Below are 113,418 nucleotides of genomic sequence, written 5' to 3'. Positions count from 1 at the left end.
TAACCCACTCCTATTAGTCTTGTGTGGCTAACATGTTTCAATCTTGTTGAGCCTGATTACTGTGTTTGTGTCTGTCAAAGACTTCACAATACCTAAATGCTTGCTTAATGGCTCTAATCATGTCAAAGCAGGCTGTCAGCTTCACAGTTAACCTGTTGCAAACTTTTCAAGCCTGGCTAACTACTGTCTGCCCCAGCTGTATTGTGGTAGGGTGACTAAACGTCCGTATTTCCCGGGACATCTCCGTATTTCACGTCCTGTCCCGGGTTTTTTTTTTTTCAGAAAGTAAGGAAATGTCCTGGTTTTTAAATTACCTTCATTGGACCAGAGAGCAGTAGACAACATGACTGTCTACTGCATGGAGTCCTCCCTCCCCCCTTCCGGTTCAGTCTCACAGTAAGAGCAACCCCCCATCCCCCCCCCATCCCCCCCCCCCCCAACCCGGCTACCAGGTGTCCTGGTTTACCCAAATAAAAATATAGTCACCCTAATTGTGGTTAACCAAATCCAACCCTGCTAAGCGCAGTTGCTAAGTCTGTTATGTCAGGTTCACACTACATGATTGGTGAGTGATGAGTTATTGCCGATTTTCTATGAGCAAAGGTTTTTGTTGGCAATCAACGAAAAACAGTCAGCATGTGAAAAAACAGGCCAAAATCATGTAGTGTTTGGATGGTCTTTTCCCTTTATTTTTCATTTTCTCCTATTTTTTCTTCTCAATTTAGCTAAACCGATTGTTCCATCCATTTATTACTCAGGTGTATATCCCCCATCACTAAAGATGCTACAACACGTTGGACCAATCTCAGACATCCCAAGTTGCAAAAGTTGATTTCAGGGAGGTTAATCACCCCCCCCCCACCAAAAAAAAATAAACAAAAACAAATCTTACACACACACACACCAAAGGATAACGAAACTTTACTTTTATATTAATTAATTTTACGTTTTTTTTAAATTAAATTTAGAGTATTCAGAGGTGAAATTACATGAGTTTTCTTTTTTCTTTTTGGAATGCTCTGCCTCTGCTTTCCTTTTTTTTTTTTTGGAAAAAAAGCCTTTATTTGACAAAAATTGACAGTTACAATATCACAAAAAATTGCACAACATCAAAAACATTTCATATCATATTACAATAATTATTAATATTGCCTCCGCCATGATCTGCTTTCTCGGAGATTATATGTGACTCACGGGCATCAGGGAGCCACTACCGAAATGCGGGAGACTCCCGCAGCTTCAGAGAGACTTGGTTTGTCTGCACTCTGCACCCTATTTGTTGCTTTATTAATGTTTAAAACGTCAGATTTAGCTGCCTCAAACAGTAGCTGGATTAGATCTAAAGCCCTGCCCCACAGGCTTTATCTCAGCTTCTTGATCTTTGTGTAGAAGCAGTGCTGAGCCATCACTTCTCCGACTAATAAAATTGAACTTTAGCTTCTGACGTAAGCGGCCACTCTATACGTTTCTGTTGGGTCATCTGAGCACAGTCTGGGCTTTACTGAGCAGCTTGCTGGTGGGGCCACTGCTTGAAGTCTATTCATTCCCTCTTTGAGACTGGGCGAAATAAAAACAAACTGCCCGGCCTGTATAAATAGGAGGAATTCTGTCTGCACAATGAACTGGAAGCAGGATTAGAACATCTGAAGCTGCAGTAATGAACAGGGCTCTTGTTTTTCTTTTGGATTGATAAGTATGTTACCCCTCCTCCCTTTCACACTGAAACAGTTAGAATCAGAATCAGAAAAGTTCAAACATCTGCTCACTGAGGGCTTTAAATGCAGTTTTATTGCAGTATTTACCTGTTTATATTGGACACATGATATTCTATTCTATACTTAACATGGGAATTCACCTGATGCTCACAAATACATACATTCAGTGAGTGACAAAAAAATACAGAAATACTGACATTCATGTGGTCATCACCACTTTATCTATTGTCATATAAAGCCAAACGATATAAACTGCATGTAATGACTTATGACTTATTCCTGGTATACATGTAACACTGTGGATCTAGGAATGTAAATTCTCACACATCTTCCATCTTCAGAAATGGAATATCCCATCCATAATTTACATCGCTTTTCCGTGAGCAAGCTGGCCATTGTTCAAGATCACTCATAAGACAACACCTCACAACTTCATACAAATAATAATAAATCAATTACTGGATTATGTGGTTTAAGATGGTGAAATAAATGGTCATGCCGCTCCTTTAATTACGATGTTTCCACAGCCCACCTTGCACAAGACAGTACTCTGTTGATGCCCCGTGCATGTTCTCTTTAGTAATGAATCACACACAGGTGGTAACCTGCATGGAAGTTGCAAATATTATGACATGATATCCAGTGGTCTAAAGTGCAGGCACTTTGAGCTGCCACTAGATCGCTGGTACGAATACTGGTCATGCAGCTTGCCATCAGCAGCTGGAGCCCTGAGAGAGCAAAATTGGCCTTGCTTTCTCTGGGTGGGTACAGTAGATGGCGCTCTCTCTTTCCCCTCATCACTCGTAGGGTGATGCGGATCAGCAAAAGGCTGCGTCTGTGAGCTGATGTATCAGAACCGAGTCGCTTCGTTTTCCTCCCCGAGTGTTAGTGCTGTGATGCTATTTGGCAATATTTGATAAGAGGCGGAGTCTGACTTCACATGTGTCGGAGGACACATGTGTTAGACTTCACCCTCATTGTGTTAAAGGGACATCACTATTGATAGAGGATATACAGCCAACTAGCAGTTGAAGGGGTGGGACAATCGACCTAGCTAAATTATGTTAAAAAAAAAATTAAGAAAAATAGAAAATAAATCTAAAATAAAATAGTTTTGAACATATATTGGAATTTACTATCTATTTCCCAACCCCACTAATTCCCTACTAACTTCCAGCAAATTTCTCCCTTTTGCAATAATTAATAAAACAATTAACAACTTGCTCTTATGGCCAGCAACACTGATGTCATGCAGTCAAACCTGGCATAAAACATAACCGAATACCATGGTATCTCCAATTGAGGTCAGTATTTTACGAATATGACGTGATTGATGGGTCTCTGTGGTAAATACAGGACAAAATAACTCATTCATTTATTGCTTTAAAGATGGCCACAAGGTGAGACGGTCACTGAATTTAGTCAACAAGTCCAGTTTAACAACTGTTTTGTAAATGGGTCACTGATAGGTGATGTAACATTGATCAACATTGACATACATTGATCTTATATAGTCCTTATATAGCAGAAAGTGGACTGCATACAGTTTTAATGAGACACATTAATATGTTTCTGCTGTCCTGTCTTAGTGTGTGTGCTAGCCTGGATAATCCAAAACATCACATAAATGTATTGTTAACATTTGTATTAGCTAAGAAAACAAAACAAAAAATCAGCCCACATTAGCACACCATTATAAGGGAAAGGGAACGGATTTAGCTAAAATAAGGCTGACATGGTGCTAAACACAAATAGAACCACACTGATAGAACATCACATGTCAACGACCAATTAATCCAAAAATATCGCTGGTGTCATCGCTCAGCTCATCTGGAGAAGCTATTTCCTCATTTTACTTCTGTTTCTTCAGTAGATTTGCTTTAAATTAAAAGTTTTAGTGCATCTACTGTACCGCTCACAGGAGCTAAACCTTAAATGCTGTGCGACATTACGCCTAATGAACACACACGACTCTTAACGACCAGTGTTGGGAGTAACGGCGTTAAAACTAACGGCGTTACTAACGCCGCTACTTTTTTCAGTAACGAGTAATGTAACTAATTACTCTGACTGTAACTATAACGCCGTTACCATTTCCGACACCCCGTTACTGCACGTTACTTTTTTTGTTTTAACTTCGCTTTGCCCTGGTTAACCCCTCCTTTTTCCGGTGAACTTGAGCTTCTGGCAGCTGTGCCTGTAGGTGGTTTGGCGTGGTGAAGTGAGGCAAAATTGTGACTATTTGCGTGCTCTAATCAATTCAGTGATTGCCGTGGACAGGCCAAGTTCCGATTTAAGGACGTTAAGCTCTTTTTAGCTGCTCCGGTTTTTGTGGTGCTGCTGCTTTCTCTTTTAGAGTTTAAATTTTCTGCCAGAACCCGACCTGACCCGAGGACCGACCCGAAATCGGGCTCCTATTTTTATTTTATATAAAGCTCTGGTGTGATAATCACAATGTTACTAAGTAACCAATTATCATTGTTCACTAAAGCAAACGAAATACCGAAAACTGAAAGTGAAAAAAACATTTGTGTTAACTGAATCTAATAAAAACGGTAATTAAAAGGAAAAAGCTACCTCGAACTGTATTTTGTGTTTATAAAACTAACTAAAACGAACTGAAATTACTGATAGAATACCCTCATTTTCGTGTTTAATTTATTTATAAGCGCTGTTGTACAGCGGGCGGTGTTGTGCCGAGCGTGCGGCACCTCGTGGTCCGTTAATTTTCTTCTTGTGTAAAGCGCTCGCGCTAGCCGCAAAATACGACAGAAAACACTGAAACTGCAGAATTATGTATGGGATTACAATATCCGCTCCAGGCAGATGAAAGAGAAACAGGAGATACAGTATGTGAGAACATTTACCTGTGAGTAGCTCATACCAGAAATCTCTCTTTCTCTCTCTCTCTCTCTCTCACGTTTATTAGATTGATCTCTCTGATGAGATGTGTGAATAATAAAAACTAGCAAGCCCACCTTAAAAACAAATTAAAATTTACTGAACAGAAAAAAGTAAAACAAAATAAAATTAAACTATAATAAAAATTAAAAATGTAATCACGTAGCTCTGGGCGCACGTGAACGCCTCCGCGTTTGACTTGTAGCACTGTGTGTAGCTGTTCTTAAAAATCATGTTAATTAAATAATAGATCTATGCTTCTATGTTACAGTGTTAATAAACATAATTCTGATCATATTTTGCTCATTCAATCAGCCCGAAAACAGACAGTTTATGGTTCGGGTTTGGTCGGGCTCGGGCAGAACGTGCACGGGCTGGGTCGGGTCGGATTTTTTGGGCCCGATCTAAGCTCTATTCTCTTTTGGTGAAGCTGTTATATTAATACCATTTTAACGGTCATTAGATTGTTGTTTTTGTCCATTATTTTTTTTTGTTTATATATACATATTTCCTTTGAATTTCATCCCCAGATGCGTTTTTTCGTTTTTTCCGTTTTTTTCAGTATTACAAGTTTTAGTAATTTTCTTTGCTTGTGTGGAGAATTTCGTTTTTTTTTTTTTTTTTGAAATTCGTTAGATTATATTTTTGTTTGTTATTTTTCTAATAATAATAGTTATTACATAATTGATTTCCTTTTTTTTTGAGGGCGAATAATAAAAGTAATGCAATAGTTACTTTTACTGGTAACTAGTTACTTTTATAGTGGAGTAACTCCGTTAGTAACTCAGTTACTTTTTTGGAGAAGTAACGAGTAACTATAACTAATTACTTTTTCAAAGTAACGTGCCCAACACTGTTAAGGACTGATTACCATGTTCTCTGTTCATGTCAAAGCCGAAGCTAAAGCCACAGTACCTGCATATAGAAGTCTGCAAGCCGTGCTTCAAAAAGTCTCACTTGTGTGCACAGGCATAAAGCTTTATCTTCTAATCTGTATGATTTTTGCCTCATTTAGCAGGAACATGACCACACTAACGTTATTGTAATCTAGTTAATTAACCTACAAGTATTCATACTTGGTAGGTTAGTTAGTTAGTTAGTTAAAAACAGCTGTACTGAGCCGGCTGATACTCTGTGTATCTGTACTGGAGGCTAGCTTTTAGCAAGTAAGCTACAGAACACAACACCAAAAACATACCAATTTCTGCATTCTGTCCATCCAGAGTCATTGTCATTTATAAGTGGAGTTTTAGTGTTAATATTGTATTTGGTTATTTTTCTGTTTAAAAACAACTGCCATGTTTTAACTTTGTCAAAAACGTAAACTTTGCAAACAGTTAAGTGGTTTAATTATACTAGTGGATCACAAAATGTTTAGAATATATTTGAAAAGTTCAGTTATTTCAGTAATTCAGTGCAAAATGTGCATACATTATATAGATGTATCACACATTTTGAACTAAATTACTGAAATACCACATTTAAGTATGTTTTCAGTTATTCTTCGAAGAATATGACAAATTAATATCATTGCTTACTTTTTTCCAACTTTATTTCAAAGTGACATTAAACCCAACTTTCACAAATGATAATTACTACCTTTTAGTGCAGCAATATATATACAGTATGTATCAAATGAAAACAGATGAGTTGGATGCAGTAGCTAATTTTTTAAAAAGAACAATGCGTCCATCAAATAATGTAAAGCAGCGTCGCAAAACCCCATTATGAAGCTTTTTTTGCGATGATTTCTTAATTATCACTTATATAAACCAAGTTTATGCAAAGTGACCACACCAATACATTTCATCGTAGCCTACTTTATATATTTGCATGAATAATTGATGAAATTACTGTAGAAATGATAGGGAAGATAGAAGGTAAGTAGAGCGATAGACACTTTTCTATCGTCCCACAATATTTATCGTCATATCGCACAGCACTACTATCATATGTGCATTTACTTCTTATTTTTTGTTTCTGGCGCTTCACTGTCATCACATCAGTCCTGCAGGCTCACCTGTGGACCACTGGTAGTAGCCTGGTAATGAAACAGTGTTATTTATGGTTCATTGGGAAATATCAAAACCTTGGCAAAAGCATGAAGGGTGGTCCCAATTTTAAGGAATAGGATTTCAGCTTTTTCTTTGTAATTATTTTCCAAGGGGAAAAGATTAGACAAAAAACAAGAGCTATGGGTACAAAATAGTAATAGGCCTCGGTCTGTAACTATAACGTTACCTTAAACATGGCGCTTTGGTGACGTTACTCATAGTAAACCCACGTGACTTCCAACAACTGATTCAGTCATGGCTTGCGACAGGGGCTTCCAGATGAGCTCATTATACCTGGACAGCTCGCGCTGCAGAATATTATATATGAGCACTTCTGAAATAAATGTCCTAATATCTAATATTACCATTATACCTTTACTCTCCTCTCTTCACTAAAATACTAACACTACACACAGCGCGGCTCCCCCTCGCGCCACACACGCTTAGCCACTGATCTCATTTCCCGTGCCTCACTTCCTCCGGAGGCGTCCGCGAGCCAGTTCGAGGCGGTCGGAGTCGCAGGGTGCGCGCGCTCCGTCATCACGGCGTTACCGGGCAACTTCAGCACGGACCGCGCGGACACCACGGACCCCTCAGCTGCCGCTGTTCTCCCCCCACGACCGGCCTCTCCTTCAGCGCGGCGGCCCCCCGCTCCACCATGAGTCCGAGCTGATCTCCAGTCCGGGGGTTCTGGGTACGTACACACACACACACACCGCACGCGGGCGCATGTGTCAGGGAAGAGGATGTGTATGTGGTGTGTGTGGTTTGTGTCAGTCCCAGTTTGAGCTGTACTGCTGTAACAGTTAATTGGGCTAATCCTGTGTTTACCAGTCCTCCACCAGTCTCACACTCTGCGTGTGTATCAATTAACGTTACTAAGATCGACTGTATTGATTGATTATGGGTAGCTAACTAGCTTAGCTAGGTTGGTTAGGTTTAGCTAGTTAGGTTAGCTAACCTTGCTAACCTTGCTAACTAGCTAGTTATTAAATATGTGTTAGTCCTTGTATGTAGTTAATTAGCATTTTAAATAGATACACCAGTAACTGCTTGTGTAAGTTATCAATCACGATATTAGCCCAGATCGAGCTAACGTTAACGTTACTCTATTGATTGGTTATTTCTACCCTAGCTAGTAACGATACTAGCTAACCTAGCTAACAAACTAGGATTAGTAAATAGACAACCTGTCTTAATTATCAGTTAAAGGTAGTTTAATGTTTCAGGACTGGGTAGGGTGTAACACAGTCAGTTTCAGAATGAGCTGCTCCACATATTGGTTAAAACGGTGTTTTTGATGTTGTATTGACGTTCCCCTGGTGCTCCAACATCCTACACCATCCACTTTCTGATTACTGTATTACCCCAGATATGCTCTATTGATTGATTTATTAAGATAACTGATTAGCTAAATGAATATCTGGGATTATTACTGTGCTGGTTGGATAGCTATCAAATTTGTGTGTGTGTGTCAGTTCCAGTATGAGCTGTTCCACATCTTGGCTAAAACTGTGTTTATGGTGTCGTATTGACGTTCCCCTGGTCCTCCAGCATCTTTCACTTACTGTGTGTCGATTACTATTTTACCCCAAATCTACTGTATTAACTAATTGATGAGCTAACTGACTAGCTAAATGAGTAGCTCGGATTATTATTGGGTTGGTTTGCTAGCTGTTAAATGTGTGTGTCTTTGTGTGTGTGTGTAAGTTTCAGTGTGAGCTGTACTACGTCTTTGCTAAAACTGTGTTTATGCTGTTGAATCGAGGCTCCTCAGCATCTTAAACCATTCACTGTCTGTGTGTCGATTACTATATTACCCCAGATATACTCTATCGATTACTATTGATCTATTGATTAGCTAAATGACTAGCTGCGATTATTATTGGGTTGGTTGGCTAGCTGTCGTATGTGTGTCACTTCCAGTATGAGCTGTACCACAGTGTGGGCTAAAACTGTGTTTATGCTGTTGAATCGAGGCTCCTCAGCATCTTAAACCATTCACTGTCTGTGTGTCGATTACTATATTACCCCAGATATACTCTATCGATTAATTGATTAGCTAAATGACTAGCTGCGATTATTATTGGGTTGGTTGGCTAGCTATCGTATGTGTGTCACTTCCAGTATGAGCTGTACCACAGTGTGGGCTAAAACTGTGTTTATGTTGTCGTATTGACGTTCCCCTGGTCCTCCAGCATTTTACACCATTCACTGCCTATGTCTGGATCACGATATTGCCCCTAAAAGATTGTGTTGATTGATTATAGTTATCGTAACTAACTAGCAGGGATTATAAGGTTGGTTGGGCAGTTAGTTATCATAGTGTGTGTGTAGCATATGTTAGTTCCAGAATGAGCTGTACTACAGCTGGGCTAAAACTGTGTTTATTGTGTTGTATCGAGGTTCCACGTGTCCTCCAACATCTTACATCAGTCACTGCCTGTGTATTGATTACGATATAACCCCAGATATACGATATTGATTGATTATAGCTGGCTACGCTGGTAGCTAACTGACTAATGTGATTATTTGCTAGTTTAGGTTTGTTTGCTAGCTGTGAAGTCTGTGTATGTGTGTGTGTCAGCCAGTCCCAGTATAAATGGTAGCTACTACAACTGCGCTAAAACTGTGTTTATGTTTTCGTATTGACGTCTCCCTGGTCCTCCAGCATTTTATACCAGTCACTGCCTGTGTATTGATTACGATATAACCCCAAATCGATTGTTTCGATCCATTATAGCTAGCTAGCTAGCTATGCCGCTAAATAACTAGCTGGGCTTATTAGACAACCTAGCTAACTAACCTAGATTAAATAATTAGCAGTATAGGCTGTTTTAAGGTTTTAGGAATGGGTATGGTAGCTAGCTAACTTACAAAACTATCTATAATACAACCACGCACATGTGTGTGTGTGTGTGTGTGTGTGTGTGTGTGTGTGTGTGTGTGTGTGTGTGTGTGTGTGTGTGTCAGTTTCAGTATGAGCTGGCTGTACTACACTGTGGATAAAGCTGTGTTTATTTTGTGTTGTTCCCTGGGTCTTCCAGAATCTATCATCTATAGATTGTAATATATTACTACCACTTTCTACTGCTATCAAACTAGCTGAGATGAATAACTCTAGCTAAAATAGGTTAGCTACTTTAGTTAGCAGTCTTAATTCTGTCTTAAAGAATTTAGCTGTTCTGGTTCGGTTTAAACAGCCCGTGACTCTGAGTCCACTCAGTCCCGTTAATCCCCCTCCATACCCAGGCAGCTCTCTGCCTCTCTCCCCGTTAAACCCACTCATCCACTGGGTCTAGCTTTAGCCTGTCTGCTAGCTAAAGCTAACCTAAGCTAGGCTATGGTAACGTTAGGTTAAGTAACACCGTGGCTGAGCTGCTCCGACCTGTCAAACTCATGTTTTACCGTCGTTGTTGTCGTTTAAACGTTAATGATGTCTCGCCAGGCACTCGTCCCCGTATCGTTTAATTATATAGAACGTTGTTGTGAAGCGCACGTGGTTCGTTGGTTCACTTCTCGCCTTTATTATGAGCATTTTGTCTTGTCGCCATATAGAATCAGGGCATCGTGTCTGGGCTCAGTTAGCCACTTTGGCTAACGCAAGGATGGACTGTAACATGTTATGTGGCTACGAGTCAATGCTACACATTAATGGCGAGTTTTAGCCAAATACAGCCCTGATAAAAATATTCAAAATAATCAGGTTCTCTGATTTTGCTATTTATAGGTATATGTTTGAGTAAACTGAACATTGTGGCTTTATTCTATAAACTACTAATAATGCAAAATGCAAAAAATTGTATTCAAAATCTTATAGAAACAACATTAACACTAAAGTTTTATCTAAGGAAGAGTTCAGAATCAATAATTTGTAGAATAACCCAGATTTTGTATCACAGCTTTCATGTCTGGGCATGTTCTCCACCAGTCTTACACAATGCTTTTGGGTGACCTCATGCCACTTCTGGTGCAGAAATACAAGAAGTTCAGCTTTGTTTGATGGCTTGTGACTAGAGACCGACCGATATGGGTTTTTCTAAGGCCGATGCCGATACCGATCATTAGTGGCCAGAGTCAGCCGATGGCCGATGTGACCTGCCGATTTTTAGGGCCGATATGCTATCGTATTATATTTATTTGGCATGCTTAAAATCATACTAGTAAGAGGAGGCACAACAGTTGTAAACTTCACACAATTTATTGAAAATAAGGTTAGCATTTTATAGTGACTTTAATGTTACTATATCACTATATGTTAATAAAAAAAATATTAATTTTATTTAGATTGTATTATCCATAACATTTTATTTTATTCATTATATAACATATGTTCTATATACACTATATATTCATGTTTATAGTAGAAATATTATGTTGGCTATTATATAAAATTTACTGTAGGGGCCTACTAATTAACAAATGTATGACTTGTTGCAGTCTGTTAGTCTATTAATTATTCATTTTAATATGTTTAACAGAGTGCAAGAAGACTTCCATAATGTGACAACTTTAGATAGTTACTCCAAAACGGCAAAGCTCATTTCTTCTTCAACTCCATGCAGTTGAAAACGAATGGACATGGGAGGACAATGTTATAAAATGTTCACATTAGGGCTGCAGCTATTATTTTACAAAAATGGGTGACGTTTAAATTAAGAATAAAATGATAAATAATGCAAAAACAGACAGGTGCTGTAATTTAAATATAGCTTTATCTGTTTTTTTTTTCTTCTTCAAATGAGCTCCTTAGCCAGAGAAACGCGTCTCATCAGCTGTACTGGAGGTTCGGTGCGTGAGCGGAAAATGAGTTGAGAAAGCTGAAGAGCGCGGACTTTATAGGTTCAGGATAAAATGAGCTTTTATCAGAAAAGTCTGGAGGGGGTTCTAAAGTAGAACCCGACAAAACAGAAAATTCTGCTCATCGTTTCATTTAATATCTAACAGCGCAAACCGCTTTAAACGGGTGAGTTTTACAGCAGAACAGCAGGAGGCGGCATGATTTAATGTCTGTTTGTAGTGAAGGAAAAAGAGATGTTTTATTTTAACTCCATTATTTTAGAAACTATTTGTTTTATTAATTCGTTTACAATAAAGCTTATTTATATAAGGAGAAGTACAGTCCTCTAATAATCCTGACTAACCAGTAATTATTATTTCAGCGCAACTGATGCTGCAAATATCCTTAAACAGTTTTAGTCCTGCCCTTTTTCATTTCGTCTAAAAATAATTTAAATACTGAAAATATCAAGTGTTAATTTGATTTTATTTACTTAGATTTTCGTTTCTGAAGAAGAGACGTCAGTTATTTTATACTAGAGCTTATAGATAGGGCTTGCCTTGCATAGTCAGGGCGCATTCCAAATGCACTCCTGCCATCAACGCTAAGCATAGTTTCGTTTGGAGAGAAATGCTACAACACCGATGCAGTTGAAATTCTATTCTTTTTCAGTAAATGAAGCAACATCACAGATTACTAATCATGAGAGAAAATATAGACTTTGGGACACTGGATTGTAAAAATGGATGCCTTACCCGTTGAAAGTCTTGCTCACTCTTGAAACCTTGCGCTGCGTTCCAAGTAGCTGCCCGCAGATGTGCCGGATTAAAATCGGCGCGGCCAAATAAGAAAATCGGCCGATGCCGATTGATAAAAAAATAACAAAAATCGGCCGATTAAATCGGCTGGCCGATCGATCGGTCGGCCTCTACTTGTGACCATCTTTCTTCCTCTTGCTTGTATTCCAGAGGTTTTCAATGGGTTTCAGGGCTGGTGATTGGGGTTGCCATGACACTGTCTTGATCTGGTGGTCCTACAGTCTTTAAAGTTGGGGAACATTGCTAAAGCAGAAGGAAGCATGTTTTTTCCAGGATAATCTAATATGAGGCTTGATTCATGCATGCCTTGCTGAAGCATCATCCCCAGATTGGTACAAACCTTTAATGGCCAGGCTTTGAGCAAAGGTAAAGTTGGACTCATTAGAGAAGATGATCTTACTCCAGTCCTCTATAGTCCAATTCTTATGATCTTTTGCGAACTTCAGCCTGGCTCTTCTGTGCTTCTCATTGAGGAAGTTCCTTTTCTAGTAAGCCTAGCCTGTTAAGAGATTGTTTTGAACTGTTCTTTCCGTGCACTTCACCCCAGCTGCCATTTGCCATTCTTTGTATATAAGTCTCTTGATGTCCTCTGCGGCCTGCGGTTGCTGACTGACATTCAAAAAAGTTGACGGTCAATCTCCAGACCTGAACCCTTTGAAAGACCTGTGAACTGCAACTAAAGCCCCTGTTCTGTTGTCTACCAGAGGATAAAACACTGTCCTGAAGTGTGTACATTTCACATTAAGTTGTCATCTGGGCATTTAAATTGTATTTTGAGCTGTTTGTATAGTTTCTAAAGAAAGCTAGGAACAGGAGTCATACCTAAAAAAGGAATCCAACTAATTGGGGAAAATAGTTGACATATTAGCCATCTACAAAAAATTTGAATTACTATAATGGAGAATTCCGATTCTTAGAAAACAGTCTCTATTGATTTTGCTTACATTATTTTATTGTAAATGATGTTCCTGCCTGGTTTGCTTCTATTTGAAAGAGTAAAAGAATGTTAAAATGTATTTGTCTTGTATAAAGGTCTGTTAATGTTTTAAGAGAGATTTATAGTAAAATAAGAAACCACTTAAAAGTGAGCTTATTTGGAATATAATCAAGAGGAAGATGGATGATCACAAGCCATCAAACCAAGCTGAACTGCTTGAATTTTTGCACCAGGAGTAAAGCAGCATAAAGTTATCCAAAAGCAGTGTGTAAGACTGGTGGAGGAGAACCTGATGCCAAGATGCATGGAAACTGGTGGTTATTCCACAAAATATTGATTTCTGAACCTTTAAAACTTTATGAATATGAACTTGTTTTCTTCGTGTTATTTGAGGTCTGAAAGCTCTGCATCTTTTTTGTTATTTCAGCCATTTCTCATTTTCTGCAAATAAGTGCTCCAAATGACTATTTCTATTTGGTTAAATGTTGTTTGTAGTTTATAGAATAAAACAACAATGTTCATTTTACTCAAACATAAACCTATAAGTAGCAAAATCAGAGAAACTGATTCAGAAACTGAAGGTGTCTCTTATTTTTTTCCAAAGCTGTAGTTTGTTATGAAGATTAAGAGAAAGCATCTGAGAGTGGTTTCAAAATGTAATATTGTAGTTTGTCTATAACTGTAGTATAAAATTATCTTTTAAATTTGTGTATGCATGTAAAAATTATGTTCAATCTATGATGTCCCTATGGACTGACGACCACAGGTCACGCTGCTTTGCCATCAGCAGCCGGAGTCTGAGACAATTGAGCGCAATTGAAGAACAGTGCTGTCTCTGGGTGGGTAGAGGATACTGTGTGATATTGGTCGGCACAAGCGTCTGAAAGACATTTATTTACTCACTCTGTAGATGATTTGTCAGGCATTGTAGTAGCAATAAGAAGACAAGGTTATTAAACAATAAAGTAAGATGTCATGCTTTTTGTTCTCTCTTCTCATTAAGAAATTATTCCTTATCATACTTCCCTGTTAAATTGCTTTTTATTGCAGGAAATTAAGGCATGTGCTATTTAAAAAAAGAAACTTTTATACTAAATTAATTTACCATTGGCTTGTTGTTGAAGATGTAAACATGTCTGTAATTTGATTGCAGTGGAATCTGGGGAGTGTGGGCTGTGCCCTGCCCTTTAACACTCCTTTATTCAGTTTGAGTGAAATGTACTGAATCCTGATGTTCGTTTAGACTAAAAGCAACAGTGTCTGTCTCATGCTGTGTTTTTTTTACATATAAATAAAACATACAGCTATGAAAAATAATAAGATACCACCTCAGTTTCTGAATCAGATTCTCTGATTTTGCTATTTATTGGTAAATGTTTGAGTAAAATGAACATTATTGGTTTATTCTTTAAAAACTACAGACAATTAGAGCCGTTTAGAGCATTTATTTGAAGAAAATGAGACATGGCTGAAGTAACAAAAAGACGCAGAGCTTCCAGACCTCAAATAATGCAAAGAAAACAACAAGTTCATATTCATAAAGTTTTAAGAGTTTAGAAATCAATATTTGGTGGAATAACCCTGATATTTAATCACAGTTTTCATGCATCTTGGTATCATATACTCCTTCACCAGTCTTACACACTGCTTTTGGATAACTTTATGCCACTCCTGTTGCAACAATTCAAGCAGTTCAGCTTGGTTTGATGGCTTGTGCAAAAGTATTCAGCCCCCTTTACTCTAAAACCCCTAAACAAAATCCAGTTCAATTATCTTTAGAAGTCACTTAATTAGTTAATAGAGCTAATCCAGCTGTATGTAATTTAGTCTGTGAAGACCTCTGTGGTTTGTTAGAGAACACTAGTGAACAAAGAGCATCATGGCGACCAAGAAGGAACTCACAAGACAGGTCAGAGATAAAGTTGTGAAGAAGATGTTTAAAGCAGGATTATGTTATAAAAACATATCCCAAGCTTTAAACATCCCAAGAAGCACTGTTCATCAATCCATCATCCAAAAATGCTGTTTCTACAAATCTACCAAGACACGGCCATGGTCCACCCAAACTGACAGATCCAGCATAGAAAACACTGGTCAGAGAAGCAGCCAAGAGGCCCATGGTCACTCTGGAGGAGCTGCAGAGATCCCCAGCTCAGGTGGATCAGGAGAATCTGTCCACATTACAGCTATAATTTGTGTATTATACAAATCATTTGGCCTTAATGGAAGAGCAGCAAGAAGAAAACCATTATATGCGATCATAAACTGTATAATACTAATGATTTTATCCAAGTTTAAATAATATGCAGTATTTTTATATATATAAAGTCTTTATATATACATTTTGTTATGTATCTGAAACCTTCTGCACCCTTCTCTCCAAGCCTGTGTGACAGGGATAACATGGAATTTGAAAGTTTTTCAGAGAAGTGTTAGTCTTGTGTCCGCTGGAGCTTTGAGGCGAGGCTGAGCTTACTTTTCACAGACTTGGTCTAAAGCATTAGCTTATGACAGAAAGTCTGCCAGTGTTGAATCAGTACAGGGGTGAGAAATGTCCTGACATGGTGTCAGTCTCTTGAGCAATGTGGAGAGTGTTTGCCTGGATCCGTGGAGGCAGGAGCTCCGAGAGCGGGGTCTTTCTAGTCAGCAGCGCGTGGTTTACCTCCAACAACTCCAAGGTAAACCAGCTCGCCTCACGGCAGGTGTGATGAAGCGCCACACATTAAAAATAGTAGCAAATGTGAAATTTGGGAGTAAAGTGTGAACCGGGAACCTCGGATTATATCTGAAAACACGGCTTTGAACCTGAACTCTGTGGAGAAGAAGAAAGAGATCTGTGATCTGGAATAGATCCCTTTGAACCGCAACTTTATAAATCAGAGGAACATCGAGGGTGACTCTGATCTTCAGTGCAGCCGAGCATTTATAATAACAGGGATTAAAAGAGATAAAAACACACACAAAAAAGTATGTAATCAGGTAAAAATTACAGAGAAAAAATACATAGCTTATAAATATTAAAAAGAAAGCAAAGAAAATCATCAAATAAAGATTAAAAATGACGTCAGTCAACATCTTTCAGATTTTTTTTACATTAATTTATTTGAATTCATCGAGTTTAAATTGAATTGAAAAAGTGATTGTCATGTTTAATTCACATTTACATTTTTTATAGCTAAACTAATGTGAAATCTTCAAGGACGTCCTTTTTTTAGGTGGTGCTTAGCTTTTTAGAAGGTTAAAATAAAAAGAGAGAAACATAAAAAAAGTAATCAAAAAGAGAATGTAAACAATTTAACACAAAAGATAAAATTGCTAAAAAACTAAAATCTTGGGTTAGTTTGTGAGTTTACACCTACCTTGTTGGTACCTGGACTTTTTGACTTTCTAGTTTGGTCCAAACCATAATGGCAGGTGTGGGTCTTGGTCTTGGTCTGGATCAGCTGAAACCTTTGTCCTGTGGTCCGGACCGTGATCTGAGGTCCCTCTGGCACCTGCTGTTTTGAGTTTCAGCTTCAGTCCTGAAACAGTTTTCATTAAACTATTTCGAAGACTACACTCACAGTTCGAAGTAAGTCTGTGTGACAGTAATAAAAACTTGTCAGCTTGTCCATAAAAATGTGTTCTGTATTGGAAAATCCGATCTGAACCTTTAGATTTTAATCTGTCTGTGCACTTTTAAAGCTCTCAGTGCCTACCAAATGAAGTGTGGAGATTCTTTGAGTTTGTTAATGGTGTAAAAATAGTGATTTGTAAGCTGTTGGGAGCATCGGCTGAAAGCTCTGTATTGTAGAATGCTATGGGTCAATTTCACACCGGATTTCTCCTTTAAGGGGTCGGATAAAAGGGACTCTGGTTGGTTTGTACTCTTAGTGCATTTCGATTGAGCAAGTGTGAAAACAGTAATTACATTTGGTTGTGGATCAGACAACCAAACTTTGGAGTGGTTCGCTGGTGGTGAGAGTGTGATTCGACCCAGTTATTAAATATACTTCTTTTATTTGCATTAAACTGATGATAAGGTGCAGTCTAATCTGACTTATTAGCCAGATAATACTAATTATTACAGCTATGAAAAAAACAGTCTCTGCTGCTCCATGCTGTTTACACTCATGGTGTGTGCAGCGTTTACTGCTACCCGTCGCATGACTCTGTTTACTGTGTGTACATCTGTGCTGCACATGCCATTGAAAACACTGTGTTTCAGTGTTTCAACACTGCGTTCTGATTTGTCCTCTGACCAATCGGAGGAGACAATCTGCTTGCGTGGTTTTTGGTGTGTATTTTGGTGCGTTTGAGTTTATGCCTTTTGTGAAATTAAACCAAACAGAGGAAGAAACTCATCAACTGACCAGACCATAGAAACTACAGACTGCAATTGAAAAAAACAGGAGGACCAGTGAGGTTTTTTTTTTAAGGCTTTCTCGGTCACATGTCATCACGTTCAGTAGCTCCTCCATTTCCACTTGCTGCAGTGTTTACGCAGATCACAGAGTTTATCGAAAAACAGTAGGTAATTCAGCCTGTAATTTTCTCAGAGGACGTCTGAGAAAAAGCATGTATATGGTTGTAAGTCGTTAAATGCCTTATGTAAATTATTTCATTAGAGAGTAGCAGCAGTAGGAGGAGCTTGTGCTTTTGAAATGAATGACTGATATAAATTCTGTTGCTGTGATCTGTTCATATATAAGCCCCATTCATCTCACTTTCCATCATTACAGCCGTGTTTACAGCTGCTCATCTAGTTTTATTAGACTGTGGTGTTTTCTAATGTGTGCCCTGCTCTTCACCTTTTTTAAAACTGATATAAAAACACCACACCTTCAGTCACTCTCAGACTCGTATTGTTCAGAAAGGCCATTGTTAGGGGAGTGGGCCCTTGTTAGGCCATTGTTAGGCCATTCTTATCAGCGTTTGTGTCGTTTGCCAGCAGTGAGTTCTCATGTTTACATGTGGAGGATCACAAATCTCACAGTTTAAAATGGATCTCCTTTTTTAGACAAAGATTTAATCATATTTTCAGATCTACAGAAAGAAAAACAGTAAAAATGTGTGTCGGTAATTGCAACTTTTAGTTTAACCCTCCTGTTCTGTTCTGGGTCAAATTGACCCGTTTCAAAGTTTGAAGACCTAGGAAAATAAAGTTAAAAGTATTTTTTCAGTATAAAACTTTTTCTGCTTGCCTTAATTAGTGTAACCAACATATTAAATAAAAATGGTTCATCTCACATATTTGCAACCAGCCTTTCTAAAAACTAAAACAAAATTGCGATGTTACGTTTCATTGTTATGTAAAACTATTGTGTTTTATATTTCTATAGGACTTTCAAAATGTAATAAAGTAGTAAAATGTTTTAAGTTTGAACATGTAATTTTTTTTTTTTTTTTTTTGAAAAACTGATGACACTGCTTGTTAGGTTTTTTGGGGGTTTCAGACATCTTTTGGATAATTAAACATTAACCGGGTCAAACTAACCCGGGAACACCATTGCTTTTCCTGACAAATTGAAAAGTGAATACTATAAATATTTTTGTTTTCAATTATATTGCGGTATCACAATATTTTCACTCTCCATCAGCAAGGATGCTGGCTTTTTATACTGTTTATATTATATATTATTATTATAACGTATCGACCAAAATTAAAAAAATATATTGTGATATAAATTTGGCCATATCGTCCAGCCCTACGTCCAGTAAAATCACAAGACCTAGTTTGTTCATGTGTTCACTTTTATATAGTTTTGATACAGAACCAAATCTCCACACTGTGTCAGAAGTTATCAGTAAATTTCTCAAATTTTAAGCCATATTTTTACATACAATACGATATGGCACACCCCCATCACCCAGTGCATGATTACGTACACCAAGGGTGGTGGCTTTTATACTGTTCATCCAGCTCTACGTCCAAGGCTTAGTTTGGTCGTTTGTTCACTTTAATTTTGTATAGTTTTGATATAAAACTGTGTTATCAGTAAATCTCTCGCAGGTTTGGAAAGATCATTAGGTAGAGAATAGTCTGAGATGATCATGGCTATGTGAAACTATAGCTTAATCTCTTCACAGTGGATCAGCAGCTTTTCCCATGCTGGAGTTCCCATGGAGCCGCTAATCCACCGTCATGTGGCCTGACTTAGATCTGAATCTTATATTTGATCTTTATTATTTATTTCTTCTCACCTCAGGACCACACTCACTGCTCCCTTCACCACAGACACGCCTCTGTGGTCTGAAGTGTACATACATTCACCTCACACCGTACATCTCACACCCAGCCGCAGTCTGCTCCCCCTCGGACTGATGGGAAGCGTAGTTTGTTGTGCGAGAGGGAATGGGTGTTGTATTCGTGAAGGATTTACTTAAATGCGCTGAATAATTTTATAACGAGCAGAACAGAAAGCTCACGTGTTCTTACTGGTAAGTAAGGCCAAACTGCTGGTGTTTCTTACTTTATTTTATTTATTTAATTTTTTGCTGTTTTTCATTTAAATGTAATTTTTATGGAGGAAACGTGAGTCTGGTGAGATTTTTGATATTTTATGGCAGTGCACCTTCATATTTACAGTGTTTAATTGAAATCTGGTGGAACGCAGATCTTAATATTATAGTCACAGATTGAATATTTGTAAATTACGAAAAGAAACTAGTGTGATGGTGTGAGATTTCAATTGGAAAAATATTTTTTTACAAATACTCTCATAATATAAAAAAAGATCATTCATGTTCATAAAATGTGAAAAAAATATATATACTTTTTATCCAATCAAAACAGTGGGATTTAATGACAATGAGAATGAGTTCAACACTAGCTAGTGGGCACTAAATAAAGCACTTTCAGACACTTTCAATTATTACATATAAACTGATCAATACAGATATTTAAAGCAAAGTATTATATATTTTTTTTGATAAGGTTTGTTTACTTAAATGTAATAGTGACTTTTATTTTGACCCGGTCTGTTTGGTTGTTTGTATTAGTGACTTTTATGTTGACACAGTCTGCTAATTTGATTGTATTAGCAGATTCATTTTGACACGGCCCATTTGTTAATTTGCATTAGTGACTTTGTGTTTCCATAGAGGTTATAGGGTATTGCCCTGTGCATGCCTTGTTCATGTGACGGGCAGCTGCTCAGTCTGTATATTTTTACTGCATCTCTATTTCCAGATTGAGGGAAATTCCCCAGCAGCAGTAAAACTGTACTCCACTTTAACTGCAGCTATTAAATCACAGTTCACGTGCATTCAGAACTGTGTGGGGGGCAATGTACAGATCATAGATAACTTGCGATATTTCACACCATTAAATTGTGACATAATAATAACTGTCGTAATTAAAGAAATACATGTATCCTGCTCTAAGAGCAGCCTATTATTTACTGTGAAGCTTTATGGATATTTGTTGTGTAACTATTTGTGTTTGCAGTATGCAAAGTTGAAGTAGCATAATTTTATTTATTTATTTATTTATTTTTTGTTATTGCAAAATGTCCTGAAAATTTTCAGTTTCATTTAAAGACTCATCCCTATGGAAACCTGCATAGAACCACCCTGTCACCACCCCTTGCCCATCAACCTCTACCAGAGCCCCACCCACTAGATAAGTTGAAGAAACACCATTTCTGTCATTTTGAGACAGGTTGAGAGTCTTATACAGTACACAGCAGGATTAGCCGGCAGACTTCTTCTGAGGGAGGGATCTCCACAGACCTACTGTCTGTGGCAAATCTGCAGATGATGGAGATGATTTTATCACAATTAAGCTTGATCTAGCTTGTTTGTGTTTTTTAATTTAACACAAGCTAGCACGAACACTTCACTGTGCGGTAAATGCTCAGCGTATACATATGACGTGGCCAGCCACAGCTTATTTGCATAAAAGTGACAGAGCCCTGAAATGGCTCATTCTGAATAGAGCTGATGAGATCTTTATCTTTACGTGAGAGTGATTTGATGTAAAGATCTTCATGAACATGTTGTTGTGTAGCTCAGACCTATTCTAACTCATGTAAAAAGAGGTATAATTAGTTTTTTTTAGGTGATTTTCTGTGGGTAATTTGAAAGTTGTCTGAATGGAAAGATGCAGAATTCATCTATGTGGCCTATTTATTTCTCTCCTCAGCCACTCAGCCTCTTTAATCGTACATTCTTGACCAAAGTTACTGGGCACAATCTGATTAGGAGCTTTGCGTGGACTGGGCTACGCTGCAGAAATCAGATAAACAGAATACTTGGCAAAGGGCTCACGTATTTCTGAATCACAGCTAAGGATAGAATCTTTAGCTTTATGAACGAGGCTATTCAGCCCGTTACATCCACAGAACAGAGCCTGGAGCTCCAGAGATACAGAAAGAGAGGAAACTCTAGATGGTATTTCACATTTTTTGTAAGAAGTGGTTGTGTAAGATCAGCATGAAATTGTTATAAAAGGAACATATTTGTTTAGTGCTTTATATCAGCAAAAATACACATGTACAGTATATACTACTGTACTATAAGGCAGTGTTACACAAAAGCTTGTCATTTTGTTGCATGATACATTTTTGTATTGTTTCAACAGTATGCTTTTTAAGCCTTTATGACATGAATTATATTTTTTAATAAGGAAAAAGCTGTTTTAGGATGAGGGTCCTAAAAGTTATATTTCAGGTGATTTAGAGGAACGAAGCACTCAAAACATGCAAATATACAGGTTGTAGAAGAGGGTCTTCAAGACCAGAGATGAGAATCATGATAAATATAATAAAAGTAGTCTAACTGCACAAGACAATGAATTAGAGCTGGGCGATATGGCCCAAAAATGTAAAAATCCGATTTTCGAAATTTTTTTCCCCCTACTAAAATCTCCTAGAAGTCGCTAGAAGTCGCTAAATGACGTCATTGCATAATTTGCATAATACATGTTTTTGAAGCTGTAAAGGACTAACATTGTGAGAGAGAAAAAAGTGAGTAAAAAACCCTCCAACAAAGGAACACCATCTATTGCTTTTTAAATAGGCAGTCACGTCTCAAAATAATTTTATTTTTACGTAAAATACATAAGTCAGTTTTTTGTCGTGTTGTTAAATGTTATTATAAGAGCAGTTTTTTATTTTATTACATTTCTTTTTATTAGTTTTCTTAAGTTTTCTTTATTTTCAAACCTATTATAGACAAATTGTTGAATAGCTTTTTACAAAGAGGGAGACACTGTGGATGAGGTGAGTGACAGGCTACGTGGTGAATGAGGTGAGTGACTGACTGAGACTGCGTGAGTTAAATTCAGTGAGTTTTTTTTTTCGTGTCACACTGAAGACACTTTTATATTTATATTTCTGCTCTGTAAATACGGGGCGGGGTCAGTCAGCACGCACAGTGTGTTCGTGGAGCGGTGTGTGTGTGTGTGTGCTAAGTGTGTGAGACTGCACTGTGCGTGTTGTGGGGCGGGGCTCACGGCAGCAGTCGCCAAAAGTCTCCAATAACACAACAAAAGATTTGTCACTAGTCGCTTTTTACAAAAAAGTCACTAGAGGGTCTGAAAAGTAGCTAAATATAGCGACAAAGTTGGCAACACTGCTCCGCCATCATGTTTGTGTTTTTGTGTGTGTGTGTGTGTGTGTGTGTGTGTGTCTGTGTGTGTGTGTGTGTGTGTGTGTGTGTGTGTGTGTGTGTGTGTGTGTGTGTGTTTGTGTGTGTTTGTGTGTGTGGGTGTGTGTGTGGGTGGGTGGGTGGGTGGGTGGGGGACCAGGAGGAAGAGAGGGGCAGGGCTGCGCGCGCGCGAGAGAGAGAGAGAGAGAGAGGGGCGGGGCTAAGCTCAGGGGAGCGTTGGTGGTGAAAATTAAAACTCAGAGAAATCGATTTTCACAAAAACACATCGTGCTTAACTGTAAATTCGAATTAATCGATAAAATCGATTAATCGCCCAGCTCTACAATGAATATAAAACACTGTTTTAGTAAGTTTACATCAAGTATTACTTATTACTTATTACCTGATGCCTCATTGTGTTGAATGTAGTTATGCAATGTAACATCGTTTTAAAGATAAATAAGTAGGTAAATTATGTAAAGTATGAAAATAAAATTGGATTGTTGCCTGAGGGCAACACTGCCATAGAGAATAAAAGCGTAACAATGCAGAATGCACAAATGTGCAGCAAATATGGAATAAAATCATTGTACTATCTATAGAAGAGTATTTGAATAACATATTGTAAGAGTCTGATACTGTTGATTAGGGATGGGAATCTCAGGGCATCTTAATGCGAGACCACGATGCATTGTACATTCTGCTATTTATTTTGCGATATCGCACGACAATTCTGTATAATACTTTTTATTATGGATCTATTAGTGTTAGTTTCACTGAATTTGTCAACCAATATTCTTCATCGCAAGTTTACCATATTCATTTTATTATTGGCATAAAGTTATCCAAAAGCAGTGTGTAAGACTGGTGGAGGAGAACATGATGCCAAGATGCATGAAAAAAACAGGGTTATTCCACCAAATATTGATTTCTGAACCCTTAAAACTTCATGAATATGAACTTGTTGTTTTCTTTGCATTATTTGAGGTCTGAAATCTCTGCACCTTTTTTTGTTATTTCAGTGATTTTCTCATTTTCTAAATATTCTAAATGACAATATTTTTATTTGGAATTTGGGAGATGTCAGTAGTAGCAAAATCAGAAAAACTGATTCAGAAACTGAAGAGGTTTCTTATTTTTCCAGAGCTTTATACATAACATAAAATCATATTTAAAGTTAGTATTGGTTGGGGGTAGGGGTTAGAATCAAAATTCATGGTTGTTTAGGGTTGGGCATAGAGCCACTGATACAGGAGGAGAAGTCTCCTTTCATATAGTTAAGAAAGCTGCTGAAGCCGAGTAACTGATGAAGTTAACAAAATGAAAATGAAGTTTTATTATTGCGTACGGTATGATATGGCACTTCCCTAACTGAGATATTTAAAAAAAAAAAAAAACAAGAATTTTATCACATTTGTAACAGAAGTCAAAGATCCAGAATGTCATGATACTAATAATAATAATGCATATATCCAGGATTAAAGTAAAATAAATGATACTGGACAGATATAATCTGTCTCTAGTAGATATATAATTGGAAATGAGAACAGTGTGAATTTTTCTTTTGCAAAAAGCAGCAAAAAAGTAGTTTCCTGATGTGATAATTAGGGGCGGGTGATATGGCACCATATTTCAGGGTAAAATATCGTTCACGATATTCAAAAATGTTGGCGATATAATCGTGTACGATACGATAGTGCTGGACGATATGGCCAAAATTTATATTACGATATATTCCTTAATTTCGGTCGATACGATATAATTTCGATATCGATATAAATACTTAGAAGGCCTCAGAAAACTGCTAAGAATCCCTGCAATGGAAATCTGTACCTACTACTGTCTGAAAATTTAATTTAGGTCTTTGAAACCTCCTTTCACCAAAACTTTATAATACTTAAGAAATAAAAAATAGTTCAAATAAATCAATGCTTTGCATATAGCAAAATAAAAACATGATATCCCTGTCAAACATAAGCCTATATAACTACTACCAATAAAAATAACTTTAAATTACAACAGAGGCAGAGCTTCTTATTCTATGGCACAACCCTAATGCAGCGTTTCCATGTTACATTTAGTCCAGTTAATGACATAATGAATATTGGAACTCGCCGGGTTCACTCCCACAGTATCAGTCGAGTGAACTTGTGAACCTGACCCGGTTCTGTTTCTCCGCAGTAAGCAGCATGCTGATCGGGTCGGGGTGGAACTGGGTCTTCTCTGGTTCAGCCACGTGTGTAAATAAAAACAAATAAAGAGTAAATCTCCCACTATTAGCAGATATTTTCCACTCGCTGGGTGGTATTAATGTCACTCTCTCAGCCTTGATTACAGTATCAGTGTTACTCTTTTATAAACATGCCGTGTACAAGCTAATTCCTGAGCTGCGCTCACTGTGGAGTGTTACTGTGCATTTTTATAATAAAATGGAATTTAAGGTTTTAAAAATTTTCAAGAGAGAACATTTATAGTGTCTATGAAACTAGGGGTGGGCGATACATGGACCTAAAATAATATCACGATATTTCATGGTATTATCACGATAACGATACTTTTGGCGATATGCCAAAAAAATTAAAAATAGACTACTGCAACAAAACAAAACTTACATTTTATTATTGTATATGATATGATATTGCACACCTCTAACTGAGTTGAGGTTGAGTTGCTGATAGGTGACTGTTATGAGTATAGAGGAGTTAGACGCCTCTTTCAGGATCTTTCAGTTCTCATTCAGGGAATCTGCAGTCTTTTAAAAGCATCCATTTCTTTGAAAGTTTCTTTGAAAGTACTGCAGTTTATGTGAAATTGGTTTTCAGCAGTAATAATAAATGCATACCTGTCAAGTTTTGGACTTAAAAATAAGGGATATATATATATTTGTAATTAATAGATTTAAAATTGAAATTGAAGGGTGCACAAATTTACAAAAAGGACATGGATCAGATATATTCCATAAGTAAATAATAGTCCTAAGGGGCCTACACAATTAATAATCTTTCATTAATACTTCTTTCTACCCCTTCTAAATAATACATTACATTACATTATAATACATTACCACAATACTTGAGATTTAAACAAATTCTAACAAACCCTAAAACTAGCCCTGAACTAATAGAGTTTGGAAATGATAGTTATTGGCTGATCAGGCACATCAGGGCAGGGCATTATATATATATGTAGATTTTTCATATATGTAGATTCAAACCCTGAATATCTATCTAGCTAATTCTAAAGTTAAGCTAACTGAGTCACAAGCTGTATTTTATTAAGCACACAGTGGGTTTAATTTATGTTTTGATTCAGAGAAGAGTCTTTTTAACCAGCTATCAGAAACAATCTCATCACATTTTACATGGTTAATTACCTTTCTTTTAGAAAAATCTCTGTATATCCAGATTAGTTTTAACGACAGCTGCTCCGACTAGCTGTCTGAACTCACAGCGAGGGGAGGGGCGGGGCTTCCCGCACACTAAACTGCGCTCCGCAAAACCAGCTAGCTGATTGGCTGTTTCTCCTGAAAGGCGGGACTTTCTCCTTGAACCGGCACCACGATTGGTTAAGAGACCCACAGCGGTCAGTGCATTGTCGCCTGTGGCCTATATATATTTTTATTTAGTATAATACGGGAAATTTACGGGAAAATACTAATACGGGAGGACGGCGGGAAAGAGGAGTAAAATACGGTAGTTTCCCGGCCAAAACGGGAGACTTGACAGGTATGTAAATGGCTAATCATGATAATTTGCTAGTATAAAAAAAAGAGAGCCAGTATGTTTGCAATAACAATATGCTTTGCAATATGACGAAACCATTTATTTACTTTAAATTATGGCTGTCAATGTTATTGTAAAATAGTGTTTACATTTGACCCCAACTTCTGCCGTAATCTGCCATGTTCCCCGCTTAATTTATGAGAACGTGATCTGGTCTTGATCTGACCCAGCTATCAAATATACTTATTTTTAATTGAGCTATTCTGCCGATGAGGCACAAACTAATCTGATATATCACCCAAATAATATATATATATATATAAGAATCTGTGCTGCACGCCCCATTTAAAAACACTGTTTTTAAAATACAGCAGCAGATTTTCAGTGTTTTTTGTTAAAGCAACTGCATACTGCACAGATATACAGATATACACACTAAAACACAGAATCTTCTCACTATATTTAATTTCTTACTTTCTTTGTCCCACAAAATTAAACAATATAAAGAAATCAGACTTCATTATCAGAAAAACAGCTATTTTTTTCTTTACTAAACTATTTTAAATAGTTCCATTAACACTATAAATGGACCAGACATACTCAAAATGTAAGTATTCAAAAGATATTTCTCAAAGGCTTTATTGCATGAGTAAGACATAAGTTTAATATCAATTTACAGTGTGTTATTACTGAAGCCAATTAAGACATTAAAGTATTTAAGCAGCTGTTTATCAGTTTATCACACTAAACATAGTTACTTATAACTATAACTATAACTTATACTTATAATAACTAGACTGACCTGAGCTGCCATTACTGTGCTTCTTTGACTGTGCTCCACACTTCTACACAGCGCTCCACATCCACAGTGCCTCTAGTGGCGTGGCGGATATATGAAAAACGCATACTGATTTTAAATTCCCCTCCGGTATAGCATATGAACCGGTAAACTGCCCAGCACTAACTCAAATAAGTTGTTTGTTTGTAAATTGTTCCGTCTGTTTCGGTTTTCCTGCATCTCTTCAGTGCTGCATTAAGATCCATACCTGAAGCAGAGCGAGGGGACCTGAATGACTGCGGGGAAACGGAGCAGACGAGGGCAGCCGAGCACATCCCGGAGCGAGGCCGCGGTCCGGACCCAGCACGGCTCTGTGTGTCGCAGCTGCCCTAAACAAAAGCCTCCGCTCTAATGGACTGTGATTAGGGGAGGAAGTGATAAAGAAAGCGGTTTGGGCCGAGAGCTCCAGCGCCGCGAAACACTCGGACCTCCTAAAGCTTCCATGAATTATTGCTGCCTTCATTAGGTCATCGCTTATTATTAACAATAGAGCTGCTGCCGCTGCAGGGAGGGGCTGTGTGGAGAGGTGGGGTGTGCTTTTTTTCTGGAAATAGGAGACGGGGTCTGTCAAAGTGCTGAAACTGCTGTTTTTTCCTTGTAGAGCTGCATCGTGGCGTGTGTGTGTAGTACTGCATAGTGTATTCAGTGATTAAACACCCTGTCTAGTCTTTAGGTTCTTTCTGGTGAATTTGTGATTTTCTAAATCTGCTATTGTACCACTTTTTATTTATTTATTTATTTATTTATTTTTAATCCTGGAAACTGAACCAGAGTCAGTTAAACTGCTGAAGCTGCTGCTGTTGAATGCTCAGAGGGACAGGGTGTGTGTGTAAGCTTTTTTTTTTTTTTTTATATATACACTGCCTTGCGCAGCCATGTAGTTTTTAGTGCTTTAGTTTTTGAGCACGTGCTGTGGTTCTATAGAGCGCCGCTCGTGGTACCGGCAGTAGAACGCTCTGGAAGTCTGGGAACAGTGCTGTGGTTTATAAGTGGAGTTCAGGTGGAGGGTGTTCTTCTCCAGTTATTAACCTGTATACATTCTTTACAGGTGCATAAATAATCATTCTTAAATTTTATATGGATTAAAGTAATTATCCTAAAGTCCTAAAGAAGAAGAAGAAGAAAAAGAAGGGCACAGGCTCAGGGTCTGCTCTCAGTTCCTCTGCTGGTCAGGAGGCGTGTGAGGGGGTGAGGGCTGGTGTTTGGATTGAATCACATGACTCTGGCGTTCTTGAATAGCGGATAAATTATTGTTCAGTCGCTCTGCCTCGGCTGCCTAGGGATGTCTAGACAGCTAAACAAGTGATGGTGGACAATGCTGTCTGCGTACAGTGGCTGGACGGCACAGAGACGTTGGAATGTGTGTGTGTGCGTGTGTGTGTGTGAGAGACTTGGCTATGGTAGTTTTTATTTGTTCTGTTGTTATAGAACACTCTATAACACGTACAGAAACGCACTGATTTCTGAGATAAGCACATTGAAACCATATTGATTTTCTGTAAATTATATATATTTAGACACTGATTAGCCCTAATAATAATACCACTGACATGACAGCTCATCACAAGTGCTTAAAGCAACACAGCAACCGAAAGACATTTATTTTCAGTAAGTGAGTTTACTTGAGTTTGGTTCCTACAGCAGTGTTACTTCCTATTTACAGTGTAAGTGTCTCTAAGCAACACTGCTACTTCCTTTTACAAGCCAACAGTTTTGTTAAGGCACACTGTCACTTTATTTCACTAACAGTGTTGCTTAGTTACACTGTTACTTTCACCGAGCAAGAGTGTCGCCGATTTTTGCTAAGTAACAGTGTCGCTAAGTAACACTGTTACTTTCATTCAAAATGTAAGTGTTGCTAAGTTACATTGTTAATGTCTTTCAAAATGTAATAGTTTTGCTAAGTAACACTGTCACTTTATTTCACTAACACTGTGGCTAAGTTACACAATCACTTCCTTTCGCCGAGTGAGAGCGCGTCCGAGTGAGAGCGCGTCCGAGTGAGAGCGCGTCCGAGTGAGAGCGCGTCCGAGTGAGAGCGCGTCCGAGTGAGAGCGCGTCCGAGTGAGAGAGCGTCCGAGTGAGAGAGCGTCCGAGTGAGAGCGGTGGCGCTCTTGCCGCCGAGTAAGAGTGTGTCCGAGTGAGAGAGCGTCCGAGTGAGAGAGCGTCCGAGTGAGAGAGCGTCCGAGTGAGAGAGCGTCCGAGTGAGAGAGCGTCCGAGTGAGAGAGTGTCCGAGCGAGAGCACCGCCGAGTGAGAGCGTCGCCCGAGTAAGAGCGGTGGCGCTCTTGCTGCCGAGTGATAGCGCGTCCGAGTGAGAGCGCGTCCGAGTGAGAGCGCGTCCGAGTGAGAGCGCGTCCGAGTGAGAGCGCGTCCGAGTGAGAGCGTCGCCCGAGTGAGAGCGTCGCCCGAGTAAGAGCGGTGGCGCTCTTGCTGCCGAGTGAGAGAGTGTCCGAGTGAGAGCGCGTCCGAGTGAGAGCGCGTCCGAGTGAGAGCGCGTCCAAGTGAGAGAGTGTCCGAGCGAGAGCGCCGCCGAGTGAGAGCGTCGCCCGAGTAAGAGCGGTGGCGCTCTTGCCGCCGAGTGAGAGAGTGTCCGAGTGAGAGAGTGTCCGAGTGAGAGAGTGTCCGAGTGAGAGAGTGTCCGAGTGAGAGCGCGTCCGAGTGAGAGCGCGTCCGAGTGAGAGCGCGTCCGAGTGAGAGCGCGTCCGAGTGAGAGCGCGTCCGAGTGAGACCGTCGCCGAGTGAGACCGTCGCCGAGTAAGAGTGTCGCCAAATTTTGCTAAGTAACAGTGTCGCTAAGTAACACTGTTACTTTCATTCAAAATGTAATAATGTTACTAAGTTACATTGTCTTTCACAATGTAACAATTTCACAAAGTAACACTATCAGTTCTGCTAAACAACAGTTTCACTAAGCAACAGTGTCACTAAACTACACTGTCACTTCCTTTCCATGAGTAACAGTGTCAACATAACAGTGTTAGCAAGTCACACTGTCACTCCCTTTTACCACGTTACTGTGTACCAAGTAACATTGTTACTAAAGCTAATACTGCAGGAGAACTAAACTGAAACTCCTGTATAACTCTGTACTTCTGTGGAGTGGCTTCTGCTCCTTAATACCTGACTGATGATTTTTGAGAAAATTAAAGAATTTTATAATGAAAAATTAATGTAACACTTACTTTCTTTGGCAATGTAACAGTGTTGCTAATTTACAGTGTCTCTAAAAAAAATGCTTAGTTCCTTTTACTTAGTGTTGCTCAAAATTTAACAGTATTACTAAATACGGGTCACTTCCTTTCACAGTGTAACAGTGTTACTAATTTACAGTGTTGTTAATTTACAGTGTTGTCAATCGCCTACAAGGTGATGACAGAACAGGCTCCTTCCTACCTGCACTCACTCCTGAAGGCTTACGCCACCTCCCGACCGCTGCGCTCCTCCAATGAACGTCGCCTCGCTTTACCAAACATTCACACAAAGCAATCCAGACTGTTCTCATACAGAGTTCCCCAATGGTGGAACAAACTACCTTCTACTACCAGATCAGGAGAATCTCTCACTATCTTTAAGAGACTCCTGAAGACAGAGCTCTTCAAAAAGCACTTACTCTCCTAACACCTCTAACTAACTACCTTCTACTACCAGATCAGGAGAATCTCTCACTATCTTTAATAAACTCCTGAAGACAGAGCTCTTCAAAGAGCACTTACTCTCCTAACACCTCTAACTAACTACCTTCTGCTACCAGATCAGGAGAATCTCTCACTATCTTTAATAAACTCTTGAAGACAGAGCTCTTCAAAGAGCTCTTACTCTCCTAACATCTCTATACTACCAGATCAGGAGAATCTCTCACTATCTTTAATAAACTCTTGAAGACAGAGCTCTTCAAAGAGCACTTACTCTCCTAACACCTCTAACTAACTACCTTCTACTACCAGATCAGGAGAATCTCTCACTATCTTTAAGAGACTCCTGAAGACAGAGCTCTTCAAAGAGCACTTACTCTCCTAACACCTCTAACTAACTACCTACTTCTAACCTCATTTCCTTCTTCCCCTCCTTCACTTCTCTATCCCTTTATTTCCCTTCGACCTCCTTTAAGCCCTATCTAAAAATGGTTTATCTTAATTCCTATTACTTTGTACTTGACTATTGTAAGTCTCTTTGGACAAAAGCGTCTGCCAAATGTTATGTAATGTAATGTAACACTGTTACTTCCTGTTACTAGGTAACGGTGTCACTTATTAATACGTACCTTTTTCACAATGTAACAGTGTAGCTAATTTACAGTCTCTTACAGGTATATGCAGTGCTTTTTAGCTCCTATTAAACTTGGCAGAAGTCATGGGACACTGTACTACTTTTGTTATTGTGTGAGTGTATTTATAGAGCTAGGCAAATATACCTGTAGGCATGATGGTGTCATTGTTCTCACGCTCACAGCTCTGTCGTATAGATTACTGACGTCTCATCACTCGGGAAACACGGAGCTCCTCTCAGGAATGTGTTGCACTAATCATCAGTCAGTGTCACTATAGCTTTAATTGATGATCAGCGGGTAATGAAGCGAGCGCTGTGAATATGAAGGTGTGTTTTCTCAGTACTGTCTCATTAAGACTCGTAGAGTATATGGTGGTAAAGGTTATAAAAGGCTCAGGGCTCAGGATTTGTGCTCTGTAATTAAAGCTTTGTCTCTTTGGGTGTGTTTCAGGGGTCCAGGTCTGCATCGTGAGCGAGCGTGTGAGCTCTTCCAGAGGAAGGAGCTGCCTCGGGCCTCGTGCCCCAGGTTCTAAGGTAAGATCACTTTATCTACTCTACGCAAAAATACACTTTATTATACACTACAACTTTGTTTAAGGACCACTCAGTGTTTTCCATCATGTGGATGTGGTGAAAATGATGTGGGGCGGGTGGGTGGTCATGGTATCCAGTAGTCCAGTGAGTAGGGCTGTATGAAATTGTCAGTTAGGGATGAAATTTTTAGGGTTAACGATTATTGTAGAATTATTATAATCTGTCAGTAATAAGACAATTTAGCTGCTGGAGCCCTGAGAGAGCACAGATGGTGCTCTTTCCTCTCATCACTCCTAAGGTGATGTGGATCAGCACAAGGCTGCGTCTATGAGCTGATGTATCAGAACCGAGTCTCTGCGCTTTCCTCCGAACGTTAGCGCTATGAAGCTACTCGGCAATGCTGCAGCATCAGAAGCAGCTCAAAAAGTGTGCTAGTCTTTACCCTCCTGGTGTTGGGGCATCAATAGTGATGGGGGGGGGGTGGATGTACAGCTGATTAGCTCTATAATTGGCCTAGCTAAATTGGGAGAAAATGGTAAAAAAATAGTCCATATCTTCATAATTAATACTTTTTTTTGGACTACTGCCCTTTACAAACACTGCACGGACTTGTGGGATATGTGATGGGGTCTCCTGCTTTAAATTTTGATCTAAGGGTTTCTGCTTGAGTGTGTTTACATGGACAATTCTAGCCAGACACTGCCAGTCACAATCATTACCACACAATGCACTGTGCTGCCTGCCTGCCCACTGTGGGTGGTAATGTTAGCATTCTATGATGTACTTCTAGTACACACTTGACACATACACCTCACAACTGTACATGTATTGGCGTGCTAAAGCCGTACCCTGAGGTAACGCTTCATGATCTATTTACCGTCATTTCCGGGCTATTGAACACATTCAGCTCGGAGCTCCACTTTAAATCCATGATTCACGCTGATGTTGAGTAGCTGCAAATATTTTGTTGTCCTGGCGAGCCCTGGATTAATCTATACACTGAATTATCTCTCCTGAAAACAGTTTATTAGGGTGATTAGGGTAGATTTTCTGTATTTTTGATTGAACTGGCATGTTTTGGCGGCATGAAGTTTGTTAGCCCGTTAACCAAAAAAAAAAAAAAAAAAAACATATGTTAGTCTCACCGTTAAATAAGCTGCTGTGTTGAACGAGGTGGGAAAAAAATATGGGTTTACTGCCAAAAATGATGGTAAATTCTGCTTTTTTTATGACTTTCCATGGCATTTCTGTATATGAGGACTGGAGAACATTCGGTACCACTTTAAAATAAGACTACCTTTATAAAGGGTTTATAAATGGTTTACAATTATTTTATTAATAGTTACTAATTAGGTTGCAAATGCCTTAAAAATCATTAATAATCAGTTATAACACATACATAGAAAGGGCAACAATGACCTGTTGTTTGCCAAATAGTGAACCCACAGCCATCTATATTGTTGCCCTTTCTACGTATGTGTTATAACTGCTTATTAATGATTTTTGAGGCATTTACAACATAATCGAATCGAAGCGAATTGTAAACCATTTATAAACACTTTATAAAGGTAGTCTTATTTTAAAGTGGTACCGAATAGGGGTGGGCAATATTATATCGTATACAATATATCGTGAGACAGAAATATTGTGATATTAAAAATCCATATCGTGATAATAGAGATGTTCTGTCTTAAAAGTAGTCTATTATTTACTGTGAAGCTTTAGGTGTATTTATTGTGTATTGTGTTTGCAGTTTATATGCATGCACTAAATATTCTGCAATATTTTTTGCTGCATTATATTATTTTATGCTATATTATTTATTTTGCGACATTATGATTATGCTGTTATACTCTTATACTATATTCCTGAAATTAATTAATTATTTTTCTGTTTTCCTATATCGCCAAGTATATCGTTATCGCAAAAATACCCTGAAATATCGTGATATTATTTTAGAGCCATATCGCCCACCCCTACTGTATATATGGAGATATTCTGGTATTTTTTATCTCAGTTAGAGATGTGCAATATCATATCGTATACAATAATATAATGTAAGTTTTGTTTTGTTGCAGTAGTGTATTTTTTTTTTTTTTTTGTCATATCGTCAAGAGTATCGTTATCGCGATAATACCATGAAATATCGTGATATTATTTTAGGGCCATATCGCCCACCCCTAGTACCGAACATTCTATGCAATAGAGTAGGGGTGTCCAAACTTTTTTTGTTGGGGGCCAGAAGGAGAAATATATTTGAAGTCACGGGCCACAGACTCTGTAATAAAACAAATAATGAAATAAACCACTTTAAATAATACTTTTTTCCTGATTATTTAATTTACACACCATTTTTCTTGACTTACTATCTTTATCTTTGACAGTGTTGTGTAAACTAAGATTTTTCAAATTGATGTTTAATTTCGTGATGTCTCTTAATATTAAACTCCTTAATTACGGCAACTTTTAGACTCTTTGTCCCGTTTTTCTGTGCTCGAAATGCGCACTCTCTCCGCTTTTAGACTCTTTGGCCCGTTTTTCTGCGCTAAAACTGCGCACCCTCTCCTCTTTTAGTGTTTTTTGCCCCGTTTTTCTGAGCTAGAAATGCGCACTCTCTCCGCTTTTAGACTCTTTGGCCTGGTTCTGACACCTAGCGTTCAAACTTTGAATCTCACATTATAAAAACCTGCTTAACAGCGGGCCAACTTTCATTCTATTTCTAAAATACCTTGCGGGCCGCTCCAAAACAGGAAACGGGCCGCAAATGGCCCGCGGGCCGTAGTTTGGACACCCCTGCAATAGAGCAAGCAGCAATAAAGCAGAAAATCCGCCAGTTTTTTATTTTTTTATTTTTTTATTAAGATTCATACAAAACAAGATCTCAGCAACTTGTTGTAAGCCTGTTAGAGCCCTCATATTATAGTAGATGAGGTCAGTGTCAGTTTTAAGGGAGGAGAAACAAACAATAACCTTTAGAATTAAAGAGTCCCGTCACTGTCTTGCTGTCTTGTATGTTTGGAACTAGATTTTGGCAAAAACTCTGAAAACATCTCAGGAGAAAAAAAGTTGCTGAAGCTCAGCCGCCACACCGCAGGAAGCAAACCACTAAGCATTGAGAACAGAGCGGTCTATTTACAGCACGCTGACCAGTATTTAAAGCAGTCTGCTCAGTACCAGGACACACACTCCCGGCAGATGAGACAAAAGTCTGTACCAGAGAGAGAGAGAGAGAGAGAGAGATGGATGGAAAAAAGCAGCTGCAGATGATCCAGAGCAGAGCACTTCATTAGTGAAAGACTGGGAGATTGTTTTGTTTTGGGCTGTATTGGTGTGACGGGAACAAGCCGTCTTCATTCATCTTCGTTGGCTGGCATAGCTGCAGCAGGTTTAATCCGGACGCGTCTGCTCACTTTCTACCACATGCCTCCAAACATCTTCCAGCAGAACGACAGTGACCCAAAGCACACACTGCCCTCAGAAACGAGGAGTCGCTCGCAGCCGAGCCGCGGGATGTTCTCCATCAGCTCAGTCATCTGATCTAAATCCCATAAAGGCCCTGGAGCTGCTGGAACGACTGCAGAACAGAGCAGGTCCTCGAGGACTGCGCCAGGGAAGATCCCCGCTTTACTAAGTGGATGCCGTGTGCACAGCCTCCGCAAGGTCTCCAGGTATTTAAAGCTCCAAGGCTTGAGTTTTGAATGGGGTCCAATCAGTGCATTTGTTGCCTGTTAATGGATCAGCTCAAATTAATGCCTTTTTTGAAACAATAAGAATATAATCGAAAGGTTACTTCAGTTATTTCAGTAATTCATTTCAAAATGTGAAACTCATATATATTATATTAATGTATTACACACAGAGTGATCTATTTTAAGTGTTGTTTTATTTATTTTTTTATTTTATTGTTGATGATTATGGCTTACAGCCAATGAAAACCCAAAAATCAGTGTCTCAGACAATTAAAATAATATATAAGACATATATATTTATGTCATTGTGGGCAGTGTGCCAAGTCCTGCTGGAAAATGAAATCTCCATCTCCATAAAAGTTGTCAGTAGCAGAGGGAAGCATGAAGTTCTGTAAGATTTTGTGAGAAAACAAAACTGCACTGACTTTGTACTTGATGATAAAACACAGTGGATCAACACCAGCAGATGACATGTCTCTCCAAATCATCACTGATTGGTGGAAACTTCACACTAGACCTCGAGCAGCTTGGACTGTGTGTCTCTCCACTCTTCCTCCAGGCTCTGATGATCACTGATGGTTTGCAAGCTACCCATCAAGCCATCCACTACTTTCATCCACGCTTCATGGCAGGTTTCCTCTTGTTGAAGGTGGAATATGGAGCTACACTAGCGTAAAAAAAAATGTCCATTAAACTCTCAGTTAAACTCAGTAACTCAGTCTGCCAGACCTAAACCACACTAAACTATTATTACTATTACTATCTCCATCTCAAAAAATACAGGGAACGACCAATTCAAACATGATTTATTATATGTCCTCTATTTGTTGTAAATTGTTTGTTTGTGTTTCCTGTTGTTGAGGCTCCTGATGCAATGCATGTTTTACTGCATCTTAAATAATAATACATTTTATTAGGGGTGTGACGAGATCTCGTGGCACGCGAGATTAAAATGGACAATATTTCTCGTCAGGCTTAAACCTGTCTCACGGGGCAAAAAAACAGTTAAGTGTGGACTTTGCAAGAGGGATCTGGCAACCCAGTAGCGATAGAGTATGGTGGCTGAGCAGTGAGAGCAGCTCTCAGCAGAAGAGTAAAATTCAGGCATTTGTATAGAAGATGCTTCTGCTACTTTTAAGTTGTAAGTCTGGCTGCATTTTGGCTCCAGTGGAAACAATAACCAGTAACAGAGTGACCAACAAGACACAAACCATATATAAATACTGTAAGTAAATCCTACACGTGACTGTTTCATAGACAGCTGTACTAATCCCTTAACTCTGTACTGTATTTAAAAACATGTTCTGTCTCTGTTTCACTTCAAGCATAGTCTTAATATGACTGGTTATGGTTCTGCATAGTTAAATTACAAGAGATTTAGGAGAAAAAAACACAAACCATAGTCTTAATATGACTGGTCGTGATTTGCTCTTATTGTTTGCACTATATAAGACCTAGAAAAGTTTTATTTTTATTTTTTATTCTTATTCTTATTTCTATTTCTTATAAAATCAATGTGTGAGAGAAACCAGTCTGTTATGTTTGCGTTATATGATTTTGTCAAATAAAACTCTAATTTTGTTAAGCCATTTTTTTTTTTTTTGACGTTTTCTTTAAACTTTTATTTTTAAATCTCGTCTCGTCTCGTTCTCGTGAACCCAGTATCGTGTCTCGTCTCGTGATTAGTGTCTCGTCACACCCCTACATTTTATTTGTAATGGACTTTACATTTTGAAGAAATCTTAAAGTGCTACAGCATAAAAGGCAATAAAATCAGAAGCAAACATTTAGTAACAAGTGGATAAAAACAACAGAAATTACACACATCAGAAATATAAATAAAAATGTCCTAGTAGACCATTTTGAAAAAGATTGTTCTTTTTTTTTTTTTTCTTTTTTTTCCAGGGCTCACACCTAAACTTTTAGGGACCTAGACATATTTTCCAGGACGTTTTGATAGTGGACAAACCTATATAAAATCACAAAGCATATTATATAGTTCATAAGTCATAGACACACACGTGAGTGAAATTTGCACACACATGCAAACAAATTGAACAAATAAAGAGTTTAGTAGTAAGCTGATGTAAAGGATGTTGAACCCTTTATTTCTGCTGCCACTTCTGAAATAAGTATATTAGACAACATATCACACTGTGTGATTGAAGTAGAATGAGTACAGTGTTTTGCATTTACATTTTATTTTTTATTTATTTATTTATTTTTTTTGCAGGCTGTTTAAAAGCTTCTGGAAGTCTCTATTCTTTCATAGTTAGGATATCTTTCAGGGTTGAGCTCCAAGCTGGAATAACTAGAAAGCAGCTTGATGAATACTGCATACAATTGCTTTATTTCCTTGCATTCATCCAGTAAAAAGCACGAGATGAGAGGGAGGGAAAAGCCAGAGCGTGTGGGTCAGCTCTTCTCGATATTCAAATAAATTGTGTGTGACAGTGGAACGTGGCTGTGCAGTGCTGGCCCGGCTGCTGTAAAATAGTAGGAAGGGCACGGTCCTGAGCTGAATTTCCCCTTTCCGTGGTGTGTGGAGCGGGTGCAGGGGGCAGATAAGATCAGGGCCGGGGGCAGGGTGCAGGGAGCCGGGCCGGGCCGCCGCCATGCTGCCTCCCTGCTGCCCTATTGTTGAGGAGACCGGGCACTGTGCCCTGCCGGCAACCTGAACTGCCTTTCTCTCTCTCTGTTTTTTTTTTTTTTTTTTTTGTCTCTTTTCTCAGTCTTTTTGACTCACTTACAGTCTTTTTTTTTTTCTCTCTCTCAGACACTCAGACACACACACAGTCTGTCTTTCTCTCTCTTTCTCTCTCTCTCCTGAGGTTGGACGTTCTCTAGAGGACAGGACACGAGCAGAGTGTGACTTACAAAGATCTCACCACTAAGTCCCTTCCTGGGGATTTAACCAGATACTGCACACGTTTGCCAGACATCCAGACACCAGGCCTCTGTTCTAGTGGTGGATTTTAGAGGTGTGCGCTTTGTTATCGGTGACCAGGAAATTACAGGTTTCTTGTAATGCAACATAATGAACAGTGAGATAAAGTAGATAACACGTACAGTGCAGAAAAAGCCTTTACTAGATTAAGATAAAAAATCATCCTTTATAGCCGTAATACAGCAGTATAATTAAATATTAAATTATATCATGCTATTTTATGGTATTTTTGCGACGTGACAAAAAAAACACTGAATTGAAAAAAACAAACAAAAATTCAAGAATACACTACTGCAACAAAATAAAATTTTTAAGTTATTACTGCATATATGATATGACATGGCACACCCCTAACAGAGATATAAAATATCTACCGTATTTTTCGGACTATAAGGCGCACTTAAAAACTTTTAATTTTCACAAAAATTGACAGTGCGTCTTATAATACGGTGCGCCTTTTGTATGGATTTTACTCGTCAGGTTGTAAGGAGCAGTAAACACACACTCCGTGCAGCGTTATAGAGAGTTTCAGTGCTATACAGAGTCCAGAGCCGTGCAGCTCCGAGGCTGAGCAGCAATAGCATTAGCTAGATGCTAACCGCTAAGCTAGCTAGCTTATTCACTGAGATCAGTATTATCTAAATTTTACTCGTCAGGTTGTAAGGAGCAGTAAACACACACTCCGTGCAGCGTTATACAGAGTTTCAGTGCTATACAGAGTCCAGAGCCGTGCAGCTCCGAGGCTGGAGCAGCAAATAGCATTAGCTAGCTTATTCACTGTTCAGAGATCAGTATTATCTAAATTTTACCCGTCAGGTGTAAGGAGCAGTAAACACACACTCCGTGCAGAGCAGCAATAGCATTAGCTAGATGCTAACCGCTTAGCTAGCTAGCTTTTTCACTGTTCAGAGATCAGTATTTTCTAAATGTAGCACTTTTAATACTGCTGGAGCAGTATTATTAGAGTTAGATGCTAATCGCTAAGCGTTCACCGTTCAGAGGTGAGTTATCGGCCTGTAAGTCTGTGCTGCTTTGCCTGGCTAGCATTAGCTAGATGCTAAGCGCTAACTCTCTCAGAGGTGAGTTTTATCAGCCTGTAATCTGCTTGTTTACAGTGTTAAAACAAGCTACGGGGGACGAATCGCTAGCTAATATCTCACTGTCTTACCAGAACACGCAGGATTACTCAGTGTAACGCTGTCGTTTAAGTTTGGGTTAACTTTACTAGTTTAGGGGACTAGCTAGCGTGCTAGCGGATAGCTATGCTAACGCTGGTGCAGCAAGCCTTAGTGGACATCTGGAAATCTAAGCTTACTGTAAATAAACTGAAGCACGTTACTCACCCAAATAAACAGTTTTCAGGAGAGGAATCTGTGTAGATTAATATCCAGCACTCGTTTGACTTTGAAAGAGCTAGATTTATATATACTGAGACGCTCCACCGGCAAGCGACCACCCCCGGTGGGGGAAGGGAAACATGGCGCCACCCCTGTTCACTTTGATATAGGCACCCTTTCTAGTGTCACTTAACGCGCCTTATAATGCGATGCGCCCTATGTATGGAAAAATAGCAGAAAATAGGCGTTCTTTGATAGTGCGTCTTATAATATGGTGCGCCTTATAGTCCGAAAAATACGGTATATACAAAAATGTATGAGTTATATAAGAGTATATAAGGATTTTATCAGATTTGTAATAGAAGTCAATGATTCAGATGTCATGATACTAATAATAGTACACTCCATATATCTCCATATATCCAGCATTAAAGTAAAATAAATGATACTGGACAGATATAATCTGTCTCTAGTAGATATATATTGGGAAATGAGAACAGTGTGACTTTTTCTTTTTACTAAAAACAGTAAAATAAAAAAAACAAAAAAAAACAGTAGTACCCTGATGTGATAATTAGGGGTCGTGATAAAGCACAATATTTCAGGGTATAATATCGTTCACGAAATTCAGAATTTTGGCGATATTATTGCGTAGGATACGATATTACACACCCCGAACATTAAAAAATACCCCACTTGATTTAATAACATATACTGCAATATACAAAGTGTCAACTTTAAATTGGCATTCAATGAGGTTTCTCATCATCTGTATGTTTTTAGTTATAGCTAATGTCTAAAAAATCGATACATCATTTGTGAATCGATTCATCGATTCAGAATTGGCTGGGTCTCAATCAAGATGCATCTAAGAATCAAAAATATAATCCCTCAATACATACCCAAGGCAACTATGAGCACTTAATGCTTCCCTCTGCTGACAACTTTTATGGCGATGTGGATTTCATTTTCCAGCAGTACTTGGCACACCGCCCACACTGCTAAAAGTACCAGTTGGTCTTATATAATATAAATATAAATATTCCCCCCCAATATTGTCCATGTCTACTTGGAAGCCTATGTACCTGAATCTTCCTGGGCTAGTATGTGACATTACATTACATGTAAAGGCCGGTGCTCCCCCTGAGCCCTTAATTATTATTATTGGGTGTTTTCTGGGCCGTTAATCTCTGAGGGCATGTTATGTTTCCGCTCAGAGCAGGGGTATGATGGTGTGGTTCAGCTGCCCTGCCCTGCAGCTCTGGTATTCAGCTTCTCCAGTGACAGGAGGCAGCGAGGAGCCACCATTTGCTGGTCTGGATGGTTTCTGGGTGGATGTTGTGGTTTGGAATGAACACCTGCTGTGTGTAATGGCTGTGTGAGGGACGGGCAGGGTGATGTTTGTTCAGGGTGAGGAGGATAGTGTTCAGTCTGTTGTTACGACCACAGCATTTCTCTTTTAGTATTAGCTTAACATTATTTTGTAATGTTGAATGAAACAAAAGCATTTTTATCAGGAGAGGTCAGCGTTAAAACAGTTAGCATTGCAGCTAACCGGTTTCAAGCCTTCTAAAGCTGACTGCTAGCATCGCAGCTAACTCACAGCTGAATCACCGCTAGCTTGTTTTAACACACTAAACACACAGGCTTCAGTTTGACATACTCCTCTCTGAATGGCGAAAGAGTTAGCGGTTAGCGGCTAATCCTAATGCTCTTCCAGCAGTGGTATCTGGGGTTAGCAACACGCTACAGTTCTATATACTCTCCTCTGACCAGTGATAAAGGTAGTGCTTAGCGTGGTTAGCAGCTAATACTAATGCTGCTCCAGCATTAGTGCTGTAGAACTAAACTGAAACTCCTGTATAACTCTGTACTTCAGCCGAGTGCCTGTACTTCTCCTTAATACCTGACTGGTAAAATTCATACATACAAGGAGCAGCGGATTATAAGGTGCATAAGCTGACTATTTTTGGGAAAATTAAAGGATTTTAAGTGCACCTTATAGTGCAAAAAATACGGTACACGTGGGCCTGCCTGCGCTGCTGAAACCAGGCCTAGTCAGTAGATCTAATTTGCCTTTTGTAGATGTGTCGTGAGAACAAGAACAATGGGAATTTTCTTTTCTTATCCTGCAGCCCGTCCTATTATGTGACGTTTTGCATATGTAAACATTGCAAAGACAGTGCTTATAGGGTAGTGCATATAGGATATATTGTGCAGCCGTTATTACTGTATATATAGAGGTGTCTATTTTGCTTAACTCAGGGTTTCTTAACCTGGGGATTGCCACCCCAATGGTGTTTTGGTGTAGTCACTGCGGAGGTGCGACAATAAAATCCAGGGATTTTTATTCAATGTTGTCATTTTTTATTTAATCAGATTGATTTATTCATCTTTCTGCTTAATTTGATTCAGGGTTGCCAAGTGTCATGGGTCAGCACATCAATATTTGCGTTAAATAAAGTTAAATAAAGTGCCATTTAAAAAGTATGTGTAGAAAATTGAGCTTGGATCAGTAAACGTTAACTTATAGAATTTCTTGCCATTAAAGCATTTTGAACAACATCAAAGTATTACTATATACATGAGGTAACCGCATGGCCTCCATCCACATGGTTGGGCACGTGTGGAAAGCTGTGCACCTCAGTCCAGCACAGTTTTGCAGCACACATATTTCCAGTTACAGCTGAATTCACACTTTAAATCTCATAAAATGCTCTTATTGCTTGGTTAAAGGGCCGATTACTGTTGTTTTGCTGTTTTTCTCCAGTTTTGAGTTGAGCTCAGAGCTGACTCAGCTATTGATTGGTCCGGATGTGAGACAGCACATGGGTGGTGACATCATGGCCCCCAAATTGTTTAATATAAAAACATATAGTGCCGAAAAAAAGAACATTTGCAATGTAAAATTTTTCAAGTATCGTGCAGCCCTATCTAGTGTTTTGCTAAATGGTGAACCAGGCTGCATGTGTTGCAGAATAGCTGAGCTCCCTAATCTTCTGACTTGCCATGGACAGTAGTTACAGATTCCTCCCTCAGACAAAGTCTATTGCCTATTCATGCAGTGTACTGTCTTGAGAATCTCAATCAAAATGACAAATGGTGTTTGTCCAACAGATCTAGTGTGTGGGGTGAAGGGTAGTTCTAAATTACTCAGTTCCTAAATGTGATGTCACGTTAAGGGAGGAGCAGCCAAATGACTCATGGAAACCTATGATTCCTGACACCAAACTCTTTCAGCTTATTCACAGAAAACGGATGGGTGGATTGTTTTTTAATCAGTTGAGACATAAGTGGGAATATGAAAGCACACAAAAAGTGAATTTTGCCTAATATTTCTCATTTAAGAGGCTTGGGAAAGCGATGGTGGACTGTGAGATGGATCTTCTCCTGTGTTTTGTCTCGTCCTCTTCTGTGAAGCTGAGTTATAAGACGAGAGGCTCTGAGACGCTGAGGCCACTGAGGTCATATTCCAAATCCTGATCAAGAAACCTGCAGTACCCAGCAGCAGCAAGTCATCACATCTTCGTTATCTTATCCTCTCTGTTTCACTAACTGCAGCTCAAACTGCAGCTTTAAAAGTGTCAGAGTGTCTGAGAATATAATGGGATGAACTTGGAGTATGGCTGTATATTGGTGTAAATCTGGAAATGCAATAATTATCAAGATACAATCATTAAGATTTAATATTTTGCAATACCGTAGGCAAGGCAGTATATTGCACACAAAATAAAAGCCTCTCACATGAGCAGCAGTTGAGTGTGCATTTATTTTCTACAATAAATCTCTCAGTAACTCAGCACATTACTATTACATTAATATTCTAGTTTAAAATCATCCAGACTACCTACTAGTATAAGTATAGTATCTAGTCTGCAGGTGTAAACCACACTACACCATTATTCTGTCCTCTTCCCAAAAGTAAAATTAAGCATTTAGAAAAATATATAGTCATGATTTTCTCTGTGATTTAGAATATTAGAATATATTCAGAATACTGTTACAATGAATACAATACAATTTAAGGAATTGGCAAAAATAATAATTGTTTTTAACGCGGATTCTTTTATTTACATTTAAATATCTATCACCAAAATATTATGAATGTTTGTGTACCAAAGTACACAATCAATAATACCCCCCCATCCCCCCCTGCTGACATCCAACCATCTGCGTCTCATCGCTATCAGAGGCAATCAGCTCTCCCTCCTGTCCCGCCTCTAAACCCATACATCACCCAGTGCCCCTCTCAAACTACTCCTTCTATTTTTTAGCTAAAATCAGGGGAGTCTGCTAAAATCACTTTTTAAGGAAGAAAAATGTGATTAATTGTGAATTATATTGTGGTAAATAATATCACATATCACATTTTTTTTATATTGTGAACGATAAAATATCCTGAAATATGGTGCCACATCACCCTGTTCTCATTTCCCATTATATATCTACTAGAGACAGGTTATATCTGTCCATTATCATTTATTTTACTTTAATCCTGGATATATGGAGATATTTGGAGTGCATTATTATTAGTGTCATGTTTGATCATTCTGCATCATTGACTTCTGTTACAAAAGTGTATTTTGGATTTTTTTTTTTTATTCAGTGTTTCTTCATATCGCCAAGACTATTGTTATCGCGAAAATACTACGAAATATCATGATATTTTTTAAAGGCTATATCGCCACCCCTAGTGTAAACTAAAGTGAAGTTTTTACTTTTATAAAACGTCCAAAATCACACTCAGCTTGCCATCCAGCTGCAGAGGTCACGCCAGGGACGTACAGGAAGGTGTGTGTGAGTGTGTGTGAACCTCTGTGTGTAGCAGAATGATATGACAGCTGTTATGAGGCGTTCCACACTTCACACAGTCTGTATACACACACACACTCCCTCTCCCTCTCTCTCTCTCTCTCTCTCTCTCTCTATCTCTCTATCTCTCTTTCCATCTCTCTTTCAGTACCAGGCCGTGTTTAATGAGCATTTCTGTGTGTGCCTGCAGGTCAGCAGCAGTGTCCAGTGGAGAGGAGGTGGATCAGGAGGGCGTGATGGAGAAGGAGGAGCTGAAGATCGTTAATAAAGGACTGGAGGATGAGATGGTGAGCTTCTTACCTGGACCTTTTTTTGTAGTTTTTGTATTTATATGTATTCTATTAATTTGAACTTACAGGGATTGGACAATGAAACTGAAACACCTGTCATCCTTTTAGTGTGGGAGGTTTCATGGCTAAACTGGAGCAGCCTATTGTTCAATCTTCATTAATTGCACATTGCACCAGTAAGAGTAGAGTGTGAAGGTTCAATTAGCAGGGTAAGAGCACAGTTTTGCTCAAAATATTGCAATGCACACAACATTATGGGTGACATACCAGAGTTCAAAAGAGGAATAATTGTTGGTGCACATCTTGCTGGAGCATCTGTGACCAAGACAGCAAGTCTTTGTGATGCATCAAGAGCCACGGTATCCAGGGTAATGTCAGCATACCACCAAGAAAAGCCAACCACATCCAACAGGATTAACTGTGGACGCTGTAAGAGGAAGCTGTCTGAAAGGGATGTTCGGGTGCTAACCCGGATTGTATCCAAAAAACATAAAACCACGGCTGATCAAATCACGGCAGAAATCAATGTGCACCTCAACTCTCCACCAGAACTGTCCGGCACCACAATAAATTATTGTGCTGTAAAACCAGGTGTTTCAGTTTTATTGTCCAACCCCTGTGTTTTCATATAGGTTGTGTGGATATAAGACTTAAGGTATCTGCAAGGGCAAGTTCTGTGATTGCACTATACAGGTGCATTTCATAAAATCAGAATATCATTGAAAAGTTACTTTATTTCAGTAATTCAGTTTGAAATTTGAAACGCATAGATAGATAGATAGATAGATAGATAGATAGATAGATAGATAGATAGATAGATAGATAGATAGATAGAAAGATAGATAGATAGATAGATAGATAGATAGATAGATAGATAGATAGATAGATAGATAGATAGATAGATAGATATGTACTTTAAAGAAAGAAGTAACACAAAAAGCATACACAACAGAGTCCACACCCAGGTACAAAAAAAAAAAGTGCTAAATGGTGCTTATTAAGTACACACATCAGGTATTAAGCAGTCTAATTCCAGCAAGAACAAATGACCTGCGGAACCTCTCAGTCCTGCAGCAGAGAGAGAGGAGTCTATCACTGCGCCTGCTCCTCTGAGCTGCCAGGATCCCATGCAGAGGGTGTCTGCTATTACTGATGATACACTCCATTAAACACCTCATCCTCTTCTCCACTAACTGACCCACAGAGTCCACTTTCCCGCCCATTACTGACACACACTTCCTTATAAGCTTATCCAGTCTGTTCCTGTCCCTAACAGTAATGCTGCTTCCCCAGCAGGCAACACCAAAGAAGACAGCACTCGACACAACCGAATGATAGAATGTGTGCAGAAAGTCTTTACACACATCAAATGATTTAAGCTTCCTGAGGAAGTAAAGCCTGCTCTGTCCTTTTTTTATATGCTGCACTCGTCTGCACTGACCAGTCCAGTTTGTTGTCCAGGTGGACTCCGAGATACTTATAGGACTGAACATTCTCAATGATCTGTCCATCGATGATAACAGGCTGATGGGAATGTTTCAGTCTCCGGAAATCCACAATCATCTCCTTGGTCTTCAGTGCATTGAGGAGAAGACCTTTTCTTCTACTCCAGGCTGTAAAGGCAGCAACAAGATCTCTGTACTCTCTTTCATCCCCACCTCTTATACATGCCACCACAGCTGTGTCGTCTGAATATTTCTGAATGTGGCAAAGTTCAGACACATGTTTAAAATCAGCAGTGTAAAGAGTGAAGAGAAATATATTATATAGATGTATTATATACTTATATATAGATGTATTAAACACAGAGTGATCTATTTTAAGAGTTTATTTCTTTTATTGATGTTGATGATTAAGAAGCTTACAGCCAATGAAAACCCAAAAATCAGTGTTTTAGAAAATTAGAATATTACATAATTAAGACCAATGGATACTTTGGGTACTTTTGGCAGTGTGGTCAGTGTGCCAAGTCCTGCTGGAAAATGAAATCCTCATCTCCATAAAAGTTGTCAGTAGCAGAGGGAAGCATGAAGTGCTATAAGATTTTGTGGGAAAACAAAACTGCACTGACTTTAGACTTGATAATAAAACACAGTGGATCAACACCAGCAGATGACATGTCTCTCCAAAGCATCACTAATTATGATAATCAATTTTTTTTTTATATCCGTTGTCTCGCAGGAGCTGAGCGGGTACCGGCTGTGCCGCTGGAAGCTAGCGCTGGTGGCAGTGGGGGTGTTGTGCACGGGGGGCTTTCTGCTGCTGCTGCTCTACTGGATGCCTGAATGGTGCGTGAAGGCCACCTGCACCCGCACCACCATCAGGGACGCTCAGGTGGTGCTGCTCCGGAGTACCGTAAGTACCAGTCTGTACAGCGCAATTATGATAAAAAATAATCACCTTCCACTATCAGATCAGGAGAATCTCTCACTATCTTTAATAAACTCCTGAAGACTGAGCTCTTCAAAGAGCACTTACTCTCCTAACACCTCTAACTAACTACTTTCTACTACCAGATCAGGAGAATCTCTCACTATCTTTAATAAACTCCTGAAGACTGAGCTCTTCAAAGAGCACTTACTCTCCTAACACCTCTAACTAACTACCTTCTACTACCAGATCAGGAGAATCTCTCACTATCTTTAATAAACTCCTGAAGACTGAGCTCTTCAAAGAGCACTTACTCTCCTAACACCTCTAACTAACTACCTACTTCTAACCTCATTTCCTTCTTCCCCTCCTTTTTTTTAAACCTTAAATTCCATTGTCCTCTATTAGTAATGTGCATAATTTGGATAAAAGTCTCTTCTAAATGTAATGTAAAGTAATTTCAGCCACTAAATTAAGAAATTTTGTGTAATAAAAAATGCTTTAATTAACTTTATTTTGGCAGATGTGAATTAAGTGTTTGTGAACTACAGTAAATAATCTGTGAAATTATGTTTGTGTGTGTGTGTGTTTTTCACATTTTTTCATGTGAATCAGGATGAGTTTAAGCGCTGGTTCCGGGCCAAGGTGCGTGTGATGCTGGCCCCAGGAAAGAACCCTTACATCAGCCTGGACTCTAAGACCGCCACGCCCACCGCCAACGGCCACATGCCCCGCCCCTCCGACACCCCAGCCGAGGGGTTCATCAGGAAATACGCCGAGTACCAGCCTGTGCAGGTAAACACACACACACACACACACAGACACACACACACACCGCTGTCATGCCATAACATATAACATTATTTATATATATATATATATATATATATATATATATATATATATATATATATATATATATATATATTATTGTTATTGTTATTATTATTTTTATATATATATATATATTTTTTTTTTAAGTGTTTACTATTAAAGATTATATTAAGGATTATATTTCAGGACGTATCATCAGATATTAAGGAAACATAAAAGCTAATGGCAGTAGATTCTTATCAGCCAGTATGTTCTTATCTGAACTGTGTGGTACGTCACAGTAATATGTGTGGGTTTTAGCCTCGCAGTCTCCCCACCCCCCATTCCCCCAGTCCCATTTCCACACCCCTGGTTGTTGGGTGTATACATCCTATACAACCTCAAAAGCTGACAAACTGGCCAAAACGGGTCATCGCTGAGCTTCAGTAAGGTTGCTGATCACAGCTAGGTCATTTGGGCTTTTAATTTAATTTGGGATTAATTGATGTGATGTGAATATTAATTAATCTTCATAACTAATTAAATTGAAAAATGTCAAACTTTCTGTATTTTTTTAGTCTTGTGGTGTAATGGCTCTATTTTAAAATGATTTAAGTATGACTTTTTAAACTAGTAAACATATAAACGTAATATATTAACTAGGTTAGCAAAATGTTCAAGCTCGGTTACACATGGCAAACTTTTGAATAGACAAAAATGAATGAGATTCATTATTATAAAATGATAATAAAAAAAAAAAGAGATCTGTCACGTAACTTTCTCATCTCTCGGTGTTATTATCTGAACATCTGTACATCACACCCTGTTATGCAGTGTAAAGTATTAGAACTATGCAGAATACCAGTCTGTGCAGGCAGCGTTTTGCCCCACGCCTAACCGTGTCGATCAGCGTGTTCCTCACACCTTCTACACCTTCTCCATCCAGCTCCAGCGCTCTGCTGAGTAACTGCTGAATTCAGCTTTTTTCTGTTTTTGTTTTTTCTCTCTTTCTGCTCAGATCCGGTATTTTACGCTCCATAGCACAAAGTACTATTGGAACGACGCCATCCAGAACTTTGGAGTATTGACGTAAGCAGCCTGCTCTCCTGCTGTTGAGTTGTTTCTCCTCTGAGTGTAGGTGTGTGTGTGTGTGTGTGTTAATGCTGTGTGTTGTGTTGGGTTGGATTGGTGCAGGGGTCTGGAGGATCTGGGGTTGAGATATTCCGGCCTCCACTCGGAGCACAGCGGCGGCCTCAGCCAAGACCAGCAGGAGTACAGGTACCTCCCCCTTACTGTCAGAGACACGCCCTCCCCTAACAGTTACTGTAACCCATACCCCCACCCCCCACCCACCCCCAACACACACACACACCTACACATTTTCACAGGCCTTCAACCAGTCTGTTCAGTTTAGAAGCATTACACACACATACACACACATGTTACATATATGTAAATCAGCTACAGTACATCAGATTAGAGCTTGGATCAGGCCCAAAAAATCCGACCCGACCCGAGTCCGAGTCCCTGCACGTTCTGCCCGAGCCCCACCCAACCCGACCTATAAAGTGTTATTATGAGCCCGAGCCCTAGCCAACCCATAAACTGGCTGTTCAGAATGATGTTAATTAACACTAAAACACTAAAGGAGCACATACCTATTATTTAATGTTTTTTTTTAAGAATAGCTGCACACAGCGCTGCAAGTCAAACGCGGAGTTAAACTTGTAACTTACAAGGTTATAAAAGTTTTACAATTTTCATTAGAGTTTAATTTTATTTTGTTTTCACTTTTTCTCCTTTATTCAGTTAGTTTTCATTCATTTTATAGTGGGGTTTGCTAGTTTTTATTAGTTTTTACACATCATATCAGAGAGCTCAATTTGAGAAACACATAAACAAACTTAAAAACTCAATAAACTTTACAGGTTTCACTAATTTTCACCAAAATAATAACTATATGAGAGAGAGAGAGAGAGAGAGAGAGAAAGAGATTTATTAGTTCAACTGTTCAGGTGTATGAGCTACTCACAGGTATTTTTAACAGTGTGGTGTTTATTCCACAGGATCTCCTGTTTCACTATAGAACACATGCTTTTATCTCCTTCGCGCTCGTATTATAATCCCATTTTGCAGCTTTCTCAGGGTTTTCTGCCGTTATTTCACAGATAGCGACTCCCCGCAGAATCCGGCACCGCGCACAGTAAAACTTAATAATAAATAACAAACATGAAAACAAAGGATTTTCTATCAGTAATTTCAATTTGTTTAATTAGTTTTATGAAAACACAATGCAGTTTTTATTAGTTTCAGTTAACAAAAATGTTTTTTCACTTTCAGTTTTAGTTATTTTGTTCGTTTTCGATAACAATAATAATTGGTTACTTAGCTACATTGTGATTATCACACTAGAGCTTTATATAAAATAAAAATATAATTAAAAAACAGATGCCTACATCTCTGACTATTTTCTGGAGCCCGACCCGACCCGAGGAATGAGGTGGGAAATCTCGACCCGACGGGTTCGGGCAGAGACCCTAAGGAAACCTTTCTAAGGGCAAATAAGACTTACTGGGGTGCAGTATAATTGTGATTAACTGCACTGACTGGTGTGATTAATCACAATTATTTAAACTTAATTTAAACATGTTGTACATTTGTCTCCTCTTCTAGTTAAAACAACATCAACTTTCCCATTGAATGATTATCCTTAGTGTAACCCAATAAACATGATGCTGGTTAGCGTAGTCATGTTATCCAGCCCATTTAACTGGCCTCGGAAAGCTTTTTCAGAACTGTGAGAATCTCCAGTAATGGTAAAAAATATAAATAAACATAAGTTAATAATGTGCTTCTTTTTCTTTCTTTTTTTTTTGCAGGAAATTATTTTTTGGAGTGAATGAAATTGCTGTGAAAGTGCCTTCCCTTTTCAAGCTGCTAATCAAGGAGGTAGGACAGTCTGTCTCTGTTACAGCTGTTTAATATTTAATCCATATAAACCTAAACTTATACCAAACACTGTCTTACATTAACCTTTTTCTGTGAGGAAGAAACGAAGAATGGGGTCAACATGGGAGATTTTTTTATTTTTTATTTATGCAAATATTATATGTCGGCTGAGAAATAGGACTTTTATTTTGTCTTGAAGTTATAATCCAGAAGTTATGATAAAATACTATAATTGGGGATGCACGGTGATATCTTAATTTTATTGGTATAGACTGAAAAATTTATTTGTATTTAATTATTTATTTTTGTATTTTTTTTTTTTAAAAGGACACTAAACCCCCTGATCTTAGCTGACTCCACCCTCAGCTCAAATTTTAAAAATGCTACAAAACAATAAGGGGGCACTGGATGATGTATGGGTTTAGAGGCAGGGCAGGAGGTAGAGCTGATTAATTGGCTGAGCTGCAGCAGCAGCAGTGTACCTCTGATAGCGAGATGTGAGACGCAGTGGTTATGGGCTGGGGGGGGGCGGGGGTTTTATTGATTGACTGATTTGCATGTTGTGATGTTTGATGTGTCTGCGTACCAAAGTACACAGAAACATCATTCTCACTTATAGCACAACTAAACCTGGGAGGAGCTGCAGAGGCAGAAAATAACATACACAGTAAAAGTGTTTTTTAAAGATTAGGAAATGTTATAGTTATAATATAATTATTTAATTAGATATAATTAGATCTTTTTTTAAGAAGGACTGGTATGTTTTTTCAGCTATTAATAAAAAAATTATCATTTAGGGTTTATTATATGGCGAATATTTCATATACTTCCAATATTTGTTGGTGTATTTATTGTATGCCAGGGAAGGACCAAGCAATGGCTGCACTGTTTTATGTATTTTTATTATTTTTTTCAGTTCAGTTATACCATAGTGTATAGTCTTTCTGTAAGTTATACATATTTAAAACAGCATCGGCAGATATATGCGTGCCTAGGTTTTCTACGTTGTTGCGTCACTAATTATAATAGTAATAAATAAACCTTTATTAACAATGTTAAATTAAAATTGAAACAAAAATCCACGATCCTTTATAAAAATAACTTCAAAAGCCATAAACTGAATATGTAGACACTGCATCATTTTAATTGTTGTTTTTTTTTAACTATTAATTCTATTAAAACATGAATTCTCTTCTCACTTTTTTTTTTTTTTTTAAACTCCTCTCAGGTCCTCAACCCCTTCTACATCTTCCAGCTCTTCAGTGTTATCCTGTGGAGTGCAGATGAATACTATTACTACGCTATGGCTATAGTGTTAATGTCTGTCATATCGATAGCTGCCTCTCTCTACACCATCAAAAAGGTGAGCCACTGAATTCTGTTAGTTTATTGCTGAGAATTATAAACAGACAATGTCTTTCAGTAGCTTGTTTAAAGTGTTGTAAATCTGTAGGAAAGAATATGATTAATGATGTTGATAAATGGTGTCTGAATGATTGATTGTCATTTGTTTTTTTTTTGTGTGTTTTTTTTTATAGCAATACGTCATGTTACACGACATGGTGGCTGCCCACAGTATTGTGCGTGTATCAGTCTGCAGAGCTAATAACGGTAGGTTTTATTTTTATATTTATTTATAAACCCATCTGTTTTCTTCATTCATTCAAATAATTAACTTTATTGACTTTTTATTATTTGTATTATTATTATTGTATAGGTGTGTATATGTGTATATAATGCACATAACTTATATATAGTTTTTTTCTTTTTTTAATATTTTTTATTAAAGATTAGTAAATGTTATAATTATTATAGAATTATATATATATATATATATATATATATATATATATTTTTTTTTTTTAAGCAGGGTGGTATGTTTTCAATTATTTTTCAAAGGAACACATTTCAGCTATTAATAAAAAGATATGATTTAGGGTTTAGTATATGGCAAATATTTCATATATTTCCAGTATTTGTTGGTGTATTTATTAAATGCGAGGAAAGAACCAAGCAATGGCTCCTCTGTATTATGTATTTTTATTATTTTTAAAGTTCTATTTAGTTCAGTTATACCATAGTGTATAGTCTTTCTGTAAGTTATAAATATGTTACATACATCTGTTTTCTTCGTTCATTCAAATAAATAACTTTATTGACTTTTTATTATTTGTATTATTATTATTTTATAGGTGTGTGTATATGTGTATATAATGCACATTACTTATACTTTTTTCTTTTTTTATATTTTTTATTAAAGATAAGGAAATGTTATCATTATTATAGAATTATATATATATTTTTTTTAAGCAGGCCTGGAATGTTTTTTAATTATTTTTCGAAGGAACACATTTCATCTATTAATAAAAAAATATGATTTAGGGTTTAGTATATGGCATTATTATTATTATCATTATTTCATCACGTGCAAGATTTAGCCCATTTTTAGCTGATTTCACTCTGCCGTCCCTGAAAAGAATGATGTTTTCTGAATAAAGTGAAACAGTTCTTTTTATTCTGGCTGTCAAAAACATGCACAAAACTACTCACAATTAGCTTAAGGGGACATATTACGCAAAATCACTTTTTTTTTTTTAGCAAATTGTAAATTAAAATATTGATATATTAATGAAGATTCCTGTAAAATGCACACTTTAGACTTCTGTACCGATTTTTGTAGTTTTGCATGCCAGGTTTTTTTTTTTTATTAAATATATATTACAGTTATGGTGATTTAATTACTGCTAAATCAGGAGCTGTATTATATAAGGCGTGTTGGTCTGGATCCTGAGCACCAGCGCAGTGAGGCTGGATTACCTGGCTGTAGAGCGGCTGGCGCAGTGGGCTCTGCTGTGATGAGTCAGCAGTCTGGCCATGGTGCTCGGGAGCGTGGGTAATGAGGGAACTGCTGAGCCAGTCTGGGATACGGATGCACTTAATCCCCCCCCCCCCCTCTTTCACTATTAACCCCCCCTCTCTCTCTGATTTTCCCTCTCACAGAGATCGAAGAGGCGATGTCCACAGATCTGGTACCCGGTGACGTCATGGTCATCCCCAGCAACGGCACCATCATGCCCTGTGACGCAGTGCTGATCAGCGGAACCTGCATCGTCAACGAGAGCATGCTGACAGGTAACTGCACACGCCTCAGCATTACATCATCATTATTATTATCATCATCATGGACTCTGCTGACTCATATACTGTACCGTATCTACTTTACCCTGATTCACGCCGGCTGAAGTCCTCTCATATCAGATAATACCGTGGGTTTTATCTCTGCTCTGTCTCAGGCGAGAGCGTTCCCGTCACCAAGACCAACCTGCCCAACCCGCCTCCGGGAGAGAAAGGGGCGGAGGAGGACCAGGTCTACAGCATCGAGGAGCATAAGAGACACACACTGTTCTGTGGAACCAACGTCATCCAGACCCGATTCTACTCAGGAGAACTGGTCAAAGCTGTGGTGGTCAGGACCGGTAGGTGGCTGTATGAACAAAACAGGTATTTACATGTATTAAGTACATGAATATAGGGCTCTGAGTGGTCCAGCACTGGGATCAGGTGATTGCTGATTTGAATCCCGGTCATGCAACTTGCCGTCAGCTGCTGGAGCCCTGAGATAGCACAATTGGCCTTGCTCTCTCTGGGTGGGTGCAGTAGATGGAGCTCTAAAATAAATTATCCCCCTCATCACTCCTAGAGCGATGTGGATCAGCACAAGGCTGGTGTCTGTAAACTGTATCAGCAGCAGTTCAAAAAGAGACAGAGTCTGACTTCACATGTATCAGAGGAGGCGTGTTGTAGTCTGCACCTTCCTGGTGTGTTGGAGCATCACTAGTGATAGGGGTAGTCCTAACGAGTGGGTTGGGTAATTGGCTGTGTTTATGGGCCATCAATATACTAAAAAGAAAGCAAAGGTACTGGAAAACCCACTAAAAGGTGATGTCAAATCAAGAATTTGGTCAATTTAATGGCAAATTCACCCTACCAAAATTCCTGAAAGATCACACACTATCAGCTGTTTAAGCTGAATTGTAGTCTGCTAGTGTAGATTGCCCGGGTATATTACCCACATAATCCTAGTTTTGTACTTCTTACTCTATACATTTGGATTTGACATTTGACATAAAGGCTGTAGCTTTGAGTAAAGGTAAAATAAAAAAAAAAAAAATCCTCTTTCCAAATACTTGTAGACTTAAATGTAAGTGTAAATACTGAGCTACATTCAGACGAGACAACTGAACACTGCTCTAAAGTGCTTTATCCTGTGTCTCCCAGTGATCTTAGCACTCTGCTTATTTTCTGTATTCTCTGTTTTTCCAACAAAGGAATGCGTCGTATCTTTCATCATCTACAACTCCAGCAGTTTCATCCACTGGCTGTGTTTTTCAGCCCGGTCTCAGATTGTTGTTTCTGTGCCTACTGTGTCCTGTCCTGCAGAGTGCAGAACTTCACATGTACCTGTAGATACAGTGTTTAAAATTTCCAAAACTACAATCCACTTCCAACAGAGCCAGATTTAGAGCTGCTGTAATGCACAGCACATACAGTATTATCTAATGTAACTATCAGTTCAGAAATGATCTTTTAAAAGTTTAACATATTTGGGCCATTTCACCGAATGGGTGCCATTTCTGTCCCTAGAAAATTACATGTGTAAATGTGCATACAAAATAACTTAAAAATACATTTTATTATTAAGCACAGTGTCTTGTACATTGACCTAATTGCAAAATTAAGATATGTAATTAAAAAACTAAAAATAAAAACTACGTAGAACACAAAAAAATAGCATTTATTATTTGTAAATTATAAACTTTACCGTGAAATATAATTATAAAAATCATTTAGTGCAATTTTTTTTGCATTGGTGTGTGACTCCAAATCTACTAGACTCCATCGATGCGTTTAAAATATTTTTCATAATAAATCCATTTTATTAAAGTTTAAATACATATTTTAGTTGTGTCCCTGGGTTTCACTCAGTCCTGTTACCGTAACACATTACCCCATCTGAAACATCTGGAACATACTACAACAGGAAGTCACATCTACAACAGGAAGTGACATCAGCTATTTTTTCTGACGATCATGGGAAGACCAGAATTAAGTTCCCTCATTAGTTTTTTTTTGTATATTTGATTTCATTGTAACTATGGCTGAGGAGCTCAATCTCAACACTCAGTCCTGTTACCTAAATTAATTCTTACATCTTATTTGTTTATTTTTAAAATACAAATTTTGGGAAAATCACTTGAATGTTCTCAGTGTCCTTATGCTATTAGCATAGCCGCCATTTAGCTATTTTTGTGTTTTTGCTAATTCTATGCCAAAAACTCATTCCATAAAACGTAACAGGAGTGAGTGCCAGTAACAGGAGTGAGTTCGATTAACAGGAGTGAGTGCCAGTAACAGGAGTGAGTGCCAGTAACAGGAGTGAGTGCCAGTAACAGGAGTGAGTGCCAGTAACAGGAGTGAGTGCCAGTAACAGGAGTGAGTTCGATTAACAGGAGTGAGTGCCAGTAACAGGAGTGAGTTCGATTAACAGGAGTGAGTGCCAGTAACAGGAGTGAGTGCCAGTAACAGGAGTGAGTTCGATTAACAGGAGTGAGTGCCAGTAACAGGAGTGAGTTCGATTAACAGGAGTGAGTGCCAGTAACAGGAGTGAGTTCGATTAACAAGAGTGAGTTCGATTAACAAGAGTGAGTGCCAGTAACAGGAGTGAGTGCCAGTAACAGGCGTGAGTTCCATTAACAGGAATGATTTATGTCATAAATATCAATTATTTGAACATGCAGTCAATCATTTCTTTAAAATAAAGACAATTCTTGAGAGAAAATCAAAGGAAATAGTGCACTTGCTTTTAAACATGCTTTTTAAACGTTTTGTAATTATTTTTGGCTTAGAAAGCTTGTAAAAAATTAAGTAAAGCTGCCTGAGATTGACCAGTATATGTGTTGAATCGTTAAATATATGTGTTTTTCGATTCAGAAATGTGCTGTTGTCTTATTTTCCAGGCTTCAGTACAGCTAAAGGTCAGCTGGTTCGCTCTATCCTGTATCCTAAGCCCACGGACTTTAAGCTGTACAGAGATGCCTATATGTTCCTGCTCTGTCTGGTGGGAGTGGCTGGCATCGGCTTCGTCTACTCAATCGTCCTGAGCATTATGAACAAGGTAAAAATGAATCCCAAATGTTCATTATAAGGTTGACCACTAATACAGCATGATTAGCGTCATGTTTTTTTCAATGTAAAGGTGCACCTTAAACAATTAGAATATCATTAAAAAGTTAGTTTAGTTCAGTAATTCAGTTCAAAATGTGAAACTCATATATTATATAGATGTATTAAACACAGAGTGATCAATATTAAGTGTTTATTTATTTTATTGTTGAGGATTATGACTCACAGCCGATGAAAACCCCAAAAATCAGTGTCACTAAAATGTAAAAAACATATAATTAAGACTAATTGATACTTGTGGCAGTGTGGGCAGTGTGCCAAGTCCTGCTGGAAAATGAAATCTGCATCTCCATAAAAGTTGTCAGTAGCAGAGGGAAGCTGTAAGACATGAAGTGCTGTAAGATTTTGTGGGTAAACAAAACTGCACTGACTTTAGACTTGATATTAAAACACAGTGGATCAACACCAGCAGATGACAGACATGTCTCTTTATCCAAACCATCACTTATTGGTGGAAACTTCACACTAGACCTCGAGCAGTTTGGACTGCGTGTCTCTCCACTCTTCCTCCAGACTCTGATCCCTTGATTTACAAATGAAATGTAAAATTTACTGATGATCAGTGATGGTTTGGAGAGACATGTCATCTGCTGTTGGTCTTTTCAGTTAAGCTATTTTGTAGGACTGAAGCTATTGATTATTTTAGTTATCGAGTACTCTACTGAAAAATTGTTTCGATTAATCGAGTAATCAGATAAAACATAAAATAAGAGATTTCATCAAATAAGAAATTTCACTTAATAATGAATGACCAATTGGTTTATTTTTTAAATCCACACTGCAAACACAAGTAGAAACAAATAAAACACAAAATAGACATAAATACCACCAGTAATAATTTAATACTTATCAATTTAATAAATTAAGTTCAATTATTTCAACTCAGGATTTCCTGTAAGTATTAAATTTAGAGCATTAATCAATATTAAAGGCATAAACATTGGCTTTATGTTGTGCATCTTAGCTAAATGACAATACAGTAAGTTCAGCTAACATTAACATGTATTTATTTATAAAAACTCCACAGCACTGAGTTTACTGATTACATAAAGCCTGTATTAAGTGAGAACTTGTCTCCATTGTAATACACTAACCACACACACATTATACAGTATTAATAATAATCAGCGCTCCACAGCTCTGCCGTTCTGTTATTAAGGTACATTAATGTTAATCTCATTTATTTTATATTAATTTAATTTACCTGCTCTCTCCGTTCCAAAAACCTCTGCCTCCTCCACTTCCTGCTTTGTGGGTGACGTGAAGCTAAGAGCGCTTTTTCACATTAAAAGTCCACGCTAAATTCTGTGCTCTGCGTTTTAAAATTAATTAAACGATTCCTCGAGGCACAGAAATTAATAATATATCAATAATAATAACTCTTAACTCCCCTAAATCTTCTTCAGGTTCCAGCTAAGACTATCATTATCGAGTCTCTGGACATCATCACCATCACTGTGCCCCCTGCACTACCAGCAGCCTTGACAGCAGGCATTGTGTACGCCCAGCGGCGGCTCAAAAAACTGGGCATCTTCTGCATCAGTCCACAGAGAATCAACATCTGTGGGCAGCTAAACCTCATCTGCTTCGACAAGGTACGACTCCTCCATATCACTGATTTAATATACTATATTTTCTGGGCTATAAGCTTCTACTTTTTTCACATGCTTTGAACAATGTGGCTTATTTAAAGCTGCGGGTAATGTATGCTTCTTTTTTTTTTTGGTCTGGAGTGAACACACTAGTTTAATCAAAACATTGCATATCTAAGCTCACTGTAAATAAGCCAAAGTGCTTTACTCACCCAAATAAACGATTTTCAATAAAACAAGCATGTAGATTAATCCAGGACACAACAGGACTACAAAGTATTTGCAGCTACATGGATGAAAAGCGGTGAGAAATAATTTACCAAAAGCATAAATCCTGAGAGCGTGCGGCAGTGTAAAAAAAAAAACACCATCAGCAACTCGTTTCAAAAGACTTAATTGCTGTGTGATGAAGAGGATAGCACAATCTCCACGAAGCAGCACGTGTTTCCCGACACTGAGGCATCTCAGTGCTATAAGCTAGACTATCATTAACAATGCATCCCCAGCAAAATCTGGACACTGTTTTATCTAACTGTAACACTAGAGCATTAATAAGCAGCAGGTTAGAAATAGTAGTAACTGATGATAATAACAGCAGCCCTGTAGTAGATCATGAGCAGAAAATGCTCCTTTTCCTCCGAGCTTCTTAAACTGGAAGCCCAATATTAATCTACTTTTCCCTTTTAATATTTTTATATTATTACTTTATTCTCGAAATATTACGAATTTACTCTCATAACTTTTTTCTGGTAGACTGTATTTTTTATTAATTTTTTTTTTAAACTAGCCATGTTGTAGCACTGTTCACAGTATGTAAAGTTATTGGTGTACATACATACTTACATATTTAATTAACAGTTTCTCTAACATATTTCTGTGTAAATATATCAAATCTGGTGGACAATTTCAGTTTATAGTCAGGTGCTGCCTGTAAATGTACAACTCTTATTTTTTCTTTTTAAAATTAATGGGTGTGGCTTACATTCAGGAGTGCTAAATAGCCCGGAAATTACAGTACACTGCCTAAGCCTCCTTCCTCATTAAAGTGGCATACAGCTATATAAACCTTTAAAGCAGGGGTCGCAGTTAAGTTTGGCCAGATATTTTCCAAGCCGTTACGTGGCGGGACACAAAAAAAAATTCTGTTTTCTGTTGTAAAATGAAGTGTAATGGGATGGAGTGCTGCTACAGACTAGTAGCTCTCTAGCCCAGAGGGTTGTTGAACCCAGTTGCAGAACAGTTGATCTCAAAGCAGAAAAACCCAAGAAGAAAAAAAATAATAATAATAATAAACACACACCACTCCCCATGTCGCCAAGGTCACTGTCCAATACACTATCAATGCCCTGGCTAGTGAATTGGGATGCGGCCGGGAAAAAACGACCTTATAAGGAGATAGGAAGCCCGAGAACCGGCGAGAAAACGAGAACACTGAGCGCGACAGAGAGACAAAAACTTAACACTTTTCAAGAATATTCAGGGCAACCTCCCATATTTCTCACAATTCTCCATTCTCAGAAACGAAAAGCTAGAATAGAGGAAAAGATTGCAAAATTCTGGATTCCTGCTTTGTCTAAAAATATCTATGTAATATTTGTGCATTTCCACAGAATTAATTTTGCAATCCTTTTTCCTGCCTGTTTCGTTTATGCTGGTCTTTTTTTAATAAACTAAAATCTGTGCCCTTTCAAAACTCTTAAAGAGCTGTTTGTTTAAAATATCAGGGCCCTCAGAATTCTAAAAAACAAAGTGTGTGGAGCGACTTTTGTGTGTGGAGTTTATTGTTAATAGTGTAAAAAAAAAAAAAAAAAAAAAAATATATATATATATATATATATATATATATATATATATATATATATATATATATATATATATATATATATATATATATATATATATTTTTTTTTTTTTTTTTTTTTTTTTTTTTTTTTTTTTTTTGCATGGGTAACTCTATGCCACTATCACTAGCATTGTAAGCCTGTTGGGAGCATCAGGTAAAAGCGCTGTATTTTAAAATGCTGGGGTTGAATGGAAGTGGGCTATTCTACAAATATTTGTACCAGTTCTCATGTTTCACTACAACCCAAGTCCATCATTTCACACCAGATTTCTCCTTTAAATAAATAGGTTATTTTTCTAATGCAAGACTAGAGGTCATTGCTCTTATCTACTGTAAAACAAAAAACAAGGACTCCTACTTTTTCCAGGATTAATCTATTACATTTTTGGTGTCGAGGAGACATAAGGGGAATTCATTTTTTGTGGACTATATGATGTATGACTATATGAAAAATGCACAGTTTAGGACTGAGAGGAACAAAATATTTTGTAAATATGAAGTATTTTAAGCATTATTTTATCACTTTAGTGCTATGCAGCTTCCCCCTCACAATGGGGTGGAACAATATATCAATATCTCAATATATATATATTTTAATGTTTCAATCATATTAAAATGTAGCTCAAATATTTGACATTTTATTTAAACATAGGTATTCTATATATGCTAAGACTCCACATGGTGGCGCTATAATAAAAGTAACAGTTAGTTTAATTAGTAAATTCTGTGAAACTGACACCAATAAATCCATAATTCCTGGTCTTAAAAAAATATATTTTCTTATTAGTTTATTTTTTATTTTTATTTTATTTTATTTATTATATTTTTATCCTCTTGCAGTTGTGGTGCACTGGCCCGGTTCTCTCGCACACTCAGCTGTTATTATCACTGTTCTACAGCGTGGCAGTGAAATTTCTGCTGACACTCTTCATGCTCTTATTCTGAATGCCTGATTTACTTCAATAGCAGAGCTGTTTTACTCCGTGAAACAGCCTCGCCTGCTACGACCTCAGCTTCTCCTCTCGCCTAACTCCTCTTCTGTCTGTTCTCCTGCAGACGGGCACGCTCACCGAGGACGGGCTGGATCTGTGGGGCGTGCAGAGGGTGGAGAATGGAAGGTGGGCATCGTAATTCTCATCATTAGTAATGGTGGTATTCTCAGTGTTGGAGCATTTTAGCTCTAAGCATTAGACCTGTCACAATAATTGCAATTAGCACATGTATGTATGCACAGTGCAGCTGCATGTGCATTTAAACATTTAGAATATAATTGAAAAGTTACTTTTTTTTACATTTCTAATTCTCATATATTATATAGATGTGTCTATATAATATAGAGTGATCTATTTTAAGTGTTTATTTATTTTATTGTTGTTGATTTTGGCTTACAGCCAATGAAAACCCAAAAATCAGTCTTTTAGAAAATTAGAATATTATATAAGACCAATTGGTACTTTTGGCAGTGTGCCAAGTCCTGCTGGAAAATGAAATCTGCATCTCTATAGAAGAATTTATCAGCAGAGGGAAGCTGTAATATGAAGTGCTGTAAGATTTTGTGGGAAAACAAAACTGCACTGACTTTAGACTTGATAATAAAACACAGTGGATCAACACCAGCAGATGACAGACATGTCTCTCCAAACCATCACTGATCATCAGTAAATTTTACATTTCATTTGTAAATCAAGGGAGCAGAGTCTGGAGGAAGAGTCGAGAGACACACAGTCCAAGCTGCTTGAGGTCTAGTGTGAAGTTTCCACCAATCAGTGATGGTTTGGAGAGACATGTCTGTCATCTGCTGGTGTTGATCCACTGTGTTTTATTATCAAGTCTAAAGTGCAGTTTTGTTTTCCCACAAAATCTTACAGCACTTCATGCTTCCCTCTGCTGAAAACAACTTTTATGGAGATGTGGATTTCATTTTCCAGCAGGACTTGGCACACTGCCCAACACTGCCAAAAGTACCAATTGGTCTTATAATATAATATTCCAATTTTTTTGAGACACTGATTTTTGGGGTTTTCATTGGCTGTAAGCCATAATCATCAACAATAAAATAAGTAAACACTTAAAATAGATCATTCTGTGTATAATACATCTATATAATATGAGTTTTACATTTTCAACTGAAATTAAGTAACTTTTCCATTATTTAAATTATATTTTTTTAAAATGCACCTGTATGTGCAGAGCTGCTTTTCTACACACATGTTGAAGAAGACCTTAATTTTGGACGCTGCTATAAAAATGTGTCTTTATTTAACTGGTCGTTGGTCAGCTCACGTCCTCTGTGTACGATCTTAATGATGATGTTCTGTCTCATGACCTGCAGCTTCCACCACACAGAGGAAAATGCCTACAAGGAGAACCTGGTGAAGACTCACTTCGTGGCCTGCATGGCCACCTGTCACTCTCTCACCAAGATCGAGGGGCAGCTTTCTGGAGACCCTCTGGACCTGAAGATGTTTGAGGCCACAGGCTGGGTTTGTGCCTCATCACTCATGCTGTCACTCATACACTCTAAGACTAGCACACATCTCCTCCGATACATGTGAAGTCAGACTCCGCCTCTTTTTGAACTGCTGCTGATGCTGTAGTATCACCGAGTAGCATCATCACTGCGCTAAGGCTCGGAGGAAAGTGCAGCGACTCGGTTCTAATACATCAGCTCACAGACGCAGCCTTGTGCTGATCTACATCACCATAGGAGTGATGAGGTGAAAGAGCACTATCTTCTGTACCCACCCAGAGAGAGAGCAAGAAAGACCAATTGTGCTCTCTTAGGGCTCTGGCAGATGATGGCAAGCTGCATGACCAGGACTTAAACCAGCGTTTTCCATATCATAGTGGCAACATATTTAAAATTGTGATTTTTGCCATACTTTTATGCAATTTAATCTTTCAGTTAGAAGGATTTTGTGTTGATTTTACTCTGTTTGTGCTTCAGATCCTAGAGGAGGCTACAGAGGAGGAGACTTCTCTCCATAACCGGATCATGCCCACTGTAGTGCGTCCCCCCAAACAGCTTCTTCCAGAACCTGCGATGTCTCCAGAGCAGGACATGGTGTGTTACTTCTCTATGTCCCTCCACTGTACAGATAATGATAAGAAAATTTATCTTTAGTCTGTCTTACTTCATTGTTATTTTAATTATTATTATTTATTTAAAGTTATTACAGTAATAGTATATTGTTCGTACGGTCATGAAAAACATGGAAAAGTCAAAAATTCTTTCAAAATAGCAATTTTTTAAGGCCTGGATAAGTTTTGGAAAAATATAAATACCCAGAAAATGTTGGAAAAGTCTTGGAAATTCGGTCTACAAATCTTTGTGTTTCTGTTTATCGACGGAGAAAATCTATTTTGAGCTAAAAAACAAATATATCAGCTCAGAGTTAATTTAGTAATTTGTCTCTACATAATGGAGCTCTCAGGATCTGACACAATTTATTATTAACATAAGGAATATGTGTCAACATTTTTGCTATGGTGTTGCTATGGTATCCGGGGTGATTGCTAGGATGTTGCTAGGTGGTTTCTAGGGTGTCGCTAGGTGGTTGCTAAAGTGTTGCTATTGTATCCGATGTGGTTGCTAAGGTGTTGCTAGGTGGTTGCTATGGTATCCAGGGTGTTGCTAAGTGTTTGCTTGGTTGTTGCTAAGCAGTTGCTACGCAACCCAAGGTGTTATCTGTGGTGGTTGCTAGGGGTGGGCGATATGGCTCTAAAATAATATCACGATATTTCAGGGTATTTTTGCGATAACGATATACTTGGCGATATGGAAAAACTAAAATAATTCATTAATTTCAGGAATATAGTATAATAGTAAAACAGAATAATCATAATGTGGCAAAATAAATAATATAGCATAAAATAATATAATGCAGCAAAAAATATTGCAGAATATTTAGTGCATGCATATAAACTGCAAACTAAAACAATTATACAATAAATACACCTAAAGCTTCACAGTAAATAATAGACTACTTTTAAGACAGAACAGTCCTATTATCACCATATGGATTTTTAATATCATGATATTTCTGTGTCACGATATATTGTATACGATATAATATTGCCCACCCCTAGTGGTTGCTATGGTGTTGCAAGGTGGTTACTAGGTAATTTATATAAAACAAAAGCCTTAAAAAAGGTTATGAAAAATAATGGGAATTTATTGGTTAAAACGAGTATGAACCCTGATGATAACATCAGTTTATTCTTGTGTTACAGGAGCTGTATGAACTCTCAGTAAGTACCCGAGTCCCCGTCTCAGAGCTCAGTCTGTATTCAGTCTTTATTCAGTCTGTTTAGGGGCGGGTATTTAATGGTGTATCCTGCAGGTGTCGTACGAGATTGGAATCGTGCGTCAGTTCCCGTTCTCCTCGGCGCTGCAGAGGATGAGTGTGGTGGCTCGTCTGCTTGGGGAGAAGAGGATGGATGCCTACGTTAAGGGGGCTCCAGAGGTGGTGGCGGGTCTGTGCAAGAGAGAGACGGGTGGGTTGAACTGGATGAAGCTGTAAAGTTTATAGCTTAAAGTCATATTTTATTGCAGTTTAAGACATTCTATTCAGATCTCCTCAACAATCTCCCACAATGCTCCACAGTGCCGCCGGACTTCTCAGAGGTACTGGAGGACTACACCAAGCAAGGCTTCCGCGTCATAGCCCTCGCCCACCGACGACTGGAGTCCAAACTCACCTGGCACAAAGTACAGAATGTTAACAGGTACTAGAGAAAATGTTTTAATATCATTAAAAAGTTACTTTATTTCAGTAATTCAGTTGAACATGTAAAACTCATATATTATATAGATTCATTAAACACAGTGATCTATTTTAATCGTTTATTTCTTTTATTGTTGATGATGATTGTGGCTTACTGTCGATAAAACCCAAAAATCAGTGTTTTAGAAAATTAGAATATTATGTAAGACCATTTCGTACTTTTGGTGCAGTGTTGGCGGTGTGCCAAGTCCTGCTGGAAAATGAAATCCACATCTCTATAAAAGTTGGTATCAGCAGAGGGAAGCATGAAGTGCTGTAAGATTTTGAGAGAAAACAAAACTGCACTGACTTTAGACTTGATAATAAAACACAGTGGATCAACACCAGCAGATGACATGTCTCTCCAAACCATCACTGATCATCAGTAAATTTTACTTTTAATTTGTAAATCAAGGGAGCAGAGTCTGGAGGAAGAGTGGAGAGACACACAGTCCAAACTGCTTGAGGTCTAGTGTGAAATTTCCACCAATCAGTGATGGTTTGGAGAGACGTGTCATCTGCTGGTGTTGATCATTTACTGCTAAAAGTTGTATTAATTTAATTGTATTGATGTTTATTGCTCTGCTCTGAATCTATAGGGATCATATAGAATCCAACATGGAGTTCCTGGGGCTGATCATCATGCAGAACAAGTTGAAGGCTGAGACTCCGGGAGTGCTGGAGGACCTCCGACGGGCAAACATCCGCACAGTCATGGTGACGGGTACGGAAACACAGCTATTAACACACACTACTACACATACAATCACATTCAGTCTCTCACCATTACCTGTTATTACCTATTATTGTCCTTGCTGTTTCTCTCTGGGTGGGTACATTAAATGGCGCGCTCTCTTTCCCCTCATCACTCCTAGGGTGATGTGGATCAGCACAAGGCTGCGTCTGTGAGCTGATGTATCAGAACCGAGTCGCTTCGCTTTCCTCCGAGTGTTAGCGCTGTGATGCTACTCGGCAATGCTGCATCAGCTGCAGTTCAAAAATTAGGCAGAAATGGGGAACATTTTTGAAAGAAAGAACCGGCCACCTTGATCGGGAATTGAACCCAAGCCTTATTGCAGTGAAGTGACAAATATATGATTATATTGTGCTATATTTGTAGTGTTTGTGCAAAAATATATTAATACATTGCAAATCCAGCCATCTATTTATGTTATTATCTTAAATTCACTGCATTACTACGTAACAAATATGTACTTTTTTTTTTTTTGTAGAATGTGCAATATTCCGTATTTTTCAGTCTATAAGGTGAGGAGAGACGTTGTGCTGTCCATGCTGTTGTACAGTCATTTATCTAAACTGGTCTGATTATTTCTTATCACTCTTTATTACCGTATTATAACCGCACTATAAGGTACACTTAAAATCCTTTAATTTTATGGGTCTTATGCATGAATTCTACCAGTTAGGTTCTACAATCAGGTTGTAGTTTGTAAACACGATTATTATTATTTTTTTAATAAACTTCCTTACTAGTGTTGTATAATGTGCCTTATAGTCCGGTGCCCCTGTTTATAAAAAAAAAAAAAAAATAGACCATAAAATGGTAGTTTATTATCGTGTCAAGAAAAAATATGGCAGGCTATTGTATGTATTCCACTGTAGAAACCATGTCAAAAGTTAGACAAAATGAATAGAATCTATTTTTTGGTTTCAGACAAAAAAAAGTTTCATTTTGGTGCGTCCCTGTATTTCATGCCATTTACTCTATTATATATTCTGCTCTATATAATGGGGGGAAATAGGTGGTGTTTAGGCTCTTTATAAACCTATAATCTCTGGTAGCAGTTTAATACCCCTCACATTTTCACAGCTTTAGTAGATATTCCTGAAATCCTGACTAATGAAGGTCTGAGTGTTCAGCTTAGCAGCAAAGAGCTCCAAAGTTCAGTCTGGGCTCAGAGCTGCATTGTGAGAGTAATCACACTGTAAGATTGAGTTGAGCGTCACAACCTGTCTCTGTGTTTCCTCGCTGTGTCGTGAGGGATGCTCTGCGGGGTTCATTTCGTTGACGGATAATTTTTGTCATAGTTTTCTTCAACTAACCTTTTTTATTTTTTCCAAGATGAAAACAAAACGATCACTAAATAAAAACAGCACAAAATAATAAAAACAAGGACGAAATTAACTGACATTTGTGCCAATTAATAAAAACAAGACAAAAATGTTTGGCAGGGACGAAATCCAATCAGAGCTAATTTAGTAATTTAGTTTTGTGAAAGGTAGGGAGCAGTTAGGAAGAGATTTAATCACTACTACTTTAGCGAAGGTGGAGAGGCGGGACAAGCGGGGTAGTCAACCAATCAGTGCCTATATTTCTCCTTCCTCTTTTTTAAACTTCAAGTGCTTTAATTAGGGGTTTTACATTCCATACATCTAATTCTGACCTGATTTCAAGAACAAAATATCACATTTTAAATATTTACTGTCACTTACCTGCAATAATAATATATGTTAAATCATATATAATTACAAATATATTTTACATTCAAACCTTAATAATATTACACAAATGGTTAATTAATGTTTCATTTTGTATAAGAGTATTGTTAATAATGTAAGGGAACTGATTTAAAAAGAAGCATTTACATTTACACCCTTTACATTTTAGTCGACTAAATTGACCGTAGTTTTAGTCGGCTATATGCTTATGATAGTTAGAACTGCAACGATAAGTCGACGTAATCGACAACGTCGACTATAAAAAATTGTCGACGCGGAATGTTATAGTCGACACGTCGTTAATGTGTGATGGAGCGCGAGAGTGAAGAGAGAGAGCGCGAGAAAAAAAAGGGGGCGAACGAGGAAGACACACACACACACAGTGAGAAATAAAGCGTCCTGATTTGGCCTCACCTTATGCTTATTTAGCCAGTGAGGTTACAGTGTGGGCGGGACTTGCAGCACGAGACCAGTGCAAGAAAAAAAACGGTGATTTAGTAAACACAAAATTACGTCCGCAATAATCTATAGTCTGAATATGGTGTAATAAGGACAGTTCTGCTCACTGAACAGTTTAAACACTGACTTCTATATTTCCTGTACTTGTTAATAAGGTGGGTTTAAACAGGATTAACTCCTTCATTAACATTACTAACTCTAGATAGAGTAGCTGTCTAAATGTTAGAGAAATACTGTATTGTGTACACTATATTAAAAGTGTTACAGTAACTATGTAATATACAGCTCCAGAATATACAGAGGGTTTGACAATGAAACTGAAACACCTGTCATTTTTAGTGTGGGAGGTTTCATGGCTAAATTGGAGCAGCCTGGTGTTCAATCATCATTAATTGCACATTATTGCACCAGTAAGAGCAGAGTGTGAAGGTTCAATTAGCAGGGTAAGAGCACAGTTCTGCTCTAAATATTGCAATGCACACAACATTATGGGTGACATACCAGAGTTCAAAAGAGGACAAATTGTTGGTGCACGTCTTGCTGGAGCATGTGACCAGCATGTGACCAAGACAGCAAGTCTTTGTGATGCATCAAGAGCCACGGTATCCAGGGTAATGTTATTTCAGATGACTAAATTATGACTAAAACTTAATGCCATTTTTGTGACAAGACTATGACTTATAAAATTTATTCAAATTGCACTGCAAAAACTAAATCTTAGCAAGTAAAATTTTCTAAATTTAAGGCAATAAATCTTATTTTCTTCTCTGATAAGACTTTTTGTCTTACTAAGCATTGTGTAAGTGTTAGATTATTTGGCTAGTTTTAGGGATAATTATTTTAATCATTCTTACTTAGAATTTGTACCTTATTTTAAGTAATTTAAACTTAAAATAAGCACAATCAAGCAGCAATCAAGTTATTCTGATTATTGTGTTCAAAAACAGGGATATTTTTTTTTTTGCTTGATTTAGGTGTTACTTCACTCATTTGGAGACTTTGCCATTGCTTTTTGTAAGAAATCTTATCTTTTTCTTGTAAGAAAATTTAGCTTACCCCATTGGCAGATATCTTTGCTTAATATACATATATTTGTCTTAATTTGCATATATTTTGTCTAGTTTTTGCCAATGGATTTTTTGCAGTGTTGCTGTCAAAATTAACACTGATGTTCAGGTCATGTCAGCAGGTTCGGCGTGTTTTTATGGAAGCTCGTGATTTTTATTGATGTCTCTTTTTTATCTCGCAGGTGACAACATGCTGACCGCCATCTCGGTGGCGCGGGACTGCGGCATGATCCCGCCACAGGACCGAGTCATCATTGCGGACGCCCTGCCCCCCAAAGACGGACAAGCGGCCAAGATAAACTGGCGCTACGCCGACAATCCCAGCAAGCTCTCCGGCAAGCCCGCTGTACTGGAGGTCAGTGTGCGCCGCCTGCTGCACAGTCTCCGCTACTGCAGCTGCAGGACTCTGAGCTCTATCAGCAGCATTAGTCTGTAATCCAGAACCCTCTCCCTCCCTCATTTACTGCTGCCCAGCTCCTTCATCTTCAGCCGGCTCAGTTATTTTGGCACCAGGGGAAGAAAGCCATGCGTGACTTGAAATGTCAGGAGGAATTAGGTGAATAAATGAATGGGTGGATTGTTCTTCACAGCCGGTACAGTGTTCTGCACCGCTGAACAAACAGATTCCTTACAAACTGATGGAAGTTAGTGTTTAAAAATGCAAGAAGAATAAAAAAGCCACCAGGTTCAGCCTGAGCTTAAAAACAGCTTTACAGAAATGTGAACACAGGACAGAATCAGACAAAACAAATATAAGAATACAGAACCCCTACTAAGCGCACATAAGGTCACCTAAGGTAAATTCTGTCACGCATATCATGCCATAACTTGCTAACTTATTTATAAGAAATCACTTTCACAACTTTTTGTTTATAAAATAATTCAGCATGTGTTGCTGTATAGCTTTAATGTCTTTAATATTAATTTTTTCAATGTGAAAAAAAATCGTAAATAGAAAGAAACACATTGAACTCAAACCAGACTAAAATTAAAAACATTTTAGATGACTAAATTATGACTAAAACTACACATTGAATAAGAAGAAACACATTGAATAAAAAGAGGTGTGTCCATTTTTTGTTTTTTTTTATACTGGTACTGTATAATCTTAAAACATAAATAAATAAATCTAGTTTTTAGTGTAGTTTCTCCAGCACTAAGGCTGGATGCAGCAGCATTCGCATTTGCATTAGCAGGCGGGAAGCAAATGCTGCCCGATGGCGCTAAACTGAAGAACCCTGAGTGTTCAGGTAAGCCAGGGCACTATCAGCTAGCAGTTTGTTGCATGTAGCTTGTTTTAACATGGTAAACTCCACAGCAGACCACAGCAGTTATAGTTCAATATACTCACCTCTGAACGGGGAAAGAGATAGAGCTGTGGATAGCAGCTAATGCTAATGCTGCTGCACCCAGCCTTAGAGCTGAAGAAACTTTACTGAAAACTCACCCTTATAACTCTGTACTTCAGTGGATTGGCTTTACAGCTCCTTAATACCTGACTGGTAGAATTCATACACTTTAGATTTTTGGAAAATTTTAAGGGTTTTAAGTGCACGGTATACAAAGAAATATAACACCATTACTATAAATTAAAATAGAATATCTCGTGTTCTCTGTTGCAGGAGGTGCAGATCAGCTTGGATGATAAGCCTGAGGAGCAGAAGGCTGTGGAGCAGTACCACTTTGCCATGAGTGGCAAATCCTTCGCTGTGATCACTGAGCATTTCCAGGATCTGCTCCAGAAGGTCAGAAATTCACACATTATCCATCATGGGTCATTTATTCTCTTTTAATAAGCTCGTAGATATGATAAAATGATAAGAATATGATGATTGAGGTTGGAATACTGAATGTTTCTTATTCATTGCTGTGGTTAGCTGGTTCTGCATGGGACAGTGTTCGCTAGAATGGCTCCAGATCAGAAGACTCAGCTGGTGGAGACGCTACAGAGTGTTGAGTGAGTTATTACACAGCACACACACACACACACACACACACAGAAACTGAGAGTGGTGCAAAATATGAATATCACTGTATCATTCCAATGCCCACCCCCCATTCGAGTTACGGCATCATTATTCCATGTGGCGGCACTACAATCACTATAATCAATATAAATAATAATATAATCCATAATTCCTGGTATTTGCTTATTTAGGAGTATTTTATCCTCTTCAGTAACACAGATGCTGTGAAGTATTGTAGGTAATTTATTCGTTGAGGCAAATTATCTAATATTGCATATTTTTAAGTGGCAAAAATATGTGAACTTCTAGGACTAGCAGTTAGTTAGATGGTAAAATCAGTGGGATGATAATCAGGTGTGGGTGGGCGGAGCCTGTTTTATTTAAAGAACAGAGATGTAAAAAAATCTTGCACAAGTTTGTGGAATTTTATCATGGAACCGGAAACTAAGGGTGGGCGATATGGCTCTAAAATAATATCACGATATTTCATAGTATTTTTACGATAACAATACTTTTGCCGATATGACAATTATTATTTAAATTATTTAAAATTGTATTATTGCATGCAATATGATATGGCTAACTGAGATATTTAAAAAAAAAAAAAACTATTTTATCAGATTTGTTACAGAAGTCAATGATCCAGAATGTCATGATACTAATAATAATGTACTCCAAATATCTCCATATATTCAGGATTAAAGTAAAATAAATGATACTGGACAGATATAATCTGTCTCTAGTCGATACATAATGGGAAGTTAGAAGTTTTATGTTTTTGATTTGCAAAATAATGGAATATAGAATGTGAGATAATGTAAAAAGGATAGGCAAAAATAAGCCAAAGCTTCAGCCTATACCTTTTCGGTTCATATTTGTGTTGTTGATATGCTTATTAACAGAAAACATTTCTGTTTATGTGTATGTATATGTGTTTTCAACCGAAATAAACATGACTAAACTAAACTAGAACAGTGTGAATTTTTCTTTTGCTAAATTAGATAATTGGGGTGGGTAATTGGGTAATATGGTACGATATTTCAGGGTATAATATCGTTCACGATATTTACATTTTTTGGCGATATCACGTACGATACGATATGGCAGACCCCTGCCGGAAACTGTTAGTTGCAGTTATTGCTGCAAAGGGGGAAAGGTTCACATACTTTTGCCACACAAAAATATGTTATATTGAATAATTTTCCCCAATAGATAAATTATCTAGTATAATATTCTCGGTTCCATTTATTAACTTTTAGAACTGATGATGTTTTAGGTCATTTTTATGCAAAAAATATAGAAAATTCTAAAAGGTTCATAAACTTTGAAACACCACTGTTTGTTGTGTAAGCTTTTGTTGTGTGTATCTCTTTCTCTTGTACAGTTACTTTGTTGGAATGTGTGGAGATGGCGCCAACGACTGTGGTGTAAGTCCTCCTTGCATTTTCTTATTTGAGTAGTTTCATGTTACACTAATCTTTTAGGCTTTTAAGACTATGAATAAATACACACACGAGTGTGCACACCATGGTGAGATAACAGCACTGTTTTCTGATTGGCTCATACCATTTTCTTCCTCAGGCTCTGAAGAGAGCTCACGGTGGCATCTCTCTGTCTGAGCTGGAAGCCTCAGTGGCCTCTCCGTTCACCTCCAGAACCCCCAACATCTCCTGTGTGCCCAACCTCATCAGGTAAGACCAGTACTGCCACTATGATCGAGGGATCGCTGGTTCGAATCCCGATCATGCAGCTTGCCATCAGCTGCTGGAGCCCTGAGAGAGCACAATTGGCTTTGGTCTCTCTCTCTGGGTGGGTACAGTAGATGGCACTCTCTCTTTCCCCTCATCACACCTATGGTGATGTGGATCAGCACAAGGCTGCGTCTGTGAGCTGATGTATCAGAACTGAGTTGCTGCGATTTCCTTTGAGTGTTAGCCCTGTGATGATGCTACTCGGCAGTGCTACAGCATCAGCAGCAGTTCAAAAAGAGGCGGAGTCTGACTTCACATGTGTCGGAGGAGGCATCTGCTAGTCTTCACCCTCCTGGTGTTGTGGCATTACTAATGATTGAGCATATACAGCTGAGTAGCAGCTGATTGGGTGGCACAATGGGTAAAATTAGATATAAAGTTATAGGGTTTAAAATGATAAGACTTTCACTTGGTATGGTATTACTGTAGATTTAATGGTTTGGAAAGTATAATTTAGATGAAATGGTTGTAACCATAGACTGTGTATAGCTGGACAGAGCATCGTCTCTCAAAAGTGAAGCCACCACAGGTCGGCGCCCCCTGCTGTTCGGTTTCAGAAAGCTGTGTAACCCCACCCATCCACATAGGTTTTAATGGCAAAACAGGCAAATTTCAGTCACGTTTTTTTTTTTTTTTTTTTTTTTTTTTTTTTTTATATATATATACTGTAATTCTACCTACATTGTTTAAATGTAACAGCTAGTGTAACCTCTGCTTATATTGTTAAATTTTTATATCCACACAGAATTCGTTTTTTAAAACGTTATTCAGCTCTATATTCAAAAAGGTGTGGATATTGGTGTGTAAAAGGGCTGGGTTACACCTAGACGGGGTGGAACCAATGACTGTATGGGTGGGAACATAGACTGTGTATAGCTCTGTGGGGGCAGCCCTCAGGGGCGGGGCTATTTAAATGAGTAGGCTGTCTCTCCACAGTCTTTCTCCCTCCTCTGGTCTCTACTGCGCAGACTCGGGTTTCAGGATCGCCAACATGGTGGAAGATTTTGGCTTCATTTTTATTGAATGAATGGGAACGACGACACGGCATCCATCCTTTTTCTCTGGTTGCAACAGTGATTTAATTCTCTGATCAGATGTTACTGTAGCTTAGGTCTAAAGGGGGAGAAGATGAGAAGGTGCGTTCATTAAAAATGTTACAAACCCATGCAGCTTTCTGAAATATATGTTTTTCTTCTTTATTTCAGAGAAGGCCGAGCAGCTCTCATCACTTCCTTCTGTGTGTTTAAGTTCATGGCTCTGTACAGCATCATCCAGTACATCAGCGTCACGCTGCTCTACTACGTGAGTGTTTTCCTTCAGTTCTCAGACAGATTTCAATACACTTAGTGTGTAAAGAGCCAACCTCAAATTAAAGTCTGTATTTTATAGCCTTTAAACCTCTGATATTAGGATCTGATATCCAACCAGATATAAACCAAAATAATCAACTATCAGATAATTGGACTAATTATTTACAGAACCAGTTATATACAGTTATTCTAGTCCACAAAGCAGAGGTCCATTTCTGAATATTGGAAATCGAATCAGATAAGTTCAGTAAGCAGCTAATTTATGTTTTTTTTTTTTTTTTTTTTTTTGTTATTGTGTCTACATGACTATATTTTAAGGTTTAAATCATGATGCAACACAAATGACGGAACAATTATTTCATAACTTGTATTTTAATGTTTGGTCCTAAGATATGGAGCATGAAAAAAACAAATAAAATAAATAAATACATACATAAATAATTGTATAGATAAATAAATCAGTTAATAAACACATTATTTATTTATATATATTTTTTCATTTATTTATTTATTTCCACATTTCTTCATTTATTTATTTTTGTATTTATGCATTTGTATGTTAATTAGGTAGGTCCTATCCTCACTCTAATGCAGGATTGGTCAACTGGTGAATCAGACTGAAGTAACCAGTTTCTAGCTTCTCTAACGTTAGGCGCCAGGCAAGGAACTGCACTGGGATGGCTCCCCCACGCCCGGTAGTGCAGGGTATGGGAGGGCGGTAGGCTGCAGAGTAGCAGCCGTGAATCTGGGTGTGCTCAGGACCCTTCTCATGGATCTCTAGCCGTTGAAACTGTAGTTAGAAGTAGTTACAAACCGGTTGCTACTGTCGGATTCACCAGTCGACCAATCCTGCATTAGAGTGAGAATAGGACTGCCTACCTATTTAGCATACAAATGCAGAAATACAGAAATAAATACATTAAGAAATAAATAATAAATGCAGGAATAAATAAATAACTTATTGATTTATTTAACTATACATTATACGTGTATTTATTTATTCATTTATTTGTATGTGCATATTAATAATGCATATTAATAACCTCCTTACTAAAAATGGTCTCAGAACTAGTTATATGGTTGTAAAATACAAAACTAAAGTGTTTGAATGTTTAAATGGTTCGAACAGACCACAAACTAATTTTCTCCCCCTCTAACCCAAAATAGTCATTAGTTGCAGCCGTATTGATTGGTGTTAAAAAGTTCATGTATTTTATTAAACTGAAAAAGATGTTGAATTGCCCAAATTAACTCACTGAAATTTCGTTTTCAGATCCTCAGCAATCTTGGAGACTTTCAGTTTCTCTTTATTGACATCGCAATCATCCTTCTTATTGTGTTTACCAGTGAGTATTGCTTACTAAATTAATCACATTAGCACAATTAACCAATTTTCATCTAAAACCCACCTCATTCGCCTTTCTCTCTCTCTCTCTCTCGCTCTATATCTCTGTAATTCTCTTTGTATATCTCTCTCTCTCTGTCTCTCTCTCTGTCTCTCTCTCTCTCTCTTTCTCTTTGTATCCCTCTCTCTCTCTCTCTCTCTCTCTCTCTCTGTCTCTCTCCCTCTCTCTCTCTCTCTCTCTCTCTCTCTCTCAGTGAGTCTGAATTCAGCGTGGAAGGAGCTGGTGTCTCGGCGCCCCCCCTCCGGTCTGATCTCAGGTCCTCTGCTCTTCTCTGTAATGACTCAGATCCTCATCTGCCTGGGCTTCCAGACCCTCGCCTTCCTCATGGTCCGCCATGAGCCGTGGTACGAGACCTGGACCCCGGAGTCCGAGTGAGTACCGCCTCACGTTATTCACCCAACCAAACCTCTGCAAAACCGTACAGGAGATTCTTTCAGATTACAGATTAACCTTCTCAATGCTTCTGCATTTCAGTGCCTGCAATACCTCCATCCACCTCAACATCTCAGAGAACATGACGGAGATGGAGGAGCCCGATGAACACAACATAATGAACTACGAGAACACTACCCTGTTCTACGTGTCCTCGTTTCAGTACCTCATCGTCGCCATCGTTTTCTCCAAAGGCAAACCTTTCCGCCAGCCCAGCTACAAAAACTGTGAGAGCCTCCTGTCACTGTGCATGTGTGTTTTATTAGTGCTAGTCTCTTTCTACCATATTTTTCGGACTATAAGGTGCACTGAAGTATAAAGTGCATTAAGCGATGTTTCCCTTTCTAATAGAAAAGCTGGGGAAAGCACCTAAATAAACAAAACTGTAATTCTTAAAAAAGAAAAAAAAAATTCAAAATGAAGCAAGAGCTGGATGTTAATTTACACAGATTTTTCTCTTAAAAACTGTTTGTATGGGTGAGTAAAGCGCTGCTGTTTATTTACAGTAAGTTTAGATTTCCAGTATTTTCTCTAAGGGTGAGTTTTAGTGAAGTTTCTCCAGCACTAAGGCTGGGTGCAGCAGCATTAGCATTAGCCGCTAACCACAGCGCTAGCAGGACGTACCTGCCACCCGATAGTGCTAGACTAAGGATCCCTGAGTATTTTGGTAACCCAGGGCCCTTTCAGCTAGCGGTTCTTCCCACGTAGCTTGTTTTAAAACGGTACACACTTGAGCAGACCACAGTCCGATATACTTGCCTCTGAACGGCAAAAGACCTAGCACTGCGGTTAGCAGCTAATGCTAATGCTAATACTGCTGCACCCAGCCTTAGTACTGAAATAACTTCACTGACAACTCACCCTTATAAAGCTGTACTTCAGCAGAGAGGCTTTACTGCTCCTTAATACCTAGGTGTGGTAGGATTCATACATAAGGCACACTGTTGAATTACCACAGCTTCCATGTTTTCTACAGTTATTGGTTGAGATCTAATTGACACTCCTTTTGTGTTTGTGTGTTTGTAACATAAATGTGTGTATGTGTGTGTGTTTCTGTTCACAGGGCCTTTCATGTTGTCTGTGCTCAGCCTCTACGTGTTTCTGTTCGCCATTATGCTTTTCCCTGTTCCTGAAATCGATGAGTTTTTAGAGGTATGTTCAGCTAAATCTAATAATGATTTATATTACATTACTTCACCTCTCTATGTAAAACTAATACCATCCTAAAAGGACTTTACAGGGCTTTAGAATTGTTTTTGTTATCTATTCCAGATTGTGTGTGTTCCTATGAAGTGGCGGCTAACTATGGTATTCATAGTGCTGGCTAATGCTGCTGTGTCTGTCCTAGTGGAGGTGAGTGGGTCATAATACAGTTATATTTATCATATTTTGTATTTATTGCTAAATTGAGAAATGTCGTTAACCTTTTTCTAGTTTTTATTATTTTTTATTTAGGTAAAACATCAAATTTTCATGTTAGATTTCATATTAGCTGTTTTTGTCTGTTTTTATCTGTTTTTATCGATTAGAATCTTTTATTTTGTTTGTTTTTCATTTTGGAAGAAAAAAAAACGCTAACATGTTCAAGGCATGCTGTAAGATGTTTTTTTAAAGGACAATGGATAACCATTTTAAGCATAAACATCTATGTAGTGTATTTTTTCCTCCCTGCAGTAACCTAATGACCTAAAAACCTCTCAGCCACCTGACTGGATCTTAACAGTCACAAGCAGTGCCGTAAAAAAGTATTTTCAGATTTTATACTTACATTTTTCAGATTATCAAACTAACTTTAATATCAGACAAAGATTACATAGGTAACACAAAACACAAAAAGCTGTTTTTATATGAAATTATATATATATATATATACATATAAAAAAGGGCATGGACAACTCATCCAGGAGGTCCCAAAAGAACCCAGACCAACATTTAAAGAACTGCAGGATCTCACTCGCCTCAGTTAAGATCAATGTTAATGATTCAATAATAAGAAAGAGATAAAAAAACACTGCTGACCAAAAACAACCCAACCATCCGTCTCACATTTACAAACTATCATCTTGATGATCCACAGAACTTTGGGTAAATATTCTTAACAGGACTGATGAGACAAAAGTTGAAGTGTTTGTAAAGTGTGTGTCCCGTGTGTGTCATCTTTTGTAAAACTAGAAAATACATCATTTTAGAAAAAAAGAGCATCACACTGAATATAGTAAAACATGGTGGTGGTAGTGTGTGATGGTCTGGAGCTGCTGGATAACTTGCTGTAATAGATGGAAGAAGGAGAATATCCGAACATATGTTCCTTAGTGACCTCAAGCTCAGGTGTACTTGGGTTCTGCAGCAGGACAATGACCCACAACACTCAAACACAAAGTCCACATCTGAATGACTTAAAAACTAAATGAAGATTTTGGACTTAAAGGTCTAGTTAAAGTCTGATTGAGATGCTGTGGATGATCTTAAACAGGACTTATATGCTGGAAAATCCTCAATTGTGTCTGAATTAAAACAATTCTGTAAAGAAGAGTGAAACAAAATTCCTCCACAGTTAAATTATAACAAAAATGATTGCAGTTGATAAGATTACAACCAAGTTATTCACACAGGGCTTGATTGGATCATTTTCTTTACTATCATTTAAAAAACTGCTTTTTATATTTACCTAGCTTATATTTGTCTGATATTAAAGTTTTTTATTTTTTTTAATCTGAAAATGTAAGTATGAATAAATAAAAAGTCAAAACTATATCACTGTACTATACCTGTACATGCAAACACACATACATATATATGTAAATATATATGCATACCACACATACATGCAAGCATAAACATCATAAATCCTGTCTGCTCTGAAGTGTGTAGTGTGAGCATGTCCACTTCCAGCTTCCTCTGACTGGCTTTGAACCCCCAAGACGTAGAAACCCTGAGAAAAAGTCCCCGCCTCTCCATCTCGGCGCCTACGCCCGTGGGCGTGAAACGTCACTGACGTCACTGAATGATTGATTTATTGATTGATTGATTGACAGCTGTCGACCCTCGGCTTTCCTCTGCTCTGTAGTGGCATTATCAGTCATCTCCCCTCCCCCTACAGTCTCCTAAACCAATGAGTGCCCGCTACTGAGCACAGGTGACGCCGTCTCCGTCGCTTCCCCCCCCCACAGCCAATCAGCAGGAAAAGGACAAATCAGCTGACCAGAGCCACCAATCATGTGATTAGAGGCTAGAGTGGGACCATGCCACAAGTGATCCTGTTTTGTTTCCCAGATGAACAGATCAGACTACTTAAAATAACTGCTTACTTTTTTATTTTATACTACATTTCCTTGTTGTTTAGTTTAAAACTCCTTGGCTCTCTCCCTGTCTCAGTTCATGAACTAATGCACAGCCTGAAATCACAGCCCTTCTCTATAGGTGTTTATATATAGTTTTGCTGCTGAAATGAATTTGCTGCTGAAGCGATTGAGATCTGATGAAAGCGATGTGATCAGTAGCTCTCTTCATTCTTTCCGCCCCACTGCAATATTCCATAGACCCTCGTCCTTGACGTCGTCTTATGGAAGCTTGTGTTCAGCCGAGACAAGCAGGCCAGCTATGGCGTCCTCCCAGCCGCCCCGCCACCACAGGTTGGGAAATCTGACACTTCTGTTCATCGTTGCCGTTTTCACATCCTCCTGTCCTTCCTTCCTTCCTTCCCTGTCTCTTTCTCTTTCTCTCTCTATCTGTCTGAGTGAGTTTACATGCATTTCATAATCTGATTACTGCAGATCATTGAGTTTTTCTCAGTAACAATATGATTAAGATTAGGATAATCAGATAATAGGAAAACTCTGTACCAGTACTGTATTAGCATCGATTTTGATACGGACACAAATCTGCAATAGGTAAAACATCAATTCTGTAAGCAAGTTATGCAGGTCACATGTCAAAATTAGGTCAAATTACTTTATTTCAGTAGTTTAGTTCAAAATAGTGATCTATTTTAAGTGTTTATTTCTTTTATTGCTTAAAGCCAATAAAAATAAAAAATAAAATAAAATTAGTGTTTCAGAAAACTAGAATATTATATTAGACCAATCGGTACTTCTGGCAGTGTGGGCAGTGTGCCAAGTCCTGCTGGAAAATGAAATCCGCATCTCCATAAAAGTTGTCAGAGGGAAGCATGAAGTGCTGTAGTGCTGTAATTTTTTTAGGAAAACACTGCACAAATGTATGTCTTTTTTTAAGCTGGGCCTTGTTGAGAGCCAGTTTCATCATTCTTATTATTTTGAGGGTGTTTGCAGTAGAGGTCTGCGCGGGACTGTTTTTTTTTTAAAGCCCGCTCCTGCCTGCTCCCGCAAAAAACGTTTCTTTTAATCCCGTGCCCGCCCACCCGCCACATACACATTTCTGCCGCTCCCGCCCCGCGGTCCTTGTAGGCATTGAACTAATTACATTTAATGCTTCAAATTTACTTCTGTATTTATTAAAACAGCAATTCAGCGCTGAGTAGTGCTGTCACGTTTCCTACCACAGTCGTCAAGTCGTCACATGCCGTCAAGTGAATTGGAGATGCTGAAAATCTCCCATCGGGGTGTGTCCATCCTCCGCGTGGAGATTTTTCTTGAGGGTTTTTTGTTGCTTGCATGGGAATCTTAGCATGATTTTTATAGTTTTCTCAGCTATTTATCAAATTGCGGGAGCTGGACTACATGTTAATGTTGTTCTGCTCCCACATCGCCTGCATTGATTAAACTTCCGCTCCCGCCAATAACAATTCAGTTCTGTCCCGCACCGCAAGATATTCTATGCAGACCTCTAGTTTCCATTTCTGAAAGTTTTTTTTTTTACTTAGTTGAGTACTTTCTTACCATAATCTGGGTTAGAACATTACTCAAATATGGCTATTCTCTCTGCAACAACAAAAGTGTTTAGATGGCATCTTGTGGGTGCTGTGTTAAACACTGCTAGCTTATTTCCAACACCACGGTTTTCACACCTACACAGACTGAGACAAAATCCGGCTCAGATTTTTTTAAATCAGATTTTTAGACCTGATTTCTCTGATCTAAGGAATCTGAGTTTGCAGTAATAACAGTGTGTCTAAACCCACTCTCTTTTTTGCTCTGCTGCCTCTCTTTCTCTCTCTTTTCCTTCTCTTCCCCTCTTCTCTCTGCTCTCTGTGTGACACTCAGCACCCTCTACTGTAACGTTTGACTTTTGCATGTGCACACATGATTTCTCTGAACGCTCCTCTGGCGCCCCCTCGTGGGCACTTCCTGTCCATCATGCTGCTGAGATTACGATTACCCCAGACTTCCTCCTCCTGCCTCTAGAACCTGTAGTACTGCTCCTTGTGTAGTGGCTACTGTTAGCATTCCTCTGCATGCATTTTAAACGCTTTCTCTCTCTGTTAGAACTTGGTGTGTGGGCATCATGGTCCAGATATGTTTCCACCAGAGACTAAAGGGAAAGGGTTAAAGGGTTCTCCCTGTCTAATCCCGGGGTCAGTGCTGGATTTTGGCCTAAAATCTTTGGTACTTCCTCCATTGGAGAACACCTGTATACAGTGCATAATATAATACATCGCCTGTGGCCTTGCTGTAAAACTGTGGGCATTTCAGCTTTTAATAACTCGGGGTAATGCAAGAAGTACAGTTGAGTATAACGTCAGATTGCTATTAGGGCTGGGCGGTAATTGAAAAATTAGAAATATTAATATTCTTCAAATATATGTAATTTTATTTTTTTCCTCCCATTTTTCCAAATTTCACTCTTTGCAGAGCCACAAGTCCAAGGGTTGGGGTTAAGTTTAGGGGTTAAGGTAAAGGATAGAGTATGAACTGCTTTAGGCCAATGAAAACACGATGTAGGAGGAGTTGGATCATATCCAGTCCCACCCTCTGGTTTTGTGGTTCAATTGTTCAATTGCTCATTCAGCTGCTACTTTGCTGTAGATCACCCAGTCACTAATGATGCTCCAATACCAGGAGGGTGAAAGCTAGCACACGCCTCCTCCAATACATGTAAAGTCAGACTCCGCCTCTTTTTGAATTTACATTGCCGAGTAGCATCACAGCACTAACGCTCGGAGGACTCGGCTCGCAGTCCTTGTGCTGATCCACGTCACCCTAGGCGTGATGAGGGGAAAGAGAGAGCGCCATTTACTCTACCCACCCAGAGAGAGCAAAGCCAATTGTGCTCTCTTCTCTCAGGGCTCTCAGCGTTTTTTATTTATAGATGAGCCAAAGTAGTAAAAACAGAATTTAGAGTTATCAAATATACACGATAACTATTGCTTTAGTATTAAATTATAAAAACTAAAGTTTAATTTTGCTTTTTAAAATTTAAAAAGAGCAAGCAGCCAATCAACATTTCATCTTTTAGTTCCAGGTATTTACATCAGGATGGATCTGAAAGAAGATATCACCTTTTATCTTAACCCACCTATTTTTTTTTCCTTGTGAGCAAAATGCTAAAGTTTGAAGATAAATAATCTGCTTATGATCCCAAACATATCAGCTCATCTGTGAAACACGGTGAAGGTAGTGTCATGGCTTAATCTTGCATGGCTTCTTCTGGGATGGGCTTAATAATCTCCCTTGATGTACAATGAACTCAGAAGTCTACAGAATTCCTTTTTTCTGTGATTTTAAAGAAAGTTAAAACCAAGCTGATTGAGATCCTTCATCATGCGGCAAGATTATGACCCAAAACACACTTCCAACACTATAAATGAGTTCATCAGGTGCAAAAAGTGAAAGTGTGTAGACTGGACTAGCCAATCCATAGATTTAAACTCTTTAATCAGGGGTTCTCAAATGGTCTCTGCCTGGGACCCACATTTTCTCATGGTTCTTAAGTCACAAAATATATATTTTTTGGAACTCAATTTTTGAAAAATAGGGTTATCGCTGCTCTAGGGTTCACTTTTTTTGTTTAAGGTTTATCTTTTCCAATACTGAATGTGTTCAGACAAAAGGTGCTACAGATCCAGATGAAAATCTGGAATTTAAAGCTGAAATATTAATATTTTCTCTCATTTATCTTTTAACGTCAAACCCAAATATTTTTAGTCTACAGCAGAAATAAAGGCATCAGCCTTACTGTTCCAATACTTTTGGAGTGGACTGCATATTAAATCAGGTCAAAAATAACCTCCCTATATTTCTGTTAAGGAAATTAAATATATTAACTACTAGTTATTAAAAAATAATTTCCAAAATTTCCACATTAAAGAGTTCTTTACAGTATTTTGACAGAAGCACAAACCTATCTACTGAGATTCCTTTTATACAGACACCTTTTATACAGTATCCAACAAAAGTATATATATATATATATATATATATATATATATATATATATATATATATATATATATATATATATATATATATAAAGTACACCCCTCAAATATCTGCAAATATTTTATTGTATCCTTTCATGGGTAAGCACTATAAAAATGAAACTTGGATATAAAAATTAAGAGTAGTCAATTAAGTGTTGTCTAAAGATATCAAAGGTATCACCATTCATTATTCTGTAGGTAGAAGTATAAATAATAGGGTTTTAAATACTTCTGTAGTAAAAGTAAAAGTTGTAAAGTAAAAGTGTTAAAAAAAAAAGTACTGGTTTCAAAACTACTTAAAGTTTAAAAGTAAATGAACAAAAGCTTAGACCACGCCCACAGAGTCCTATAGTGCACTAATCACCCTACCCTCCCTAAAACACATTTTACTAAAAGCTATAATGACTATAATGTTAAAATATTAAAATGTTAATGTTGAGTTTCAGCTGCATATATGCTGATTTGTAAATGAATGTTTTTTAGTAGAATGTAAATATATTAAAGAAGCTTAGTTGGACTGGAGTTGGTCTGGACGTGTGCAGGTGTGATGGATCACAGTATAAACCAATAGGGAGTCGGAATGGTATATGTTTATACTTCTTTACATCCAATCACAATCAGATTCACTCTGGATAGAGGAGAGATTTATCTGGATAGGGGTTTTATTGAACGATGAGAGGCTGGAATGAAACGAGCTGAAATGAAATAAGAATAAGAGAGACTAATTTTATTAAAATGTAAGACAAAGATGTAAGACCTAGATTTATACTAGTAGAAAGTAAGCTAGAACATCTAGTGTTAAATTGAATTAAATTGAATTTTGCACAAAAACAAAAAAAAACAACAAACAAATTCCAAATAGCAAAAAAAAAAAAATACAGTTCAGGTAGAGGCAAAAAAGTAACATGTGCTTAAATAAAGCCTCCTATAGACTTTAATAATATAAAAAATATCATATGACGAACATAACATCAACAAAAGAATATACCATTTCAACTACATAACACAAAAAAACAAAAATTGTGAATGATTATACAAAAAAATGATCATAATACATTTATCAAACCCTCTTTTAAACATCTTTTATAATGTTTTACAGATTAACTTTTTTTTTCCCCAAATGGTAAAATCATTCCAAGGTTTTGTCCTCCTGTATCTTATCGAAAATTGACTCTACAAGAGAGAAATGTAGGAAGATGAAGATCTGAAGTCTGGCGAGTTGCATATTGATGGATCTATGCGTTTGTAATAAAGTGATTTTTGAATGGCTTTAGGATATCTTCGTTTCGTTTCCACTTGAATACATTTTATAAATAAAAAAACATAGTTGAAATGTATTAATATAATAAATAGAGAGAATTTGAAGTTTCTGAAATAGAGGAGCAGATGACGTCTATAAATTGGATTTAAAGAAATCGTTTCTAAAAAAACTGAATTTTATTAAGACTTTAATAAAATATATATTATATAAATTATATATATATATATATATATATATATATATATATATATTAAGATTTAAAATATATATATATATATATATATACAGTGCCCTCCATAATTATTGGCACCCCTGGTTAAGATGTGTTCTTTAGCTTCTCATAAATTGAGTTTTGTTCAAAATAATATAGGACCACAATGGAAAAAAAGAGTAAAATACAACCTTTAACTCAAGTGAATTTATTCAGTAGGAAAAAAATCCCACATTAAGAAATAATTATTTAACATCAAATCATGTGTGCCACAATTATTAGCACCCCTGATGTTAATACTTTGTACAACCCCCTTTTGCAAACAAAACAGCACCTAATCTTCTCCTGTAATGTTTCACAAGATGGGAGAATACAGAAAGAGGGATCTTTGACCATTCCTCTTTGCACATTCTCTCTAAATCATCCAACGACCTGGGTCCTCTCCTCTGCACTCTCCTCTTCAGCTCACCCCACAGGTTTTCAATGGGGTTGAGGTCTGGGGACTGAGATGGCCATGGGAGGAGCTTGATTCTGTGTGCGGTGAACCATTTCTGTGTAGATTTGGCCACATGTTTAGGGTCATTATCTTGCTGAAAGACCCAGTGACGACCCATCTTCAGCTTTCCGGCAGAAGCCACCAGATTTTGTTTTAAAATGTCCTGGTATTTTAGAGCATTCATGATGCCATGCACCCTAACAAGGTTCCCAGGGCCTTTAGAAGAGAAACAGGCCCACAGCATCACTGATCCCCCGCCGTATTTCACAGTGGGCATGAGGTGCTTTTCTGCATACTCAGCTCTTGTGTTACGCCAGACCCACTTAGAGCATTTGTTGCCAAAAAGCTCTATCTTTGTTTCATCTGACCAAAGCACACGGTCCCAGTTGAAGTCCCAGTACCGCTTAGCAAACTCCAAACGTTTGCGTTTATGATTGTGAGTGAGAAATGGTTTCTTCCGTGCATGCCTCCCAAACAGCTTGTTGGCATGTAGATAGCGCCTGATGGTTGTTTTGGAGACTTTGTGACCCCAAGAAGCTACCATTTGTTGCAATTCTGTAACAGTGAGCTTTGGAGAACTTTTTATTTCTCTTATCATCCTCCTCACTGTGCGTGGTGGCAAAATAAACTTGCGTCCTCGTCCAGGCTTGTTTACCACTGTTCCAGTTGTTTTAAACTTCTTAATAATTCCTCTGACAGTAGATATGGACAGGTGTAGGCGAGTAGCGATTTTCTTGTAGCCATTGCCTGACTTGTGAAGGTCAACACACATCTGCCTCACTTGAATGGTATGTTCCTTTGTCTTTCCCATGTTGAAGATAAATGGCCTCTGTGTCATGTCATATTTATACCCCAGGGAAACAGGAAGTTGTGAATTACTAATTAAATGTTCCTACATACTCTGACCAACTTCGTAAACTACTGTAGAAGTGACAGAAATACTTTTATTAAATGTATTTCCTAAGAATTGTTAGGGGTGCCAATAATTGTGGAACAGGTGATTTTATGAAGTATAATTATTTCTTAGTCAGGGATTTTATTTCCCCCTTAAAATTTACTTGAGTTAAAGGTTGGACTTTACTTTTTTTTCCCATCGTGGTCCTATATTATTTTGAACAAAACTCAATTTATGAGAAGCTAAAGAACACATCTTAACCAGGGGTGCCAATAATTATGGAGGGCACTGTATATTTTTTTTTTTTTTTTTTTTTTTTTTTTTTTTTTTAATTAATACAAAATAAAATAAAAAATTAAATGTTGTCCCATGGAAGTTTTGATAACATATTAGCAGTAATGTGAGGGGTTTATTCACTTTTGTTGAATAAAGTGGCCTTTTAAAAACAGTAAAACACTAAATCAGATTAACCCAATTAATTTGATTAATGAACCGCCCAGCACTAATTGCTATTCTCTGCTGTCTTTACTGGCATTATTGGCGTGACTCTGCTCAGAACGGTTAATGTACTAAAACAGATGTGTGTTTTTGTTTTTTAGAGCAGATATGTTCAAAAACAGATATGTTCTTCCTTTCTTCTCTTCCCTCTCTCTCTCTCTCTCTTTCTTCTCTTTTTTCCTGTGTTTCATGGTCTGTGTGTTTAGGGAGGACTAGACTGGTGTGGATCCAGGTACCTCCCCTGGCTGTGCTGCCGGAGGAGGAGGGTCCCCAAAGCGAGATACATGCATCTGGCCCAGGAACTGAGAGTGGACCCGGACTGGCCACCCAAACCCAAAACCACCACAGAAGCCAAACCGCCGTCTCTGCCGGAAAACAGCTCCTACCAAATCATGTCTACTTCCTAGCGCCCCCTAGCCACGACCTGCGACCTCGTATCGGCGTATCATACTGGGATCACCACTGGTGGGGGATGTCACTATATAATAAAATATAATATACATTTTTTTTGGAAGAGATGCTCCGTAAACTGGGACATAAACTGGGGGAAGACTGGTAAGCTGATGCTAATGAACTACGGAAAACGGATTACGGAATTTTGTCTTTTTCTGCCCGGAGGAAACGGTCCGAAGAGAACAAACAGTATCAGAGTCAGTATCAGTATGAGCCCGCTGGCCCTGCCCCCTTTTTTTTTTTTTCTTTTTTTTTTTTTGTGCTGCTTCAACTCCATTCCCACCCCCCTTATCTCTTAACCTTCACCCTTTAGGTGAATGGGCACCATGGGGCACCATGGGCTGGGAACTGTGGATGCCCCACAGGGGGCGTGGTCTTATATATGGATTCATGGATATATGGATATATACACACACTATGAGACCAGCATTCGGACACAACCTTCAACAATATAATAAATACCTTTAAACTGACCCTTTCCAAAAATATGAAATATATGGCTCAGACAGTTATCGCAGTTATCGGAGCTGCGTAATCGGAGCTGATTCAGCGTTGGAGCTGGGTACTCCAGACCTGAACTCGATGATGCGTGGCGCTGGTGGGAGGGTGGAGGTGTTGAATGGTGGTGGTGATGTTGGTGATGCTGATGGTGGAGATGTGGTAGGGCTGCATGCTAAAGCCTTCCGGAAACATTGTCAGAAACCTGCATGTGGAGCCGACCGGAAACTGTAACAGCTTCAGCGTACAGTATTTACAGCCATTTAAAGGAGAACTCTGGTGTAAAATTGGCTTTGGGTGTAGTAAAACATGATAAAGAGTAGCTAACCTTTGAATAGTTGAATAGCACACTTCCATCTTCCAGCAGCTTTTTGCCCAGCACTATTGGGGCATATTTCCTGAATAAATCTCTTTTTACACCGTTATTCACAATCAAAGTAGCTCCATACCTCATTGGTAGAATCCAGAGAGGTCTGACATTTAAAACAAGGAATTAATAAGTTTTTTAAAAAACACTGTTTTCAGCCCATAGTGCAGGTAAATCTCTGAGCGCCGCCATTACTGTACTGATAATGACATAGAGATAGACATATATACATAGACTCTGCATAGTCTGCCTACTGGCTTAGCAGTCCAGTGGCGCCCAGTGTGTTTATGTACACTGAGGAAGGTAAGGTGTTTAATGCACCTATAATAATCACAACTGTAGTAATGATACAGGATGCTGTCACACATTACAAATACCTGCTTTCATGCTGAAACTTTGTTAAAGAGCATAATACACAGTATTTCTCAGTGTAAATAATTATGCCTCGAAACTGGGCGCCGTCTGCTATGCTAGGAGGCAGGCTATGCGGAGTCTATGTATATATGTCTATGTTGTCTATGACATTTTCAGTAAAGAGATGACTGCGCTCAGAGATTTACCTGGGCTATGGGTTGTAAACAGTGTTTTAATAAGCTTCTTAATAAGCACTTTTAAAGGTATTAATGCCTCATTTTAAATGTCAGAGCTCTCCAGATTCTACCAATGAGGTTTGGAGCTACTTTGAGTCTGGAAAACAAAGTAAAAAGCGATTTATCAGGACAAAATATGCTTCAAAGCGGCCGTTGTAAAGAGCACAAAATTACTGGATCTCAAAAAAAAAAGCTGTGGAAAAGCGGAGGTGTGCTATTCAACATAGGTTATTACTCTTTATCATGTGTTACTACACCCAAAGTCTATTTAACACCGAAGTTCTCCTTTAAATAAATAAATAATAGTAAAAAAGTTGAATTCTAAACAAGACATGCAAGATCCTTTTTTTTCTTTTTCGTATTTCTTCCCATGGAAGAACAGAGTTGTTAGAGGATTAAATAGAAGAGAAATGCCATGTGTACTCTCTTAAAGGGCGCAGTTGATGATCTATGGGGCTGCGCCAGTCGGTCGACCTGTTAGCAGTGCTAGCGTGAGTGCCAGTCATAAAAAAAAAATAAAAGAGAGAAATAGAGAGAGATGTAGAGAAACGACTCATATGAATGTGGTTCTCACACAGCGATTATACATATATTAATATTCGTTTGAAGACTATACATTCACATATGGCAATCTCAAACAGCACAGCGGCCAGACATCGAGAAAAATGGCCAGTATACACTGAAACTGTATTGTTCATGGGGTGCGTTTACTAGGGGGAGGGGGGCGGGGCCATTTATGATAAAACACTGTTGACTGGACAGTTGTTTAATTCTGCGTTTTATCCATTAAGCAGAAATCATTAATGAATGAATGATTTGGTTAATTAAGGCTCTAGAACTGTTTGCAGCATCATCCTCTGTTAGTTCCATAATACCGTATTAACCATTCACATCTCCATGTACAAAAATGTGTAAGAGTATGGAGAAATGGGACTGAAACCAAAAGTGTTGAGACTCTGATTCTTGATTCCACACCTATCCATATAAGGCTAGACTGATTACAACCATTTACATCTTCTTTATTATGTCTGTATTAAATATTTTTCAAAATATATATTTATATATATTTTTTTCTGCTTTTTGATTTTTGCTATTGCAGTGCAATTATCAAAGGACAACACAATCTATACAATTAATAAATAAGTAAATTAATAAATAAAGTGAAAAGCCTAGGGATGCACCAAAATAATAATGATGAAAAAAAAAATTGGCCAAAATTGAAACTGTGAAAAAATAAAATAAATTACATGGGTTAAAATAAATAAATAAATAAATAAATTCTGCTCGTCAATGGGACTATCTCTGGATAATTATCTTAATTAACAAAATTAGATAACAATCTAATGATCAGTTTGTAGCATTGGTCTAAATAATGCACAAAAAACATGATTTTTTTTTAACTTTCCCAATCGAAAATCCTACTTATCTTGAGTATTTAATATAAATTTTTCTACTAGAAATGCAGAAATTCTGAAAAGGAAAATAATAATAATGTATTGCGTCTGTAAATGCATAAATTAGCATAAATGTATATTTGTCCTGCTTTTCAAAGAAAGCACAGTAAAAAAAAACAAACATATTTATTAATCACTGAATATTTTTAAAATACCACCTCACACAACAACAAAGCCCAGTATAGTTTGTTCATCGCTTTTCACAATTATTGCTGTTTTTTTGCCAAATAATTCCAGTTGCTGAATACTTGGTGCATCCCTACTCTTCCCTAGATCATTTCTGCGTTTTTCAACAATAGCGAAAAGTTTGAGATCCAGTTGTATGTAAAAGTTATTATTGGAACATATTTTTTTTCCCTTAATTCAGTTAAATTCTGTTAAAATTCAGCTAAATAATAGATACTGTACTCTAAAATGTAAATGTTCCAGTTGTTTTCTTTTTTTTTTTTTTTTCTTTCTTTCTAATTTTTCCCATTTTCTCCCCAATTTACACGGCCAATTACCCAACCCACTCATTAGGACTCCCCCTATCACTAGTGATGCCCCAACACACCAGGAGGATGTAGACTAGCACATGCTTCCTCTGATACATGTGAATCAGCCACCGCTTCTTTTCGAGCTGCTGCTGATGCTGTAGCATTGCCGAGTAGCATCACAGCTCACTCGGAGGAAAGCTCAGCAGCTCGGTTCTTATAAATCAGCTCACAGACGCCCTGTGCTGCAGACATCTCCCAAGGAGTGATGTGGGGAGAGAGCGCCATCTACCCACCCGGAGGAAGCAGAGCCAGCTGTGCTCCCTCTGAGCGCTAGCAGATTGATGGCAAAGCTGCAGGAGAAGGTGCTCCAACCTGCGACCTCCCGCTCATAGTGGCTGCGCTTTAAACCCCTGGAGGACTCGGCGCCCTCCAGTTATTTTCTATTTTATTTAAATTTTTCCAAACTTTTACATACAACTATATTTCTGATAGTTCTTCTTTATAACTTTAAACTTTTCGATGGTGCAACAGCAAATCCATGCAAAATCGAGGCTACCTCTCGCTCAACTCGTTAATCCACATTTCCGCATGTATTCCGCATTACTCTACGTGTTAAATAATCAGCCGTCAGCATGCAGTATTGTTCAGATTTACAACTTCCCAAACATCTGCGCATAATAAATGTATTTATTTATTTATTTATTTTATTTTTTCCCCCCAGTGTAGAGAATCAGACATATCAAGTTTAGAAAGCTAGTGCTGCTCTATTGCTGCGTTCTGTGATGTCGCTTTACAATATTACAATAATTTTACAATATTCTATGACATTTCCTACAGTTCCAAAAGTTATTGAAAGTTGTTTAACTTTGGAGTTTGCCACAACAATCCATTACCAGTGTTTAATATCAAATCCAGACAAAATATCAACAACTTTTGATTATTAGTATTGTCCCAGGTTAGCATTGTTAGCAATACCAGTTAAAAAAAACCAATGCATTATACAGTAATTTGCACATCTAAACAGCATATAAACATGCCCACAGAAAGACATACCATATTTTTTCGCACTATAAGGTGCACTGGATTATACGGCACATTATGCAACACTAGTAAGGAACAGGGATGTCGCCATGTTTTCCTTCTAATCAGCAGACTGGGTGGCGAGACCTGTAAAGCTAAATTAAGTTAAGTAAACAAAAACTGCGTAAAGCAGCATTCCGTTTATTTACAGTTCGCTTAGATTTCCAGATTAACTGTGGTTTAAGGCTAACTGTGGTTAGCGGCTAATTCTGCCAAAGAGCGCTATACTGATAAACCCTGATGAGTCTTTCACTAAATCAGGGTGATATTAGCTAGCGGTTCGTCCCACGTAGCTTGTTTTAACACAATAAGATACAGTAAGATACAGCCCGATATATATACTCTACTCTGAACGATGAAAGAGCTAGCGCTTAGCACGCATAGTGGCTAATGTTAATACTGCTCCAGCAGTGCTAGCTGGAGTTAGCAGCCGGCTACATGCTGATAATACTCACTTCTGAACTATTATGAAAGAGCTAACACTTTGGACAGTTAGTGGCTAATGCTCATTCTGCTTCAGCAGTGCCAGCCGGGGTTAGCAGCCGGCTACAGGTTCGATAATACTCACCTCGGAATTATTATTAAAGAGCTAGCACTTAGCGCAGTTAGTGACTTATGCTCATGCTGCTCCAGCAGTTCTAGCTGGGGTTAGCCTCCGGCTACAGGCTGATAATGCTCACCTCTTAATCATTATGAAAGAGCTAGCACTTAGCATGCATAATGGCTAATGCTCATGCTGCTCCAGCAGTGCTAGCCAGGGTTAGCAGCAGAAAATTAAAGGGTTTTAAGCGCACCTAATAGTGCAAAAAATATGGTATGTGATTAAAAACTGTTAAAAATGATGCTTTTACTAATGCTGGATTCTAATTGGTTGAAACACTCCCAACTTTCCCAATAGGAAATCTGAGTTATCAAAGTATTTCAGATAAAATGTCCTACTAGGAGCACAGAAATTCTGACCTCTGAGTTGAAAAGGAACACAGTGTGAAACGTGATGTATTTATAATGTACTGCAATACCGATCAGTAACACATAATTTGGTACCACTTTAAAATAAGCCTCCCTTATAAGAGTTTATAAAGGGTTTATAAAGGAGTTTTCCATCACTCAGCATTAATATCTAATAAAATCATATAGAAAGTCAGTTTAATATAAATAAACTTATGTAATGTTAGTATACACTACATTATAACTACTGAATGAAAAGACAAAGATTAACAGTATAAATGAATGTGATAAATTAATCACTATTTGTTGTAGCTGCTGATTCTGTGTTTTTAAAGTATTTACAATGTCATTAATAATCATTTATAGATTCATTTATAAACCTTTATAAACACTTTATAAACAAGCAGCCTTATTTTAACATGTTACCGAATCATTCTTTGTTTTTTGTTTTTTTCTTAGTATGATTGAATTATAATGAATTTCAATCCATTCTAAACTTGTTTAAACTAGGGCTGGATGATTTAGTCAAAATGTATATCATAATATAATATATTTTTACATTTAGTTCATTGTGGTATAATTCACATATTGATAAGAACGTTATAAAAGCCACATAAAAATGGCCAAGAATGCCAACAAACTATTGTCCTTAAAACTAACGATAAATGATTTTATCAGTTCCTGTAATACAGTCTGTAATGAATGGCAGTCAGTAGCAGATGCTGTAGATCAGGGGTTCCCTGGCTATAAAATATTTCAAAGTTGAGTGAAATTGTCAAAATGAGAAAGAATAACTGTTTTACTTTAAATATTTTCATCCAAACTATGAAGAAAAACATATGGATTCTTTTTTTTTTTTAGCAAACAAGTGTGTTAAACAAACCAGAAAATGTTTTATATTTTACATTCTTCAACATAGCACCTCTTGCTTAGATGATCAGTTTTGCACAACTCTGAACTACTCAAATAAGTAGTTAAAAGAACAAATACTTTAAGAAAAAAAATAAGAATTTCATCAATTTTAAAAAGTATCCTGAAGTGCAGTCACAAAAAGAACATCAAAAATGTTACGATGATGGAAATGGCTCTCATCAGGACCATAACTGCTCCCCAGATAAGAGCAGCTAAATGCTTTACAGAGTATTTTGGTTTGTTTAACACTTTTAAGTTACTACATGAATTCTTATGTGTTCCTTCATAGTATATATTGTATTGTGATATATATGTGGATCTTGAATTATTGTCCAGCCATAGTTTGAATATATTTGCTCTAAATTCAATACTGACATATCCTATTAAAACTTCTATAATCTACAATAAATAAATAGTGCTGAATGAATTGGACTGATTGATTAATGACTATTCTATTGGACGGTCACTGGTTTTCCTTTTGACTAGTGATAAATATATATATATTTATGATGTGCCGAAACTGTGTTATTAACATTTTGACCGCTGCTGCTCCTTTACTTGCAGAAATCTGCAAAAAAAAATGCAAATATGTCTTTACATACAACACAGCCAAAATTAAATGGACATTTCTGGTTGGAAACGGCTTCATGCAAACTCTCATATTTGCTGCAGTGTTGGCTTTTGTGATATGAAATAAGGAAACTAATCCTGACTGATCATCTGAATTGTTTATTATTATTATTATTATTATTATATTTTTGTATTATTATCATATTTCTTAGAAAACAATGCACACTCAAAAACTCACAAAATATTGTTTAATTTTTTCAAAATCTTTTCTTTTTTTCTTTTTCTTTTTTTTGCTGCCTGCGTGTATCTGTTTCTGAAAGCTGAAAGTGTATTTTGTATATTTAATAACTCTTACTCAAACCTGACTTCAGAATCATCAGCTGTCTCTCTCTGTATTTTCTCTGTTTGGGGCCTTGGTTAATTTTATTATTTTTATTTGATAATTTTTCTCTCTAAATAAGGGCTGTAGATGAGTTCCCCTCATTCTTATCTTTCGGTACTGTTTGAATGTTTCCTTTATTCTAAATAATCATGTTCATCTGTCTTTCTGAGTGTCTGTCTGTCTGTGATGTCCGTGTATCTGTCCTCTGATGATGTTTTAAGATCACACAGAATATGCTGGGCATTTCCGCAGCGATGGATTGGTTTAAATTTATTACTGTAATTAAAGAATAATTGTAGATGATATGAGCTAAATTGATATGATCCTCTATAAAATCGAGATATTATAATTAATCAGCGTTCAGAATCCAGCCCATTCATCTCAATGTGTTATGCATCGTGTAAAGTCCAGGAGACCCTGAAAAAAAAGTTCTTAAAAGTCATTTTTTATTTAAATATTTATAAAAATGCATAAGGGATTCTGCAGAAAAAATAAAATAAAAATTGCCAAAATGTCATCATGCACTGGATTTGATCTGGACCAGAACCACAATCATGACAATCCCTTGGGCAGGTTCTCGCATGTAAGCAGCGATTTTGTGTTTGGGGTAACTTTTAAGTTTTAGGGTATTTTTTTTCTTCTTGTTTTTGTTTTTTTCTTCTGTTTTTTTTTTCGTCTTCATCTGTACGAGTGATAAAGAGGTGGTTCGCAAAAAAACGCTACTCAAAGCCCCCAGACACACCATGTAAAATTTAAAACTTAAAAAAAAAAAAATAAATAACTCCAAATCTATTTAGCTCCAATTTAACTCAAACCACACAGAGATACAGATTTAGATTAATTGATGTATTGATTAATTTATAGCCCGACAGAGTGTATAATATCAAGGGTACCATCCAGAAGAAGGGGGCATAGAGAACTGGTTTAAGAACTACTGATATAATGAGGTTCATTTTCCTTTTATTTAAAAAGAAGAAGAAAAAAAACCCAAACCTGCACCTTAATGCTTCATATCAAATGTTGTGACTTGCATACCTGCAGAATAAATGATTTTTTCTTGTTGTGGGGCTTTTAAAGGTAGCTTTCACACCTTCTGATTTTTTGTCTTTTTTTTTTTTTTTTTGTCAATCCGGATCATCTGAATCTTGAATCTGAAATTTAATCTGGTTTCTTTGCAGTGTGAAAGCTCAAAGTTTCAAATCATTAAATCACCTTTACCTAAACAATAGAAGAAGAAAAAGATCTGGTGTTGCGCCAGAAATCAGACACTATGGTCTAGATGTGCAGTATGTAAGCGCACAACTGATTAATGATGTTGATGGTGATTCTGTATCTACTGTAACTGTAGATTTATCCTTATTTATAAACAGAAATAAAATGAATCTGTTACATAACACAGTTTAACAAACACTTCAGACTTGGTTCAGAATCTGATTCAGATTTTTCAGGTGTGAAAATGCCCTTAAACACACCCTTCTTTTGCTGGTATGCTTACACAGCTCGCTCTCTATAAAGGTACAGATAATAATCAGCTGAGCATGCTCTGATAGACGAGGGGTCGTTTTGGTTTTGTTTGTTTTTTCGGTCCTGCGAATTACGCAGGCTGTGAAATGTTGTTGATATATTAAAAAATAATGCAATGTTGCGCGTAGACATACGTAGAAATGCTTCTATAGATGGCGGCTGTCTTCAGTCAAGCATTGTCTTTTACGCTCTTCACACTCTTCTTCTGCATTTGGTCATAAATGTACATTTAGGATATACGTTCACACAGCAGGTCAATCTGCCCTAAATCAGATTCAAATATCAGATTCAATTTAGGCTGTTTACACTACCCTTTAACTGTGATTTTTAGTGTAACTGTAAGTCAGATTATTATTATTATTCAGACTAATGCACTGCAGAGCTGCGCTTCACGTGAAGTTTCGGTTTCATCTTCTCCAGCATTACAGGAGTTCCAGTGGCTGCAGCTGGACTTATCACCAAAAATGCATTACAGCTCACATTAAAAAAGCTATGCTGTTTGACCACGCCCATATCTTCTTCAGTTCATGTAATAATATCAGTATTAATATTCAGTGTGTGTTTGTTTTTTCACACTGCCACACATACAGTATATCGCATCTTTATCAGGATTGTGATTGAAATGTTATGAGATTTGGGATTTGGGCCATTTTTTACCTGCTGTGTGAACGCAGATTTAGAGTGCACTCGTCCAGATCTTAAATGCTTCGCATAAAACATGCAGATTTTATTGATTTGATATATTTTCATGTGAGAATCGGCGAATCTGCACAGATCTGTGTACAATACAATAACACCTGTTGACTCCTGCTTGTTTGTTTGTTTGTTTGTTTGTTTTATTTTTTTCTTTGTTTATTTGTACTGAACATGTACATTTGGACATGCCTACAAGACAATATTGGGTGATTTTGTTGTTGTTTTGTTTATTATTATTATTTTTAAGATCAATTTGTTTAATTTCCTCAGGGAAAATCATATTTGTTACAAATAAATTGACTGAATAAATAAAAGAATGAAAAAAATAAGTTGTCGGTCAGTATCTTGGGCATCATTTGTCTAACAAACATTACATTTTTGATCCATAAACAGAGACAAAAAAAAATCAAACCCATTTTTTATTTTGGAAATCCCTCTTTTTTGTAGAAAATTGTAAATGACATTTTTATCATCTGTAATTTATTTTATATTTATTTTTATTTGCATTTATTCTTTTGGTTCTTTTTTTGTTAAAGATGATTGTAAATTTTATGTTGATTTTATGTTTTTGTTTGTTTTTTTTGTTTGTTTTTTGATTATTTTTTGAATAAATGATAACATCAATTTTGTTGACACTGTATCTGACTTTATTTTTCTTGCTTACTTTACATTTTGCAGTGAGAATATTCAAAATCATTTGAAAACTTCATTCAGCAGATGTTTTTCTTACAACCTTTACAATCAGTTCAGTATTTTCAATTTCAGCAATATTTATAAATAAATAAACCGCAGAATTCCTGCTTCCATCTATTACAGCAAGTTATCCAGCAGCTCCAGACCATCACACACACACACACACTACCACCACAATCTTTTTTTCTGAAATTGTGTTTTATAGTTTTACTCCAGATGTAACGGGACACACACCTTCCAAAAAGCTCCACTTTTGTCTCTTCAGTCCTGTAAAGAATATTTACCCAAAGTTCTGAAGATCATCAAAATGTTAGTTGGTAAATGTGTTGTTTTTGGTCAGCAGTGTTTTTATCTTGAAATTCTCCCATGGAGATCATTTTCACCCAGTCTCTTTATTCTTATTATTGAATCATTAACACTGACCTTAACTGAGGCGAGTGAGATCCTGCAGTTCTTTAAATGTTGTTCTGGGTTCTTTTGGGATCTCCTGGATGAGTTCTTCATGCCCTTTTGGAGTAATTTTGTTCTGTCAGCCGGTCACTCCTGGGAAGGTTCACCAGTGTTCCATGTGTTTTCTTCATTAGTAAATAATAGTGAATCACTGTGTTTCTCTGGAGTCCCAAAGCTTTAGAAATGACTTTATAACCTTTTCCAGACTGATACATGATCAATAATTATGTTTTTCTGCTTCATGTTGTCAGACAGGTAATTTTATTTAAGTTGTTTAAGTTCCGAAAAACAGAAATTAATTATTTAGTAATTTAACATCTTGAACAGAGCAGAAGTTACAGGTACATGAACAAACGTGTTGCACCATTTAAGGCAACATAAAGCTATAAGCTGGTGAAGAAACAGTTAACAGGAAGTCCAGACTGGCTCTGTGTTTACCTTTAATATTCTGGAAAGCTTCACGTTGGTTCATAAAACTCGGGTAACCTTTGACCCTGTTGTGAAGTTCTCTGTACAAAGTTCACTTTTCTGCACCACTGTTTAACCTTTGGTCTGAGGCTCTGTCGGGGTTGGCAGGATATTGACATATGCTTGGTGCCAATGTGGGAAGATGTACAAACATTCACTCTTATATAACCAGGAGGGGGGTAATTTGTCAAAATGACCGTTGCGCTAAATTGCATAACACAAACAAGCATGTCCATGCTTAAATGCGATAGAAACATGAAACTCATTATTTAAAAGTATACTTAAATCTCTCTCATCTGATGACTTGCCACGGACAGTAGGTACAGATCCCTCCTTCAGACGAAGTCTGCTAACTAATTCTCCTGTGTACTGTCTGAGGTTCATCAACTAAAATGACAGAAGTGGCATTTCTTTAACTGATCTAGAGGGTGAGGCTCTGGTGGGGGTTGATGATTAAGGGGCGGAGCCAGGGGGGTTCTATGCAGGTTTCCTTATTATGATGTGAAAATAAAGGAGCATCCAACTCATAGAAATTTATGATTCACAGAAAATGGATTGATGTTTTTTTTTTGGAGTAAAAAAAGTGAGTTTTGCACAATATGCCCCATTTATGTGACTTTGTTTTTCCTGTATCTGTACTTTACTGATGTATTTCTATATTGCATGACTCCTGCTGCTTTTTGATGCAGCATTGCCGAGTAGCATCACAGCGCTAACGCTCGGAGGAAAGCGCAGGGACTCGGTTCTGATACATCAGCTCACAGACGCAGCCTTGTGCTGATCCACATCACCCTAGGAGTGATGAGGGGAAAGAGAGAGCGCCATCTACTGTACCCACCCAGAGAGAGACAGCAAGGACAACTCTCTCCTGCTCTCTCTGGACTCCGGCAGCTGATGGCAAGCTGCGATCTCCTGATCAAAGTAGCAGCAGAGCCCACTTATCCTTATGTTCTGAATGATCCTTATTTTTTCACTTACAGAGGAATTCCTGCTTATTCTTAAAGAAAATTATGGGATATTTTTTTTTTGTTAAAGAGTTTAAATCAAGATATTAAAGAGATTAGTCATTATCCAAAGTAAATTCATGTGTAATAAAATTAATTTAAAATTACAAATCACAAATTTTAGCAGTAAAATTCAAGCAGAAAAATATTTTCTTTGGGACGGTATGCCAGACCTCGTGCTAAAAGTCTGTCTGTCTGTCTGTCTGTGCTGCTTCGTCATTGGCTGCTGCTGTTTATACTGGACGGTAGATAAAGTGTCCTGACCACGAGAACACACCGGTACAAACATACGATTGTTTGAGTTGGTGCACCTCTGTGCTCACCCCAGTATTGATTATCCTGGCTGCGTATTTTTCTCTCTTTCTATGAATTATTTCTATGAAATTATTTTTCTTGCTGTATTTGAGTTTTAGATGATTTTACGCTGTTCTGTTATAACTGATGCTCTGATTCAGACCGGCTGCTGAGGCGAGAGAGTAAAAATCAGTATGAATTTGTTAAAAAGCGCTTTGAAGTTCCATCGATCCGAATCATCAACTACGTTTTCCTCAGATAAGCTCAGAAAGGTCGAGCCGACGGTCACACAGGATTGTATACAAACACTGGGTCACGTGACCCTGCGCAGTCATGCTCAGTGTGTGATGGGCAGGGGTTGGGGGCAGTGATTTGATTGGACAGAGCCATGCGTTAAATAGTGGAGACGCTTGTGAAATCTCCAGAACATCATAAAAAAACAAGGAAAGACGGAGGAATTCAATTTAAAACATGAGTGGATGTCCATTTTTTACCAAACTGCATCCGTGCGTATCAGTTATTTTATTTATTTATTTTTTATTAAAAAATTTATATCAGTATAAATAATAATAGTATTCTATTATAAGCATTTGAAGTATTATTACTTTCATAATTAATTATTATGTTTATTCAATCATTTTACAAATATTATCCATATTACATAATTTTACAGAATTCTTTTGTACTGATTACAATTACAAAAAAAAATTATTTAAAATAATTTGGTACTGCATCACTTTGACCTGTAACAGATTTTTATGGATGTCAAATAATGTTATAATTATTAGACTGAAAGCCAAAAGCAGTGACATTGATGACGAGGATGACTCTCAAAAAGGCATCAACAAAGCAGCAAAAGGAGGAATCACCTATGGAGACTACCTGCAGGTAATTAACATAAATATACCTGCAGTTTTACCCATTATTCCTATATTTAAGGTTTCTGAAAAAAAACATATTTAACAATTTCTTGTTAAAAGTTAATCTAACTAAATAATCTGTAAAATTCAATTATATATACATATATATCATCGCTCACAGTAGAGAGAAAAAACCTTGTAAACTTTCAATGGAAGTCAATGTAAAAAGAGTTTCTATTGGTCCATTCATCAAGAAATTTCGGCACAGTGAAAGGGACAGTTTGTCTGTTCAAATTATGTAATAAAATAAAAAAAGACAAAAATGGAGATAAATGTTTTTCATAGGGCAGCGATGATATATATTATATATTATATAAAACACTTATCTCTGCTTTTTTTAGTTTACTGCATAATTTGAACAGACAAACACTTTATGTAACACACACACACATATGACTGCAATTTGTAAATTGTAGTGCCTGGTCTCAGTGTTTAAGGCTATAAGAGCAAGTTAATGTGTTTTGCATTATTGCACTCATATCCCTTATTAGGTTGTAAATGTCTTAAAAGTCATTAATAATCAGTTATAATACATACGTAGAAAGGGCAACAATATAGATGGCTGTGGGTTCACTATTTAACAAACAACAGGTCATTGTTGCCCTTTCTATATATGTGTTATAATATAATATTTGTATAATATATTAAGGTGTTTTCATAAAGGTAGTCTTATTTTAAAGTGGCACCAAATAATCTATATATATTTTTTTTTCTGCACACAGCTGGATAAGATCGTTAATGCTCAGGTGCTACAAAGTGAACTGAGAGGAAACAAAATCCATGATGAGCATCTGTTCATTGTAACACACCAAGGTAATAAATGTGCATTTATTCACTTTACAGTTACAGTGGCATGAAAAAGTATTTGCCCCTTACAGATTTCTTAATTGTGCTTTTTTTTTATACTTACATTTTCAGATTATTAAACAAACTTTAATATAGAACAAATATAACCTGAGTGAATATAAAAATATATATTTTTAATAATGGTTTTATTTATTAAAGCTCCACTAGGTTGGATTGAGATTTTGTGCTCGTAGGCTCCACCTAAAGTTGTAGAGTGTAATAAATGTTTCAGGCAGATTAGTTTCTCTTTCCAGCTTCTGCCAGAGTGTCTGTAAGTTAGTTTGTAAATAATGAACCAGTAGTCCTTGTAGAACTGTTAGAACTAAAGGTCGGAAAGCAGGTCGCAGTTCTCGCAAGCGTTGGTCGCGGCCGCCACCGAAAACTTACAGAGTCTGGTTTGAGCTCAGAGGAGCTCCGGCACAGACACGAGAGCACCGCTATTCCTCCTATTACAACTCAATGCAGCGCTGCAGTGAGTTTCAAGCTGTAATTTTACTTCTTTAAAAAGATCAAAAATCAAGGAAATCCTACCTAGTGCTGCTTTAAGGGACAAAATCTATCCAAAACAATCTAACCCCTCATTAAATAAACTGTAATTAATCACACTTTTTGTAAAGCTGAGTTACAAAGAGAGTAATTAGATATAGGGGACAAACACTTTTTCACACAGGGCTAGATTAGTTTGGATATTTTAAGCCCTATCCGGACGGGATTAGTTTCTCAGGGGGTTCTGGGGTAATTTTCTCTTTTATGGGGGTTTTAATCCTCTGTGATTTTATTCCCGTCCGGAATGACCATGTATGTGTTTTTCTCAGACGTCCTCTAAAAAAATTACAGGCTGAATTATCTACTGTTTTTCTCTGAACTCCGTGCTCCACCGGTAATTTTAGTCCCGTCCAGATGCACATCTCTGAGTTTTGTCACCTCGTGTTTAATAAAATAGCTATTTGGCCACTGCCGCGCACCGTCATTACACTTTGGTCGTGCGTTTCCACGGAGATCCGCGTAAAAAAACAACAGCGAGTGGAAATGGAGGAGCTACTGAACGCCGTGATGTCATGTGACCGAGGAAAAAGTCTAAAAACTCACTGGTCCTCCTGTTTTTACAATTGCAGTCCAGATGCAGGAGTTTTATCACTAGAAGAGTAGAAGTGTAAAATATTTTTTTATAGAAGCCTCCCTGAGAAACTAATCCCGATCCAGATAGGACTTTATTCTGATTATCGGGAAAATATCAGTATGACAAAAAAGGGGCAAATACTTTTTTTTATGTTCATGGATTATACTGTGTTTTTGTTCTGTTTATGCAGCGTATGAGTTATGGTTTAAACAGATTCTGTGGGAACTGGATTCAGTGCGGAAGATCTTCATCCATAACCACGTGAGTCAATGTTCATCACAATCTCAAACCCCTGCACCACACTACACCTGCCAGAAACACACCTGAGCACTGAGGAACTCTGTGTTCTCAGGTTCGTGACGAGAGGAACATGCTGACGGTGGTCAGCAGGATCCACAGGATCACTATGATCTTCAGGCTGCTGGTGGATCAGTTCGCTGTGCTGGAGACCATGACCGCTCTGGACTTCTACGATTTCAGGTAGACAGATTTTACCTACAGAAAATTACTGTTGAACTTCCTGAGCTTTATCTTTTTACATGTGCAAAAGACACGTCATGATACTCACTGATATCAATCCCACAAAGTTAGAGCTCACCTGGCTCTTAAATGAATGATGAGCAAGAGACACTCTGATTGGTTTGTTGCCAGAGGTGGAAAGTAATGAATTACATTTACTCAAGTTACTGTAATTGAGTAGATTTTATGAGTAATTTGTCATTTTTAAAGTAGTTTTTAAAATAGGTAATTTTACTCAAGTACATTTTAACACAAGTAATTTACTTTGCCACATTGGAAAACTCCCCATTACTGAGTAAATAATTAAATGCTGGAAAAAAAAACAATTGTCTGTAAAACTATAAAAATACATCACCTATATGACCATAACTTTTTAACAGTAAAGAAAAAAAATGGATCATAGAAACCTATAACACTTGTTCTTGAAAATGCTTTATGGGGTGGTCTGAACAAATACTGCCTGAAAGGTCCAAATTATTATGTGGAATAATAGTTAATTAAAAACAATTTAATTTATGATTTGTTTTACTTTTTTACATCAAATAATTAAAAAAGTAATTATGTAACTTTTACTCAAAGTAAATTTTAAATTGAGTACTTTTTTACTTTTACTCGAGTAGATTTTTAGATGGGTACTTTTACTTTTACTTGAGTAGAATTTTAGCAAAGTAAAAATACTTTTACTCAATTACAATTTTCAGTACTTTTTCCACCTCTGTTTATTTTACATTACGCCCAAAATATTAACCACACCCATGATTAATTAAGAGAATTAAGACATGAGTTTTGCACATTACAAGATGCGCAAGGTTATCCTGTCGTTATGATAGCAAAGACACAATGACATATACGCCCTAAATCAAGCTGCGCAGTTAACCATTAGCCATTAAAGATTGCTTAAATAGATTTCTTTGTCTTTATTCTTGAAATATTACAAATATTACAACACCTTTTTTTTAGGAGGGTTTTAGTAACTGTGCTTTACTTTATGAGTGAATTAGTTTTATTCTGAGTACAGTGTTGTATACATATGAAAGATATATATTTATTTATAATATTTTGTAGCTTATAGTTTTTAAATCAAATCTAAATGTAAATGTGTTAGACACCATGTAGATTAAGGCAATTAAGGATCTAAAATGTATTTAAAATGTATAAAAATATACTGTTCACATTTCTAACCTGGGCTTCTTGATATAACAGTACTTCTCTGTTTTTTTTGAAAGAGGAACTTTTTGGCTGCTGGGGTGCCAGAAAATCACCGCTTTTGTTTTACAGACGACACTGTTAAACCTGTGTGTGTGTGTGTTTTGTGTGTTATAGGGAGTACTTGTCTTCAGCTTCAGGCTTCCAGAGTCTGCAGTTTCGTCTTCTGGAAAATAAAATTGGAGTCGCAGAAAACTTGAGGGTTCCCTATAACCGCCGGCACTACCGAGACAATTTCCACGGCCAGGAGAGCCAAGCTTTACTCCAGACCGAGCAGGAGCGCACCCTGCTGCAGCTGGTGGAGGTAAAACACCACATTTCTAACCTGTGATATTCAACCATCTCGAGCTGTGAGGGTGGAGGATGATCTTCATTAATCATTTGTGTTTAATGTGCAGACGTTTGTATTTCACGTTACATCCAAAATATTAACCACACCCATGATTAATTAAGAGAATTAGTACATGAGTTTTGCACATTGCGAAAATGCGCAAGGTGTACTTTTCCTGTCGTTACGATAGCGAAGACACACTGACATGTACGCCCTAAATCAAGCTGCTCAGTTAACGGCTCGCCGAAAGATTGCTAAAATAGATTTCTTTGTCTTTATTCTTGAAATATTACAACTATATAAATATATATATTAGATATATTTTTTATATTATGTATTTTATATATGTGTATATATATATATATATATGTGTGAGAAAGACTGATTCAGATGAAATAAATTAAAATACTACCTTTATAAAACATTCTAACAGTAATAATATTAAATAAAATAAATCTGCTGTTTTTAAACAAAGCTGATCTTCAGGCCAAACAAGTTCATCAAACATTTCTCCATATATAGTGCATATATTTGTCATTAATGTAATTATCATAACAGGCAGGCCTAAATCTAATATGAACAAATAGAATAAAAATAGCATTTTTAAAACAAAGTTGACAAACAGATTCACATTAATAGACTCGATAAGTTATTATACATTTTTGAGAGTGTTTCCATTTATTGTAGGATAGGTCAAAAATGTCATTGTTAATGTGACAGGCCTATTTAAAACAAAAAATATTGTTGAAAAATACTGAATAGTATTTGTAATTTGTTTTTCACTCTTTCAGTTGATGACATTAATAAAACACTGATAGAACTACTATAGGCTTCTTTAGTAAACAGGATGTAATACTGAATCATAACACAAGTAAAAAGTGACGACGCTCCATACTTTGGTCTGACAAAATTTTCTCTAACTGGACCGGACTGAATTGTAATGAAATACCCCTGATTTATATGATATATGATTGTGTGATCTTCTAGCAATGGCTGGAGAGAACTCCAGGCCTGGAGGAAGATGGATTTAACTTCTGGGGGAAGCTGCAGGTGAACGTTGAGGAGGGCTTCAGATCAGAGAAACAGAAGCTGGAGGTCAGTCTCTCAGTCTGGTTTCCTATCATTCCAGTCACGGCTTTATTTATTTTTATATAAACTTCGGTTTAATCAGGTTTTTTGTTTGATTGCAGAAAATGTCAGACTGTGAGACGAAGCAGGAGCTGCTGGAGGATCTCAGCAAACAGATTGAGCTGTTCAACTCGCTGTTCGACTCCAAACGCCACGATCATCTACTAAGCAAAGGTGATCACTGACTCAAAACCCATATATATAATTACATACAGCTCTGGAAAAATAGATAACATTGTTGTTTTATTCTATAAACTTCATCCAACATTTCTCCCAAATTCCAAATAAATATATCGTAATTTATAGCATTTATTTGTCATCTAAACAAGAAGTGTTACTTTGATTTTTTTTTTATATAAAATATATAATTAACATTTTTTCAGTAATTTCACGTTTTTCTTTTCTTTCTTTATAGTTTGGATGAGTTTAGTATTATTCTACAATGCAGAAAATGTTAAATTAATAATATCTGAATAATTAAAACTCTGAATTTAAGGGGAGCTCCAACTTTTGAGCAAAATATGGTCATATAAAAATAATTCAGTGGTTTTCACTTTGTTAATAGTTAAATATATTTTAAATATTTTCACTAAAACAGATTTGAAAAAAAATGAAGAGAGCACTTCAGTTTCTGAATCAGTTTCTCTGATTTTGTTATTTATAGGTTTATGTTTGATTAAAATGAACATTGTTGTTTTATTCTATAAACTACAGACAACAATAAAAATATTGTAATTTACAGCATTTATTTGTAGAAATTGAGAAATGGCTGAAATAACAAAAAAAGTTGCAGAGCTTTCAGACCTCAAATAATGCAAAGAAAACTTTCAAAAGTTCATATTTATAAAGTTTTAAGATTTCAGAAATAATCTGTATTTGGTGGAATAACCCTGGTTGGTTTTTAATCACAGTTTTCATGCATCCTGGCATCATGTTCTCCTCCACCAGTCTTACAATTGTAAGGGTAAGAATTTATTTTATAAATTAACTAAAATTAAAAATCAGCAACTAATTTAAAGCATTAGTCTGTGTTTTTCAGTTGCTACAGGACTCTTATCTGACTGACAGCTGTTTTAACCAATCAAAGCTTTTTAAAATGGTTTCTGCCCCCGCGTGACTGCGTGACCCTGATTTTGAGAAGGGTGTAGTAATGAGTCTAATGAGTCACTCGGGGGGCGGGGCCATGGCTGTCTAACCCCTTCTCAGTGCTGGGTTGAAGGTGTTGCTTAATCATAAACGGAGCTCATTCTGGATTAATTCAATAGATTATAAGCTAACTATCATTATTGATTGGAATTGCGGCTGTAAATCAGACAGATATTGTGTCATATTATATTAAAAGGCCCTTTTTAAGGCTACCCTTCAATGTAAAACTAATTCACAGTAAAAGGCCGCCTGACTGGTGAGTTTTTGTGTGTACTTAATGTTTTGGCTGCTCTGGCTCTGGTACTGTAGGCATACAAATGAGTGATCTTTGTTGAACGGTTGTACTTGTAGGCAAATGAAGCATTGATTGTTGGGTCTATTGTATACTTTTGTAGTTTGTAGCTGTTGTATTTGTTGGCTGTTGATGTGTATTAAGTTAATATAACTAAGTCAGGACAGAGAATATGTAGTTATTGTAATATTTTTTCTATGTGTCGATCGGCCGGCGGCGGGGTGGTGGGGTATGGGGGGTTATTGCAAAAGGGGACTCACTATATTCACTGCACGCCACTGCTTTACACCATCACTCATCCTGTATCTCCTTTACTGACAGGTGAGCGACGGCTCTCCTACAAGGCTCTTCAGGGAGCGCTGATGATCTACTTCTACAGGTGAGAAATCGTAGTTTTCAATTCCCGAGTTAAAACAGTATGTACAGTACCAGTCAAAAGTTTGGATACACCTTCTCATTTATTTATTTATTTTATCTGCATAGTAAATGTATAGTGAAATGATCTATCATACTATGAAGGAACACATAAGGAATCATGTAGTAACTTAAAAACAGTGTTAAACAAACCAAAATACTCTGTGAAGAAGCTTTCAAAGTATGTTTCTTTATTTAGTTAACTTCTTGCTTCTCATAATCTGGATTAGAACATTACTCTATAAATATTCACTATTCACTGTATACCTGTAACTCTACCTCTTCACTACTTTACTTTAACTGATGCTCTCAAACACTTTATTAAGAGACAAGAAATTCAAGTAATTAACTCTTGATGAGTTCAGCACAGCTGTTAACTGAAAGCCTAAATTCCAGGTGACACTCTGGTTATTTATTTTTTCAATAATGAATGTTTTTATTTATAGTTTGGATGAGTTTAGTATTAAAATACAATACAGAAAATGTTAAAATGATGAAAAAAAAACACTGAATTTAAGGGGGGGGGGGGGGGGTCTAAACTTCTAAACTTTTGAGCAAAATATGATCATATAAAAATCATTTAGTGGTTTTCACTTTGTTCATAGTTAAATATATGTTAAATATTTTTACTAATAGTTTCAGTTATTTTATGCCATTTCTCTTGAATCATTTCTTTAGAGAGGAGCCTCGTTTTCAGGTGCCGTTTCAGCTTCTGACGAATCTGATGGAGGTGGATGTTCTTATGACCAAATGGAGATGTGAGTCAGATTTAGAACTTGTGACATGTATCAGATCTAATTCTGAAAATACTGTATACATGTTCGATCATCCCTTTATTTATGACTAATATAAAGGTAACATTCACTAATCTTTTCCAGATAATCACGTGTGCATGGCTCACAGAATGATCGGCAGCAAAGCCGGCACAGGTGGATCCTCAGGTTACCATTACCTGCGCTCTACTGTCAGGTCAGAACATCTTACTGTGACCTCCAACTTCAGATCTTAAGATTTTATCTTTCAACTTGCTGTTCAACTCCAAATGTCAGGGTATAACACAGGGTAATACAGGCAAACACACACAGGATAATACAGGCAAACACAGGGTAATACAGGCAAACACACACAGGGTAATACAGGCAAACACAGGGTAATACAGGCAAACACACACAGGGTAATACAGGCAAACACAGGGTAATACGGGCAAACACATACAGGGTAATACAGGCAAACACACACAGGATAATACAGGCAAACACACACAGGGTAATACAGGCAAACACACACAGGGTAATACAGGCAAACACACACAGGGTAATACAGGCAAACACACACAGGGTAATACAGGCAAACACACACAGGATAATACAGGCAAACACACACAGGGTAATACAGGCAAACACACACAGGGTAATACAGGCAAACACACACAGGGTAATACAGGCAAACACACACAGGGTAATACAGGCAAACACACACAGGATAATACAGGCAAACACACACAGGGTAATACAGGCAAACACACACAGGATAATACAGGCAAACACACACAGGGTAATACAGGCAAACACACACAGGATAATACAGGCAAACACACACAGGATAATACAGGCAAACACACAGGGTAATACAGGCAAACACACACAGGGTAATACAGGCAAACACAGGGTAATACAGGCAAACACAGGGTAATACAGGCAAACACACACAGGGTAATACAGGCAAACACACACAGGGTAATACAGGCAAACACAGGGTAATACAGGCAAACACACACAGGGTAATACAGGCAAACACATACAGGGTAATACAGGCAAACACACACAGGGTAATACAGGCAAACACAGGGTAATACAGGCAAACACAGGGTAATACAGGCAAACACAGGGTAATACAGGCAAACACACACAGGGTAATACAGGCAAACACACACAGGGTAATACAAGCAAACACAGGGTAATACAGGCAAACACACACAGGGTAATACAGGCAAACACATACAGGGTAATACAGGCAAACACACACAGGGTAATACAGGCAAACACAGGGTAATACAGGCAAACACAGGGTAATACAGGCAAACACATATAGGGTAATACAGGCAAACACACACAGGGTAATACAGGCAAACACAGGGTAATACAGGCAAACACACACAGGGTAATACAGGCAAACACACACAGGGTAATACAGGCAAACGCACGCAGGGTAATACAGGCAAACACAGGGTAATACAGGCAAACACACACAGGGTAATACAGGCAAACACACACAGGGTAATACAGGCAAACACACGCAGGGTAATACAGGCAAACACACACAGGGTAATACAGGCAAACACACACAGGGTAATACAGGCAAACACACACAGGGTAATACAGGCAAACACAGGGTAATACAGGCAAACACACACAGGGTAATACAGGCAAACACACACAGGGTAATACAGGCAAACACACACAGGGTAATACAGGCAAACACAGGGTAATACAGGCAAACACACACAGGGTAATTAAGGCACACTCAGGGTAATACAGGCAAACACAGGGTAATACAGATAAAGACATGGTAAAATAGACAAACACAGGGTAATACAGGCAAACACACACAGGGTAATACAGGCAAACACAGTGTAATAGGCAAACACAGGGCAATAAAGGCAAACACATGGAAATACGGGCAAACACAGGGCAATAAAGGCAAACACAGAGTAGAACATTATTTATTTTATTGTTTACGTTTTAGCCTGTCCGCTTATCCTTTTATGCTGAATTCTTTTATTCTGTCCTAATTAAGCCTTATATTGTTCTCTTGTTTTTTTAATGCTTTTACAATTTAATTTTGATAGTTTTTTACAAAGTCCATTATTTTAGCTTATCTAATTAAATTCTTGATTGATTGTATTTTTCAGTCTCTTTAATTGTGTAAATGCTCGGCTGCGTTAAAAACCCTCAGTGTATTACCGAGTGAAAATAAAGGTTGATTGATAAATTGATTAATTGATTAATTATTTATAGTTGAATGACTGAGACTGAATGATACTGACGCTCGTTTTTTCTCCTGTGTTTAGTGATCGGTATAAAGTGTTTGTGGATTTGTTTAATCTGGCGACGTTCCTGATCCCGCGGGCCTGGGTCCCCAAAATCAACCGCAGCATCCACAAGTTCCCGTACACGGCGGAGTGCAGCGACAGCTCCTACAGCTCCTGCGGGTCCTGCAGCGAGGAGGACTGAACCCGAGACCCGAGTCCTGAGACCCAAGTCCTGAGACCTGAGTCCTGAGACCTGAGTCCTGACCTGACCCTGATCTACAGACCTGATTATTCTCAAAACAGGAAACGACTGCAGATTTATAAACATCAGCAATCAGCAGTGTTACTCAGATAAGATAAGAGTTTTGTGTGTAATGCTACATGTGTATATCTGGTCATATATATATATATATATATATATATATATATATATATATATTATATTTGTATATTAAGTGGACATCAAAGAAATTTGCCTTTTTTATTATTATTATAATTAGGGATGAACCTAAATTATTATTTTTAGCTGTGCTAAAACTGAACAAAATTAACACACAGGATACTGAACATATTGTTTTTTGCCTATTTTTTTGTATTGCTTTTTAAAGAAAAGGCAAAAAAACTAGTTTACTCTAATTAACTCCAAGAAATAGTTTAAACTAATCAAAAACATTCTTGTTATGAATGTTCAGCATGAATTTACCTCAGTAGAGCTATTATAATAATAGATTTACCTTTGTAGGGCTGTTCTAATCAGAAATTTACCTCAGTATAGTAATTGTAATCATAAAGTTACCTCAGTATATTAATTGTAATCATAAATTTACATTGTAATATTTTTCATACATTTTCCTCTGTAGAGCTATTTTAGTCATAAATTTACCTCAGCATAGTAACTTTAATCCTGAATTTACCTGGGAATTGTAATATTTTTCATAAATTTACCTCAGTATAGCAAGTCTTATCATAAATTAACCTTAACGTAGAATAGGGTGGACTATTCTACTCCTAAATATAAATGTACCTCAGCAATACACTTTTTTTCATAAATGTACCTCAGCAGTGCCTTTTCTTAAGGAGGTAGGAGTGAAAGCCTGTTGGCACTGTTTAAAATTCCGATAAAACACTACAATATGGCAATTTTTCATTTTTTTTACATATTAAACAGTAACAGTAAATAATAGTTTGGGCAAATATTCTGTGCATCCCTAATAATAATAATAATAATAATAATAATAATAATAATAATAATAATAATAATAACAATAACTAATGATTTATCGTAGTATGGGTTTGTAGATATAAAAAGTATAGTAGTGTTTTGTATATATTATTTATAGGTTCTATTTATAATCAGACATATTTACACTGAAGCATATTAGCATGCTAACAGATTATTATTATTATGTGCATATGATGTGTACAGTATTAGTTGAAGTAGCTGTAGTGTAATGTAATGTAGTTAAAGTTTCAGTGTGATGTAAAAGTTGTATATTAGAGTATATATATATATATATATATATATATATATATATATATATATATTAATAATATTTCAGTGCTGATTTTATACAGTGTGTTTTTGGACGGTGTGGAAATGCTGCTGTGAATAAACGTTGCTATTCTTCCTCTCGCTCTGTGTTTAAACTCCCTCAGTGTCCTCAGTCTGTCCTCAGACCGCAATGTCACCGTATTACTGACCGACCGTAAATATTTGTGTACGTGCTAACAGTCCAGTTTACTGACCTTCACCTGCCACCCGCCACTGACCAGCTGCCAGCTGGCTTTTATTGGTCAGGTGTTTGTGTGAGAACAGCGCCGGTGGTCTGAAGGGGGCGGGGCTAACAGAAGGGAAAAGACTGTAAAAAAAAGACAGTCAGCTGCTGATTGGTTAAGCAGATACAAACAGATTGATGAGTCGGAATGACAGACACTTCCCTAAACATCAGTGAAACTAATAACAACAGTTTAAAATAAAATACTGGCCATTGTCAGTCTAGACACTGTGTTTGTGTGTGTGTGTGTGTGTGTGTGTGTGTGTGTGTGTGTGTGTGTGTGTATGTGTGTGTTTCTAATACTCAGTTAGGGAAGTTAGACGTAGGTCTGAAACAGCTGTGTTAATATTTATATTAACATGCATCGTTGCTGGGATGCTTTGTTTCTATCATGCCGTAATATTAATCGTGATTGATATGCTAAAAGTGAACATTTCATTTTTTTTATTTTAGAAATGTAGGTATGAGATCAAATGGGGGATATGAGAATATAA

The 113,418-nt window shown here is 37.5% G+C and overlaps 2 protein-coding genes across 3 annotated transcripts; both read left to right on the top strand.

Moving 5' to 3' along the window:
- Positions 1 to 7,003: 7,003 nt before the first annotated feature.
- atp13a3 (ATPase 13A3) lies at positions 7,004 to 95,584 on the top strand. 2 transcript variants are annotated; one of them, XM_049465733.1, is made up of 34 exons: positions 7,004 to 7,364; positions 32,055 to 32,137; positions 45,113 to 45,209; positions 47,394 to 47,567; positions 48,198 to 48,377; positions 49,414 to 49,484; positions 49,590 to 49,673; positions 51,275 to 51,344; positions 52,573 to 52,707; positions 52,883 to 52,955; positions 54,345 to 54,476; positions 54,638 to 54,820; positions 57,362 to 57,519; positions 58,994 to 59,182; positions 62,079 to 62,140; positions 63,355 to 63,505; positions 63,970 to 64,086; positions 65,256 to 65,273; positions 65,366 to 65,519; positions 65,630 to 65,750; positions 66,388 to 66,512; positions 69,957 to 70,129; positions 71,397 to 71,519; positions 71,652 to 71,731; positions 73,126 to 73,168; positions 73,323 to 73,432; positions 74,698 to 74,794; positions 76,076 to 76,148; positions 76,402 to 76,579; positions 76,683 to 76,867; positions 77,704 to 77,792; positions 77,913 to 77,993; positions 80,180 to 80,272; positions 87,544 to 95,584. In XM_049465733.1, the coding sequence occupies exons 3-34, from the start codon at positions 45,159 to 45,161 to the stop codon at positions 87,742 to 87,744; spliced, it is 3,774 nt and encodes a 1,257-aa protein (XP_049321690.1). In that variant the 5' UTR covers positions 7,004 to 7,364; positions 32,055 to 32,137; positions 45,113 to 45,158; the 3' UTR covers positions 87,745 to 95,584. The 2 variants fall into 2 exon arrangements, with proteins under 2 accessions (XP_049321690.1, XP_049321691.1); XM_049465734.1 differs by lacking the exon at positions 80,180 to 80,272.
- Positions 95,585 to 100,612: 5,028 nt separating this feature from the next.
- On the top strand, positions 100,613 to 112,782 carry tdo2b (tryptophan 2,3-dioxygenase b). The gene is made up of 12 exons (XM_022669537.2): positions 100,613 to 100,702; positions 100,985 to 101,084; positions 101,839 to 101,929; positions 103,273 to 103,343; positions 103,435 to 103,562; positions 104,925 to 105,111; positions 106,126 to 106,233; positions 106,329 to 106,440; positions 108,026 to 108,083; positions 108,797 to 108,876; positions 108,997 to 109,087; positions 111,189 to 112,782. Exons 1-12 carry the CDS (start codon positions 100,668 to 100,670, stop codon positions 111,349 to 111,351), a joined length of 1,224 nt encoding a protein of 407 aa, XP_022525258.2. The 5' UTR covers positions 100,613 to 100,667; the 3' UTR covers positions 111,352 to 112,782.
- Positions 112,783 to 113,418: the final 636 nt, after the last annotated feature.

The sequence above is a fragment of the Astyanax mexicanus genome, chromosome 16 (genome assembly GCF_023375975.1).
Source record: "Astyanax mexicanus isolate ESR-SI-001 chromosome 16, AstMex3_surface, whole genome shotgun sequence".
Taxonomy (NCBI): Eukaryota; Metazoa; Chordata; class Actinopteri; order Characiformes; family Acestrorhamphidae; genus Astyanax; species Astyanax mexicanus.
Note: the sequence above shows the minus strand (reverse complement) of the source record. Positions and strands in the feature narration are given on the sequence as shown.

What these genes read in the sequence shown, in the direction of transcription:
- atp13a3 (XM_049465733.1), top strand. Translation starts at nt 45,159, where the DNA reads ATGGAGAAGGAGGAGCTGAAGATCGTTAATAAAGGACTGGAGGATGAG. An exon ending in AAGGACTGGAGGATGAGATG is followed by an intron (nt 45,210 to 47,393) that starts GTGAGCTTCTTA and finishes GTTGTCTCGCAG; the next exon opens with GAGCTGAGCGGGTACCGGCT. An exon ending in AGCTGTGGTGGTCAGGACCG is followed by an intron (nt 54,821 to 57,361) that starts GTAGGTGGCTGT and finishes CTTATTTTCCAG; the next exon opens with GCTTCAGTACAGCTAAAGGT.
- tdo2b (XM_022669537.2), top strand. Translation starts at nt 100,668, where the DNA reads ATGAGTGGATGTCCATTTTTTACCAAACTGCATCC. An exon ending in CGATCATCTACTAAGCAAAG is followed by an intron (nt 106,441 to 108,025) that starts GTGATCACTGAC and finishes CTTTACTGACAG; the next exon opens with GTGAGCGACGGCTCTCCTAC. An exon ending in TCTTATGACCAAATGGAGAT is followed by an intron (nt 108,877 to 108,996) that starts GTGAGTCAGATT and finishes AATCTTTTCCAG; the next exon opens with ATAATCACGTGTGCATGGCT.